The following is a 140,656-nucleotide window of genomic DNA, read 5'->3' on the forward strand; positions in this document are numbered from 1 at the left end:
ACCGTAGCCCAGGAAAGAAACAGGCACCACAAGTCAGCGCAGCAAACACAGATTCCTACTAACATTGGAACCACTGCACTTCACTCCCGTGCAGGGCACCAGACATTACTGGTGGCTTTCAGCCTCAAATTGCTCCCTCGAGGCATCCCTAATCCTTGCAGCCCTGCGTTGGGCCCCTCTAACAGCCCTGCTCTCTGGCTGCTCAAATTCAGCCTCCAGGTGTTAAAACTCCAAGTTCCATGCTTGAGTGAATCGTTCACCCTTCCCTTCACAAATGTTATGGAGGGTACAGCACACGAATATAACCGCAGGGATGCTGTCATCGGCCAGGTCCAGCTTCCCATACAGGGAGCATCAGTGGCCCTTTAAACAGCCAAAAGCACACTCCACAGTCATTCTGCACTGGCTCAGCCTGTTGTTGAACCGCTCCTTGGTGCTGTCAAGGCTCCCTGTGTAGGGTTTCATGACCCACGGCATTAAAGGATAAGCAGGGTCTCCAAGGATCACAATGGGCATTTCGACTTCCCCTACGGTGATCTTCTGGTCTGGGAAGAAAGTCCCATCTTGCAGCTTCCTGAACAGGCCAGTGTTCCGAAAGATGCGTGCGTCATGCACCTTTCCGGGCCAGCCTGCGTTAATGTCAATGAAATGCCCACGGTGATCCACAAGCGCCTGGAGACCATAGAGAAATACCCCTTCCGATTAACGTACTCGGAGACTAGGTGGGCTGGTGCCGGAATTGGAATGTGTGTGCCATCTATCGCCCCTCTGCAGTTAGGGAAACCCATTTGTGCAAAGCCAGCCACAATATCATGCACATTACCCAGAGTCACGGTTCTTCTGAGCAGGATGCGATTAATGGCCCTGCAAACTTGCATCAATATGATTCCAACGGTTGACTTCCCCACTCCAAACTGGTTAGCGACTGATCGGTAGCTGTCTGGAGTTGCCAGCTTCCAGATTGCAACAGCCACCCGCTTCTCCACCGTCAGGGCAGCTCTCAATCTCGTGTCCTTGCGCCGCAGGGCGGGGGCGAGCTCCTCACACCGCCCCATGAAAGTGGCTTTTCTCGTCCAAAAGTTCTGCAGCCACCGCTCGTCACCCCAGACGTGCCTGACGATGTGACCCCACAGCTCAGGGCTTGTTTCCCGAGCCCAAAAGCGGCGTTCCACGGCGGTGAGCATGTCCGTGAATGCCCCAAGCAAACTCATGTCGTATGCATTACTCGAGTCGATATCATCGTTGGACTCCTCACGGTCACTTTGGATCGTAAGGAGTAACTCGACCGCCAAACGTGACGTGCTGGCGAGACTCGTCAGCAGACTCCTCCGCCGTTCGGGCTCCGTTCCCGCAGACCGAAAGGGAAGACAGCACGCGCAGTGCAAAAACGTTGATAGATGGCGCCAAATGTGGACGGAAGCCCAGGGATTGCTGGGATGCGAACCGATGCATCACGGGGCATTCAGACAGGACCCAGAATGCCCTGCACCCCCTGCCCCCTTCCCACAAGCCACAGCGCCAGCCTGGGAAGAGGTGCTCTGGGGGATAGCTGCCCACAATGCACTGCTCCCGATGTCGCTGAAAGTGCCGCAGGTGTGGCCACGCCAGCGCGCTTGTTCCCGTCCGTGTGGACACACTGCAGCGCTTCCCTGCTGCGCTCTTCCAAGGCGGGTTTAACTCACAGCGCTCTACATCTGCAAGTGTAGCCAAGCCCTAAGTTCTGCAGAGGAGAGGTGCCCCTGGGGCGGGGGACGTTCCCACTCTACCTGTGATACTTATGTGGCCCCATCACCATAGTATCTAAGGCTGCACCTCGCAAGGTCTAACCTATTTCTCCTCCCAGCTCCTCCCCCCCAGAGCAATGCTGTTATCCCCATTGTACAGAGGGGCACTGAGGCACACACAGACTAAAGGCCAGATTTTCAAAGGTGTCTTGGCACCTAGTGAGATTTTCAAATGCACTTAGAAGGTTTGGTGCTTTGTAAACCCCACTAGAGATCTAGCTGCATCTTTGGGTGCCTAAAAACCTTTGAAATTCTGTCCTTAAAGCACTGGTTGGGGGGTCAGGCCGGAAGTCCATGTGGGGAGTAGAACCCAGGTCTCTCAGGGCCAGCTCCCTATCCAGGGGACCAGCCGCTCTCTCCGCTGCATGCTGCAGAAAAAAAGAGAGGACTCTGATAGATGGGAGCAAAACCAAGGTGGCCAGTTCTCAGAGACTCCAGCCCATGGTCCCAGGACGGAGGCCATGGCTGACTGCATGAAAAGCAGCGCAGAGCTTCGGAAGGCTGGAGATGAGAGGAGCTGACTTGACTCCCCAGGGGTGGGGTTTCTGCCCCAGGCTGGGTTGTACAGCAGTGGCTGCTGCTGGGCAATTTTACATTTTAACTGAAAACCATTTTGTTCAGTCATTTTTTGTTCTGAGTTTGAGGAAAGGAAGGAACGAGAAAGTGTCTTATAAGCATCCAATGTGTTTATGCCTCAAATTCTTAGGTTTCAGCTGTATTCAGGTCAATTCCAGAACAAAGAACAGAAACTGCATCCACAGAGTTCATAAAGTCGACGATTATTGTCATGATTTGTATTATTCACTGGGCACCATCTGTGTGCTCAGCACTGCTCAGATATGCCAGAAAATCCAGTCCCTGAGCAAATGCATCTAAGCTGTGTAGCTCTGGAGAAGCTGGCTCAGATGTTTAAGAGTGAAGTGTAGAGTTACTGAGCTCACACGTTATCACATGGTCACTGTGATGTTAATAGCTCTGAGTGGAGGCACTGATGGCAGTAGAAGTTTTACTTGATTAAGGACTAGAAGATTTGACCCTCCAACTTTCTTTCTAAAGGAAGAGCTGCCCAGAGCTCCTGGGCCTGTTTATTTTCCTTTCCTGCCTGTGGTGGCCCTGATAGACCTCAGAAGTCTCTGTTTTTTCTCAACTTTAAAATATTGAATTTTCTTGGCGTTTGGTTTTAAATATTCCCCTGTGAGAGCTGCAGCTCCAGTCACTGGAGTGTCGTGTTGCGGAGCCTTCTGGAAAGTCACAAGCCTTTCAACAGAAGGGAAAGCCGTGTTGCCAACTCTCATGGTTTTTGTCATGAATCTCATGATAATTATTGTTTCCTTAAAGCCCCAGCTCCTGGAGTCAGGTGATGGTTTCAGCCTTCATTCTTAAAGAAAAATCAAGTTTCTAGTCCTCGTGGCAGTGGAGAAAGCTTCAAAATGTGACCCCAGTGCTTCCTAAAGGCTCAAAAAGCAGAAGGCAAATAAAAAGAACCCCAGATCTGTTATTTTTACATAATCATGATTTTAAAGCCAATTTCATGATTTTTCGTGAGCCTGATTCATGATTTTTGAATTGGGATTGGCAATACTGTGAAAGTGACTTGAAAGTGTCAGTTTCACTCCTGTTTAAGGTTAGAGTCTGGTCTATTATTTGTAGTGAGGTAACACCTCTAGAGCCCCAGGCAGGTGCAGTATAAACTCCGGGGGCGGGCTTGCCCTAGTAGGATGTTAGCCTCTCTGCTGTTTGCCGCTCAGCTCGTTCGCAGCTGACTGGCTTTTTATAACAGTCAGGCCCACTCAAGGCTCACCTGGAACAAAGCATGCCCAATTCACACTTTTCAAACCACCAGTCAAGCACACTGTCAAACTGTCCCCACAACAGACACTCAGATACTCACCACCACAGCCTCCCTAATGCAGCCCTTAGCATACCTCCTCTCAGACAGATCCCAGTCCATCCTTCCCGTGGAAGGAAAAGGCCTGGGTAGAGACCGTCGAATCGTGGAAGTCAACGAATGGCTACGCAGGTGGTGTCGGAGAGAAGGCTTTGGATTCTTTGACCATGGGATGGTGTCCAAGAAGGAGGAGTGCTAGGCAGAGACGGGCTCCACCTAACGAAGAGAGGGAAGAGCATCTTCGCAAGCAGACTGGCTAACCTAGTGAGGAGGGCTTTAAACTAGGTTCACCAGGGGAAGGAGACCAAAGCCCCGAGGTAAGTGGGATACTGGGAGGAAGCACGAGCAGGAGAGTGCAAGAGGGGAGGGCTCCAGCCTCATACTGAGAAAGTGGGACGATCAACAAGTTATCTTAAGTGCCTATACACAAATGCAAGAAGCCTGAGCAACAAGCAGGGAGAACTGGAAGTCCTGTCACAATCAAGGAATTATGATGTGATTGGAATAACAGAGACTTGGTGGGATAACTCACATGACTGGAGCACTGTCATGGTTGGATATAAACTGTTCAGGAAGGACAGGCAGGGCAGAAAAGGTGGGGGAGTTGCACTGTATGTAAGGGATCAGTAGGACTGCTCAGAGCTCCGGTATGAAACTGCAGAAAAACCTGAGAGTCTCTGGATTAAGTTTAGAAGTGCGAGCAACAAGGGTGATGTGGGAGTCTGCTAGAGACCACCGGACCAGGGAGATGAGGTGGACGAGGCTTTCTTCCGGCAACTCACGGAAGTTACTAGATCGCAGGCCCTGGTTCTTATGGGAGACTTCAATCACCCTGATATCTGCTGGGAGAGCAATACAGCGGTGCACAGACAATCCAGGAAGTTTTTGGAAAGTGTAGGGGACAATTTCCTGGTGCAAGTGCTGGAGGAACCAACTAGGGGCAGAGCTCTTCTTGACCTGCTGCTCACAAACCAGGAAGAATTAGTAGGGGAAGCAAAAGTGGATGGGAACCTGGGAGGCAGTGACCATGAGATGGTCGAGTTCACGATCCTGACGCAGGGAAGAAAGGGGAGCAGCAGAATACGAACCCTGGACTTCAGAAAAAGCAGACTTTGACTCCCTCAGGGAACTGATGGGCAGGATCCCCTGGGAGAATAACATGAGGGGGAAAGGAGTCCAGGAGAGCTGGCTGTATTTTAAAGAATCCTTATTGAGGTTACAGGGACAAACCATCCCAATGTGTATGCAACCCTTCTACCCGTCAGAGTTGGCAGCAACAAGGGCCGGGTTCAGTATTTAGGGGTTCCATTCCAATAACACAATGCAAAACCGCTCGAGCCCCCACCCAGTGACCTGGGACAAATATATAGCACCCCCGCTGGGCGCGCAATACTTCCCCTCTCGCAAGCACAGAGTCTGAGTGTAGCAAAAAGCCTTTTAATAACGTGGCATTATGTTGGGGAAACACCACCAACAGGATTCATAACACAACCCATGAGCAAAAACCCACCCCAAGCAAATTGGGCCGTGTCCTTTCCCTTTGATTCTTGAGTCCAGCAACCCAAAATCACCCAAAGTCCCAAAAGTCCAACAACCCAAAAGTCTGTCCTTGGTCAGGGCAGCCCCAGAGTTCGAAAGTTTATCTGCAGAATTTTACCTCCCAACCTGGGTGGAGATGGGGGCAGGTTAAGGGGCACCTTACGTGGTCCAAAGCCGATTGCCCCACCTCTCCATGGGGCTCCGCTCTGCCAGCCGCCCCCACGAGCTGCTCCAGGCATCCGACAAACTGCTCTGCTCCACCAGCCGCTCTGCTCTGCCAGCCGTCCCACGAACCATTCCAGCCGTCCCACGAGCTGCTCTGCTCTGCCAGCTGTCCCGCAAACTGCTCTGCAATATATCTTCAGGCTCCCCCACTACTTAACACAACGCTCAGTGATTTCAGCTCTTAGTCACTTCAGCTCTTTGGTGAATTCAGCTCGTAGTAGGGGAGCCTCAGTGCTGGTGCACCATTAGCCCAAAGTGCATTCAGCTCAGCAGCCTGTAACTAGACTCCTCGTAGAATCAAAACTAGCTCTGATATTCCACAGTGAAGAGAAAAAGAAGTGCAATTAGCACGTAAAGCCCTCACCAGGGGACCCATACCACCCCCACATTAATATCTGTCCCCAGCCTCTCTCCATTCACTGGGTTTTGGAACCCATGACCCTTGCCTGCCAAGTGCTGCTTAGTGGATGGTGAGTCCCTCCATCATAACAAAAGGCCAAGCACAGTTCCACTGTCCTTGAGTCACATAATCAGGATAATAACAGTTTATTCCTGCCCCAATAACAGAGAAGCTGGGGCTCCTACAGCAGCCAAAGTGACCATCTAGGTGGGGGGAGAGGGGGGCCTATGCAAATGAGATCAGCCCCTGAAGTTCTTTTCCACAAGCCACCATGACTCGCCACCAGATGTCAGGGTAGAGCTCATCCTGACTCTGCTTACAGAAAGAATAGTAAATATGGCAGGCGACCAGCTTGGCTTAACAGTGAAATCCTTGCTGATCTTAAACACAAGAAGCTAACAAGAAGTGGAAGATTGGACAAATGACCAGGGAAGAGTATAAAAATATTGCTCGGGCATGCAGGAGTGAAATCAGGAAGGCCAAATCACACCTCGAGGTGCAGCTAGCAAGAGATGTTAAGTGTAACAAGAAGGGTTTCTTCAGGTATGTTAGCAACAAGAAGAAAGTCAAGGAAAGTGTGGGCCCCTTACTGAATGAAGGAGGCAACCTAGTGACAGAGGATGTGGAAAAAGCTAATGTACTCAATGCTTTTTTTGCCTCTGTCTTCACGAACAAGGTCAGCTTCCAGACTACTGCACTGGGCAGCACAGCATAGAGAGGAGGTGACCAGCCCTCTGTGGAGAAAGAAGTGGTTCGGGACTATTTAGAAAAGCTGGATGAGCACAAGTCCATGGGGCCGGATGCGCTGCATCTGAGGGTGCTAAAGGAGTTGGAGGATGTGGTTGCAGAGCCATTGGCCATTATCTTTGAAAACTCATGGCGATCGGGGGAGGTCCCGGATGACTGGAAAAAGGCTAATGTAGCCCATCTTTAAAACAGAGAAGAAGGAGGATCCTGGGAACTACAGGCCAGTCAGCCTCACCTCAGTCCCTGGAAAAATCATGAAGCAGGTGCTCAAGGAATCAATTCTGAAGCACTTAGAGGAGAGGAAAGTGATCAGGAACAGTCAATATGGATTCACCAAGGGCAAGTCATGCCTGACTAATCTAATTGCCTTCTATGGCGAGAGAACTGGCTCTGTGGATGAGGGGAAAGCAGTGGACGTGTTGTTCCTTGACTTTAGCAAAGCTTTTGACACGGTCTCCCACAGTATTCTTGCCAGCAACTTGAAGTATGGGCTCGATGAATGGACTATAAGGTGGATAGAAAGCTGGCTAGATTATTGGGCTCAACGGGTAGTGATCAATGGCTCAATGTCTAGTTGGCAGCCGGTATCAAGTGGAGTGCCCCAAGGGTCGGTCCTGGGGCCGGTTTTGTTCAATATCTTCATTAATGATCTGGAGGATGGCGTGGATTGCACCCTCAGCAAGTTTGCAGATGACACTAAACTGGGAGGAGACGTAGATACGCTGGAGGTAGGGATAGGATACAGAGGGCCCTAGACAAATTAGAGGATTGGGCCAAAAGAAATCTGATGAGGTTCAACAAGGACAAGTGCAGAGTCCTGCACTTAGGACAGAAGAATCCAATGCACCTCTACAGACTAGGGACCGAATGGCTTGGCAGCAGTTCTGCAGAAAAGGACCTAGGGGTTACAGTGGACGAGAAGCTGGATACAGGTCAACAGTGTGCCCTTGTTGCCAAGAAGGCCAATGGCATTTTGGAATGTATATGTAGGGGCATTGCTAGCAGATCGAGGGATGTGATCGTTCCCCTCTATTCAACATTGGTGAGGCCTCATCTGGAGTACTGTGTCCAGTTTTGGACCCCACACCACAAGAAGGGTGTGGAAAAATTGGAAAGCATCCAGCGGAGGGGAACAAAAATGATTAGGGGACTGGAACACATGACCTATGAGGAGAGGCTGAGGGAACTGGGATTATTTAGTCTGCAGAAGAGAAGAAGGAGGGGGGATTTGATAGCTGCTTTCAACTACCTGGAAGGGGGTTCCAAAGAGGGTGGATCTAGACTGTTCTCAGTGGTATCTGATGACAGAACGAGGAGTAATGGTCTCAAGTTGCAGTGGGGGAGGTTTAGGTTGGATATTAGGAAAAACGTTTTCACTAGGAGGGTGGTGAAACACTGGAATGCGTTACTTAGGGAGGTGATGGAATCTCCTTCCTTAGAAGTTTTTAAGGTCAGGTGTGACAAAGGCCTGGCTGGGATGATTTAGTTGGGGATTGGTCCTGCTCTGAGCAGGGGGTTAGACAGTCCTGCTCATAAGCCTGGCCCCCACAGCTGATCTGTGGCTGCTCAAAGAAAGCCATGCCTGCAGCTGTGCTTGCCCTTGTTCCAGTCTCTGCTCCAGCCCCCTGCTTCTCTCCAGCTTTAGACTTCTGGTTTCTCTTCTCGGCTCTGCCTCTGGCTTATAACTCCAGTTGACCCTCCGGTTCTGACATTCAGCTTCTGTCTCTTCAGTCCTGATCTCTGGCTCCACCTCTGGCTTATGACTCTGGTTTACCCACCCCTGCTCTGGTGTTTGGTGTCTGCTCTTCCCGTACTGATCCTTTTCTCATTTCCTGGGCTCCACCCATCCTGGACCCAGCTCTTACCAATAGGCCAAACTCTTGCCTTCACCACTAGACCTAACCACTCACAGCCCGGTTGGCAATAGTCCCTTTGCTTCCCTTATCAATTTTCTCCAATTCCTAGATTCTGAGTTATATTCATTACTGTCAACTTCTCCTTTCTTGCTTTATAGATACCTTCACTTCATCTTCGCTTCCCCTCTAAACCAGGTTGGTTTTTTAACCCCTACAGCCTTCTTTCTCAATTGTGGGGTTGTGCCTTTTTGGGCATCTAGTAAAGTCTTCTTAAACAGTTCCCAGTTGTCATTCACATTTTTCTGATTAAACTCTTCGTCCCCAAAATGTCAAAATGAAATATTTCTATTTATTTGGAATTTTTTATCTGTTTTTTACTAAACGAACAGTGTGGTGAAACTGACACAAATTCATGAAATGTCACTGTTGCCAAATCTGCATTTTTTGCTGGAAAAGTTGTGTTTGCCATGTTCAATAAAAGCCTGTGACACTGAGTGACCAGGAAGGAATGGAATTGGGACACAGCTTGGCCTTGGGGGCCTTAAGAACAGCTTCAGCTTTCTGTTGTGATTTATGGAAACTGCCTTTGTCAATGGTCTGGTCACAAGACACTAGTCACTGAAAAATTCCCCTTTCTCCTTGTTGCTGTGAGCCCACACTCAGCCAGGCTCCCACGTACCTTTAGCAGGTGTTCACATGCTCTCTCTCTAGTTCCCATAACTAGTCACTGTCCGGTTAATACTGAGAGCCAGGAATACCCTGTGATACCCGGTCCATGGCTCATTGCCAAATAGCAGGTGTGGCCCCTGCTCCAAACACTGGCCTGTTATGGTGAAGAAAACACTTGTGTGTGTGTGTGTGAATTGTGACCATCTTCGGTCTCCATTTGCAGATAGTTCTGGGTGAGGCCAATCTGGCAGAAGAGCTTCTGAGGCAAATACAGCCTCTATCGTAGGCAAAGGCCACTGATCTGCGGGCAACACTGGACCGTTAGTGGTAACCATAGAATCACTCAGATACAGCCCTAGCCCCATTCCCTTTCCTGAGGGGCAGGCTGCGTGCTCCATTCACTCCAGTTAACCTTGGGTTTAACTCCAGAGTGTTGTCAAAGTGCGGCCCTTCTGCCTTGGCCTTTGGCTGAATCCCAAAAAGCACTGGGTGAGCTTTGCAAAATGTAGGACTCGCTCCCTCTTCAAGCACAATTTTGGCTTTCCTTTTTCCTTCCCTTTTGCTTTCAAGTTCCAGTCCCCTCCTGACAGACGCCAGCTGCGTTGTCCAAGAGTGCAGCGAATTTCTGTCTCGGGCTGGAGTTCAGATTTTATTTTATTTTTGAAGTCTGCAGGTGTTTTAGGCTTTCCAAGACCAGCTGAATTTCTCTCAGCCCTCATCTGTACCAAACAATGCAAGACCCCCGCCCTTCACATGTGCTATCATTATTTTAACTTTCCTGTAGTAAAGGGAGTCAGGATTTCCCCCCAGTGTTTTTAGAAGCACTGAGTGTTTCTGCAACTTCACCTCTCTTGGTCTCTGATAACCCTGCTATGAAATTACAAGCACGGCAGATCCTGTCTCGGGCTCATTTTAAGTCTTGCTTCTTCTACTTGAAAAAGAAATAAAAATAAAACTTCATTTACTGTCTTCTCGCTTCAACAGATGTCGAGATGCTACCGTCAGGAGAAAGGAAACCAGGCTAATACTGGCAGGCTTAGTCTGCAGGAATGAGTGCTCTGTCTGAGCGCAGCTCTGCCGGATGTTCGGCTGGAGTCTGTGACATGCTCCGATACAGTGCCTGCAGGAGATGGGAGAGACACTGAGGAAGGTACAGCCTGGCTGTCCTAAGCCATGGATTTTGGATCCAGGCCATGCTCCTCCACCTGGCAGACTGCTGGCAGTAGCCTACCCAGGACTCTCAAAGCCCAGCCACAGGGTGAGGCTCTGCCCTGAGGTCCAATTCGTGGATCAGCCTGCTGGCCCGGCTGAAGCCAGCAGCAGGAACAGGAAGGCTCTCCAAGCAACTGGGCTCCATCCCGGTCCAGCTCCAGCTCCCCCAGCTCGATTTCCTGGCATCCTGACTCGGCTTCACCCTGGCATCTGACTTGTGGTTCCTGACCTCCAGTTTGTCTCCTGCCTCTGACCTCCAGATATCCTCACCCAGCTGCCTCTTGATGCCTGTTGTCAGGGTTCCTTCCCCACTCTGAACTCTAGGGTGCAGATGTGGGGACCGGCATGAAAGACCCCCTAAGCTTATTTCTACCAGCTTAGGTTAAAACTTCCCCAAGGCACAAATTCTTTGCCCTTGGAGGCTACGCTGCCACCACCAAGTGATTTAACAAAGAATCAGGGAAAGGACCACTTGGAGTTTCTATTCCCCGAAAATGTCCCCCCAAGCCCTTACACCCCCTTTCCTGGGGAGGATTGAGAATAATATCCTAACCAATCGGTTACAAAGTGATCACAGACCCAAACCCCTAGGTCTTCAAACAATAGAGAAATCAGTCAAGTTCTTAAAAGAAGGATTTTATTTTTAAAAAAGGTAAAAATCACCTCTGTAAAATCAGGATGGAAAATAACTTTACAGGGTAAAAAAAGATTAAAAAACACAGCAGAACTTCCTCTAGGCTTAGTTTCAAAGTTACAAAAAACAGGAATAAACCTCCCTCCAGCAAAGGAAAAATTCACAAGCAGAACAAAAGATAAGCTAACACGCCTTGCCTGGCTTTTACTTACAATTTTTGTAATATGAGAGACTTTTAGGATGGTTTATAGGAGAAGGAGTTTTCTGACCTGATGCTTCCCTGCTTCCCAAGAGAACACACACAAACAAAGCCTTCCCCCCGCCCAAGATTTGAAAGTATCTTCTTTCCCCATTGGTCCTTTTGGTCAGGTGCCAACCAGGTTATTTGAGCTTCTTAACCCCTTACAGGTAAGGAGGAATTCTAGGCTACCCTTAGCTGTATGGTTATGATTTTGTTGGGGATTGGTCCTGCTTTGAGCAGGGGGTTGGACTAGATGACCTCCTGAGGTCCCTGCCAACCCTGATATTCTATGATTCTATGACACCTGTCTTGTGACTGTGGACTCTGGCTCTGGCTGCCTGCGACCCAGCCACGACAGTGGGGAAAGTGGGTCACCCTGGGCTCTGCTTGGCTCGGGAATTCAGCTGCAACAAGCAGGTCTAGTGAGGTCTGTGGAGCACGTGAGGTCGCTGTTTGGGACTCCTGCTTTGCTCTGGGTTTTCCACCCTGCAGGGGCTGGCACACACCTGCCTGGCACCTGGCAGCAGTAGTGCTGGCTCTGCATGGCCAGCCCAGTGGCAGTTGCCGGGGTACCTGTGTGACTTGAATGGCTGCTGGTCAGAGCAGCCACAGATCTGCTTGGCTGAGGAAGCCTCCGTCCTGGGGCCCATTTCAGTCCCACTGAGCCTGAGTGGATTTGTGGGAGGGGAGTGTAGCCGGGGGATGCAATGACCGGGATCAAGAAGTTGCTACCTCTCTGTCGTTTTCTGGTTTGATCACTTTATTTCCTATACTACCCCACCTCTGTCCCCTGTAGGAGACCTCCCATGTGCCTGGGAGGAGGGAAGGAGTTCCCTGGACAGGTGGGCAGGAGCTTAGGTGTGAAGTTCCTAAAGCCTGGGGGTGAACAAGGGTCTAGGTGCAGTCTAGGAAGGGCCCCTGAGAGACTGAATCTGGCCTGGGTTGCTGCTGTCTGGCCGAGAGCTACAGCTGGAAACCAGCACAAAGCAGATTGCCTCAATTTTCACCTCCGAGATGGTGGGTGTGAAAAACAACGGCCAGCCATGCCCCCTATACAAAAGGTGAGGAAGGGACTTTGGCAGCGTGGAGTCGTGGTAGGTCAGACCGTCCTGAGGGGATTCATGTTGGTTTGATACAAGTTTAATCCATTCATCCCATTGTGGGTCCATCTTTCTTCCAATAGGTCAGTTGTTCATCAGACACTGGCCCACTCCACTTCCATTAAGTCTGTTATTCTGGCTCTTTAACGGGCAAGTCTTTTTGATCAGATACACTTGTTGGGTGCAGCTGCAACTCTGGGGCCTGTCGGCAGCCAGGATCAAAGCTGGGAGCTCTGAAGCTTAGTTTTGTGTGAGCCTCTACGGCCGGAGCTAAAAGCCGCGTGACCCTGAGCCAGCCCCATTAGTCTGTAGCTGGGCGAGGTGCCCCTGGAGCGCCACTCCACGCAGGCCTGGGTTCCACAGCCATAAACCTTCTAACCACGTCTGTCTCTGGTGAACTTCAGACACAGGCCAGTGTTCCTAGCCCCGGGCCACGGGGACCTGCGGGAGGTGGGACCGGAGATAACTGTGGCATCAATTGGCTAACTTCAGAGCAGTATTTGTACCTGAGTTTTTTGAAGGGAAAAACAAACAAGCTTGTATTGTCAGAACACATACGCTTCTATTTAGTACTTCTCAGTACCCCATCTAATAATGAAAGGAGGAACCACTGGTGATATAATTACAACATCAGTTATTAACATTAAAACCCATCCCCCTCTCCCCCCATGGAAACCCTTGGGCATCTCCCACGCTCTCCGTTATCAAAGTCCGTGGACATGGTGTGTCTTGCTGTTCCGGAAGAGGAGCAGGTTTTCAAACTGCCTGGTTGGCTTTTGTATTGTCTTGCTGGTTCCCAGTGGAAAGATTTAACATGCTGGGACCGACGTTCCCTGTTAGCTGCAGGGCTGTGCAGCCGTCTGGTAACCGCTGCACGTCTCACATGGGAGCGTGGCCAGCACCCAGGTCCCACTCTGTGCACCTGGACCTGTGGTGGCTCCTCTCGGTGCCGGGGGCCGAGGTGGATGTGAGGTTCGACAGCAGGGAGGGGTAAGAAACAGGGTGAGGTTAGCAGGAGCTCCTGGGAGGTGCTAGGGGGCTGAGGTGGTGGGTGGCTGGTGTTTCTGGGTCTCCAAGGTGGTGACCCTGGAGGAGGCCTCCCTGCCTCTATGGCCAGGAGATAGCCCCGTAGGTTCAACTGGCACCTTAGGTTATCCTGGTGCCAGTCTGCGTGGGGAGCAGCCCTGATGGGAGAACAAAGGAACATTCTGTGCTGGGCAGGGGAGCCCTGCCCGTCTCCTGAACTGCCCCTGGGGGCTGGGTCTATTTACAGCACTGAGGGTAGGGTGTGAATGGTGTCTCCCACCTGCCTGTCCGAGGACACGGTCCTTCGGCATGAGCCATGCCTAGGACAAGAGTGCACAGGGCCAAGCAGCTGATGCGCCTTTAGCCCCTGTGTCCAGGCCGCGGTGCACCCAGCATGCTACCAGGTAGTCTATGGGAGGGCTGGGGTCCCACAGCTTTCCAGGCACTCCATGGGGGTAGCTGCACCCTCCTCCACCTGAGCCTTGTCCTCTGTGTCTCCCATCTGCTCTTGGTGGGCCCGCAGCGACACGGGGCTGCGGTCACACGTGGGCCCCGCAGCAACACGGGGCTGCGGTCACACGTGGGCCCCGCAGCGACACGGTGCCACAGCCATTCTGGCTCACGCTGCAGGCCATAGGCAGTAACTCAGAGCCCCAGGGCTGCTCTATATTACACATGGGGCAGTTCTGGCCCCTGGAGCAGCCCAGATCAGGAGGGTGCAAAGGCCCTTGGTCCCTTCCCCTAGGCTCCAGAAGGCACCGCACAAGGTTCCAGCCAGGGGTGTAACAGCTTCCCCTGCAAGACGGCACAATCTAGCCCACCTCTGGAGCCTGCGTTTCTCATGGCAGGGTGCCTTGTTACAGCCCCTTGCCCCTCCCTCTAACTAGTTCCTCTCACTGTGGGGTGTCCTCTGCCTGGTCTAAAGGCTGCTGTTAACGTCATGCAGGGTAGCACCAGGCCCGTCGGGTGTACAGACACGGAGCTGGCAGTGACCCACTTTTCAGGTTGCAACACTTTCCATTGCAAAGGATTCCTGCAGCCTTTTATGAAGACGCTCTAATGCCTCTGTGGGTTGCAATGGGCACTTGGCATTGGGCGGGGTGGATGCCTGGGGCGCGAAGTCCCATGGAAATCCACTCAGGCGGGGCTGAGGGCTGAGCTGTTGAAAATCACCATTTCTCCTGCATTGCTCAGCTGACTCTAGCGCCCCATCCGGGGTCCCATTGCGCCGGACGTTGCCCAGACACAGGGCGGGGCAGGCCTGCCCCATGGGCTCCCCGTGTACATGGCCGAGGCAGGCACAGCAGGGGAAGGGGCACAGAGGAGCAGTGACTTGCCCACAATCACGCAGCGGGACAGGAATAGAACCCACGTCTCTGGAGTCTCGTGCCAGTGCCCTGCTGTGACACTTCCAGCGTTAACTGAGGTGTCTGTGAGGAATCACCCCGACCTGCTCACAGCTGGAGGGAGCCTTGCCTGTGCCCACCCGGGGAGGGGACGGATGTTCTCCCAAAGGCAGGCCCCGCTCAGCCCCGCTGCAGGCCAGCAAGGCACACAGCCCACTTCTGGACCCCCGCAGTGCACGCTGACCCGCTGGCTCCGTGGAAGCAGGACAACCCAGGTCCTTGGCTTCCCATCTCCGTAGCACAAGGTACCTGGAGGTCTCTGTGGTAAAACTAAAGTGAAGTTTATTTCACAAAGCTTGAATTGAAGGTTCAAATAAAAGCAAGTCAAAGGATTTGGAAACAGGTTTTAGAGAAAAGAGGAACATGCAATCCAGAGCCTGTCCTTATTAGCAAGGGGGTATTCTCAACCCCTCGGCTGTCCGTACGGCGCTTGTCCAGGCCAGGCAGCTGGGACTCACCTGGCAGACTATCTGCCCCTTAATGGATCCCATCTTGTGCCCCTTTTAATTCTCCGATACGGTCTCAGGCTTCTGTTCCTAGTTAGGGCATTTCATTAACTTCAGCTCAGTCCCGATGGCTCCTGTGCAGCGTCTTCCCCTGGGGTTCTTTGTCGGTGCTCGTACCTGCAGCTGGCCCGGGCTGTACACCCGGGCTGGGTGGGGTGGCAGATGTCCCTTGTTCTCCGTGTGGACGGAGTCAGCTCTGAGACCCACCCGCTGCAGGCGACGTGTTTCACCTCCAATAGTTTGGACCCAATAGTGCATAACTCTAAAAATGCTTCTCATGCAAACATTTCCCAGTACTCCTGCTAACCGGCTAGTGCTTCGACCCCACGCCATCTGTCACGGAGTGCCCGGGCGATGCTCGGGAACTGCTCCCCATGAAGCCAGGCAGGACTCTGGGGCAGTCGCCTTTCTGTGAGCAGCCTGTCTGCAGGGCACGCAGCTCACAGGGCTTCCACCTTCCTGGGTCTGACCTCGGAGCATTCAGCCTCCTCTGCCCCTCCGTGCGCTTCCCCCAGCCAGTCCGCCCAGGTGGGGTCCTGGGGAAGCCAGAGGGTCCTGCACCCCAGCTCTGCAGTCAGACGTGACTCTCAGCCAGCCAGTAAAACAGAGGTTTATTAGATGACAGGAACACGGTCTAACACAGAGCTTGTAGGTGCAGAGAACCGGACCCCTCAGCTGGGTCCATTTTGGGGGGCAGTGAGCCAGACAACCCCGTCTGCCCTTCATTCCATGTCCCCAGCCAGCCCCAAACTGAAACTCCCTCCAGCCCCTCCTCCTCAGGGCTTTGTCCCTTTCCCGGGCCAGGAGGTCACCGGATTCCTTTGTCCTCCAAACCTTTAGCTCTCACCTTGCAGGGGGGAAGGGCCCAGGCCATCAGTTGCCAGGAAACAGAGTGTCGGCCATTCTCTGTGCCCAGTCCCCTGCACACACCTGCCCTCTAGGGCTCTGCAAGGATCATACACCCTTATCCCACCACTTAGATACTTAAGAACTGCCTAGGGGAAACTGAGGCACCCCCACAATATTCAGAGGAAACATTAAGAACAGTCCCACTTCGTCACATCTCTCCCCCCTTCAAGATGGAACTGAGCAGGGTCACTTTAGCCGGTGACCTCGGGAAATTCGAAGCCACCAACGTTCCCATGGATGCCCCAGCATCTCTCCCATTCCTTGGTAGGGGTTACACCAGGCCCTTCCAGTTTCACGCCCTCCCTTAGGTCGGGGGTGGTCGATAGCACTCGCAGGCCGCATGTGGGAAGGTTTATGCGGCCCGTGCCCTTTGGCCACCCCAAAACCCCAGGGGGTCAAACTGGGATTGGGTCTTCTCCCCAACAAGCTGGCCAAACACAGCCACTTGGTTATAGGACTGTTTAACTTTCTTAACAGCTTTCACTCCATCTGAGACCTTCTCAAAGCTATCCACTCTGGATCTTTCAACAGGAAAGTTAGTGGATCCATTCACAACAGAAAATTTCTGGCTGTTAGGACCTGAAACTTTCTTGATTAAATCACTTTCACACCCTTCAGTGGCAGTAAACTGCTTGCAAAGACTCCATGAGGATTCCTTTCCCTAGGGCTTTTCTATGCAACAATTCACCCCTCACAGAAATTCTGCTCTTACCCTCTTTACCTAGGGCTTGCTTGAGAGGAACACTTTCCTGAGCAACAACAGACTCTTTCTGGGTCTCCCTTACATCCAGAATTACCTCTGGCCCATCCAGCGGATTCCTACACAATCCCCTTTCAGGCAAACTTACAGACTTCCTAAAAGGTCAGAAGCATTCTCCTTCCCTTTGCCGCACCCAAGTTCAGGAATCTTTTCCTTCTTGCTACAGGTTTCCACACCCTCAGTCAGTAACATAATCACACACCTTCATGCTCTCCTTGTGCCCTGGCTGGGATCTCACCCTGATTAGACAGAGTTGCGACACCCTTTCCCAACAACACACTAGCAAGAGGCAAAATACAAGCACCAGAATTGTCTGGTCTCTGGGATTTTACATAGACACTAACTGGATGCGACCTAGTTACAGGGCCATTCTCCCAAGCAGACACAAACTTAGGGCCATTCCCTTCCTGGGCTTTAGCTGAATCCAGAACCAGCTCTGAGACAACTGCACTACCCTCAACCATCACAGGCTGAAAGGCCCCTTCTGTCTGCTCCACAGACAAAGAAGAGCTGGACACACTTTCTCCTTTCCCAGACACACAGCTTGAGATCTCTTTCCCCTGGTCCCAGCACACAAGGCTGGTCACAGACAACTGCTTGGAGACCGGGGTAGCTCCCTCCATAGGCAAGTCAATGCCCCTGACAGACACAGGCACGTTTCCTTCACTGTCCCACTTCTCCACCCAGCTAACAGGTAAGGTCCAGGGACACTCATCTTCCACTCTCCTTGCCTTCCCACCCTGCTGACTAGACAAAGCCATCAGCTCACAAGGCTGCCTAGGCTCATCCAGACTTTCCTTACCAAGCACTTTGCCACTCCCAACAGATCCCCTGCCCTGCCTGTGTCTCCCCCCACTCAGCTGGGGTCTCAGCTCCCACTGTGCTCAGCGCTGCCCTTGCTGTCCCAGTGGGGTAGGCAGCGAGCTCCCTGCTTTCCTCACAGCATCAGAGCCAGCGTGAGCCTCCTCTCCAGTGTGCAAGGGGGGTGGGGTGCATCTCTCTGTCCCACCCAGCCCCAGGGGTCTGGTTACAGGCGGGCAGGTATCCTGAGCCTAGCAGCTCCTCCCCCTGCCAGCCAGGTCATCTGCATTTTCACTGACCATTTCCCTCTCTGCCAATTGGTTCCCTGGATTCAAATTCAAACCCTTGGCCTTTACCGGAGCAGGGCCTGGATCCTGTCCCAAAGAGACACAGTCGCCCCACAACAGGGTCTCACAGCTGGTGTCCTGGAGGACCCCAACGGCCAGCCAGTCCGACCCCTCCTGGGTCTGCACAGGGATCTGGGCCATAGGCAGGGTGAGGGCCTTCGTCCCTGGGACCCTCACACAGCCCCTCAGCATCTGAGGCTGCACCACCCAGGGCCTGACACCAGTTCTCTCAGTCCCAGGATCTCGCCACCCCAGGAATGTTTCCCCATTGACCGTCACCTTCCGCTCCCACTGGGGGTCTGAGGGGCCTGGCCCCAGGAAACTCCACACAGACGTATAGGTTGGGGTCAGGAGTGGGAGCCTGTCCACCTCCCCACCCATCTGGCTGACGGAGTCTGTGGCCTTGGGAACCAGCAAGGGAGCTAGGCACTGGGGCTTTTCCGCAGGATCCCCCTGGTTCAAATCTCCAGCCTGCTCAAAGGCAGTGAGGTGGCATCCACATCCCCCCCCTCCTTAACCAGGGGCAGTAATTTAGTCTCGAGGTTCCCTGCGGAACTGGCCCCCCGGGGTCTGTCCCCACTCACCCCTGGGAGGTCCCCTATGCCTCTCCGCCCCACCACCGCCAGTTCATGCTGCTGCTGCTTCTGCAGCTCCTTCTCGGGCTCTCGCTGTCTCTCACAGTCCTCTTGCTCTCTCGGACTCAGCTCCAACCCCTTCCGTCTCCAATCCCCAGATGGGGAACCCGATCATGAAGACCCCCGTCTGGTCGGGGACAGGAGTCTTGGGGATGCCTGGCTCCCACTCCAGCTGCTCCCAGATCCTGCTATAGCCTCATTTGGGGTCAGGAATCTGTTCCTTAGAGCGGTCATCCTCCTCCAGCTGCACGATTAACTGTGCTTCGGTGAACTTTCCAATGCGCAACCCTCTCTTTCTGCACAGGGCTACAATGTCCTTCTTCAGGAGACGGTGACAGGCCGTGACTCCACTCTCCCCGACTTGTTGTGGACTCACAGGCCTGTGTGCTCTCAGCTCCCCATGGTTTCCAGGGAGAACCCCTAGTGTGCTAGCCCTTCTCGAGGTCACCACCTCTTTGCCAGGGTCGAGCTGCAGACTCCTCCACCCCTGGGACCGCTCGCTGCAATCCCCAGGGGAACCCTGTTACTGCAAAAGTCCTTCTCTCTCCCAGGGCCAAGACGCAGGCTCCTCCGTCCCTGAGACTGCTCATCGCAGTCCCCAGGGGGACCCCATTACTGCACAGTCCTTCTCGCTGGGCACACACTCCCAGGGGTTAACTGCCCCCCAAAACCGCTCCTCTCTGAGCCTTCAGCACGCCTGATCCTTGTCAATCCCCCTTCGTTTTACTGCTCCCCAGTCGCTTACTGCAGGAAGCACCATCCATGGGGTGCAGTAGATCCCACCACTGCCACGAGTTGTCACGGAGTCCCCGGGCGATGCTCTGGAACTGCTCCCCATGAAGCCAGGCAGGACTCTGGGGAAGTCTCCTCTCTGTGAGCAGCCTGTCTGCAGGGCACACAGCTCACACAGCTTCCACCTTCCTGGGTCTGACCTCGGAGCATTCAGCCTCCTCTGCCCCTCTGTGCGCTTCCCAGAGCGAGTCCGCTCAGGCGGGGCTCGTGGGGAAGCCAGAGGGTCCTGCCCCCCAACTTCGCAGTCAGACCTGACTCTCAGCCAGCCAGTAAAACAGAGGTTTATTAGATGACAGGAACACGGTCTAAAACAGAGCTTGTAGGTGCAGAGAACAGGACCCCTCAGCTGGGTCCATTTTGGGGGGCAGTGAGCCAGACAACCATGTCTGCCCTTCACTCCATGTCCCCAGCCAGCCCCAAACTGAAAAACCCTCCAGCCCCTCCTCCTCTGGGCTTTGTCCCTTTCCCGGGCCAGGAGGTCACCTCATTCCTTTGTTCTCCAACCCTTTAGATGTCACCTTGCAGGGGGAAGGGCCCAGGGCATCAGTTGCCAGGAAACAGGGTGTCGGCCATTCTCTGTGCCCAGACCCCTGCACACACCTGCCCTCTAGGGCTCTGCAGTGATCATACACCCTTATCCCACCACCTAGATACTTAAGAACTGCCTAGGGGAAACTGAGGCACCCCCACACTATTCAGAGGAAACATAAGAACAGTCCCGCTTCATCACACCCACCCCCTAGATACTTAAGAACTGCATAGGGGAAACTGAGGCACCCCCACAATATTCAGAGGAAACATTACGAATGGTCCCACTTCGTCACACCATCAAACACAGGTATGACATACCTGCCTGGGCATGTCTGGGTCACACCTAGCTGCAAGGCCAGAGTGCCTCCCTTGTGTCCGTGGGCACTCGGCCCTTCCCAGTTACCAGGGCCTTTCCTCGCCTTGCTTTTCACTCCCTGTGCCAACAATTAACAAAGATATTCATGACTATCAGCCTGTATGCTCGCTGGGAACACAGGGATTTCTGCCCCAGATCAGACTGACATCACACCCAGCTGATCTTGGGCAGAAATCCCTGTGTTCCTAGCCCCACATGGAAATGAGCAGAGTCAGGGATATTGTGTCTGAGCCCGGAACAGAGGCTGCAGTCAAGAAGGTCGGGATAAAGGCTTCTTGAAGCAGGCAGGCAAAGATCTGAATATCTGCAAGATAAATGAGACCAGGTCAGTGAGCAGCCTCTGGGAGCTAGAGACTGGTGACTGTGTTTGCTCTGAGTTAATGTCATTATGCCATGACGTGAAATCTTTGTTTTGTTCAGTCTTGCAGCCCAGTGCTTAGTGCAGGAATCAGGCCTAGGAATCAGGACTCCGGGGCTCAGTTCTGGACGCTCCCCCCCTCTCCGCGTGATTCCTGGGGAGGTCCTAAGCAGGGCCCCGTGAACTCTGTGGGCACAGCAGTCGGTGGTGCCCTGGCTTGGCCTTTAGGAACATTCAGGTTCTAGCTATCGCCGCTCTGATGATCGCTGAAAATCGGAGCCAAGCGTAAGTGGTGCATGTGAGTGTGCAGCGAGCCGCAGCCACTGGTTTGGAGAAGGGAGAACGGCCCCTTCCTCTCCCCAGAGGCCTGTGCAATCTGGCGTTTTTCCAAGTTACCATAGAATTCTGGGGTTTTGTTGCATCCAAATGGCGAGCGTTTTATTTCCTGTCTCCCAGCCCTGCCACCCCCCGCTCTCCGGCTTTCCCCACAGCGGGGAGTTAACTGATTACAGTGCATGCGCCCTGGCAGCAGGGAGGCAGGGCTCAGTCCAGCTAAGCTGCCTAGAGGCTAGAGCAGCAGCCGAAGCCCAGGGAGCTAAGATGAGCTCTTCATCGTTTCATAGCTTCCAAGGCCATAAGGGACCATTGTGACCATCTGCTCTGACCCCCTGTAGAGCACAGGCCAGAGACTGGCCCCAAATAATCCCTAGAGCAGAGCTTCTAGAGAAACAGCCAGTCTGGATTCAAAAATTGCCAGCGATGGAGACTCCACCACAACCCTTGGGAAATTGCTCCAGTGGTGAATTACCCTCCCTGTCAAACACTTACTCCTTATTTCCTGTCTGAATGTGGTTAGTTTCCACTTCCAGCCATTGGACCCTGGTATACTTTCTCTGCTAGACCGAAGAGCCCATTATTAACTATTTGTTCCCCTGTAGATACTTCTTGACTGTGACCGAGTCTCCCCTTTACCTCTTCATTAAGCTTGAAGAGTCTATCACCGTAAGGCATGTTTACTAATCCTTTAATCATTCTCATGGCTCTTCTCTGAGCCCTCTCCAATTTATCAACAGCCTTTTGGAATTGTGGGCACCAGAACTGGACCCAGGATTCCAGCAGCAGTTGCCCCAGTGCCAAATGCGGAGGTAAAATAATGTTTCTCCTCTGTAGCCAGACAGCCAGCCCCCCCCCCCCCCCCCCAGACCAGCATTGCTGGAAACACACGGGAGCCAAAACACCAGGGCACTCCAGCACAGCCTTTGAAGCTGAGAGAAGCACAGGTGTGCTGCTACAATGTGCCACTGGGAACATATACAACGATTGGGCTCACAGCAGGCAGAGGCGCTGTGACAGACATGGCTCTTAGCCCCTACTAAACAGCATGATGCACACACACCAACATCCTAGGTGGGAAAATATTTACCCTAATAAAAGGAATGTCCAGTAGTCGACACTTATTGTTTCTCTCCCTTGCAAGTGTAAACTACTCTTGCGAGAGCTGGCGTCACCCAGACAGACCAGCCCCAATTTAGCATAGAAAGGAGAAAGAGAATAAAGGAGTACAGAGGTATAAGTAGGGGACCTACAGCACCATGATTTTTGAGTGCTTTTCACTATCTATCTGCTGGTCAGATAAGTGACAGCCTCCCAAGGCTTCTGCAGCTAAGAGGGTCCCTAAGCCTTGTCCCTTATTCGTCTTTCCGCGGAATTGAGTGACCGATCCTGGCTTGGCACCGCTGGAATCGAGAGATGCAAGGAGGGTAAGAAGCACCCACACCTGATCTCCTATCTTTAGTGTACACATATTTTGAAATAGAGCTCTATACTTTGTTTTCTTTCTTTGGGATTGTAGCTTCAGTTTTGTAACTTGTTTGTGTGTGTAACATCTCTACATTTAAATAAGTAGGCACTAGCAATTTTGTAACCACATGATTAGAATCTAGTTTAATAAATTTTGGTAACCATTTGTGCATAAGCCTGACTTGTTTCTCTGGTTTACTGTAAAGCAGCCAACACAATTAAAGAACCTCAGCCGTTTTGGCTATAAAGCCTGGCCATTAGGTGAGAGTACTAAGAGCCTAGCGTTGAGTTGTGCCGCCTCCACGGGGCAAACTCTTGGGGCACCTGTCAGTCAATCCTGACTGCCCGCTGCGAAGGAGCTCTGAGCTCTAGCAGTTAAAGTCACGGGTGTGGAGAGGCTCTTAGTGCTGCCATGGGGCACCTGTCAGTCAGTGTTGACTGCCCGCTGCGAAGGAGCTCTGAGCTCTAGCAGTTAAAGTCATGGGTGGTTAGGACCTTGGGGCATCCGTCAGCCTAGCCCGGGCTGCCCGCCGCGAAGGGACAGTGCGTCCTAGCGGTTAAAGTCACGGATGGTATAAACGGGCATAGCTGGCACCTCACCAAACATCCCTGGCCATCGGCTAACAGATTCCTCCCACTTGAGATTCTCCTGTTTATGCATCCCAGGATGGCATTAGCTCTTTGGCCAGAGCGTCGTACTGGGAGCTCACATTCAGCTGATTACCCACCACAAACCCCAAATCTTTTTCCAGAGTCACTGCTTCCCAAGACAGAGATGCCCATCCTGTAAGTATGGCCTACAGCCGTGGTTCTCAACCAGGGGTACATGTACTCCTGGGGGCAGCAGAGGTCTTCCAGGGGGTACATCAACTCATTTAGAGATTTGCCTAGTTTTACAACAGGCTACATAAAAAGCACTAGCAAAGTCAGTACGGTAAAAGCTTTTTTATCTGACATGTTGGGGAAATGGGGGGTGCGGCTAAGTGAAAAATTCCAAACTCCCTCCCAGAGCCTGTGCCCCGCAGGAGGGAGTGAGTTTGGGTGCAGAGCTGGGGGTTGGGGTATGGCAGGGGGTGCGGGCTCTGGGAGGCAGTTTGGGTGCAGGAGGGGGCTCAGAGCAGGGGGTTGGGGCACGGGAGGGGGCTTGGGGTGGTAGATCCGGGGGACGCTCACCTCGGATGGCTTCCCGCAAGGAGTGACCTGTCCATACTGCTCCTAGGCGGAGGCGTGGCAGGTGGCTCTGCATGCTGGCCCCGCCCCACCCGATCCCGCCCCACCCTGAGTGCTAGCTCCGCAGCTCCCATTGGCTGGGAACTCTAATAAAGGTCTAATAAAGAATTCCCCCATGTTGGCTGCAACACTTTCTGAGTTAGGAAATTGTCATCTATAATGTTTAGAAATGCCAAGGATATTTTAGTGCTGGCAGCATGAGATCTCCGGCATGCATCACTCAGATTGACCTCCTCCAGGATCACGCTGCTTTTTCCCCTGCACATTATAGATAGCTGCATAAGGAGCCGGTCACTCAGTTCCCCAGTCTGATTTGGTGGTCTGGAGCAGACACCAACTAATACACCATCTCATGCTTTATCTGTTAGGACATTGATCCATAAGCGTTCGCGATCACATTCTTCCAAGTTATCAGTGACTGGGAGACAGGTAATGCCACGCCCCTCCCCTTTTGCCTGCTGGATCCTTCCTCCCCTTTTGCCTATTGCCTTCCTCAGTCCTTGAAACTGGCTACACCAGGAGGCAGGGAAGGCGAGTCTGAGCCAGGCTGCCCAGAGGACACTGTGCCGGTTGAGGCCCCCAGAGCTGGGCTGCCTGGAGAACACAGAAAAAAAACCCTAGTCATTGCTAGGAACAATTCCTGCTGTGTAGTGCGTCACTGAGCACTTTCAGATCCCAGGCCCTGTGGTGGGTGTATGTCCAGGGCAAATCTCCACTGCAAAACCCCCAGTGCAGTGAGTCTCAGAGCCCAGATCAACTGACTTGGGCTCACAGGGCTAAAAATAGCCACATAGACATTCCTGCTTGGGCTGGAGCAGGGGCTCTGACACCTGATGTGGGGGGTGGGTCTCAGAGCCTGTCTCCAGCCCCACTGGGAATATTCGGCTATTTTAGCCTGCCAGCCTGTGCTTGCCCTGGGGCTGGTTTTCACATAGGTCTGGGTTCCCTGGAGAGTAACATCCCCTGAAGCAGATTGGCAGGGGAGGGCACTGGTGCTGGCACTGGTAGGATAGGACTGGCTGGAGGGGCAGGCGATCAGGGTGGTTGCCCTGAATGCCAACTTCTGGGTTGTGGTTTTGTTTTGTGGCGTTGTTTTTGCTCAGCTGTTTGGTGGGCACCCAAAATGTCCCCTGCCCTGGGCAAGAAAACTCCTCGGGCCCGCCCTGGGGGGGTGGGGGGTGGGGTGGGAGACGCCCCCTAGGCCCAGCCTGTTGCTGGGCATTCCCTGGGAGGCGAGAAGCATGGGCACCGCTGCCAGAGGTCCCAGAGGCAGGTGACTGGCCAGTGATCCCTGGGCCCTTCTCACTGATGGGCCAGGCCTAGAATGTGGCTGCTAGGGCCAGGCGCTGACCAGACTGGGCAGGGTCACCTCAGTGCCTCAGTCATGCTGGACCACGCCCATCTCCTGTCCTCAGGCACTGCCCATCTCCTGCCGCTCTAGCCCCTCTTCTGCCCTGGGGCAGTGCCCATCTCCTGCCACTCTGGACTCCCAGAGCCCATCTCCTGCCCTGGGGCAGTGCCCGTCTCCTGCCGCTCTAGCCCCTCTCCTGCCATGGGGCAGTGCCCGTCTCCTGCTGCTCTAGCCCCTCTCCTGCCGTGGGGCAGTGCCCGTCTCCTGCTGCTCTAGCCCCTCTCCTGCCATGGGGCAGTGCCCATCTCCTGCTGCTCTAGCCCCTCTCCTGCCCTGGGGCAGTGCCCGTCTCCTGCTGCTCTAGCCCCTCTCCTGCCATGGGGCAGTGCCTGTCTCCTGCCACTCTGGGCTCACAGAGCCCATCTCCTGCCGTGGGGCAGTGCCCGTCTCCTGCCGCTCTAGCCCCTCTCCTGCCATGGGGCAGTGCCCGTCTCCTGCCACTCTGGGCTCACAGAGCCCATCTCCTGCCCTGGGGCAGTGCCCGTCTCCAGCCGCTCGGGGCTCCCAGAGCCCGTCTGGGAGGCGTTGCCCCACGGGTGCTGGGCTCTGCCCCCTTGCTGCCCCCTGCGCAGCAGAGAGAGGGCTGCCCGCTGGTGCCGGGGCCGGGGGCAGCGCGCAGCCCGTGGGAGGAGCTCTCCAGCCCCACGCGGTTCATAATCGCTCTCCGTGCCCTGAAATGTGACTCCTTCCCCGAGCCGGCTGGGACGGGCTGGCTCCGGCGGCTCGCTCCTCGCAGGGAGCCCGCGGCGGGCGGAGGGGCCCCGGGCGCGGCCTCGCCCGGACACCATGATCTGCGGCTGGAGGAAGAAATCCCGCCCGGAGCAGCCCCCGCAGCACGGCGGCGGCCCCAGGCGCCCGGACAGAGCCTTAAAGAATATGGGTAAGCGCCGGGGACCCCCGCGCCGTCCGCCGCCAGCGCCCCTGGGCCCGATCCCGCCCGCCGCCTGGGCCCCGGCCCCGCCTCTCCGGGGGGCGACACCCCGCAGCCCGGCTGCCCCCGGACCCCGGCCAAGGCGCCGCCGGGGTGGGAGGGCGTCTCGGAAACAGCTCGGGCCAGGCTCGCGCCGAGGGATCCGGATCGGAACTTCCCCGAAGAGCGGGAGTGTTCGGCCCGGGGCCCGAAGCTGCGAGGATGGGCGCTGGAGCTGGGGCTCGGCTCGGGGATGCTCCTCACGCTGCGCCCCCGAGCCGGGCCCGACTCCTGCCCCAGCCGGGCGGGTCACAGCGCCGGGGCCCCGGGCGCTCGGAGCGGGGCAGGAGTTCGCTACCGGGCCCGTCTCCCCCCTGCCCAGCGCCCGGCCCGGCTGATGCCAGGAGCCTTCCCCGGGCCAAGGCACTGACCTGGGGGTGGGGTAGGGGGCAGCCCCCCAGGGTCCTGGGCCAAGGTGCAGAGGGCAGGGCTGCCCCCCAGGGTAGGAGCGCGCACCGCGAGGGGTTAATAGCTGCCTGTGGGCTGGGCACTTGGTTTTATTGTAATCCCCATTCCCATGTCTGTGGAACATCCTCCCCCGCCCCCATGCCCCTCAGCATCACCCTGGAGCTGACCTCCCTCCCCCCCCCAACGGTACGAAAAAGACCCTGCTCCCAGCTGGATTCATGGGCTGGGGGGGCGCAAGCTGCAGAGGGGGCAGTGGGGGCTGAGGGCGCTTCGGGTGGGCAAGGGCTGCCCCGGGATGGGGGCTCTGGCAGGGCTGGACCTCGGCTCTGTGTTGTGAATCTTTGCTGGCCCCAGCCGGCGCTCGCTGTGGCTGGGACCCCAGCCCCTGTAGTGGGGGCCTGCTGTGCCTGGCAGAGGCATGCCAGGTCCGCACTCCCAGCTGGGCAGGCCTCCTTTCCACAGAGCTGCCCCTCTTCGCTTCCAACCCCCACTTTACATCTCCACTGAGGACCTGACTGTGGGGACCTGCCTGGGCTGTGGCCAGGGACTCCCTTCCTCCAGGGCAAAGGACCTGCTGGAGTCTCCCCTTGCCATCCGTGGGTGCTGCTGATTCCCACTCAATCCACTTGACGGCAGGCCCCATGTCCAGCCGTGCCTCAGGTCTTGGGTACATGGCCACTGTTTGTTGGGGAGCCCCAGGAACATGAGGGAGCAAAGAGGCTGCAGCAAGTAAGGGGTTAATGCCCATTTTGTTGCAGTAAATTCGGCGTGCAATAAAATCCACAGTTGTTCGCGATCCAAAAGCCAAGGGTCCTGGGGACTGGCTGGCCCAGGGTGTGTGTGTGTGCGTGCGCGTGTGTGTGTGCAAGACGAGGCCTCGAGACTGCTTTCACAACTAACCCAGCACAGTAGTGACCACTGCTCGGTGGCCTGTGTGCAATGAGTCTGGTGGGTCTCAGTCCCGTTCCTGCGTCGCAGCTGGGAGTGAAGGAGCCCCTTGCCAGCAGCCACGGCCGAGACGCCAAGGCCTGCGTGGGTCCTGCAGCCTCTGTGCTGGATTTCCAGGTGCTCAGCAGCCCCACACGGGTCTGATTTTCACAGCTCAGCACCCATCGTGCCCCCAGCATGTAGGGCTCTTTGGAAAATCTGGCATCTACCTGTTACCCCTGACAGGGCGTGAGTGTGGCATTCCCCAGGGCGGGCAGGCTGGTGCGCCTGGCCCTTCTCACCAGCGCTAAATGAATAACTAAACCCCGAAGCCTCAATGAGGAATTTCTGCTAGGGGTGAATTCTTTTAAACTCAAGATTTGACCTTGGGAACAGGAGCTTCGAATGCAAGTGAGATGGCCAGAGACCTCCAGTGCAAGCCCTGGAGCAAAGGGGCATGTCATAGACTCAGAGAGCTTAAGGCCAGAAGGGATGATTAGATCACCCAGTCTGACCTCCTGTAGGGCACAGGCCAGAGAGTTTCCCCCAGTCACTCTTCCTGCACTGAGCCCAATGGTTGATTAAAACCTCTCTTCCCGGCAGGCCCCCAGTCTGCAGCTGATCTCAGGAACGGCATTATTATTATGTATTATTTGTAACCACAGGGCTCCAGATGGGGGCCCAGAGAGGCCATAGACCCACATGCTGTACACATGAGGCCCAGCCCCAAAGAGCTGACAGTCCGGTATCATCCCACCCCTCTAAAGCCGCCATCCCCTGTGGATAGCAAGTGCTTTAGCGATGTGAACTGGTCCCAGTGTCTGCAACTCTTTGTCCGGCGGGGGGGGGGGGGGGGGGAGAGTCACTCTATAGCTTTACCTCAGTCCTGGGCTCTGTTCCTGCGCTGACACCTTGGGAAGGTTGCTTCCTCTCCCTGGGACTCCGTTTCCTCCTCTGAAAAGTGGGGACAGTGATTCTTTCCCTTGATTGGTTGCAGTGTGGGGAGAAGCGTAAGAGCTAAGTAGTAGCATTTATTATGCTCAGCCGTCCAGCTCCTGGGTTCTGGTTCAACCAAGTGTGACCTCGGGCAAGTCACTAACCTTTCTGTGCCTCAGTTTACCCAGCTGTAAGATAATAGTCCACAGTGCTATGGCTGCCGTAATCTGAGGATCTCAAAGCATTTCACAAGCATGAGTGAGTTAAGCATCACAATCCCCTTGAGAGGCAGGAGAGTACTATTATTCCCATTTTGCAGGTGGGGAAAGTGAGGCACAGAGAGGGGAAATGACTTGCCTAATGAGCCAGTGGCAGAGCCAGAACAAAAACCCACGTCTCCTGACTCCCAGTCCTGTGCATCAGCCATAAGACTCCTGTAGGTGGAGGGCAAGGGCTTGTCTACGTGGGGCGTTAATTTCACTAACTTTAGATAGTGCACGCTCAAATAACCTGCGTAAACACAATGCTGTTCTTCAGAGTCTGCGCCGGCTGGATAATCTGTACTCTCTAATCTGATTTGCAAGTATATTAAAGCTCTTTGAGATAGTGAAATGAGCATGTGCCAAGATAAGGTTCTCCCAGGCCAGCATTGCGTTCACCGAGATGGAACTGCAGCTGACTCAAGTGCAGCAGTGAAGGGGTTAAGGTGTTAGTTGCCATGGGGGAAATGTTGGGCAACATTAAGCTTTCCTCCAGGGAAAAGCACAAGGGCTGACCAAGGTCTGGCACTGCAGGGGTGTGTGTAAGCCAGGCAGGCAGGACCAGAGCACACAAGGCTATCTCGGCTGCTGACCTGGCCCAGAAGAGGGCTCACACTTCAGGCTCCCAAGTGGAGGGATTCCAGCCTGTCAGTCAAGGCCCCCAGACTTTCGGGGAGCCGTGCGCTGAGCCCTGCCCCTGTGCTCCGCATTTCACTCCTGCTTTGGAGACACCCTGCTCAACGTGCTGGCTCCTGCGGATCCCTGACTCTCCCCATCCATCGTATGGGGAGCCTGGGCACCCAGCTCAGGGCTGGGGACTCCACGAGGCAGAGCACCTCTGGTGGGTGGTACAGCACTGCAGCGCCCAGGTACCTTGGTGGGTCTGGCCCTCAGATCGAGAGAGCTCGGGTGCCCTTTTCATTTGATGAGACTCCCGGAAGCCTTCTGGCCCAGACACCTGTAAGTGACGCATCCCTGGGCTAGCTTCCTTTCTGGCTGAGTGCCTCTGAGGCCATCAGAGAGCGATTTGTCCTGCTACAGTGTGCTCAGCTCACGTGTGCTGGCCAGGGGGCCTGACCTGGATTATTGTGGACCCTGGCTTTGGATCCGGAGCTACTGGTGCCAGGCTGGAGCGGTTCATGGGGGACAAGGGGGTCCCAGGACTGTGCTAGTGACCAGTTTGTGGAACCGCGAGTGAGTGAGCCCAGGGGCTCTGTGCTGTAGCCCAGACGTGGTTACCCCAGGCCAGGGAAAGGGTTATCCCTTGGTGGAGAGGCAGCATCTGATGGAGTCAGGGCACTGTCTGATTTTGGAAGCCGTCAGGTCACATGAAAACCGGAGCTTCTGCCCAGCCCCAGCAAGGAGCGTTCAGTTCATTTTCCCGTGGTGTGCACACCTCACCTGACAGCAGGAATGGAGCGAGGGGCAGGGGAGGGCCAGAAAGAATCCCCCCGTGGCTCATCTGAATGAGTTGCTGTGTGCCCCCTGGATCTGTACAGCAAAAGGGACTTAACCCCCTGCCCCACACAGGGGCCTGGGCTGAATAAATCTGTCTTTGGATGTGCAGGGTTTGCCCAGATTTCTCCCATCATCCTCTGCTTTCCCCCAGCCCAGCAGTGGGGCAGGGACTCCACAAGGGCTGCCCTGGGGGGGCTTGGAGGGACGGGAGGCAGAAATGCTCTTACACGTGTGTGAGAGAGAATTTCACTCCCGTGACTGGTGCTGGATTGATACTTCCAGGGGCAAATCCTCTAGCCACAGAGCAGGCACAGCCAGGGCGAGCGCCCCCGCCCCACCTGGAGCTGAGGGATAGGGGGTGGGGGCAGAAACAGGGCGGAGACTGCTCAGGCTGCCCCCAGAACAGTCTCCTGGCTGGGGATTTACAAGGCAGCCACCAAACCACTTGGCATAAAGCTGGAACTCAGCAAATTGCTTCCGTTTTCTCTCCTCCCTGCCTGCCTGTGGCCCAGCCCAGAGAGCTCAGGCAGGAACCAGTTTGCCATTGTCACTGTTGCCCTCCAAGCTGAGGTTTCATGGAGAAAAGCTCAGCTTGGCCTCTGGAAAAGCAGGCGGGGGGTCCGCGGCTGAGGCCCTCGGTCACGCCCAAGGGGCCCTTCCCAGGTTGCTGTTGGGAGGAGGATGCTGGACGGGTCTGAGCTGCACAGGGAGGGGGAGGAATGTGAAAGGCTGAGGTCCCTGCACTGGAGGATGGCGGCGGCGGAGGGGAGAGTGACAGTGCAGATCTGGGACACTAACAGTGAGTGGAGGGAGTCCCAGTTCGTTAGCTCACAGGGCCTGCCTGGCCATTGCCCTGCACCTCCTGCAGTCATTCACACCAGTGCAGAGGGTGCAAATTGCTCCCTTTCCTGCTTAGCAGCGTTTCACACTTACTTTGCACTGGTGTAAATGGTGACACATGGTGCCGGGCAGTGGAGAACCTGGCTCCAAATCTGTGTAACCTTCTGGACTGTCTGGCCTGCAACCGACTGGGCCGAGTGCTCTCCTGTGAAGCAGGAGACTTCTCTGTAGTTCCCGTGGCTTGTGTGTGGCTGTGCTGGGGCAGGTGTGATTTAGGCACCCACAGGGAGCGGCGATGGAGCAGGAAGGGGCCATTGTAACCGCGTCGGCTTCTGGCCACTGGCTGGATTCTGATGCTTTAGCTGGTGTCAGTCCGGAGTCACTGCACTGACTCCAGACTTACTCTGATGTCACTGAGGGTATGTCTACGCTAGGAAATTAGGTCGATTTTATAGAAGTCGATTTTTAGAAATCGATTTTATACAGTCTATTATGTATGTCCCCACTAAGCGCATTAAGTGGGCGGAGTGTGTCCTCAATACCATGGCTAGCATCGACTTACGGAGCGGTGCACTGTGGGTAGCTATCCCACAGTTCCCGCAGTCTCTGCTGCCCACTGGAATTCTGGGTTAAGCTCCCAATGCCTGATGGGGCAAAAACATTGTCGCGGGTGGTTTTGGGTACTTGTCGTCAGTCACCCCTCCGTCCCTCCTTCCCTGAAAGCAACGGCAGACAATCGTTTCGTGCCTTTTTTCCTGGGTTACCCATGCAGACGCCATAGCACGGCAAGCATGGAGCCCGCTCAGCTCACCGCTTCTGTTGTGAGCATTGTAAACACCTTGTGCATTTTCCTGGAGTATGTGCAGAACCGGGCTAAGACGCCAGCACGAGGACGATTGTGAGGAGGACATGGACACAGACGTTCCTGAAAGCACGGGCTGTGGCAGTTGGGACATCATGGTGGCAGTGGGGCTGGCTGATACAGTGGAACGCTGATTCTGGGCCCGGCAAACAAGCACAGACTGGTGGGACCGCACAGTGTTGCAGGTATGGGATGATTCACAGTGGCTGCGAAACTTTCGCATGCATAAGGCCACTCTCCTTGAACTTTGTGAGTTGCTTTCCCCTGCCCTGAAGTGCAAGAATACCAAGATGAGAGCTGCCCTGACAGTTGAGAAGCGAGTGGCGATAGCCCTGTGGAAGCTTGCAATGCCTGACTGCTACCGGTCAGTAAGGAGTCAATTTGGAATGGTCAAGTCAATTGTGAAAACTGCTATGATCCAAGTAGCCAACGCAATCACTCACGTTCTGCTATCAAGGGTAATGACTCTGGGAAATGTGCAGGTCATACTGGATGGCTTTGCTGCAATGGCGTTCCCTAACTGTGGTGGGGCGATAGACAGAACACATATCCCTATCTTGCCAACCAGCACGTAAACCCCAAGGGGTACTTCTCAATGGTGCTGCAAGCACTGGTGGATCACAAGGGACATTTTACTGACATCAACGTGGGATGGCCGGGAAAGGTGCATGATGCTCACATCTTTAGGAACTCCGGGTTGTTCAAGCAGTTGCAAGAAGGGACTTACTTCCCAGACCAGAAGATTACCGTTGGGGATGTTGAAATGCCAATAGTTATCCTTGGGGACCCAGCCTACCATTTGCTCCCATGGCTCATGAAGCCGTACAAAGGAAGCCTGAACAGTAGTCAGGAGCTGTTCAACTCTAGGCTGAGCAAGTGCAGAATGGTGGTAGAATGTGCCTTTGGACTTTTAAAAGCGCGCTGGCGCTGTTTACTGACTAGGTTAGACCTCAGCGCAACCAACATTCCCATTGTTATTGCTGCTTGCTGTGTGCTCCATAATATCTGTGAGAGTAAGGGGGAGAAGTTTACGGCGGGGTGGGAGGTTGAGGCAAATCGTCTGGCGGCCGATTTTGAGCAGCCAGACACCAGGGCAATTAGAAGAGCACAGTGAGGTGTGCTGCGCATCAGAGAGGCTTTGAAAACCAGTTTCATGACTGGTCAGGCCACGGTGTGACGGTTGTATGTGTTTCTCCTTGCTGCAAACCTGCCCCCTTTGTTGATTTTAATTCCCTGTAAGCCAGCCACCCTCCCTGCTTCAATCACAGCTGGCAAAGGAAATAAAGTAACTATTAAAAAGAACAGGAGGACTTGTGGCACCTTAGAGACTAACAAATTTATTTGAGCATGAGCTTTCATGAGCTACAGCTCACTTCATCGGATGCATTCCACTCTAAGGTGCCACAAGTACTCCTTTTCTTTCTGCGATACAGACTAACAAGGCTGCTATCTGAAAAAAATAACTATTGTTTTAAAACCATACATTCTTTCTTTATTAATTAAAAAAAAAAGTGAGATAACTGACAGGGTAGCCCGGGTGGGGTGGGGTGCGGGAGAAGGGAAGGACAAGGCCACATTGCTTATTGTAGCCACACTACAAATCAAAACTGTTTGAATGACAGCCTTCTGTTGTTTGGGCCATCCTCTGGAGTGGAGTGGCTGGGTGCCCGGAGCCTCCCCACCCCGCGTTCTTGGGCGTCTGGGTGAGTAGGATATGGAACTTGGGGAAGAGGGTAGGCGGTTATACAGTGGATGCAGCCAGAGGTCTGTGCTCTTGTTGGCTTTCCTGCAGCTCCAACAGATGCTTCATCATGTCTGTTTACTCCCCCATTAGCCTCAGCATTGCCTCCTGCCTCTTCACGCCCACTTAATGCTTTTTTTGGCCTCTGCCACTGAATGCCTCCATGCATTAAGCTATCAGTGCGGGAGGACTGTATGAGCTCAGAAAACATGTCATCACGAGTGTGGTTTTTTTGCCTTCTAATATGCGATAACCTCAGGGACGGAGATGATAGGGGGAGCATAGAAACATTTGCACCTGGGGGGAGATAAAAAGGGAGAGTAAAATTTAAGATGATACATTTCTGAGAACAAAAGGGAGACTCTTTTACAGTGAATCAAGCAATTCAGAGCAGACAGCACATGTGCTTTAAGTACAAGGTCGCATTTTGCCTTTTATATTGAGCACCTGCTTGTATGGTGACACATCACACATGGCTGGGCAACAGAATTCGGTTTCCAGGCAGCCATGGTAAGCCTTTTGGTACGCGGGATTGGCGTCTTACGCCTTCAGAACATGTGGGAATGGTTTCAAACTGCAACGCCATCCTTTCCCTTAGCAAGCAATGCCGGTTGGGTTTCACATTTAAAAGGAGGGTTTTCGGTTTTCGGGTGGATGTGCAGCACATACCTCCCACCCCACCGCGTGGCTATTCTCTGGGATGATCCCTTTTAGCCGAGTGCAAACAACCCAGCACGAATGGGGTCCTTTTACTGTTCCTTTACAAAAATTCCCCTATTTCAACCAGGTGACAATGAATGATATCACTCTCCTGAGGCTAACGCAGAAAGATATAGGCCAAATGTTGCTTGAATGCGACAAAAACCCAGGACCATTCGCAGCCATGCTTTGTGCTGCAGTGATTCCAGACTACTTGCTACTGGCTTGGAGTGGTAAAGTGCCTTACCGTGGAGGACGAAATAAGGCAGCCCTCCCCAGAAACCTTCTGCAAAGGCTTTCAGAGTACCTCCAGGAGAGCTTCATGGAGATGTCCCTGGAGGATTCCCGCTCCATCCCCAGACACATTAACCGACTTTTCCAGTAGCTGTACTGGCCACAAATGCATCCCAATTCTTCAGGGCAAATCAAACATTAAACACTATTGCTTCTAAACCCTGTACTGTAGTAACAAATGTGCACTCACCAGAGCTGCCTTCTCCGGCTTCAGGGTCTGGGATCCCGCCTTCGGAGGGTATTGGCTCCAAGGTGATGAAAAGGTCCTGTCTGCCAGGAAGAACTGATTCACTGCTTGCCCGCTGGGCATTCTTCTCCTCCTCCTCTTCCTCATCCACAAAATCCTTCTCCCTGTTGCGTGAGACTCCCCCTTGCAGGTGTCCACAGACAGTGGTGGGTAGTGGTAGGGTCCCCCCCTAGAAGGCCATGCAGCTGATCATAGAAGTGGCATGTATGGGGCTCTGACCCGGAGTGGCCGTTTGCCTCCTTTGTCTTTTGGCAGGCTTGCCTAAGCTCCTTGACTTTCACGCGGCACTGCTGTGTGTCCCTGGTGTAGCCTCTCTCCACCATGCCCTCTGCGATTTGGGCATATATATCAGCATTTCTTCTTTCTGATTGCAGTTCGTCCTGCACAGATTCGTCTCCCCATACAGCAGTCAGATCCAGTGTCTCCCTTTCGGTCCATGCTGGAGCTCGTTTGCGATTCTGGGGGGACTGCAGGGTTGCCGCGCTGACCAAACAGGAAATGAAATTAAAAATTTCCCGGGGCTTTTCCCAGGGGCGGCTCGACCAATTTTGCCACCCCAAGCAGTCGCTGCCGAATTGCGGCCGCGGGACACGGCTGGCCACCCTGCTCACACTGCCGCCCAAGCACCTGCTTGGAAAGCTGGTGCCTGCGGCCGGCCCTGGCTTTTCCTGCGTACCTGGCTAGTGCATCGGAGTTGAGAGTGCTGTCCAGAGCGGTCACCCTGGAGCACTCTGGGATAGCTCCCGGAGGCCAATACTGCCGAATTGCGTCTGCATGACCCCAAATTCGACCCAGCAGGGTCGATGGTAGCGCTATTCCCCTCGCTGGGGAGGAGTTCAGAGGTCGATGTTAAGAGCCCTTTAGGTCGACGGAATGGGGTTGGTTGTGTAGACGCATTCATTATAAAATCGACCTCACGCGGCTAAACTCGACCTAACCCCGTAGTGTAGAGCAGGGCTGAGATCTGACTCTACCCGCAGTTAAATGCCGTGAGCTGCCACCCTGTGATAGGCCAGGGCCGGTGTAAGCGAGTGAGGCTGGCACCCAAGCGCACGTCGTGGCCAGGGCTCAGAGGGGCAGTGTGGGGAGAGGGCTGCGTGGCAGGCAGCAGGCACGGCTGAGTGGGTGCTGCGGGGTCGGTAAGGGGCCAGTCACTGTGTCTGAGCTCCCCTCTAGCCTGGCAGCGCTGCGTGTGTGCTGCACCTTGAGCTGCTGGCCAGGCTGCTCCGGGACTCAGAGTCCCATCAGCTCTGCCTGCCTGCGGACGAGCTCGTCAAACCGGGGCTCAGCAGGCAGGGCTGCAGCGTGTCAGCACATGGGGCAGACCTGCCAACAGGCTGTCCGCAGCAGCGCCCTGCCCTGCCCAGGGAGCCCCTGGAGCCAAACCGCCTCCCCCTTCCCAGGGAGGGCTCCCCGGCCTGCTGCCTGGGCCAGGCTCGCTGGGACGCATCAGGGAGATCCCAGGCACTCAGCGGAACAGGATTTTGTCTGAGGCCCTGGATACAGGGTCCCCCTTCTGCCCATCCCCCATTTCCCTTGGAACCTGGGACACTGGCACTAGCAAAGGAGCAGTCATACAGGATGGCCGGGGTGTCTGCACCGCTGCACGGTGAGTGCCTGCCTGCCCGGGCTGGGTACCGGCTCTCCTTGGGGAGAGGGGCTGGTTGGGCCTTTGTGTACCCTCCGAGCCAGCCACAGTCTGGATTGAGAACACTGCTGGAAGTGCCAATCCTGTATCAGCATCACCCGAAGCAATGCCAGGAGTAGGGCTTGGGGTGGGGTGGGGTGGGGGTCATCCTCTCAGGGGCTAAGCGGGGTCGGGCCAGTACTTGTGGTGCTGCAGGGTGTGGCGGGGTGAGGGCATGGGTGGCATTGCCCTAGCTGGCACCATGCCCCAATCTGTGCTGCAGGGCTGGGAGAGCGCTTTGTCAAATGGGACCAGTGCGTGCAGGGGACTTGTGGCTGCCAGCTGGCCAGCATTCCCATATGTACCCAGTTGTATCTAAGGGGTCAAGGGCCGTCTTTTCTTTTCAAAATTAAATAAACAGTGATCCTCTAGATCAACAACCTCAGATGACAGGTATCAGAGCAGCAGCCGTGTTAGTCTGTATTCGCAAAAAGAAAAGGAGGACTTGTGGCACCTTAGAGACTAACCCATTTATTTGAGCATGAGCTTTCGTGAGCTACAGCTCTGTAGCTTAACCTCAGATGGAGGCAGGTGGGTCAGACCAGAGCGTGTCACTGTGAATGGGGAAGACCGTGGGTTACTGGTTCTCCAATGCCAAGGTGTACTTCTGGCTCCCACCCCTGCCAGGGCTGAGAACTGGAGCGGGTTGGGAGACTTTCTAGGAGATGTTTATTTGTCGGAAATGAAACCAAACCTTTTTGCAGAAAGGAGAGAGCGAGTGAGAGCCAGAGCATGGCCCGTAACAGCCGCTCGCCTGGTGGTCAGGCCCTCCCCTGCGATGGGGGAGACCGAGTGCGAGTCCTTGCCTTGAACCAGGCGCAGCAGAGCGCTGAGGCGTGGCTATGCCGCGGTGGGCTTGCTCTGCTTTCTGCAAGGTCTCGATTTCAGTCCAATGCAGAATGAAAACAAACGTTGGAACCGCAACGGTTTTTGTGAGCTGGAATTCTTGTGCCTCGCCCAGCCCTCGGAGACCCTCTCACCAAAGTCAGTAAGCGGGGAGGGCACTGAAAGGCTCTGCAGCACCCCTCTGACAGGATTAGACCCCCCTGCTGCATGCTTGTTCCCCAGAGAAGCCAGAGGCAGCCCTGGCTTGCACTCGGGGTGACCTCTGTGAGGGGTATCTGGGAACAGCAGCAGGGGGTGCGTGGCAGGCCAGCCTTCGGCTCAGGCCCTGGGAATTCATTTGGCAAGAGAAATATTATTGTTCTGGGCAGTCAGCACCCAGCCACCATTGTTTTGAAGGCTGCATGTGCTCTGCACATTAGCGCCCAGGCAGCTCGCAGGGGGATGCTTCGCCCTGGAGCCTGGACTTGTGCTAATGCTCTCACGCGCGTGTGTAAGTGAGTATGCCTGGGCATATATACGTGCGTCTGTGAGTCCGTGTATGGACATGTATGTGTGTGTCCATCAAAGGTGCTGCACCTAGGGGTGCTGGGGGCTGCTGCAGCCCCTGGCCTGAGGCGGTTTCCATCACATGCAGGGTTTACAGTTTGGTTCAGTGGCTCTCAGCGCCCCCCACTCTACACCTTGCCCCAGCCCCCGGGTGGGTGCGTGTGTGGCCGTGTGCTGCTGTACTGCTGGGGCTCCGTCTGGTGACAGCTGTGAGCAGTCTCGGGTGGGAGGGCTGAAGCAGGCGCCAGGGCCGGAGCAGCCTGCTGTGTGCTGGAGGAGTGAGGGGCAAACGCGGAGGACGCTTTGGGCTGAAGTTTGTGGTGAGTGCCCGGGGGCTGTGCCAGGGGAGGGTCCAGCCCAGCGCACTACCCCCGGCGTGGATGCTCAGACACACCCGCCCCTGCTGAGCGGAGCAGTGCAGCGGGGAGGGAGGAATTCCTCCCCTTGGGAGGGATGGGGAGGCATGTCACAGCTCCGGGGTTAATCGCAGTCCTTCCTAACCCGCCTGGCTTGGAGCACCTGGCAGGACAGGTGCTGCCCTGGCATACGAGGGAGTTTGCTTCTGTGTCTGCCAACGCATCTGTGCACTGGGCTCATTCGGCTCGAACAGTCGAAACAAGGGCAGCCCAAACCAATCCCCATGCAGCATTGCCCTGACAGGACCCTCTACCAGTTCCAAGCGCCCTTCCTCAGCCGCTTGACCCCACTCTGAGGGGCACCAGCCCTGTGGGGTGTTTGGCTCAGTGTCTCTGGGGGCACCAGAGGGGCAGGGGAGCTGTGCACAGGAGAGGGATGCACTAGCTGGAACACTTTGCCTCTCTGTAGCGCTTCTCGTCCGTTTTACACACGTCCCTGCATTCAGCTCCCAGCCCCCAGGGGATGCAGGGAGCGTGACCCCTGCTTTGGGGTGTGGGCGACAGCCTGCCCCTGTCAGTGCCCGAGACACCCAGTGAGTTAGTGGTGGAGCCAGGACCAGAACCAGCCTACGGGCTCCCGCTCCTGTACTAAGCAGCTGCTGCACCTACCAGGGTGCCAGGTCGAGGGGCCTAAACACACCTGCTGAGGAGCTCTGTGTAGCTGGTCTGCAGTGATGGGACACTGGCCCATGCTGCCATGGGGTGCCCGAGGAGGAATGCAGAACACCAGTCAGGAAGGGGTTAATAGACATTCCCTCCAACAGGAGACACTGACAAAGCCCAGACCAGCCGGATGTGAGATCAGCCCCCAAATCCTTCCCAGCCGGGCGATGGGGAGGAGAACTCTTCACCTGGCTCCACGTCCTCCGTGGCGTGACGGGCCCTGAGAGCCAGGCCAGCTTGGGCACATACCAACAATGCCGATCGTGCCTAAGCCGAGCACAGATCCTGGTGCCATGACCCCTCGGGGGCCCGGCCTCTCCAGAATGCCCGGGGCCAAAGATGTGATGTAACACGGGGCTAAAAATAGCCTCTTACGTAACTCGCATACGCCCAGGCAGGGGCCATGGGCACGTGCACGTCATATCACACCCAAAGAGCTAATTGAAATAGACACTCTACAGGATGCAGCAGGGTTAATTACAGCCTAACGAGGCCTATATATGAGATGATCCTAATGAGCGAGTTATTATAACAGAGCTGTCACTTCCGGTTGCGTGGAGGAGAATGTGCAGAGCGTCATGTTCACCCTGAGTCCTGGGCTGCAGGCGTGGCTGGGTGCAGGAGGGAATTCGGGGCTGGGTTGGAGCAGGGTGATGCCAACAGCCAGAGCTTTGGGCTCTCTGGCAAGGGCCAGTGGAGTCTAAGGAGCTCTGCGAAGATTTTTAGGTGCTGCAGGAAGTGACGCCCATAGGGTCCAGATTGACAGGTCCCTGCAGCCTTCTGATTGGCCCATGCTCATTATTTAACCCTGGAGGGTGGCCCAGGCTGTTGGCAGATTGCCAGCCTTCCACCCAAGCCCGACTTTGACTCTGAGCCTGATTCCACCCTGGGGACTACCTCTGATCTCTGGCTCCGACCCCCACCAGACCCTGGCTCTTGCTGCTTGCTCTGATCCCTGCTTGCTGACTGTCCTGCCTCATGGCCATCCCTGCCTTGTGGGCGCCAGCCCAGCTGTGACCGCTAGGCCTGACTGCCAAGGCCCCGTCCCTTACGTGTACATACTTACGAGGGGCACTGTCACAACCAGGGCGAGGGTGGGCAGGCCAGTGCTAGAGTCCAGGTGCCTAGGTCAGGGCTTAGAACTGGGGCTGGAGTCTAGGACCAATGCCAGGAGGCAGGAATGGAGCCGGGGCACAGGGGGCAAAGCCAGTGTCTGTGTCGAGCGTCAGAGTCCATGTGCTGAAGTCCAAGCCAGCTGAGATGCAGGTCCCTCACTGCGGCTGGCTGGGAGTGAGTCCTCGCTGCACGGACGCTGCTGGGAACGCCTCCTGGGCTTACCTCGGGCGCCGGGAGCAAGCGGGGCGTGGGGGAAGCTGTCAGGCCAGCCTTTGGATGTGCTCCGGCCTGTGGAGTTCCTCTCCGCGGGTCGAGGTAGCAAAGCAGGCAGCCCGACCATGGCTGCCGGGTGGCAGCACAGCGGCATTATCTGGTACAGAGCCGGGTTCGAGTCCAACCCTGCAGACCCTCATGGGCACGTCTGCTGAGATGGCTCTGGGGCAGGCTCACGAGGGTCCTGCCCTGTCCTAAGCAGCTGCTGGCTTTTGGTGTCTCCAGTTTGAGCTGCCCAGCATGAGACCCAGAGGGATGGATTCCTCAAACCGCTCAGCATGGTGTCACGGAGTGTGGGGGAGTCCAGGCCCTGCACCCCTCTTCCTGGGATTCACTGAGACTCTCAGCCAGCCAGTAAAACAGAAGGTTTATTGGACAACAGGAACACAGTCCAAAACAGAGCTTGTGGGTACACCCAGGACCCCTCAGTCAAGTCCTTCTGGGGGAGCAGGGAGCTTAGACCCCAGCCCTGGGGTTCCCTGTGTTCCTCCACCCAGCCCCGAACTGAAACTAAACCCAGCCCCACCTGCAGGCGTGGCACACCACGGCCCTCTGAGCCAGTTCGGCATCGTAGGCACCTCTCTGGCCCCATCACTCTCCTAGCATGTCACGGCTTTCAATGTCTTTCCCCACAACGCCTGGGGGGCAGCACAGTGCTCTTATCCCTATTGTGCAGGAGGGACACTGAGGCATGGGAAGGCGAGGAGACTTGCCTAAGGTCACACAGGAAGCCTGTGGCAGAGTGGGGAATTGAAGTTGGGTTTCCAACATCCCTCCGAGTGCCCTAACCACTTGGCCATGTTTCTGCTCTGCAGCTGAGGCTTGCTATCTGTATACTGACCTGGCACTCATCAGCAGAGTGTCTGAGCCTCTTGGCTATTTGTGGGTTTAGTCTCACAACCCCTCTATGAGCTCGGGAAATCTTATCCCCATTGTACAGAGGAGGAACTAAGGCACAAGGTAGATTAAGTGACTCAGCCAGGGTGACACAGCACGTCAGTGGCTGAGCCAGAACCGGAGCCAGGTTTCCTGAGTCCCAGGACCATCCATTTCACATTAAAAGCAGTAACAGACCATACACAAAATGGAAATTGACTTTGTGGATTTCCATTGTCTCAGATCAGGGGAGTGCAGGGCAGGAGGGGTGGGGCAAACAAACATCTAAACCAGCAGAAAGTTGGTTTAATCTAAAAAAAGATTAATCTCTGATGTTAGGACCAGAGGCAAAGAAAGTGACTGTGGTTTCCTTACACTAGGTGTCCCTTTAAAATGCCTTGGGAATCTAGTTTCACAGAGAACAGAAAATGCAAGAATTAAGGGTCAGTAACTGACTTTGTTTTTGGAGAACAGCTGGAAAAGTCTTAGTGTGGCTGAGCCCAGGGTGTGCTTACGTCGCTGCTCCTGCCAGCGAGAGGGGCCCCCTGTGACCAAAGCCCCAGGCTCAGGGGCAAAGACCGAACGGGCTTTGTGCATTTCAGTCGTAGCCCTGGTGGTACCTTCCGGTGCCCTGTGACCTCATGTGACCTCTGCAGTGGTTTCTCTGCTCCCATCTGCCTGGCTTCATTCCCCTTCCCCACCTGGAATACAGAACAATTTATGGCCGGCAGACTGGCCAAACAATTTTTCTGCCGCATCTGAACTGCCGTTCTCAGCAAGAGCAGCAGTTTGGACAGCAGGCCCAGTGACTCACCTCCATTTCCTGCATTACTCAGAGGCTTCCAGTGGTGCCTCCAGCCCACACGAGGCCCGGGCCCAGGGAAGAGAAGGAAAGACTGACCCGATGGGCTGGTTGTGGACAATTCCATTTGGGATCTTTTTCCTGGGCAGCTCCCCATGGCAGAGAGCATGAAAACGAGGAGTGAGTTTGTGGCTTGGGTTGCGATATGAGATCAGTAGCCACCCGTCTCCCTGCCTGAGCCACCCTGACCTCACACCGTATTGTTACTGCAGTAACGCGCAGCATGGCCCCGCTGAGATCAGGGCCCCCTTGTGCCAGGCAGCACCCACGCACATCCAGAGAGACGGGCCCTGCTCCACTGACAACACTGACAGAGTGGGGGAGAGGGTGAAGTGACATGGCCGAGGTCACAGGGCAGGTCAGTGGCAAGGCTGGGAATGGAGCCCAGGTGTTCCAACTTGCAGGCCAGCAGGCTGGCTGCTGGACTGCTTTGTGGCTGTGCGAGGCCTTTGAATAAGGAATCACTAGCTGAGAATTCTCTGCTTGGCCCTGCCAGGGAAGCACCTTGCCTACAATGTGCCGGGCCAAGGGGAATGGGCTGCCACCTCTGAGGAACAAAACCCAGGACCTCCAGGAACCCATAAAACTGGACAGCTGGCAGCACGCACTGAGCACCCTTCTGGGGTTCCTGGGACAGCTCCCTCGAAAAAGGGACGAGTCTGGGAGAACCTGGAGGGGAACCTGGCCTGTGTGTGAGCTAGTGGGTGACTGTGAGTCTGCATGTGTGCCGGTGTAAAACGGGAGGGAGAGACGATGTTAAAAGGAAAACAAGCAGATATTTTCTGCTGAACTAGCCCCTCCCCAGCTTGAGGGTCTGGCACTCCCTACGTGGGGTCCCAGGGAGTTTCTCCTTGCTTCCTTGACCCCTGTGAGCTCTGCAGATTGACAGGCCCCTTGAGATTGTGGCGCATTGGCCCCAGGCATATTGCAACAACTTTTGCCAACTGGGCACAGAGTATCAACACTCCGCCAGTCCTCAGCCTGGGCACATGCCATCTACAGCTCCTCCGTGTAACTGCCTGCCTACCGCTCCCCGATGGGCTGGAGAGAATGATCCCTAGCAGGGGCAGTCATGGAGCCAGTATGGTGTAGTGGATAGAGCACTGGCCTGGCACTCAGGAGTCCTGAGTCTGCTACTGAGCTCTCCTGTGATCTTGGAATAGTCCCTTCCCCCAGCACCCTTTGTCTGGTCTAATTTGGTTGTAAGCTCGTCAAGGCAGGGACAGCCTCTTCGTATGTGTACATATAGATTCTAGCATCCTGGGGACCTCTAGATGTTACTGTAATAATTCAGACAGATGCCTCCCTCTTATTAATATGCTGAGGTGACTAGTGGTCAGTGTTGTCATCCTGTGATGGGATCCCTGGGGTACAACCTGGAACTGGGGTACCGCTGTGCCTCCTTAACTCTCCAGCCTGGGCTGACTCACAGTGCTTTGCTCGTGACAAGCAGCAAGCCCCACCAGGCGCTGTGATCACTCAGCACCACAGGATGTGGAGCCCCCCACTCAGCTAGATTGCATGAATGCTCCGAAAACCGCGCATGAATCACACAGAGAAAGGCACCAGCCAATTCTCTCGAGCCTGGCACCCCAGGAATAGACTGTCTTTCCCTGGTCAGAAGCCTGATCAGTGTAAGTTCATTACCCAGTCCGCCCCTCCCTCGATGCGGAAAGGACACATACTAGCCTTTGTATCTGAGCTAAGATTTCCCAAGCACTTCCACCAAAACACACTGCTTTAGGTAAAATATAAAACAGATTTATTAACTACAGAACGATCGATTTTAAGTGATTATAGGTGATAGGCACAAAAGGTCAGAGATAGTTACCAAAGAAAATAAAAGGTAAGCACACAGTCTAAATCTTAAACCTTATTACACTAGGCAGTATTTGGATCAAGCAGTTTTATCACTCCAAGGAATGTTGTAGGTAGGTTACAGTTCTTAATACACAGGCTTCCCCTTTAAGCCTGGGCAAGTCTCCTCAGGTCAAGTCTTTGTCTTCCCAGCATTCTTGTTGCTTCCAGCATTGGTGGGTGAAGAGAAAGGTAAAAGCATGATGCCACTGTCCCTTACTTTATCTCCTCAGTCCAGGTGCCTGGAAAACACTAGCCCCAGACATGTCCTGGTGGGCTTTGCTGAGTCACAGAGTTGAGCAACCCCCCCCCCCCCCCGCCCGCCCTTGTGTGATGCTTGTGCAGCTTTCTTACAGCATTGTAAATCCCTTCTTTACAACTCCCCTGCTGACTAATGGTCATTTAACACCCTCCTGGGAGTGGATCCTCTCTGTTGTCACTGGGGAACTGACAGTGGATGACTCTCAAACTTACCACATTTCTGTATTTCTGTAACAACCATATGGCACAATCTCATACCTTCATACACACTAAGGATATACATATTTGGACAGAACAATGGGTTTCAACAGATCATGACCTTTCCTATGATATCTTCTATGACATGCTTTGTATGAAATATATCATAATTATATGACAGGGGAGAATATGGGGGGTCCAGGGTGCTGCTTTGAGGTACAGAGTGCTATGGGGAAACCAAGGCACAGAGCAGAGAAATGACTTGCCCAAGGCAAGCTGATGGCAGTCAGAATTAAAACTCAGGCGTGCCAGCTCCCAGTACCATAATCTATCCACAGCCTCTTCAATGGGCTGGTGTTAGATATTTACTTTGCCCAGTATTACGGTTCAGTCCAGGAGTGAACGGGTTAACGGTCACACACTGGGCTGCTAAGGGGAGTCCTTGTCAGCTGCTTTCTGATTGGCTAGAAGGGCTTGGGAACAGCACAAGTAAGGTAGCCCGAGGCAGCCTGTGCTCCACATTCAGGGCCAGGGTTAGACAGGGGCCAAGGAACCCGAAGATGCAGGGAGGTGCCTGGTGGGGTTTGCAAAAGTTAGTCCCCGTGTTTGCAGACCCAGCATTGCAAAACAAGATTGCAGAGAGACGATAGAGGGTCTCTGAAGCTAACAGCTGCTCCATTGGCTTTCTGGGTATACCCAGATGCCCTTATCTGGGGAGCTGTTTATAACTAGCTGGGACAGTCCAGCAGTATTTTTAGAGTCTCCCATCGCGGCTCTGGCAGTGTTCAGAACAGCAGCTCCGCTTGTCACCACCTGACCTCTGGGGAGCCAGGAGCCGGGAGCCAGAGCGGCTGGAGAAATGGGCTGGCTTCCAATCCGCGTGGCCTGCTGGACCCATCACTAAACTCCTCCAGAATTCTCTGTACCTAAATCCTGCCCCGCCCAGGGAAATGCTGTGGTTTTACTGCATAGGGAGGCGAGCCGGGCTTGGGGATGGGGCCGTGGATTCAACAGCCTTTGACCCCCCACGTAGCAAGAGTGGTGGAGCAGCAGCAGCCACAGAGGGACGTGGAGCCTTTTCCATTGCACAAGCTGTAGGGTAGGAATCCACCCCCCAGAGCTCCTTCACTCAGGCTCCTGGACTGGAATCAGGTGCAGGGACTTGTGGTAGACGTTTGCAATCCTTCCCCCGGCACGGTCGCTGGAGGGCCCTTGCCTCGGCAGTGCTGATTTGCGTTGCTATTTCTCCCTCATAGAATTTTTTTGCATCTGTTCCCAAGGGGATAAAACTGCCCTGGAGAACACTGAGCAGGGTTGAGCCAGAGCTGCCAGGAACAATCTGGATCAGAGGGTGCCCTTATGTAAAGCTCCCCCACCAAGCTGGCCCAGTAAAATCCTCTTGAAGGCAAAGAGCAAAGGGATGCTGGTGGGGGAAGCAGAGCTGGAAGCTGAGGCGGAAGTAAGGAGCCATGTCCTCTCCGAGTGGAGCTGGCTGCTGGAGGAATGTGCAGGATCAACACAGAGCCCGTGTTTAGACAGGAGGCGCTGAGTGTTTTTGGCCAGCGAGAGATGGTGTCAGCTGAGGAGAGGACAGTGAAAGTGGGGAGGCCAGAGCCCAGGTGTCCAGAGGTACAAGCCAGGCCAGTCCCCTGCAGCAGGCCTGGCTCAGCCTCGGGATGGCCGAGCCTCCTTGCACCCTTCATCTCTCCCCTCTCGGGGCTGGGGCCAGCTTGGGCAGTGCCCTGGGAGAGCCAGCGGCCAAACCCTGCTGCTCTTGGTTTGCCAGAACTCCCGCTGCCGTGCTCACGGGCAGGGCAGAGCCGGCTCTGTGTGTGAGCGCGAACGGCCCAGCGCGGAGGGGCCAGGGGAGGATGGCCTGGATGTGCCCTGGGTGGTGAGTCTGTGCCAGAGGCAGGGACAGGGATAGCCATGGGGGCTCTCACAGCACTGGGGTTTCTGAGTGCTGGGCTGGAGCTGGCCTCCTAAATTAACCCTTCAAAGACTGTAGGCCTCAGAGTAATCCTTTGCCCTTGGCTAGCCCCTTTTCATGGAGGATTTCAGGCACTGCAAATTGGTGAGTCACGCAGGAGTGAAGGCTCAGGTGTGGCCGGGAGCTGGGCGAAGGGGGGCCAAAAGAGTAAAGTGATCTGCCCTGTGTCCCTGGGGGGAGTGCCTTGCAGTGGGGGAGGAAGTCCTGGGTGCGAGGGGCTGCGGCGCTGCCTGGGCCCTGTGGGCATGGCTGGGATGGCATTTGCAGCCTCTGGTAGTTCTAGACCCTGGGTTGCAGTTTCCATCTGTTGGCATCAGTGCTGAATGCGGCCCCCCCGTCTGTGCTAGCACCACAAGCCAAGCCCACTCGGGGGAGGAGTTGGAGTGACAGTTCTTTCCTAAGTCTCCATGAGGACTGGAGCTTTCAGCATTTGCAGTGAAGGGGAGGGAGCAGCGTAGTGAAGCACAGGCCTGAGTATCACTCAGGACGCCTGGGTTCTATTCCTGGCTCTGCTCCTTGCCTCTCTGTGTGACCTTGTGCAAGTCACTGCACCCCTCTTTGTCTCAGTTTCCCCATCTAGGAACTGGGGATAATAATGACCTGCCTCCCAGGAGAGGCGTGAGGGCTAGTTAACTTGTGTGTGTGAGGTGCTTTGGAGTCCCTGTGACAGAGCTAACTCAGTGCTGAGTAGGGGGGTCAGTCTGGGCCTGGCTGGGAAGCAGAGCTGGGAATTACGCCTGGCCGGTGAGTTTCCAGCCTGGTTCTTGCACTGGTTTAAACCCTTGTCAAGCTCCTTAGTGTGCTCGGAAAGCATGGGGTGGAGCCCCTGGGCAGGCTGCTCATTGCACGGCTCTGCAAAGTGCAACCGCGGAGAAGGGTCTGAAGGTAACACGGGAGAGCGATGCTCTGGGGACACAGACAGGAGCTGGCTCAGGAGGCACCGCTTGGCCAGATGTGAATCAGTGTGGAACACACAACACTGACCAGGGGCAGGCTCAGGGCTCCAGTGAGCCAGAGGCAAAGATTGCTCAACCTTCCAGGGCTGAATCTAGGAACTGCGATCACGGAGTAAACTCCAAAAGTGGCCAGAGGTGCTTTCTCTGCTCTGGAAATGGAGAGCGGAGGGGTTTTTGTGGGCTGGGAGGGGAGCAGGGACTGCCCCCCAAAGCCACTGTAAGAGACCAAGGGTAGATAACTGGGGTGTGGGGCATGCTGTGGATCTCAGAGAGCCTGACCCAGTTTCCACTGAGATCAACAGGAGTCTTTTCCCTGGCGTCCAGGGGAGCTGGATCAGGCCCTTATGCTGCTGGCCTCTGTTCTACCACCACTGGATGGCACCTGGGGCGTTCCAGCTGCCTCCAGCGGATGCGTCCAGCGGGCTGCTTGAAACAGGACTCTACGGGGCCAGGAGCGGAAGGCGTCTGCTCCGCTTTAATCATCACAGGTTAAGTAGTTTTGTTTCTTCCCTGTTCCTGCCTTCAGTCAGCCCAAGCATTGGCAGAGGCCCGTAATCTGGACTCTGACACATTTCCCCACTGGGAGGCTGAGCCCTTAGAGTGAATGGAAGTGTTTCCATGGAGTGGGAGCAGGGTCAGAGTGAGTCAGTCTCTCTCTTGCTTTCATTCTCGTGTCCAGCGGTGTGGGCCTTGCCGAGTGCGCTGGGCGATGCAGGGGGTGGGGCTGGGGGCAGCCGTGTGCCTGGGCCTTTCTGATCAGTGTACTCATTCATCAAAAGGCTTCGGAACCTTGGCGCACGAAAAGGGACCCTGTAATCTGGGCAGTGTCGGGCCCGGGGGGAGATTCGTTCATGTTTCCATTCCATGAGGGAGAAATCACGTACAAGAAGCAATGGAAACGGAGTTTACTCCCCATTTCTGGCTATTTCCCTGACAAGCCAGTGATGGATTTTCCATGGCCCTTGAATTTCCATATAGTCTGATGAGTTTAAGAGACACTGGGCCTGGTACTCCTCTCCCTTCCCCCAGTTTTACCCCTGGGTAACTCCATTGGCTCAGTGCAGTGCCTCCCTCTCTATGCCTGCGTCAAAGGAGAATCAAACCCACCAGTCAGAGAACAATCCTCTGTTCCAAACCACTTCCTCGCCCTGTGCTGTTTGCAGCACCAGCTGACTGCAGCGGGGAGGAACTGCAGAGCCAAGCTTACTTCTCACCATGCATGTGGCTTATTTGTGTCTTGCCTTTCGCTCCGCATAGACAGGGAAACTAGGCTGGCAGTGTTTCTAGTCAGTTTCACTTCCTTCTTCCCCTGCTAGGGCAGAGAGCTGGGTCACATTCCATGGGGGAAGGTTTAAGACTGGGAATCTCATCGGAGCCTGAGGGAGTTTGGTGCCCAAATCCCAGTGAAATTCCCTGCCCACCTTGGATGCTCTGCTGATCCCAGAAAAAACTCTCCCTTCCCCCAAATAAAATCTGTAGTAGCTTTTGTAACCCTTTAAAAAATGTATCTGAGAATTAAATGTGGGGCTTAAAACTAGCACCTCTTTAGCTCTGTGCCTGAGTGCCTGGAGCATTTAGTAGGTCCGAATAAATCCCTGGGTGAGTTTAGGTCCTAAATCAGGCCATTGCCTGGTGATGAGTTTCAGACCAGATTATAGCTGGATGCTGTTGCATCCCCTGCCGCTCTGGGGGGCTTCGACACAGCCAGTAATTTGATTTACTTGTTGCGATTATGTGTCCTTTACTGCACAACACTCTCCTTCGGAAACCCACCCAGAGCCAGCGGTTGTCTCGCCTGCTGCACGTGGGGTAGACAAGAGCAGCCTGGAGCATCAGGTACACTCTCCTCCGAGTCTTTGGCCTCAACGTCGGGATCACACCGAGGCTAAGAGGCTAAGGTCCTGCCCTTTCCCACTGAGAGGGACCTCGGCCCTGCGTTTAGGATGGAGGATGTTCTGCAAGTCCATAGCAATGACTTGGGTGGACGTGTGCTCCACAGCGACCTTGGGACTCAGCTGCACCGGGTGTTCCCTAGTTAAAGGTACCAGCGCTTTGAACTTCACCAGCATCCTGCAGCGGTGGGTGTCCAAGTGCTTCTCAAACAGCCTTACCGCCCCCGTGGGAGGCCACGGCCCCCTGCCCGTAGCATGGGCTCCTGGAGAGGCTGAGCTCCTGGGGGTAGCAGCAGATGCTCAGCCCACCTGAAAAGTGCTGGTTGCTGGTGTCTGAAAATCTGGCCCTGACCTGTGTGTGCGGGGCCCTGGGAGATGTGGCCCAAGCGCACGCAGTGACAGACACAGGAATAGAACCCAGGCGTCCGAGCACCCACTGCCCCCGCCTGCTAACTTACCATGCTGCTTCCTTTGTTATATTTTACTAGCTCCCATTCTAACCTTCCCTGAGATCGTGCTGGGAACACGTACCCCTTTTATTGAGACCCCTCCCGGGAAGATTGCAGGTCGGCATTGGACTGTCGAGGAGAGCGGCCCCCAGGGAAAGGTTCAAGGCAAAGCTCTGCTCAGAAGTGCGTGTCCCTCGCTGTGGTTTGCGGGAGGCTGATGGTTTCTTGGCTGCTCTCCAGGGCGTGGATTGGTCGGGCAGGCAGGATATTTACAGCCGAAGCCCAGCCTGCTCTGTGTTTACATCTAGAAACCCTCACAGCTGCCAGCTCCCTCCGTGCTTCACTTGCAACATGGATATTTGCTCAAGACAGGCTTGAGTTGAATGGCACTGTGATTGCAAACGCCACGATGCCAAGGAGACCGAGGGGTGCGGCATGAGCTCTTACTCCGGGCTCTTCGTGTCCCGAGAGCACCCAGCACGCAGGATGGGGTGGGGAACAGAAGTGGTTAAGGCTGCAATTTTCAAAGGTCTCTGCTTTCAAGTGTCTCAGTTTTGGGGAGCCGATCTGGAGGGACTGTACAGTGTCCGACTGGACACTTGGCCTAAGTGATCAGACAAGACATTGCCAGAGCCGAGCGTGGAACCCGCGTCTCCCGACGCCCAGCGTGGGGCGCTGGACCCTGGGTCATGCTGCCGACGCCCCACCTGTGTTGCCCAGTGTCCTAGGAACTGTCTGCGTCCGGCACCGTTCCAGTGAGCAGAGAGCTGCAAGATCCATGCAGCTGCATTTGTCTTGACTCAGCCATTTCAGCCTTGGGATGTGGTGGGATCGCAGCCACTTGCCGTCAAGACGGGGCGTCTCTTTCTAACCGATGTGCGTTCACTCCCCAGAAGTTCTGGGCAGGGTGCAGGAATGCCTGGGGCAGGCAGGAGCGCAGACCGGGAGATTGTAATGCTCCCTTGGGGCCTGACCATCTAGCCCCGGGATTCCGTTCACAGCTCCCGCTCTGCACAGGTGTATTTGAATCCGGAATAATCTGGGCTGCTGGTGCTGAAGACAGAGGAGTCTGGGTGGTTTTCCTCATGCGGTGCAATGCACACTGGGATCTTCCCCCCGGAGACCTGGGAAGATCGGGGGGGGGGGGCCTGTAGGCTCTGCGGGAGACGAACTCTCTCAGGGTGTGGCTATGGCCTGACATCTGCCCACACACAGGGCCAAAACAAACACACAGCGTGCCCCTCCACCTCCCAAGCTCTTCCCTCGAGCGCCCGCACAGAGGGGAATGCTGAGCCAAGGGCGCCCTCAGCACTGTTACAATGGCCTCTCAGGCTGCACTTGGCACGCCATGATCTCAGAGCACCTCTGCTCGGATAATCTCCCAGGCAATGCAGTGCGGCCTGCTCCATGCTGATCGTCAGCTGGGGTCCGAAATCAATCTACCCTCCTCCCATTGGATATTTGTTTGGATTAGTTGAATTGGCCCCTTTGGTCATTCTTCAGATGCCTTTACATAACATCACAACACAGAGCATCCTGGCCAATGCCCGTGCTTGGCTTAACCACAACCCTCCTGCAGCTCTGAGAGGAGACGCGCTCCTGGGCTGGCAGGCAAGGCACAAAGCTCTGTCGGAAACAGATTCGGACACTATCCAGTTCTTAACACTGACCGAGGGAAACGCTGTTCCACACAACAGTTATTTAGCCTGTGGAACTCACTGCCACAGAAACCCCTGATGCCAGGAACGTCGCAAGATTCAAAAGAGGCTTGGATATTTCCATGGATACCAGAAAATCACGAGTTATCTTAATTATTGCTAGCAAAAATTCTGGCAGGGATATTAACCCTCCTGCTTCAGAGCTTGAGCCAGTCTCTCGTAGAATCCCAAGGGCTTCATCCCCAGGGCCGAAGCCTGAGCCCCACTACCCGGGGCCAAAGCCCAAGGGCTTCAGCCCTGCGTGAGGGGATGGGAACCAGGTTAGAGGCCTGGGGAAGAAGCCCTGGGGATTCGGCTTTGCTGCCCTTCCACCCCTCCAAGAGCAGTGGCAGGGCTCAGGCTTTGTTCCCCCGTCCTGGGGTCGTGTAGCAATTTTTGTTGTCAGAAGGGGGTCATGGTGCAAGGAAGTTTGAGACCCCTGTTGTAGAGAAAGGAACTGGACCTGGCCACAGGTGGAAGAGGTGAAATTCCATTGATTTCAGTTGAGATGTAGCCCCTTCGGCATTGGCTGCATGGGAAAGTTGCAGCTGCTTCACTTCAAGGGGTTTCCAAACCAATGTAGGTGAGAGGAAGGATGGCCCCGTGGCTAGGCCATGAGCCTGGGGCGCAATTCCCAGCTCTGCCACAGGCTGCCTGCGTAACCTTGGGCAAGTTCCTTAACCTCTCTGTGTCTCCCTTCCCCATCTGTACAATGGGGGTCATAGCACTGCCTGACCTCACTGGGGTGTGTGAGGATAAATACCTTAAAGCTTTGAGGGGCTCAGACCCTGTAGTGATGGGGGCCAGGCAAGTCCCTCAGACTAGCAGGTAGCTCCTGGGCAGCTCACCTGTGTGCGCTTATTTCAGTTTAAGAGAAACTTGTGTCGGTTTCACTTAAACCTCTTCCCAGCTGACGCACACTGCACTGGAAGAGGCTTTTTCCTACTGAAGCGAGTGTGCGCCCCGAGCTCTGCACTGGTTCCAGTTCACACTGGAGGCCCTGCTGCTCCTGCAACATGCTCATGTTCACAAGGCCTCAGGCGTCAGTGAATTTGGCCCAAGGTATTTAAGGGAGGGAGTGGGGTCTAAGGTGAGAGCAGGGGTCCTAGGAATCAGGACACCTGGGTTCCACTTCCAGCTCTGGGAGGGGAGTGAGGGTTCGAGCCGAAGGACTGGGGATCTGGCTCCATTCTTGGTTCTGGGAGGGGAGCAGTGTCTAGAAGTTGTAGCAATGGGGGCTGGAAGTTGTTAAGAAAAAGTTAGCATATGTGACTCCATTTTGGTTTGGGGCCCACCATTGTCTAAAAGCAAACACATCGTGCACCAGGAGGAGTGCTCCTTAGATACTGCATTCCTGTGAAAACCCCCCCCTTGTTTCCAGCCTGTCTCGACTCCTGGTTTCTGTTCTTTGTCTGTTCCTAACTCCCTGCCTCCTGGCCTTGATGTGGGCCTCCCATCCTGATAAGAAAAGTTACTGATGCATTGCTTTAGGACCAGCTAATGTAGTTAAAGTAATGGTTTAGCACGGGGAATGTACCTAGCAGGGATAGGTGGTAAATAAGGGAAGGGTTTGTCTATTGGCTAAGGTTTCCAGGGCAACATGCTTTGCTAAAAGGTATATAATCTTTGTATAACCTGCATGCGGGGTCCCCTCCTGATTAGGAGAGGGGCACCACACTCGAGCGTAATAAACTTAGTATCTTTGGGAACTCTGCAGTTGTGGACTTTGTTCGTGTGCCTCAGCCTAGACTCGAACTGTGCGTGACCTGTCAGCTATAATTCACAGCAGTTTGTGTGCGTGACCAATTAGGTATAATTCGTAACAAAGTCAGGATGCCTGGGTTCTATTTCTGGCTCTGCCATTTACCTGCTGGTTGCCTTGGGTAAGTCACTGCCCCTCTGGGCCTCAGTTTCCACATGGATAACATGAGGGGTGGTGTGAGACTAAAATCCGTACTGTTTATGAAGTGCAGCGAGGTTCTGCTCTGCAAGGTGCTATCGAAGGGCAAAGAGCTGTTAGCGCCGTTTCTCCTTGACCTGCCTGCCACGGCCCAGCTTCCGATTCATGTTTCTCCTGCAAGAACGTTACCAGGACCCGTCCACTGAGCAACACATGGAGCTTCCTGGGCTGATGCCCACACGATCGGCGAGCCAGGGAGACACACCAAGGGTTGCCATCTCAGTAGCAAACCCTGGCGACGTTCCAGTTGTGTGATGCTCGATACCATTGTGAGACCTTCTAGGCCATGTGTGTGTGAGAGATCAGCTGTGGACAACGCGTGTGTGTGTGAGAGAGAGAGAGAGCACGAGCGAGTGCAGCCGTGGACAGTGTGGGTGTACGACCTCTACTGCCGTTAGAGGAGAATTTCCGTGAACGCAGGCTGTAGGCACCTGGGTTGGATGGAACGGGAGGCCCCACCTTCTAGAGTGGATGCTGCCCATGCCTTTGAGCCGGTGTTTGTGTGTTCGTTGGTTAGGGACATTGGTTCCCTGCAAGGCAGGACAGAACGCTGACTGTGCAGTGGACAGATGCCCCTCACACTCCTTTCTCACAGGGCCCGGGTCAGCTGGCAAACCTCAGGCACCGGGCGGGCGGGCCAGCTGGCTCCTTGCAGAGTGACGCTGCACTGGCAGCCGCGTTACTAGCCTTGCCGCAGAAGTGGTGGCTTTGAGGGACTGGATGGGTTCTTTCCCTTTGCTCCCTGCAGGCCTGACAGATGATGAAGACATCAAGGTGATGCTGAAGGGCTCCTTTCTCTGGAAGATCAAGTCACGTAGACGGAAAAAGGAGCGGTTCTACCGCTTGCAGGAGGACGGCTTGACCATCTTGTCTGAGAGCTGCTTTAAACGGGCTCGCTCCAAGCAGATCTGTAAGTCCCAGTGGCTGAGGCTCAGGGGCACAAATACTCCTGGAAACAAGAAATCCAGATCCCTGTTCAGAACCTAGAACCCAACCCACCTCCAACACAGAACCGAGAACCCCTCCCACCCACCGACCTAGAACCTAACCCCCAACCAATGCAAATTTTACAGCCCAATGCTCTGCCCAATGCATAATGTAGAGCACATAACCTAGAACCCGAGGCCAGAAACTAGAACATAAAACCCCACCCAACACAGAACCTAGAACCCCCAGCACAGAACCTGGAATCCAGATTCACCCACCCAAGCACAGAACTTAACTGGCTCAAGTCTGGAGCCCTGTAAAATCCAGCTGCATGCCTTCCAGTGTGATGAGCCGAGCAGGTTCTCAGCTCCAGGCTCCTGTTCCTGTGCCCTGGCAGGACAGCAGACACAGGTAACAGGTTTAAGGTGCATTTTCATCCTTTACCTCCCAGTCATGAAGGTCCCTCACTCTGCTCAGAAACCCCTCCCTCTCCCCCATCAAAAGCATTGGGTTTGATTTCTGGGTGAACAGAGATATCTCCTCCTCGATCCTGGACATGGCGACCCTAGACACTGCTCTGATGCTTCACAACAGCAACTGCTGTCAGTGTCTCTATTGGAGACAGCAAATCCTACGCTTACGTGGGCTCCGTCTGGCCTGGGATTAGAACGACAGAAATTAGAGATTAAATCATACCCATTATGTCATAGACCCATTATGTCATAGAATCATAGAATATCAGGGTTGGGAGAGACCTCAGGAAGTCATCTAGTCCAACCCCCTGCTCAAAGCAGTACCAGCCCCAACTAAATCATCCCATCCAGGGCTTTGTCAAGCCGGCCCTTAAAAACCTCTAAGGAAGGAGATTCCCCCACCTCCCTAGGGAACCCATTCCAGTGCGTCACCACCCTCCTAGTGAAATAGTGTTTCCTAATATCCAACCTAAACCTCCCCCACTGCAACTTGAGACCATTACTCCTTGTCCTGTCATCTGCTACCACTGAGAACAGCCGAGCTCCATCCCCTTTGGAACCCCCCCTTCAGGTAGTTGGAGGCTGCTATCAAATCCCCCCTCACTCTTCTCTTCTGCAGACTAAATAAGCCCAGTTCCCTCAGCTTCTCCTCATAAGTCATGTGCCCCAGCCCCCTGATCATTTTCGTTGCCCTCCGCTGGACTTTCCAATTTGTCCACATCCTTTCTGTAGTGTGGGGCCCAAAACTGGACACAGTACTCCAGATGAGGCCTCACCAATGTCGAATAGAGGGGAACGATCACGTCCCTCGATCTGCTGGCAATGCCCTTACTTATACATCCCAAAATGCCATTGGCCTTCTTGGCAACAAGGGCACACTGCTGACTCATATCCAGCTTCTCGTCCAGTGTAATCCCCAGCTCCTTTTCTGCAGAACTGCTGCTCACCCAGTTCCCTGCTCCCAGGGCCAGGCCCTTCCCTGCAGAAGTTCCCACACTGCTTTGTTCATCCAGGGCTCCATCTTCCATGTGTCCCCGTGGGCCTGTTCCAGGTGCACAAAGTGAACCAGCCAGAGACGCATTTGCAGGCTGACTTGGGTCTGTTAAATGTCTCTCTAGCTCCTCAAATCTTTGTTTTGCTGAATTCCCCCTATGTTACCTGTGTCCTTCTGGTATTAAGACACCCAGAAGAAACACAGCCAATAGGCTAGATCCACTACTGATTAAATAAAATGCTAACGAGAGCCAGGAGTAGGATACAGACCCTGGCTCAGCTGCCCATCACACTCAGCCCGCAGCTGCTCCTCCTGCCTCTGCACATGAGCCCTGGGTGTAGTTGGACTCTGCTGACCAGCATCCACCTGCTGACTGAGCTCCTGGGGGTCAGATTGTCGTGTGTCAGCACCCACTAGCTGGGCCAACATTTCACAAGAGCTCAGCACCCAGCGGGCTGAGTTCTTGTCAAAATCTGGCCGCCTGATGCTGCGAAGTCCTGGGGAGCGGAGGGCGCTCAGCACCTCACAGCATCGTCTCGAGAGAGTCCGCAGAGAGCAGGTGGGAGGAGGACAGTTTGCAAGAGCCCCATCAGATGGCACCCCAGCAGATAGGGTTACGGCCTTCGTCTCAGCTGTCTCTGGAGAAGGGCAGCTTGGTGGACGGGTCTTAAGGCCCCTGCTCCTGGAATGTACCAAGCACAGGCCCTGGCAGGTCCTTACTGAACAGAGCAACGAGGGCTGGGGCCATTCACTCCAAAGAGCTCAGCTCCCAGCGTGTGCCCAGCTCTCCTGAGAGCCCTGGCCATGGCACCAGGCCCTTGGGAACATGCTGCCCATGACGCTGCCGTGAGCCGCGCAGGTGAAGGCATGTCTGCCCTGGATCTGGGGGGAGTCCCCGCGCCAGGAGACAGCGGAGCGAGCCAGCACGCTGACCACGGCCGTGCAGCTGTGGCGAGGTAAGCGGCAGGAGGGGCCAGTGCCTGGTCCGATCCTGTACAAGACCCTAGGCAGGTGCCCGGGGTGGCTAACGCCTCCTGCCGCTCGCGCCACCTCAGCTCCACTGCTCTGTGAAGCGCTAGCTCAGTGCCTGCTAGCTGGGCTCCCTCCCAGCTCGCTCCCACGCGCCCGGAGAGGGCAGGGACACGCCCCTGCCAGCCAGCGCTGCAGATCGGGGCTAGACAGGCCAAGCTCGCTGCTGCTGCTGCTGCGGGTGAGTCTCCCCAGACCTCGGAGCTGAGCTGCCGGGTTCGGGCTCCAAACAATGTGGAACCAGCGTGTGCTGCGGAAGGCACACGTTGGCCCGGGGTTGCCCTTTCCAAGGGCTCGGCATGTTGGGAGCCTTGCTGCTTTGACCGTCTGCCCCCGGGATGGGGGCTGGACCTTGGAAACCTGAGCTCTGCTGCAATCCTGGCTCTGGTTTTACCAGCCTTCATGGCCCCATTTTGGCATGTTCAGATTTCCCTGGCCCTAGAGGCAGGCACCTGTGCAGAGCTGCCCTGAAGGATGAGCTGGAGACACACCAGATCAGGGCTCTCTGAACTCTCCCGCGCTTGGTGCTGGCAGACCTACAGGAACAAGTCCCCCAGGCCAGGTGGGACCCCAGTGGCCAGGCCCAGCTGGGGGTTGGGGGTTTGCCTGTAATGAAAACGGGCCAGCAGCGAAGGGGGAGCCAAGCTTTCCCCAGGGGTTGCAGGGCTGGATTGGGGTTGCTGGTTTGGGACCAGGAGCCCTCAGCTGGCAATGAGATGGAAAATCTCCATCAACTTAGCTGAGCATTTCAGACCCTCAAGCAAGAATTGGCTTGAGTTCCCTGCTAGGGACGGGGAACGGGGCAGAGTTCCTGGGGAAGAGAGGAATGGGGGAAGGGAGACATTATTGGCTGCGGTTTAGGGAGGGAACAGAACATATGGGACAAGGCCAAGATAATGAGGCGAGGGATGCCAGGGCAGGCTAGTCATTGGTGCATATGTTGGGGGATCCCTTCCCCTCCCTTCCAGCCCCCCAAGCACAGCCATGGAGTGGGGGCTGGAGGGTTTCACTGATCACCTGAAATGTGCTGCTCTGTGATGTTCTCTTGGGATCCGTTGGTGGCTGGGCCCCGCTGGCCAGTAGGCCGGCTCTCAAGGCCTCTCAGCCGGCTAGAGGGAGGCGGGGAAGAGAGGCCAAAGCCCAGAAGCGAGTGGGCTAGGCACAGCACAGGACTCTGACCGCGTCCCCGTTGCTGGGCCTTGTCTCATCCAGTCCCCATCATGCACATGGACGGCGTGCGGGAGGGCTACCAGTCCGAGGGGCTCCGCAAGCACGGCAGTTTCTTCCCGGAGACGCAGTGCCTCACCATCGTCTTCAAGGGTCGGCGGAAGAACCTGGACCTGGCTGCCCAGAGTGAGGAGGAGGCGAAGAGGTGGGCCCAGGGGCTGAAGAAGCTGATGGCCAAGGTGGAAGCCATGAGCCAGCAAGAGAAGCTTGATCAATATCCTTTCCATTGACTGGCAGGGCTCGGTTCCCCTGTTCCTGGGGGCCGTCGCCGCGCATGGGGCTGGGCAGAGCCGCCATGGATGATGGGCGGGGTGGTTCAGGTCTGGGGTTCCAGCCTGCTGTTAGGCGACATGGGGCCGCTGCCCAGGGTCTGTCTCTTTGCGCGTACCCCAAGCAAGCCAGGCCCGACCCCGGCCAGCAGGGTCAATGGCCCTGAGCGCCTGGCCAGAAATGCCCCGTCCTGCAGCACTAGGGCTCCCAGACAGTAACTGACCCTACAAACGGGCCCAGCCCTGGCCACAGCTCCTGGAGTGGAAACATGTCTGGGCTAAGCGCACAGGGCAGGGTGCACGGTGACCCTCCGGCCCTGCCCCACACAACTTGCTGGGCCAAGCACACAGCGTGACTGTCTCATTCATCTGCCAGGTGGGCTGGAGGGCGGCATGGCAGAGCTGTCCCCCAGCCCTGTGCCTGGCTACAGGCTGATGCTTTCTCCCCACATAGCCCTGTCCACCTGTGGCTCTCAAAGCCCTAGTGACGTACCAGGAGGAAGCCGGATGAGGCAGATCAGCCGCGAGGCTGGGAGGCAGGGGCTGCAATCTGTTCCTGGCTGTGTCATGCCCTGGTGTAGGGCACATCCCCTCTCTGCCCCTCATGCCCCCAGCATAAAGGGAGTGAGGATAGGGCCCCTTGTGCAAACACTGAGCCCTGGCATGGAGGGCTCATGCATATAGCACAGGAAAACCCTCCACCGCCTAGCAGCTGTAGGTTTTGTTGTACGAGCTACTCTGGGGCACTAGCTGTGTGTGAAATGGCTGGATGATATAGCGCCACCATGAGGCAGCTGCGCAGGGGGCTGGGACTGCCTGGGGGCGCTGGGAGCGGGACAGCTGCTGAGGGGCACAGCAGGGAAGCCAGGTCTCCTCTGCTCAAAGCCCTTCCCATTTTCACTGGCTGCAGGGTCTTTGGGTCAGGCCCTTGGAGTCGACCTTGGCCCCATCATGGGCAAAGACAAGAGTGAACTCATCACACCCCCCAGTTCATTACAGCCCCAGGCAGGCCTGGCCTAGAGGGGTCTTTGTGGGGAGGGGGCACCGGAGTCTGTCCCCCGCGTTCTTTCCTTACATCTCCTGCATCTGGATCCATGACATCCTGCACCGAGCCGACAAGAACAAGGACAACAAGATGACCTTCAAGGAGATCAAGGACATGCTGAAGATGATCAATATCGACATGAATGACATCTACGCCTACCAGCTCTTCCAGGTACCACCCCCCTGCCGCTGTGCCCACTACTCACTACCGCGTCCCCCAGGGAACTGTGTCTCTGGTGGGAGGGGCAAAACCGGTCTTAGGGAAAATGGGGCCCTGGGTGAACTTTGTTATTTAGCATTCTGGCCCCCCACCCTCCCTCCATCACCCCTGGCCCCCACTGCCTCCCCCAACTGCCACCCATCATAGATTCATAGAAGATTAGGGTTAGAAGAGACCTCAGGAGGTCATCTAGTCCAATCCCCTGCTCAAAGCAGGACCAACCCCAACTAAATCACCCCAGCCAGGGCTTTGTCAAGCCGGGCCTTAAAAACCTCTCAGGATGGAGATTCCACCACCTCCCTAGGTAACGCATTCCAGTGTTTCACCACCCTCCGAGTGAAAAAGTTTTCCTAATATCCAACCTAAATCTCCCCCACTGCAACTTGAGACCATTACTCCTCGTTCTGTCATCTGCCACCACTGAGAACAGCCGAGGTCCATCCTCTCTGGAAACCCCCTTCAGGTAGTTGAAAGCAGCTATCAAATTCCCCCTCACTCTTCTCTTCTGCAGACTAAACATCCCCAGTTCCCTCAGCCTCTCCTCGTAAGTTGTGTGCCTCAGCCCCCTGACCATTTTTGTTCCCCTCTGCTGGACTCTCCAATTTGTCCACATCCTTTCTGTAGTGGGGGGTCCAAAACTGGATGCAATACTCGTGTGCACGGGGTTTAGGATCTGTGTGCACGCACACACAAGCGCACAACTTAGAGGGAACAGTGCCGCGCATCCCCCCACCGCCCCTGGTCCCGCCTGCTTCCCCCAACCCCCATCTCTCCCTTGTCCTGGCCCCCACTGCCTCCCACGGCCCCCCCCATCCCTCCATCGCCGCTGGGCCCCCCTGCCTCCCACGGCCCTCCCCCATCCCTCCATTGCTGCTGGGCCCCTCCTGCCTCCCACGGCCCCCCCCATCCCTCCCTCGTCCTGGCCCCCACTGCCTCCCACAGCCCCCCCCATCCCTCCATCGCCGCTGGGCCCCCCCTGCCTCCCACAGCCCCCTACCCATCCCTCCATCGCCGCTGGCCCCCCCCACCTCCCGGGGTCCGCATCCGTCCTCCCTGGTCCCCACTGCCTCTCCCCCCATCACCCCTGGGTCCTGCTGCCTCCCCCGCATTGCCCCGAGCTCTCTTCCATGGCCTCACACCCCAGCCCCACCCTGCTCCTTGCCCCCCTGTAATGTTGGCCCTGGGGAGGGCGTCACAGAGGGGATGGCACCAGCCTGTGCCTCTCACCCATAGGACCCTAGATGGCAAGGGCTGCATGGGCCCAGTCTGCAGAGTTCTGACCCAGGTGCAAACTTCCCCCGGCTGCGGAGGGGCTGCTGCTGATCTCGTTTCAGTGTCTGGGAGCGAGGTCTCTGGGGCCAACACGGGGACGCTTGCCCAGCACCTACAGAAGGTCCTGAGTCCAGCCAAGCCAAGTGAGGCTGAGCCTCCGATCCCACTGTCAGAGAACTGTCAGACTCAGTGCATCTGGGAGCGCCTTTGTCACAGGCTGCAGGGCCAGGGCCCGGGCCAGGGCCCTCCCGTGCTTCCCCCCTACCCCAGCCAGCCTGTGGGCCCTGGAGGCCTGATGGAATAGAGCAGCTCATTCCAACAGTTACATTCCCAGCCCCACCTGTTGCTGCAGCGCCAGGAACAGCTGTGTCCCATGAGGTGCTCAGGAGCAACCAGAAGTCAAGAGAGAGGGACCAGGGCGTGGGCAGGGCTGCTTCCAGGACCGGAGCCTGTTCCTTGGAATCACAAACAAAGCCAAGGAGGAGGGAGGGGCCTCAAGGCACAGACCTGCTGCCTGGGGCCACCAGCCACCCCGACACCTACTCCCGGAATTCATGCCCGAAAGCTCCAGCCTGCAGCTGTGTGTGTGTGGCCAGGGCTGGGATCTACAGTCCAGTGGGCTGTTTATTACCCCCGTTTTCCCCAGGGGAGGTGGCTTCTCCTGAGCGTCTCACATGTTAGCTAGTTTGTCTGTGTGTGTCTGGAACAGATGGGGAAACTGAGGCATGGAGGTGTGAGGTGTTATCCAAGGCCACATGCTGAGTCACTATCAGGACTCCTGGTGCCAGTTGGATGCTGGGGCCCCGAGGCCGCACTGCCTCCCCCAGAGCAGCACAGCTGTCCTCGGGAAGCAGGTTGCTAGGAACTGAGCCTGTAGCACTGCTTTTACCCAGAACGTCCCCAGCGCCTGTCACAAGCTGCCCCTGGGCCAGGCTTGATCCTGCAATACATGTGGGAGAGAAAGGAGCCCGACCACCACAGTGCACTGGTGCAGCCACCTCTGGGGTGGAACATGGCGACAGTCTATCAGCGTACAACAACACGGCAGGAGTTTAGGACAGCACGTGAAGGAGAATCCTGTCTCCAACAGAAAGCGCTGGGGGAATTTGGAATTCCCCAGTCTGGCGTCTGGCCAGGGCTTCGGAGCTGTGAGGTCAGCAGTGGCCACAGAGGACCCTACAGTCGCCCCTTTAGGGTCCCAGAGCCTGGGCTCCAACCCAAGCCCAAATGTCTACACTGTAGTTAACCAGCCCCCGAGCCCGAGCCTGACCAGCTGTCACGGGCGAGCCGCGGCGTGTCCATGCAGTGGAGACGTACCCTGAATGAGTCTTGCAGGACGAGGTCTCTGAATTCTGTGCCCTGCTGGCTGGGCGCTGGTCACGCAGCCAGCGAGATGCTGTTTGTGAAATGAATCACGGCTTGCTGTGTGGAGCTGGTCTCGGGAGCAAAACTTCAGCTGGTAGGAGCTCAGGAGAAGGTGGGGGTCTGAATCCAGAGTCACTCCCAGCAGTTCTCTGGCTCCCACCCACAGCAGCCACTTGCCCAATCAGCTGCTTTCATCAGCACTGAACTCAATTATAAATAACATTCCCAGCAGTGCTGGAAATCAGCATCTCTGGGGGTGCAGGCCTTGCGGCACCTGATGGGGGGCAGAGTTACAAGGGCTCAGAACCTGCCAAGTTCTTGGGAAACTTCAGGCCTGTGTGACTTGGCCAAGGTCATGCCACTGAGTCAGTGGCAGAGCCAGGAACTGAGCCCCAGTCTCCTGAGTCCTCGTCCAGCACCGTGGCCACACGTCCACCCTTCCCCTCCAGGCCAGAGCCTGCCCTGAGCCCCCAGCCCAGCTCCAGGGTTTGGTTTCCCACCCGTGTTCCTGCTGAGCACAGCGGGGCCTGGGCACCATGAGGGTCAATGGGAAGAAGTTTCTTAAGACCTGGGTCGGAGGGCTGGATCATGGCCCCCCCATTTCCATGTTCTCGCCCAGGACCACCCTGCTTCTCATGGCGCCATCTGTTCATCAGCTGAGAGCAGCTGCTTTAGCGGGGAGGGGCCTGCTGGAAACAAGCGGCAGGAGCTTTAACGGGGTGGGCGGGAATTTCCACCACTGGCCACAGCACCCTGGGGCGGTCTGTCCTTGGGCCGACAGCCAGGGCCCCTTGATCTGCCCCTTCCGTCTGGAGATCTCCAGGTGCTTTACCAAGGGAGGGTCAGAATCACGTCCCCACTTGGCAGAGCGTCCCTCCTGGGTCCCCATGCTGCACTCCTGCACTGTGTTTGGACCCCGCCGTCCTGCCGGGCAGGGGAGCGGCTGCCTGCAGGGGTGTGTGCATGATGCCAAAGCCTGTCTGCCAGGCCAGCTAGAATTAGAGCCTCACATGCCGCTGGCCCCGAGCGCAGCAGCCCAGGCTGGGGTACGGCTGGCTCTGGGCCGCTCTGCACAGACTAGCAGCGCAGGTTCCCTAGGGTGACTTGTGCAGATTCCAGGCCTGCTCTTGGGAGCAGTGTGGCACCTCCCTTCCCCTCAGGGCTTGCCTGGGCACAGCATGGTGGGTTAGGCACTGCAGCAGAGAGGAACTTCCACCCATGCACTTTGGTGCCCCGAAATCCAAGCCTGGCTCCAAACGCAGCAGCTGGAGCCCAGCCCCAGTGAGGGAGGGCCAGGGCGAGGGGTTGAGTGCTCTGCCCAAAGGTCACCGAGTGGCCAAGTGCCAGGCTGTAAACCTGCCTGCTCGATACGAGTGCCAGCACGGACGGAGCCAGGGTATGCGAGAGGCTCGGTGTAGATACAGCCCTGGGCTCTGTTCTCTGCTCTGCCACTGACTCACTGCATGGCCTTGGGCCTGTCACTTCCTCCAAGTTCCTGCAGCTGTAGGGCTTCGTAATACCCCTGCTTTGGGCATGGGGCTTCTCTCCTCCTGGGCAGGAGGAGAACCCAGGCGTCCTGGCTCCCAGCTCTGGCCATCAGATCAGGCTCCTTCCTCGGAAACTCCCGAGACGGGGATGAAATGGCCTGTCCTGGGATGCGGCACCTGGTGTCAGGCCGTTCTGACCGTCCGCAGGCAGCTTAGACTCGGTCGCCGGCTCACCCGGGTTCCTGCGAGTTGCCTCACCCACCACAGCTTGTGAGGTTATGGATTCGTCTCCCAGCCTGGCCCTGCGTGCAGCGGCTCACAACTCGCTCCCGTTGAACAGCAACGGAGCAAGGACCCTGCCTGCCGCCACCCCCAGGCACCCCCCAGCTCTGGTGCGCCTGGCTGCTGCGGAAATGCCCGTCCAAGCGTTAAACAGGGCGCTGCTGGCAGGCTGCTCTGTGCTGCGCCCCTCTCCAGATGGGGTGGCCCCTGTGTGGTGTTTGTACAGGCAGACGGGTAGCTCTGGTTACACAGGCGTGGGCCGGGCATGGGCAACATCCTCATACCGCTCTGCTGCTGCACCTCACTGCAGCTCCCCGGCTCTTCCAGTCCCAGGACCTGCTCCCCGCCCTGCCCCAGCCCTGCCAATACTCCTCAGCAGGGCCTTGCAGCCCCCCGGCTCTTCCAGTCCCAGGACCTGCTCCCCGCCCTGCCCCAGCCCTGCCAATACTCCTCAGCAGGGCCTTGCAGCCCCCCGGCTCTTCCAGTCCCAGGACCTGCTCCCCGCCCTGTCCCAGCCCTGCCAATACTCCTCAGTGGGGCCTTGCAGCCCCCCAGCTCTTCCAGTCCTGAGACCCTGCCCAGCTCTGGCACTGCCCCTCAGCCCTGCCTGACCCCAGCACCCTTTGCAGCTCCCACCCAGGGCTTGGCCAGTGCCACTCCGTCCTGACCTGCAGCCCCCCTGTTATTCCAGCCAGGGTCCCAGCAGGGCCTGTTTTGCTCCTGCCCTGGGCACGTCGCTGTCCATAGGATCTTGGGCCCCTTCTCTCTCGAGTACCCAGCGGCCTGACAAACCCCCTCCCTGCTGCGGGCACTGGGCTGCCACCCTGTGGGGGGGTGAACTGGGGCCTGGGGCTGTGCCCGCTGAGAGCGTGGAGGGGCTTTGGATCAGGCCCATGGCATGGGGGAAGGGGAAGTTACCTGCGTGGCTGTCCTGGGGCCCAAAGGCCTGCAGATCTGCACAGCAGGGATGCCCTGGCAGGAAGGCAGATGCCCCCCCCCAGGCCTGCTCCAGCCTATGAGGTGCCCCCAGGGAGGAGGGCAGTTCAGACTCTGGCCCTGGCTGCTGACAAGGCCCCAGCTGCCTCTCTAGGGATGTGGGCACCTGGCAACCAGGCGGAGGAAGGATGGGCTGGTGATTAGGGCACTAGCCTAGAGCACCTGGGTTCGAGGCTGTGCTCTGCCACAGACTCCCTGTGTGCCTTGCGCAGTCATGTAGCCTCTCGGTGCCTCAGTTCCCCCTCTGAGCCGGGGGGTGGGGGTGAGGGGGAGCACTCTGCCCTGCCTTCCAGGCCTGCATGGCTGTGAGGACATTAGGCTGCGAGTGCTCAGATACTGCGGGGCCATGGAAGTGCCACAGAAGGGCAGCGGAGAGCCGCCAGACTCCTCTCCCAGCGCCCAGCAGTGTGGCTGTGTCTGGTCCAGCCCCCAGCCTCTTTCCCTCGGGCAGGGCACGGGGGGCTCCAGCGGCCCTGCTTTGATCCCAGGCTGTTCGGTGCCTTCCCGATGGGAGGGGCTGGCTGCGTGTGAGCTGGGCTTTCTCTCCCCCCAGGAGTGCGATAAGTCCAGCAACGACCGGCTGGAGGAGCACGAGATCGAGGAGTTCTGCACCCTGCTGATGAAGCGGCCCGAGCTGGAGGAGCTGTTCCACCGCTACTCGGGGCAGGACTGCGTGCTGTCGGCCAAGGAGCTGGGGGCGTTCCTGCAGGACCAGGGCGAGGATGCTGACCTGGCGCATGCCCACACCATCATCCAGACCTATGAGCTCAGCGAGAAAGGTAGGGTCCCCCCACGAGCCCCAGCCCCAGCGGCTGGCCGGAGCATGGGGGTGTGCACCACCGCCCCCTGCTGTCAGAGAACAGCCAGCTCAGCACTCAGAGCTTGGCGCTCTAGCCCCGAGCAATGCATGGCTCCCTCGGGTGCCTGTCTGGCCGCCTGGCCATTGTGCCTAGTCCGATCCTGCAAAGAGCCCATCTAGGAAGGAGAGGTGGATACAGTCTCTGTGGCTCTTTCAGTCCTTGGGCCTGGTACCACTGCGTCATGGTGGTTGGTTCTGGGGACCTGGCTGCACCTCCCAGTAGAAACTGGGCTGAGAATGGACAAACTCAGCTCACAGAGGCAAGAGCCTTGGCAGGGTGGGTTTCCATGGGGATTCCCAGCTGTGCGACATGGGGACTCCTGATGGCGCGTGGTGGAGATGCTCCTGGGTCTCAGGGCAGGTCCAAACCCCATTGCTGCTCCTGATTAACAAACGTCGGTTTTAAACCAGTGCCACTTCTGTGCACACCCAAGTGTTGGTGTCCACAGGTTCTTCTAGGTCCTTTCTCCAGCCCAGACAGACAGAGACATAGTCTAGTGGTTATAGCAGCGGGCTGGGTATCAGGACACCTGGGTTCTTTCCTGTGTTCTAAGGGGGAAGTTCTGGCGGTTACAACAGGGGAATGGGCAGTCAGACTTCCGGGTTCTGTCCCTGGCTCTGCCACTGACTCGCTGCAAGCCCTTGGACAAGACAGGTCCTCCCTCTGTGCCTCAGTTTCCCCATCTGTCAGGGGGCTGGTGAGGATTAATGAATTGGAGACGTTCCCATCAAAGGTGCTATACAGCCTGGCTGGCCTGCACCGTGAGTGTGATGGGGCTGACCTGAGCTGGGGCAAGTGGCCGCACATATGAGGCCTGGATTGAAGGGGAACGGTGAGGGACGGAGCAGCAGGGGCAGGAGCAGAGGCTGGTGCAATGGTGGGGAGCTGGGCCTGCCCCGGAAGGCAGCTGGCATTTGTGGGGAGCACTCCCCAGAGCCCGGCCTGGCAGCCCCTCCCTGAGCAGGCTGGAACTGGCTGGAGCTGGGTGTGGGGTCTAATTGCTCTAGCAGGCGTGGGCCGCAGGGGACTGGCGCCAGGACCACCCGGCAGCATCAGAGCACCCCTGGTCTCTGCTTCGCAGTCTCAGGTGCGAGTTCTTCTCTCTCTGGTACTGAGTGGCCCAAAGCAGCCCTGCCCTGGCACAGGACACCCCGAACCTCAGGGCTGGGTCAGCTCCGCCTGGCCCCTCTGTCTGGAATGGCTGGTTCAGCTAGACAGGGCCAAGCTTTGTGTCCGGATCCGGCCCCTGGTTCTGCAATGGGCAGAACCAACGCGCCAGCCCCATGTGAACACCCCTGACCTCAGCCAGGCCTCATCCTGGGAGCCCGTCTGGGTCCAGTCCGGCTCGGAGAGCCTTCAGGGCCGTGCTGTGTGGTCACAGTGAGGAGGTTTAAGTGGGGTCCTGGCGGGGTTCGCCTTCCGCTGCAGCGTGGGGGGTGGGTCACTGGCCAGGATTATCTGGGTGTCTCTCACTTCATCATTCCCCTGCCATTGCAAGGCCTCGGGCCCTGGTGCCCCTCGGCTCCCGTCTCTGCTTGTGGCACACACTAGTTCAGTGACTTTACTCTTGTTTCAGTGTGGGGGGCTGGGGGGGCTGGTGGCCTGTGCCCTGGTGGCCCCTCTGGCTTTAACGCTGTCTCTGTGACTGTGCGGAGCTGTCATGGGCTGGGAGGGCAGGAGCGCCCACAGACGATCCAGACTGAGGGGGCTGAGATGGGGGCTGGAAGCTGGGTCCAGAGGCAGCTAGACTTTCCAGCTGGGAGCCGTTTTCCCAGAGGGTACAGCAGAGCTGGGAGCCCTTGGGGTAACACCGTCTTCTCCGCCTTGTCTGCTCTGCCTCAGCCATGCGCATTGCAACCAGCTTTACCATTAGGAGCTGGCTTGGCTGAACTTTGTGGCTGCGTAAACAGGCTGCAGCAATAAACATCCCTGGACTCCGAGGAGGTTCGGATCCGGATCCATATTTTGCATCCCAGCCCCGGTGCCACTGCGACAGCGCTCATGAAACCAGAGCTGGAGAAAAGATCTTTGTTGTGGGACAAGCTCCAGGCCTCGTATCTGAGGCCTTGAGACTCCAGTCCCGCTGCACCAACGCACGCCGCGCCCTATCCTGGCTTTGCCCTCTGCGGCGTTGGTTTGCCGTGGCGCTGAGGCGCTCAGGGCCTGGAGGGATTTTCTCGGCATTTCCCATGTTGTGAGCATGGGTGCACTGGGGCTGTAGACCCAGATCTGAACCTCCTCTGAGCCCAGGGGAGTTTAGACCCGCCCAGGGTTTTGCTGCAGCCCATGACACAGCTGGGGCCAGCCACGCAGTAGGGCTGGAACTGAGGGAGATTCCAGTGGTCCAGCTGTGCTGTAGTTTACTGGGGGGGGGAATCAGGGGTAATTCCACTGCGGTCAGCGGAGCCACATCCGTGGGTAGGGAGATCTGCTGAGGTTTTGCATGTGGTTTGGCGGTGCTTCGTTATGCTAATCGCAGCTGAAGCAATCCCAGAAGCCCCACTCCAGCATTCCCGGGTGGTGTCTCTCCTGTTCCTCTCAGAGCCGAGTGTGCTCCCAGCTGGCACAGAGCGCCTCGCTTCCTGTCCTGACCCGATTGCCCCAGCTGGGCTATCTCAGCCCAGGGCGATTGGCACACAATTGTGTCTAGGATGGTTTATGAGCAATAAGGAAAAGGAACCAAGTGGCCCGAGGCTGGGGTGGTGAAGTGCCCTGTGGGGCTGCCTCGGGAGCTGGCTGGCTGATTTCTTCGCTGGCTCAGCAGCAGCGTTGGACAATCAGCCTAGATTTGTAAAACGCTCCAGTGGCCCCGTTGCTGCTAACTCAAGATCCAGACACCTGCCATGGCTGGGGCAGAGGACACTGGGGCTGAGCCTTCGTGGGGTAGATGCTGATTGGGGCACTAGAAACTCATTGACAGCTGGACAAATGGAGGCCCCATGACAGAGCTCTCAGCCCAGGCCGCCCTGTGGGAATGCACGGCTAACAGAAATCACGCCCCAGCCTGTGCCTGATCTCAACCCCTGCACTTTTCACTGCTTCCTAGTCTACTCCCCGTGGGAGGGACATGGCACCAGAGTGTGCGCGAGAGGGGAATGCGATACAGCTGGGGAAATCGAGGCACAGAGTGGGCGAGGGGACGTGTCCAAGGCCACACAGTGAGACTGCAGCAGAGCCAGAGAGAACCCAGGTCCTAGTGCCAAGCTCTAGCCAGGACAGACTACACCCCCTCATGGAGCTGGGCACGGGGCCCAGGATTCCTGCCACCCCAGCGCCTACTTTAGTGCCCACAATCCCTGTCCCAGCCAGGGTCACATCAGGACTCCCAGACTCTAACCCCTAGGCTTGCTAACCCCTGAGGGTTCCAAATAGGGGTGAGAGGCTGTGACAGCTTGAAATTCCCGACATGGACACGTTGCCCCGTGCATAGACACTAGTTCTGAAATCTGGGGAGGAGCCTTTAAAGAGCCCCTGGAAATGTGGTCCCTGCAGCCAAACAGCACAACCGCATGATGCTGGACGGGTTCATGATGTACCTGCTCTCTGCGGCTGGTGACATCCTGAACCAGGAGCACACCAACGTCTACCAGGACATGAGCCAGCCCCTCTGCCATTACTTCATCTCCACCTCCCACAACACCTACCTGACCGACAATCAGATCGGGGGGGCCAGCAGCACGGAAGCCTACATCAGGTAAGGGGGCCGGGCAGAACATGGGGAACTGGCAGGGTTGGGAGGGTATTGAGACCCATCTGCAGGGGGGTGTGCCAGCATGGCAGAGAGGTGGCCTAGAGCATAGGCCTGGTCCTGTTGAAGCAGAGCAGCGCTGGTGGCCAGCAGCCATGCTGGGCGCTTCCCCAGAAGGGATAAGTCTCTGACTGTCTGACAATATCCATCTGCAGGAATTCCTGCCTGACCCCAACCAGGGCGCAGGCAGTGCCCTCAAGCATGAAGGCTAAAAGGTCTTGTCACTTTTATCCCAGCAAGCGCTGCTTGCTGCAGAATCCTTTTCCTGTTGATTTCAGTGTCTATGGGGCCTGTGTCCTGAATGCAGCATAATAGGAGGCTTGTCAGAGAGCAGACCTCTGTGGGGACTCCCCCTGCAGTTGACTCGGGGGTGGATCTTGTGGTGTGGATCCCCCAGTCAAACCCTCAGTGGAGGGGAGCAGTGCAACAGGGGCAGAGGGAACTGCAACCCTGAGGCTGCAGGAGCAGCTGCTGGTTGATTCTGGGCACAATGGGGAGGGCTCCCTGTGTCACTCCTGCACCAGCCCTGGTATTGGGGGATGAGGGTTTGGCACAAAGTAATTTACTCCACTAACATCCTGCAGCAGTGAATTCCACAGGGTAACTGTCTCTCTCTCTCTCCCCCTCCACCTGTGCCTCACTCCCTGACATGCTCCAGTGTGACCCCACTCTCACTTTCTGGTAATGGCCAAGCCCCACGCTGTGCTACAAGTTCTACCCTCCCCGTGCCAGGGTTTGCCTTTGTTCTGACCCCTAAGACAAATCCCTGAAGCAGGGCTGTGTTCTGTCCTGAGCCAGCTCTTTCTCCTGGCAGGCCCTCCCTCTAGCTGTCCCATGCTCAGCTGGAGCTAAATGAGACCTACCTGATCTGGCAGGCAGGGTGAGTCAGCAGAATAGCTCTGCACCTCCCATAGGTGTCTAAAACTCCTTGTCCAGTCCCATCTCCCCACTTAGCCTTAATCAAGCCAAGCCCACTGTCCCAGCGCTTTGCCTTTCCGTGCCTGCTCTGAGCTGTGTCCTGCACCAAGCTCCCCTCAGGGTAAAGCAGGATGTTGATGGACGGTCAGGGCCCCTCACTAGCTCAGGGTGAACAGCCGCACTGCACTGCCTCTGGGGGGAGTCGTTCTCTGGGAGAACATCATGACCACAGGGCAGGGGCCAGGGCAGGGCTGCCTGGGGAGGCTCAGGGGCTCCAGCTGCGCTCGAGTCTCTGGACTCGTACTAAGGGCATGAGGTGGCAGTTTGCTGTGCCAGCCCCTGGCTGAACCGTGCCATCCCCGTCAGGGCGTTCATGGAGGGCTGCCGCTGTGTGGAGCTGGACTGCTGGGAGGGCTCCAACGGGGAGCCCGTCATCTACCACGGCCACACCCTGACCTCTAAGATCCTCTTCAGGGATGTCATCGAGATCATCCGGGACTATGCCTTCAAGGTGAGTGCCGCGGCGGGCAGAGGGCCCAGCTCTGCTGCAGCAGGAGGGGACTGGAGTTTGCACCAATGTGCTTCTTGCCCCTCTGCCCCCAGCTGCCTGGTGACCACCAGCCACGGAGCTGAACCCTGCTCCCACCCACAAGTAGGAGTTTTGCCCCTGACATCAGTAGAGCCAGGGCTGGGCCCGTGGGATCCCACGCTCAGCCCATAGCAGTGGGCTGGTGTCAGTCTGTGGACCCTGCTGCAGGGTCCTGCCTAAGCTGGCCTGCCTGGGAAGGGGGTGGGGCCCAGTCCCACATGGCACTGTCCCTGACCCCAACCCCATCTCCCCAGCACTCCTCGTACCCCGTGATCCTGTCCCTGGAGAATCACTGTGGGCTGGAGCAGCAGGTGACCATGGTTCGGCACATGAAGGCAATCTTGGGGGACATGCTGCTGACCCAGATGCTGGATGGGCAGGTCCCCAAGGAGCTCCCGTCACCAGAGGTAACACCCCCTGGGACTTCCCGTGGGAGGGATCCCTGGGCAGCATTCCCATGGACTCCTGCAGGGGGGAACGCTCAGAGAGGGGACCCAGACCCCCAAGCTCCATGGCTTCATCACATGGGCATCCCTGGGTGCTGCCTCCCACCATCCCCTGCCCCCTGGCCAGCTTGGATCATGCGGTGGGGCAGACAGCCCCTGGGAATGGGGCGGGGGGTTGGGCAGGGTGCAGAGCTTTGACATGGGCTTTCCTCTCATGCAGCAACTGAAAGGGAAGATCCTGGTGAAAGGGAAGAAGCTGCCGGACCTGGTGTGTGACCCCGAGAACATGAGCTTCCTTTCCGACAACAACGAGGAGGAGGAGGAAGAGGAGGAAGAGGAGCGGGTGCTGCGCAAAGACCGCAGGAGGGTAAGGGGGTACCGTGGGCCAGCCCCTTGTGTTGCGGATTGTGGCACGGAGCGATGGGCTGCGGCACTGAAGCTAAAGCATCTGCTGCAGCTTTGGTGCGTGACCCCCCGCTCAGCTGGAGGCTGGGGGGCGACAGCCCCATGGGACAGGCTGGCAGCGCCCCTGAGATCCCAAAGCCACCGCGGAAAGGGTACAGAGGGGTTTGCAGCCAGTTCGCAGCAGGGGGCTGCCTTCTCCCTGGCCTGTCAGTGTTGAGATAGACACGGCATTCGCTGCCTCTCGACGGAGATTTCTCTCACTCTCTCTCATTCGGATACTCCCAAGAAAGTTGCCCTGTGTGTAGCTGCCCCCTGCCCCACCGCCCGGATTTCCAGACAAATTCCCTTTCAGGAGAACCCCAGGAAGGTTTCAGCTTGCTGCCTGCCTGGCTCTTGTCGATTGCGCTGTTTCCCTGCTGGCAGAAAGTGAAATTGACAGGAGCTGTCCAGGGCCTGCCCCGGTTCTCATACCACATCTGCACTACAGAGCCTGTGCTGGCCTCGCTTCGCTGGCCTAACCCCTCGTGCAGACAGCGGGAGGGAGGAGTTCTGCCCGGGCCGTAACACCACCTCCACGTGCTGACAGAAGCTCTCTTCTCTCAGCAGAGCTGCGTCTACACTGTGGGTTTTGCCGGCCTAGCAGTGTCAGTTGTGGGGTAGTTTTTTCACACTTCTAGCCGACACAGCTGTGCCAGCATGCGTTAGGGTAGACCAGACCCCAGCTTCCTCACTTCCCCCCAGCCTAGCTGCTGGACAGGCAGAGAGCTGGGCACACAGCCCCTGGCAGCTCGCCTGGCTGGCTCTTGTCAATTTCATTTTCTGCAGGGAGAAGGTGAAATTGAGACATGCCATCTGGCGGGCAGGGCAGAGCCACATTTCTATTTTGCTGATGGGGGGGGGGAGCGGATTATTTTTTTTGGCAAAATGGAAATTTTTCCTGAAAATTGCAGTTTTGTGGAAAGGGGATTTTCTGTTGGAAATTCACTCTGGTGGAAATTTCCAGCCTGGCTCTCCTCAGGACGGACGAGCCAGAGTGGCTGTGAACTGTTCTGAGCATCGGGGGCTGCACGGCTGCCCTGTCCCAGATCAGTCCCTTCCGGCCAGCTCTGGGCATGAGCAGCTGCTCTGGAATAGCCTCCTGTGCCCGTCTTGCCTGGGCTGGCGCAGGATCCAACGCCCTATTCTTTGTAAAGCCCTCGTAGGGGCGAAGGAGCAACCTTCCCATCCCTGCAGGGAGAGGGGGCTGCTTTCCCCTGCTGATGGTAGGATCTGCTGTTTGCAGGAAGCAAAGCCAGTCACGTTTGTTCTGTGGCTTTGGGCTGAATCCACATTCCCAGGAAGTGCTGGTGGGGGGGGCTTTTCCCGCAGAGACCCTGCTGGCACAATGCCTTGGGCAAGTGCTCGGGGGCGCTGCGCTGCTGTCTACGTGGTGCTAGCCACGTAGGGCCATTAAAGGTGCCATGGCGTTTTCCAGTTCAGGGGGTTAGTGGCCTGGCCAGGACACACTTTACAGTCCTGATGTGAACCTCTCCTGCTGGTTCCTCTGCAGTCTGTTTCTCCCTGTCCCACTGCTGAGCACTGTGCTTAGCTGCCAGGTTTGCACCGCAGGGCTGCGGGGTCTGGAGAGGGTCTGTAAAGGTGGGGGCTGCGATGCAGGCTAGCTGGGGAGAAGAGAGCTCATGGAGCCGGGTCAGTTGTTGGCCGGGGGCCATGGACTCGGCGGGGCCAGAGCTGGTGGAGGGAATCCCGGGGCTGGTGACCAGTGGCTGTGAGGGCAGCGGCCAAGTGTGCAGCGTTCCCATCCCACCACCTCGGGCAGGGCCTGAGACCGCAGGTTTCTGCTCCCCCCACTCCTGATACGACGCTTTCTGTTCTCCTCCAGTCGTCCCATTTGCTGCAGGAGATCAGGCCACTCCAGGTGAGTGCTTCCGTCAGGTGGAGTCTGGGCGGAGCTGGGGGGGACATACCGTCTCTGTGTGTGACTGTAGGACTGACTCCATCCTCTCTTGCACCCCACTGCATGTCTGTACGGGGCTGCCCCCTGGGCCTAGGCTGGGGTGGAGGTTGGCGAGTCCTAGGGCCGGTGCTCTGTTGCTGTCCTGGCCAGGTGGCTGGCCCCATGGCCAGGCCTGAGCTGGTGTCTCTCAGGACTGAGGGCTGCTGACTCCTAGGTGAGCCCCTCCTGCCTCCCCCTCCCCCAGGAGGCTCACCCCTCATGGGCCCCAGTCCTCTGCGGGCGGCTGCCATGGGTCCCAGGGCCCTGTGGATGAGAGCAGGGCTCTGCGCCCATCGCCTGGCACGAAGGCCACTCTTGGTGCTCACTGGGGTTTCTCTTGGAGGGTCCTGGCCTGGGAGGTGCTCAGCACCCTGCGCTCACTTGGATGCCGATGGAAGTTGGGGTGCCCAGCACCTGCAGGGCTGGGGCCTGTCACAGCAGTGGGATGTTGGGTGGAGGGTGTAGCACCAGCCCTTGCCACCTGGGCAAGTTCAGGACGCAGTAGCGGGCTCAGCGAAGCAAGTACCCCCCGACCCCGCCAAGGTGCTGAAAGGTCCCAGCTGAGGGCTGACGGGTGGACGTTCTGGGGGAGCCGCGCTGCACTCCCGGGGCAGTGACCCCATCGCTGCGTGTGCTCCCCGGCAGGCGAAGGACACTGCACAGATCTCCCAGGAGCTCTCCGACCTGGTGGTGTACTGCCAGGCCGTCCCCTTCCAGAGCCTGGAGCACGCACTCAGGAGCCAGCAGGCCTGCCAGATGTCCTCCTTCAGCGAGAGGAAGGCCAGGAAGCTCATCAAGGAGTCAGGTAAGGTTGGGGGAGGGGCAGACAGACTGGGTTCTTCAGGTCTTAGTGCGACTCCAACCAGCCGGTGGGAGCTGGGCCTTAGTGAGGATGGCAGGATTGGGCCCCAGGGCAGCTGGGCTGGGCTGCAGAGCCCTGGGTCACACTGGGGTCAGGCTGGGCTCCATGGGGCAGGGCTGGCCTGGATCAGACTGGGATCCAGTGCATTAGATGGGGTGGGCTTGCACTGAGCCGAAATAAGAGATCAGGGACTAGATCGGAGGAAGCTGGGTTAGACTGGCTCTGGTTGCGGTGAGCTGGGGTCAGGCAGGCCTGGGACCCACGGGACCCAGCAGGCTTCCTGCTGTCTGAGCATGGAGCCGACCTGCGGCGGTGGGGCTTGGTTCCCTGCAGGGCGTGACTTGGGGGCCTCTCCTCTTCCTTGGATGCTTTTCATCCCTCTGCTCTGAGCTGCGCTGGGGAAGGGGGAGGTGACCCTGCAGAGACCTGTCTGGGGCACTGGCCTGGCCCAGCACTGCAGCCAGCAGTCGAGATGTTCTGAAAGGGCTAGTGAGTTTGGGATGCTGCCGGAGGGCTTGGGCTCAGCAGTTCCTGAAAGCTGGCCCCTCTGATTGCTAAGTAGCATCTGTGTTGTGGTAGCACTCATCGAATCATAGACGATCAGGGCTGGAAGGGCCTCAGGAGGTTCTAGTCCAACCCCCGGCTCAGAGCAGGACCAACACCAGCTAAATCCTCCCAGCCAGGGCTTTGTCAAGCCTGACCTTAAAAACCTCTAAGAATGGAGATTCCACCACCTCCTTAGGTAACGCATTCCAGTGCTTCACCACCCTCCTAGTGAAATAGTGTTTCCTAATATCCCACCGAGACCTCCCCCACTGCAACTTGAGACCATTACTCCTCGTTCTGTCATCTGCCACCACTGAGAACAGCCGAGCTCCATCCTCTTTGGAACCCGCCTTCAGGTAGTTGAAAGCTGCTATCAAATCCCCCCTCACTCTTCTCTTCCGCAGACTAAACAATCCCAGTTCCCTCAGCCTCTCCTCATAAGTCATGTGTGCCAGTCCCCTAATCATTTTTGTTGCCCTCCACTGGACACTTTCCAATTTTTCCACATCCTTCTTGTAGTGTGGGGCCCAAAACTGGACACAGTACTCCAGATGAGGCCTCACCAATGCTGAATATAGGGGAATGATAACGTTCCTCGATCTGCTGGCAATGCTCCTACATAAACAGCCCAAAATGCCTTTAGCCTTCTTGGCAACAAGGGCACACTGTTGACTCATATCCAGCTTCTTGTCCACTGTAACCCCTAGGTCCTTTTCTGCAGAACTGTCGCCGAGCCATTCGGTCCCTAGTCTGTAGCGGTGCATTGGGTTCTTCTGTCCTAAGTGCAGGACTCTGCACTTGTCCTTGTTGAACCTCATCAGATTTCTTTTGGCCCAATCCTCTCATTTGTCTAGGGCCCTCTGTATCCTATCCCTACCCTCCAGTGAATCTACCTCTCCTCCCAGTTTAGTGTCATCTGCAAACTTGCTGAGGGTGCAATCCACACCATTCTCCAGATCATTTATGAAGATCTTGAACAAAACCGGCCCCAGGACCGACCCTTGAGGCACTCCACTTGATACAGGCTGCCAACGAGACATGGAGCCATTGATTACTACCCGTTGAGCCCGACAATCTAGCCAACTTTCTCTCCACCTTATAGTCCATTCATCAAGCCCATACTTCTTTAATTTGCTGGCAAGAATACTGTGGGAGACCGTATCAAAAGCTTTGCTAAAGTCAAGGAATAACACATCCACTGCTTTCCCCTCATTCACAGAGCCAGTTATCTCGTCATGGAAAGCAATCAGGTTAGTAAGGCATGACTTGCCCTTGGTGAATCAATGCTGACTGTTCCTGATCACTTTTCTCTCCTCGAAGTGCTTCAGAATTGATTCCTTGAGGACCTGCTCCATGATTTTTCCAGGGACTGAGGTGAGGCTGACTGGCCTGTCGTTCCCCGGATCCTCCTCCTTCCCTTTTTTAAAGATGGGCACTACATTAGCCTTTTCCAGTCGTCCGGGACCTCCCCTGATCGCCATGAGTTTTCAAAAATAATGGCCAATGGCTCTGCAATCACATCCGCCAACTCCTTTAGCACCCTCGGATGCAGCGCATCCCGCCCCATGGACTTGTGCTCGTCCAGCTTTTCTAAATAGTCCCGAACCACTTCTTTCTCCCCATGCTGTGCTGCCCAGTGCAGCAGTCTGGGAGCTGACCTTGTTTGTGAAGACAGAGGCAAAAAAAGCATTGAGCACATTAGCTTTTTCCACATCCTCTGTCACTAGGTTGCCTCCCTCATTCAGTAAGGGGCCCACACTTTCCTTGACTTTCTTCTTGTTGCCAACATACCTGAAGAAACCCTTCTTGTTACTCTTAACATCCCTTGCTAGCTGCACCTCGAGGTGTGATTTGGCCTTCCTGATTTCACTCCTGCATGCCTGAGCATTATCTCCTCCCTGGTCATTTGCCCAATCTTCCACTTGTAAGCTTCCTTTTTGTGTTTAAGATCAGCAAGGATTTCACTGTTAAGCCAAGCTGGTCGCCTGCCATATTTACTATTCTTTCTACACATTGGGATGGTTTGTCCCTGTAACCTCAATAAGGATTCTTTAAAATACAGCCAGCTCTCCTGGACTCCTTTCCCCCTCATGTTATTCTCCCAGGGGATCTTGCCCATCAGTTCCCTGAGGGAGTCAAAGTCTGCTTTTCTGAAGTCCAGGGTCTGTGTTCTGCTGCTCTCCTTTCTTCCTTGTGTTGGGATCCTGAACTCGACCATTTCAGGGGCACTGCCCCCCAGGTTCCCATCCACTTTTGCTTCCCCTACTAATTCTTCCTGGTTTGTGAGCAGCAGGTCAAGAAGAGCTCTGCCCCTAGCTGGTTCCTCCAGCACTTGCACCAGGAAATTGTCCCCTACACTTTCCAAAAACTTCCTGGATTGTGTGTGCACCGCTGTATTGCTCTCCCAGCAGATATCAGGGTGATTGAAATCCCCCATGAGAACCAGGGCCTGTGATCTAGTAACTTCTGTTAGTTGCCGGAAGAAAGCCTCGTCCACCTCATCCCCCTTGTCTGCTGGTCTTTAGCAGACTCCCACCATGACGTCACCCTTCTTGCTCACACTTCTAAACTTAACCCAGAGACTCTAAGTTTTCTGCAGCTTCATACCGGAGCTCTGAGCAGTCATACTGCTCCCTTACATACAGTGCAACTCCCCCAGGCCCACACATAGGGCCCAGATGGTCCCTGCCCCAAGGAGTTCCTGCTCTGAGCTGCACAATCTCAGGTACTATTAGGTGTCTCCTGTTGGGATCCCAAGATCACTGGTCACTTGCCCTGGCCAGCAGCCCCAGCTGTGCGATACGGCCTCACTATGCCTGGCTCTGGTGGCCCAGGGAGGAGCTGACCCGCAGTCTCAGCCCTGCTAACAGGCAGCTGCTTTCCCCTCCTGCAGGGAACGGCCTGGTCCGGTACAACACCCGGCAGCTGAGCCGCATCTACCCCTTGGGGCTGAAGATGAACTCTTCAAACTACAACCCCCAGGAGATGTGGAACGCCGGCTGCCAGCTAGGTGAGAAGGGGGCCCACGCCCCTCTGTGCCTCAGTTTCCCCATCTGTTGCACTGGGATAATGATACTGGCCTCCTTTATGCTGTGCAGAGAGGGGAGGGGCCCAGAAAGGCCATAGTGATGGTTACTGGAGTGGGGGCTGCATGGGGCACCAGGCTCATGCCCTCGACGGTGAGGGGGGAATATTCAGATCCAGGCTCCAGGGAGTCTGATCACTATTCCCAGGAAGGGCACCACCTGCTGGTTCTCATGGATCCTTCCTGGACAGTGTCCCCGAGGACCCAGCCAGGGCGTGGCCCTGTGACTGGCCTCCTGAGGTGCCGAATCTGTCTGCAGCCCAGGACAAGGGTCCTGCTCCATGTCACCCTCCCGTTGCCTGTGTGCTGTGGGTGCAGACCCAGCCCAGGGGGACTCACGGCACAGCTGCTGGGCATGGGGCATGGAGCCTGGGCCTGGGGCACCAACATGGGGCCCTGCCGTGAGCCGCAGCAGCCGCCCCTCACGAAGGCCAGGCGGTGACAGGCTGTTTGTCCCACGCGGGGAGACTGACAGATTCCCCCTCCCCCTCCCCTGGCACCTCCAGACCCCACCCATGTACACCAGCTCCCCCAGACTCTGCCCTGGTATCTCCAGATGCCACCCTTATACACGGCTCCCCCGGACCCTGCCCTGCCCCCGCCAGCCCCCACCCGTGTACGCGGCTCCCCTGGACCCTGCCTGTATAAACCCGCCTGCTCTCTGTGTTTCATTTTGAAGTGGCTCTCAACTTCCAGACCCCTGGCTGCGAGATGGATCTGAACCACGGGCGGTTCCTGGTGAACGGGCGCTGTGGCTACGTGCTCAAGCCCAGCTTCCTGCGGAGCCGCCAGGCCTCCTTTGACCCCGAGAGCGGGCGAGGGCCCGGCCACAGAGCCACCCGGCTGCTGGTCAAGGTGCAGCGGGGTGGGGCATGTGTGGGTGTGAGGAGCGGGGGTGCCTGGTCAGCGGGGCTGTGCCAGATGGGTGTGCAGCAGGGGTGTGTAGGTGCCCATGCCACATGGCTAGTGTGTGCGAGGAGCGTGTGCCAGGGGAGGGGCTCAGAGCTGCGAATGCCGGGGGCCCGGGCCCTGCCCAGCCTGTTCCCCTCCCCGAGGCCTAGGCCAGCTTTGCTGCCGCCTCTGTTCCAGCTTCCCCAGGGAGGGTGATGGTGCATCAAGTGAGGGGACCACGCCCCACATCGTGGCCAGTCCCCTCCCCCGCTCTAACCCCACCTCCCCGCAGGTGATCACGGCCCAGCAGCTCCCCAAGCTGAACAACAAGAAGAGCTCCATCGTGGACCCCTTCGTGCGCGTGGAGATCCACGGCGTCCGAGCCGACTGCAGCAGTAAACAGACCGAGTACAAGCTCAACAATGGTGAGTGGGCCACAGACCCCACCCCATGGGACCATGTGATCCTGGGGCTGGGGCCTGGCCAAGCTAAGCAGAGGAGACCCGGTCTGCCACTGGCTGGGAGACCTGCGGGGACAGCTGGAGGGCAGCAGAGCAGGGTTCAGCAGGGGGCGCTCTTGTCAGCACCCCGAGGAGCTCTGTGGAATGCCCTGGGCAGGAGGGGAGTCGGGCCCCCGGGCCTCTCCTGGGTCAGCTGGGCTGACAGAACCACTCCCTGAAGCAGAATCCGGGAGTGCCGGAGTCTGCTAATGACCCTGGGTTCATGCTGGAGTCCGCAGTGCCCCCTGCAGGTTGAGAGAGATAATCTGCCCCACAGTAACAGGCAGGTTAATGAGCTGGAGATCATGCCCCTGAGAAATGAAAATCATTCCTGGTTAGCCGGTGGGACTCCCTACCACAAGACAGGCAGGATTCCGGAGAGGCCTGGACATTTATCTGAGAAGAGCAGCTAGCGAGGAGGAGAGAAGGGCTGGAAATCCTCCTGCTTCAAGGTGTAAATCACCCACGGGGCTGAGGGCACACCCCCCTTTACAGGGTTATTCTGTAATTATCAATATGGTGGGGGGGATCCTTGCTGCTGGTGGGCAGGGAGTCTGCAGAGACCGAACCTGAGGCCCCGCAGAGCGCGACGTGGACCCCGCTGCTGCTGGAGCCCAGGGAGCAGCCTGTTAGCTCAGGGGCATGTGACCTCGCCGTGCGAGGGGGCCAGAGCAGTTGTGTGCCACCTCCTGCCTGCCCCTCTTGAGTTGGGGGGTGCAGGGGCAGCTGGCCCCAGTCTGTGACCCTGTCCATTCTCCACCCCTGCAGGGTTCAATCCACGCTGGGAGGAGACCCTGAGCTTCCAGCTGTGGGTGCCGGAGCTGGCCCTGGTGCGCTTCGTGGTGGAAGATTATGACACCACCTCCTGCAATGACTTCGTGGGGCAGTTCACCCTGCCCTTCACCAGCCTGAGGGAAGGTGGGTGCCTGGCAGGGGCTGGCCAGGCCCACGGGGCAGAGAGCCAGTGGTGCCTATTCTGCCAACCAAGGGGCAGCACTGGCCAGAGGCCCCCTGCATGGGGGGTGTGGGAGCTGCAGCGAGGGGCCATGAAAGTAGGTTCGGGGGATGCTTAGGGAAATGGAGGGGACCCCGCAGCTCAGCAGGGCTTGCCCTGTGGCGTCAGTCCCGCTAGCCCAGAGCCGAGCTGACTCCTGCTGCAGGCCTGGCGCCATCAGGCTCTGTGTCCTACAGCTCCATGGACCACACAATCCCCTCTCCAGAAGCTGCGAGGGAGACCAGAGCAGAGGGTGTCTGGCTGGCTTCCTTTGGGGCTAGCCACCCTCCTTCAGGCCAGGGGTGGGGGACCCAACCTGCCTTTCCCCCGCTCTTCTTTGCATTGCTGGGAGGGGAGCCTGCCCACACCCCTGCCCTGCAGTGCCAGCCAGGGCAACAGTATTCCTTCCTACTCTCACGGGGCAGCGCGGCTGTGCCCTGCTCCACCCCAGAGGTGGCTGCATTTCAATAGCAGATAACCAGCTTCCTTAGCGGACTGCAACAATGCTACACAAAGCTATGCTCTGAATGCTGGCTGTGGGGCCAAAGGGCCAGGGCCTGGTTGCTTCCCTGCCTCACCTGCTCCCTCCCTCTGTTCCCAGGGTATCGTCACATCCACCTGCTCTCCAGGGACGGGGCGTCCCTGGCACCGGCCACTCTCTTTGTGCACATTAAATCCAAGAAGATGTGAGCGCACACGGATGAGGATCAGCGGCGGCGAGATCAGCACCCAGGCGGCTGTGGCAGGACCCAGGAGGAGCCGGTTCAACGTGACCCTCCTCGGCTGGGTGCGTGGAGGCCCAGCCCAGCCAGACCTACACCTGAGGGCTGGGCTGCAGGGGGAGGTGAGGCCTCTGCTCTGTCTGCCCAGGGTGTAGCTGCTGCAGAGACTGGTTTGGTTCCCACCCCCCTAAAGTAACCTGGGGAGGGCTAAATTCCTCCAGGCCTCCAGCCTCTGCACCTGCCTCCTCCCCGGGGCCGCGGGCTGCGCCCATCCCCAGTGCGCTGCTGGAAAAAGGCCTGAGGAAGGGACCTGAACCGGCCGGGAGCCTGTGTTAGCGCAGCCCCACGGCAGGGTCAGTGGTAAAGCAGGCGGGCGGTGTGTTTTTTCTAGCTAGCGTTGGCATTTATTTAGCTGTGGTAGGCTACACACGGCCCACGCCCCCATGCATCGCACAGGCACACGCTGATGGGGGGAGGCAGGGGACGGACGGAAACACACACGCACACTTTCCCGTTAACCCTTTTGTGGCCTCTTCTTCACACTGAGCTGAGACGCTTGTATCTGAAGGAGCCTTGTGCTTGGCTGCATGGCTTGGCTGTAAGCACAGCAGCCCGGGTGGATTTTGTGAGACAGGCTCTGGAGCCTAGGGCCTGTTCCAGTCGGTGTAATATATTGTAAAACGATAATAAAAAGTTTATTTTACCAGACCCCTCCTGCGGCGCCTGCTGTCTCTGTCTCCCTGGCCTGGGACGCCCCCAGCAAAGGGTCAGTTAGGCTGCGAAGCAACTTGGGGCAGGGCCTGGCTTTGGCAAAGCCCTTCTTACATCTACGGCTGTACATGAGCGATAGCTACCAGGAGCTGGGAGCCTGAGCCCTCGGGGCTGTGGGGACCCCACAGAGGTTTAGAAAGCGGTGGAGCCAGCTCAGTTTAATGGTTAAAACTCATTATACAAGCAAAATTCACAGCAGCGATTGCGTAGAAGCCGTCCACTTGCCAGGAGCTGGAAGCACAGTAAGAACAAACGTTTTGCAGTAGCCAGGGCCTGAGCCGAGCCACTGACTCATCTCCTCCTGGGGCTTGTTACCCCTCTGTGCCATGGGTAACAGCTGTCTGTAGAGCCAGGGGGCTTCGGTGGGACATGATGTGTGGAAATCTGCGAGCTGTATGACCATGACTGGCAGCCAAGGGCAGGGATGGCCCCTGGAACTGATGGAAAGTTGGGTTTTGCCTAAACTAAATTTTTCATGAAAAGTACCTGCCTCTGGGGAAACCTTCCAGCTTCTGTTTTAAAAAAGTCATTCAACGCCCCAGTTCTATTGTTAGGGCACCGGGCTGGGGTACTTCAGCTGCCTCTTGCCCCCTCTATGGGCTTCATTCACCAGCTGCACTACATCTCCCAGAATGCACCACAGGCCCAGGACGGTGGAGCACCACGGGGGATGTATTCTGACCAGATACAGGATGTGATCTAAGAGGATATTCTGGGAGGACACCAGGAGACCCTTCATCCTGTCTGCCACTGCAACAAACAGCTGGTTCGACTTGCGGAACGATTTTGTCCATTCAATATAAAAAGCCAAGGCCGGGCGAACATCCAGGGTGTGGAGCCTCTGCTCACAGCTGTTGGCATGAGGCTTCGGGTAAAAGACTGGTATTTATCCCCCTGATATATTTATAGAGAGCAATCATATCTCCCCTCAACCTTCTTTTGGTTAGACTAAACAAGCCGAGCTCCTTAAGTCTCCTTTCATAAGACAAGTTTTCCATTCCTCGGATCATCCTAGTAGCCCTTCTCTGTACCTGTTCCAGTTTGAATTCATCCTTCTTAAACATGGGAGACCAGAACTGCACACACTATTCCAGGTGAGGTCTCACCAGTGCCTTGTATAACGGTGCTAACACCTCCTTATCTCTACTGGAAATACCTCGCCTGATGCATCCCAAGACCGCATTAGCTTTCTGCACGGCCACATCACATTGGCAGCTCATAGTCATCCTGTGATCAACCAATACTCCAAGGTCCTTCTCCTCCTCCATTACTTCTAATTGATGCGTCTCCAGCTTATAACTAAAATTCTTGTTATTAATCCCTAAATGCATGACCTTGCACTTCTCACTATTAAATTTCATCCTATTACTATTACTCCAGTTTACAAGGTCATCCAGATCCTCCTGTATGATATCCCAGTCCTCCTCTGAATTGGCAATACCTCCCAGCTTTGTATCATCCGCAAACTTTATTAGCACACTCCCACTTTTTGTGCCGAGGTCAGTAATAAAAAGATTAAATAAGATTGGTCCCAAAACGGATCCCTGAGGAACTCCACTGGTAACCTCCCTCCAGCCTGACAGTTCACCTTTCAGTAGGACCCGCTGTAGTCTCCCTGTTAACCAATTCCTTATCCACCTTTCAATATTCATATTGATCCTCATCTTTTCCAATTTAACTAATAATTCCCCATGTGGCACCATATCAAATGCCTTACTGAAATCGAGGTAAATTAGATCCACTGCATTTCCTTTGTCTAAAAAATCTGTTACTTTCTCAAAGAAGGAGATCAGGTTGGTTTGGCACGATCTACCTTTCATAAAACCATGTTGTATTTTGTCCCATTTACCATTGACCTCAATGTCCTTAACTACTTTCTCCTTCAAAATTTTTTCCCAAGACCTTGCATACTACAGATGTCAAACTAACAGGCCTGTAGTTACCCAGATCACTTTTTTCCCCCCTTTCTTAAAAACAGGAATTATGTTAGCAATTCTCCAGTCATACGGTACAACCCCTGAGTTTACAGATTCATTAAAGCGGATCTTATCTGGGTGACCTGTTGATCCACTTGTGTCCCGGACCAGCCCTTCACTAGCCAGCTGTCGAGGTAAGGGAATACCTGGACACGTGTTTTCCGCAGGAAGGTGGCCACGACTGACATACATTTGGTGAACACCCGAGGTGTCTATGATAGGCCGAACGGGAGGACCGCGAATTGGTAGTGAGTAACCCCGTCTACAAACCTTAAGAAGCGGGCACTGGTGAATGTGGGTCAATCAGGCCTATAAGGCCGCCTTGAAAGTCTCTGGGGTAGAAGGAAGGTCCAGGTCCTCCTCCCGTCCCTCTTCCACCAGCCCCGGACTCGACGGGCCCGCTCGTTGTACTGATGGAGAGGAGTGACCCGGCACGGGTCGCACTCCCTTCGCTGTCTCATGCTCCGGCGCTCGAGAGGGGGAGTGCCCCGTCAGTCTTCCTGTGCGTCTCACGAGGCACCGGTGACTGGGAGCAGTGCTGAGACTCAGTGTGCGGTGCTGTCTTCGGTGCCGGGGAATGCCGGTGCCGAGGGTCTCTAGTCCCAGAGTCCTTCCTTGGTGGTGCAGCCTCCCTCATTGAAGCTGGTGCACTGCAGACTGACACAGAGGAGCCCGGTGCTGGATCCCCAGGGCTCGACTCTGATTGCGGTTGCAGGGTTGCCTCCAACAGCTTTAATCTATGGCCCCTTTCCTTCTCAGTGCGGGGACGAAAACTCCTGCAGATCTTGCACCTGTCTGTTTGGTGGAACTCACCCGGGCACTTAGGACAGGCTGTGTGTGGGTGGCCTTTGGGCATCAGTTTTTGGCAAACCCCACATCGTTTGAACCCCTGGGACCAAGGCATGGCCCGGCCCTGGGGAAGAGAAAGGAAAAAACGTGGAGAAGAACCCCCAATAACCACTAAAACTTACTGTCTAAACTATAACAAACATCTAAACTATTTACAAGAAATTTCAAGCGAAAGCTACTAGGGGATCACTCAACAAGCGAGAGAGGGAGCGTTCCAACGACCGTCACCGGCGGTAAGAAGGAGCTGGAGAGGCGGCAGGTCGGCAGGGCCCTATATGCAGCACCAGGAAGGCGTGACTCCAGGGGGCTCCACAGCCGACCCCACAGGCACTGCTAGGGGAAAAACCTTCTGGCGACTGTGCACACGGCGCACACACCTAACTGGAATCGATATGCGCAAGCACTTGAAGAATAAACGTGGCTTTGAGCGCCCTCTGCTGGAGAGATGGGTTGTTCCTTGGATGCAGCTTCAGTTCAGAAATCCAAAGCGACCCCTGTTCCTGCAGCAGGCCTATTCAGACGTTATGTGGCAGCTGCACCCCCTATTGCATGCAGCTGACATCGTACTGTGGCTGTCCCACAGCTTCTCCAGCAGCTTCTGGTAGCAGAGAATCTGGGCCCACGCCTGAGACCCCCTGTTCTCATTGCAGGAGCAGCAGGGAACTGCAGCAGCCACAGCCCCTCCCCAGGAAACAGCAGGGCTGGGGGGTGGGCTGGCTCCATGCAATGGGGGGTGTCACTTCTGTCCATCAAGACATGCCAGGCAGCTATTCTGTCAGGAGCACAGCCGGGGCAGAGCGCGACGATGCGCTGGCACTGAGAGCCAGCCATACATGGTGCTTTGGAAACGTCTTTGGGGAGAAGTTTAAATCTCCTTCTGGCCAAAGCAGCAGCAAACCATCTCAGCAGGCAGCAGAGGAGTGACCAGAATCCACAGGCCCCAGGCGACTCGACGGCTAGAGAGGAGCTGGCCACAGCTGGATTTCAAAGAAATGCTGAGGAAGTCCTGCCACAGAAGTTCTAGGCGTAGCCATTGGTTGGGTGGCACCGATGTTGCAGCCCATCACCTGCTGCTGCTGCTGCTCCAGGGCCCCGTGAATTCCAGGCCCACCAAAGCAAATATTCCCCACCCTGCCTGGAGCAGGATGCAGAGAAAAAGGCTCATTGCATCTCGGTTTTCCTGCTCAGAACGGGGACGTGCCCTTCCATAGCCTGTCACGCCGAGTCAGCAGTGCAGGCCTTAGGAATGTGCCCACCATACAGACCAGGGCAGGACCTTCCCATCAGAGCACATTGCTGGTTGTTCCTCTGGCTTGGTGAGCAGTGTGGGGCTCTCTGCCTGCCTTGCAGACTGGCCAGTGGGCGTCTTGGCTTGAGGGTTTTCATGAATGCATTGGCCTGTACATCAAGAGCCTGCTGAGGCCTTTGCTCCTGGTCAGTTTGTTTCTGTGGTGGTCCCATTGCACCTACCGGGCATTGCAGTTTATACTGCAACAAGGATGTGAAAAACCAATGGGTCACTAAACATGGGGTCTCTTCCACCAACTGCCAGACTGTGCACCAAGCTGGGTCAGAGATTTCCAAGCAACCTTGGGCTGGTTCCCTGTAGGAAGTGCCCTTCAAGCTCTGTGTAGACTTCCTTGTGGGAGCTTACACGCTTCTCTCAGTGTCAGGCAGAAACACTTCCCCCAGCGAGGCTCGTCACACAATTAGAAACAGCTTTTGCCAACAGCAGCAGAGAAGGGGTGGCCTGGTCTTGAATTATAATTACAAGGCCCTAAGGGACCACTGTGATCATTTGACCCCTGTATCCACTGGCCACAGGACTTCCCTGAACTCCTGGCTGAACTACAGCAAAATGTCCAGCGATGGCAAATCCCCTCCCACCCACAGATTGTTCTCATGGTCCATTCCCCTGCCTGGGCAGTGAGAGTGCCATTAAAAGACAATGCAAGCCTGACGAAGGAGGGGCTGTGGGGTGGTTTCCCAAGATAAAAATCTATGAGAAGGGATGCTGTTACACAGACAATGGGGGAAACAATCAGCTGGGATGTTCCGATCATTGCACAGGACACTTTAGAAACCAGAACATAAGAACGGCCACACTGGGTCGGACCAAAGTCCATCAAGCCCAGTGTCCTGTCTTCCAACAGTGGTCAGTGCCAGGTGCCCCAGGGGGAATGAACAGAACAGGGAATCACCAAGTGATCCATCCCCTGTCACCCATTCCCAGACTCTGGCAAACAGAGGCTAGGGACACCATCCCTGCCCATCCTGGCTAATAGCTATTGATAGCTATCCTCAATGAACTTATCTAGTTCTTTTTTGAACCCTGTCATAGTCTTGGCCTTCACAACATCCTCTGGGAAGGATTTCCACAGGTTGACTGTGTGTTGTGTGAAAAAAATACTTCCTTTTGTTTGTTTTAAACCTGCTGCCTATTCATTTCATTTGGTGACCCCTAGTTCTTGCGTTATGAGGAATAAACAACACTTATTTGCTTTCTCCACACCAGTCATGATCATATCCCCCCTTAGTCATCTCTTTTCCAAGCTGAAAAGTCCCAGTCTTATTAATCTCTCCTCATATGGCAGCCGTTCCATACCCTTAATAATTTTTGTTGCCCTTTTCTGAACCTTTTCCAATTCCAATATATCTTTTTTGAGATGGGGCAACCACATCTGCCCGCAGTATTCAAGATGTGGGTGTACCAGGGATTTAGAGAGAGGCATGAACCAAAAGGCATGAACAAAAATGAGCATGGAAGGGACTGTCGTTGTTCAGAGCCCCCGAAAGGTGCAACAATGGGTAACCCCAGAACTGCCAAGATAGCCAAGCCAAGGTGCACTAGACCCCTGCCTTTCAGAGTGATGGGGTTGGAGAATTGATTCTGACCTGGCTGGCATGGTTATTGCAGCTACGTGACATGGGCTGCCAGGGGCAGAGAGGAGTTTGGGTGACTGCATCCAGTTTACTCAGTGCTGCAGTTACGGATTTGCACAAATGTGAGTCCAAAAGCCGGGTTCCTTGGGGCACTTCATGAATAGCTACTTCTCCAGAGCACAGGGAGGGTCGGTTCAGCTCATCGAACCCAGCAGAGAGGGACCACGTCTCAAAGGTGCGGGGGAGGCTGAAGCCCCAGGTCTGCCTTGATCAGACACAGATAGCCCTTAGCTGTGAATATGGATTTACTTCCTGGCAGGCCGGCAGGGCAATCCACCTATCCTTCGCTCCAAGCACCAGGCAGGGGCTAGGCTGGGAAGAAGCAAGCTCTGTTGGGTCTAGCCAGTAAGGCAGTCTCATGGCAGCTCCTCTCAATGGTTGGGCCTTCCAGCAGGAAGTCACTTCTCCAGCCCTTGACTTTCGCCACCCACGGGGTCCAGGACACAGATGGACGCCTAGCCTGCCGTATCACATTGTTAACGAATCTGGAGCTCAGGAAAATGAGGGGAGAACCCCGGAGACAGCCAGGCAACTCCTCCAACGAGCCTCAGTTCTGGGCCCTCCAGTCATCCCAGAGCAGCGCCCTCCACCCTGCCCCACTGTTCTTGGCCCAGTCTCTAGCGTGCATGCGCTGATCAGCAGTTTCCTCGGTGGTGATGAAGCCACCAAACTCATCCACGCTTGTGACCCATGACGGGATTTGAACCCAGACCTGCAGAGGCCAGGGCGGCAAGCAGCTGTCCCATTTTAGACCCAGCTTCTTGCTGAGAAAAGGCAACATGCAGAGCTGGGGAAGTGGTGATCTGGGTCAGTCTGCAAGAGGAAAGATATTTAAAATATATATAATATATACTTTTATTATTCACCCGTTAACTCCAGTATTTGCCAATCATGAGCTAGTTTGCAGCAGTTACATTCCCTTGATCACGTCTGTACGAGGATGCAATTAATTGAAACAAAGGAGACCGATGCCACTGCCCAGGGTGTGGCAGCTGGCATCCTGTGACACAATCATTAAAATCAGGTGATGGTTAAGTCCCCGCTCCTCTGCAGGAGGGTCTTGCTTCCACGGAAACCCCAACAGCCAGTGGCAACCTTCGCTTCCTGGCCCAACTTCTCAGAAACGTCGCCTCTCCTCTCGGGGATTGGTTACTGCAACACCAGTCCAACCTGAGAGAGCCAATGGGAAACAGGTTAGGAAGTGTTAATGTGACAGATCCTCTCTGTTTCAGTCCCCAACTCTGGACACCTGGCACATGTTCTCCAGCGCTCCCCATGGCTGCTGGAACTCAGCAGCAATCTGAGCCACACGGGGGAGTCCAGCCACGGCCTCCGTTAGACCAACAACGCATCACAGCCCCGAGGGAACCCGTGGCAAATGCCTGAAGAACAAGGTGTTGGAGAAAGAGCGCACCCTCCTCACAGCGGTGATCCCGTGGTAAGAGCATAGGGCTAGGAGTCAAGACCCATGGGGCCTAGCCACTCGTTCCTGCGTGACCCGAGGCAGGTACTTACCCTTGTGCTTTGGGAGACTCACCTGTAAGACGGGGGTGACACGGACTGCCCCACTGTGCACTGGAGAGGTCCCTGCCAGTGCAGGATTCTGGCATTTGGGGGTGATTTGTATTTATGTTCAGGTTTTTCCCTGGCTAAGTTAGTGCCTTTGAGTTCAGAAGCCAGTTTTCTGCACGGGGATCCCCTTTAGAAGGAGCCAGCCACTCTCGGGGGTTCCCTGGTGCCAGCTGTTGTGTGATGGGTCATTTCTGGTTTGTGAAGTGCTCAGATTCGCTGACGGGAGGTGCTGGGGAAGGGCCAGAGCTGCTCAGCTGCCAAGGGGAACAGCTGGGCTCAAGGCCTGTGGCGTTCGTACTCAGCGCCTTCCTGTGTACTCGCAGCAGCACAGCTCCCCCGGTGCCACCCGTTCCAAGCGATGCTGAGCAGAACGAGCCAGTTAGTGACCGACTGGCTGCTTCGTAAAGGCCAATTCTCAGGAAGCGAGAAAAGCCTGATATGGTTCTAACTGTTGCTGGGGCACTGCACCCACATAACTGCTGTGGAATTCATGACTGCAAGGGGCATCAAGCCGAATACCATGGCCGGATTAGGTTATAATCCCAACTGCCATAGGCATTTTCTCCCACTGTCACAAGCAGCAATGCAAACCTGGCCAGGTGCGTTCTGTGAACCTTCCTCTGAAGCAACAGAGACTGGCCACTGCCAAAGACTGCAGCAGACACACCAGTGCTTTGGACCAGCGTGGCAGGTCCTGTTACTCCAGCCAGCCTGGATACCGTATCTACTGCACAGCCCAGAAAACACATGCAGTGCTATATAACAGGAATATTTTATAATTTTAGTGCAACTTCCATCCCAAGGCAATTTTCAAGCTAGGTGCATGCACTGAAATGCTGTCACCTCTGGGGTGTGGAAATGGTGGACAAATGGGCAAGACAGCACGAAGGGAAGGGAAGCTGTGGTCAAGGCCTCCAGGACAAAACACCTCCTCGTACAGATGCAAAGATACCGGGGTCCCATTGCCCAAGCTGTAGGGGGCTCGAACACTCCTAGTTGGGAGAGGGGAAGCCCAGTGTGGGAAATGGAGAGGAGAGGAAAGTGATCAGGAACAGTCAGAGTGGATTCACCAAGGGCAAGTCATGCCTGACTAATCTAATTGCCTTCTATGACAAGATAAGTGGCTCTGTGGATGAGGGGAAAGCAGTGGACGTGTTATTCCTTGACTTTAGCAAAGCTTTTGATATGGTCTCCCACAGTATTCTTGCCAGCAAGTTAAAGAAGTATGGGTGGGATGAATGCACTATAAGGTGGACAGAAAGCTGGCTAGATCATCAGGCTCAACAGGTAGCGATCAATGGCTCCATGTCTAGTTGGCAGCCGGTATCAAGTGGAGTGCCCCAAAGGTCGGTCCTGGGGGCTGGTTTTGTTCAAGATCTTCCTAAATGATCTGGAGGATGGTGTGGATTGCACCCTCAGCAAGTTTGCAGATGACACTAAACTGGGAAGAGAGGTAGATACGCTGGAGGGCAGAGATAGGATACAGAGGGCCCTAGACAAATTAGAGGATTGGGCCAAAAGAAATCTGATGAGGTTCAACAAGGACAAGTGCAGAGTCCTGCACTTAGGACGGAAGAATCCCATGCACCGCTACAGACTAGGGACCAAATGGCTCGGCGACAGTTCTGCAGAAAAGGACCTAGGGGTTACAGTGGATGAGAAGCTGGATATGAGTCAACAGTGTGCCCTTGTTGCCAAGAAGGCCAATGGCATTTTGGGCTGTTTAAGTAGGGGCATTGCCAGCAGATTGAGAGACGTGATCGTTCCCCTCTATTTGACACTGGTGAGGCCTCATCTGGAGTACTGTGTCCAGTTTTTGGCCCCACACTACAAGAAGGACACTCTCCAATTTGTCCACATCCAACGGAGGGCAACAAAAATGATTAGGGGACTGGAACACATGACTTATGAGGAGAGGCTGAGGGAGCTGGGATTGTTTAGTCTGCAGAAGAGAAGAATGAGGGGGGATTTGATAGCTGCTTTCAACTACCTGAAAGGGGGTTCCAAAGAGGATGGCTCTAGACTGTTCTTAGTGGTAGCAGATGACAGAACGAGGAGTAATGGTCTCAAGTTGCAGTGGGGAAGGATTAGGTTGGATATTAGGAAAAACTTTTTCACTAGAAGGGTGGTGAAGCACTGGAATGGGTTACCTAGGGAGGTGGTGGAATCTCCTTCCTTGGAGGTTTTCAAGGTCAGGCTTGACAAAGCCCTGGCTGGGAGGATTTAGTTGGGGTGGATCCTGCTTTGAGCCAGGGGTGGGACTAGATGACCTCCTGAGGCCCCTGCCAGCCCCGACAGCCCAGGGTTCGGTGAATGGCAATTCCCAGTGGGCAGGCGTGAAGCCACCCATCAGGAGCTCAGAATCAGCTACCGAGGGCAGAGCCCGGTGACTCAGACCGGGCAGGACATGCACTGGACTCTCACAGGTGCGTGCTCCTTACACGGGCAGTGTCCAGCAGGCACCATGGGGTCAGTCATTCGGCATTTCGCCACCGGACTTGTTGTAAAGGCCCAAGAGAGGGCGGATGTGCGGCACTCACAGGAGCAGTGCTTGGTATCCTGCCCATTCCCGCACGCTGCCCTACACAGGACAAACCTTCTGCCAGATGCTGCCTCGTTCCCAAGGCACCCTCAAAGGGGCAGGGACTTAGCCCTCGCGCTCTTCACCTGCAAAGCACTTTTCATCACCAACTCTCCCCAGCCTTGTGTCCTAGCTCTATTTTACAGATGGGCAGGGCACAACTGCCCTGCCTCGGTTTCCCTGCAGTGACGGAGGAGTCAGTACCCAAACCATTAAGGCTCAGGGGCTCCTACCTCAGTCTGTGCTCCAAGGGGACAGAAAGGTGGCTTTGCTAAGACACAGGTGGTGTAGCCAGCTGACGCCAGGGCTCTGGTGGAGGCTGCCAGACAGATGGCTTTTAATGAGCCCTTGGGCTAGTGCTTCTAGTTGCCTGGCCCATGGTAGCAGGGCAGCGACTCAGCCCAAGGAAACCCTCCCCACACAGGCAAACAGCTTTGGAGGGCCCAGCAAAGCCTGTGGTATGTCCAGGCGCTAATTCCCAGGGGTACAAAGGCTGCTGCTCAGCCCAGCCCAGCCCAGCCAGGAGCTGACCGGGCTGGCTCAGCTGACCCCTGGCATTCCCCTTGACAAGTGCATTACAAGCGATTCTGCCTTCTGCTAAAGCATCGCACAGTGGCTGTTGCCGGGAGCTCAGTGGCTGGTGATCTGACTTGGTACCACACTGGCCGGTGTCCTGCGAGAGAGCCTGGCAGAAATCATTCCAGCGACCAAACCAGATAACCTACCCGCACAGCCCCCTGGCCAGCCCCCACCAGTGCGACCCCTGTGCTGAGCAAGGCGCTTACCTTCTCTGCCCCCATGCTGGGGCATTTCCAATTGTAGAGATAATACTGCAGATTCCCGTCCCCAATCCCAAACTTCAGCTTCTCCAGGAAGGTTTTGTTTTCCATGAGATCCAGTGCATTGAACACATCAAACCCCCTCTGCACGGGCGAAAGGGGAGCGAGGTCATCAGTAAGCCTTCCCCAGGGCCAGCCTCTGCAGTTGTGCTGTCCTCCTCGGCCTCCAGGCACTGCCCGTCCTGCAAGCCTCCCAACTGGCCATGTGGCCTTTAGCTGATCGCCCCAGGGGAGAGGCCCTGGATTGACTCCCCCTCTCTAGGGGATGGGGGCCATTGAGAGAAACCTGCTCAGCTGCTGCCCCTGCTTTTGGTGTCCTCTGGATAATACAGGGGGTCTGGCTTCGTGGCTGTCAGGCCAGTGTCGCTCTGGGAGACCAGGGTGGACAAAGCACACGCTCCTCACAGCCATAAAACAACAAGGTGTCATCATTCACGCTTTCTTTTAAAGGTGGGTGGGGCCCACGTCTGCGGCTCCCCCCAGATCTCAAGGGCCAACCTGCAGCATGCAGCTGGTGAGGAGGTGGCTACAGTCAGCCTCCTCAGGGGCTGGGGTTACAGGTCTCAAGCCTCCCCCCACCCTGGCAGCTCTCTGCCGAGCGCTGGTGCTCCCGGGGCGAAGGGGCTCCACGCCTGCTCACCGACTTTGCGAGGATGAGGGCGTCGCTCATGAGGTCGAGGAGGGGAGTCTTGGTGTGAACGTTGTAGAAGGAGTATGCGGCTTTCAGGCTCTTGTGAGTGGGGTGGTTCATGATGGTGGAGGGCAGAGTGTAGAAGCTCAGGAAGTCCGTCACCTCGCCGGTGGGGCTCTGAAAGCAGACGGCAGCAGCATAGGTACGGCCTGAGCCAGGCCGAGACAGGACAGAGCAACAAGCAAGAGCCATCTGAGGCCGTTCGGGAGCTAACAGGGGCCACGCCACAAGCTGGCTGCCTTGCCCGCAGGCTCGGCACAGGGCAAGGCCAGTGCCTCAGGGCTGCACTGAGGCTGGTGCCAAGGCAGCACAGCGACAATTGCAATAACCCAGCCTCTTCTGCACCGCGAGGCCCGTCCCGTGGAGCCCAACGCTGGCACTGCCCCCTCAACCCTTCTGGAAGCAGGCGGGAGCCATCCCCTCCCACGCTCCCGGGTCAGTGACCCCCATCCGAGCCAGGGGAGAAAGCTACAGACGCTCAGCAGGCAGAGGACAAGCTGAGCCTTCCAAAGTGACTGGGGCCCGGGTGACAGTCTCCAGCCCTGCTGGCTCACCTCCACCACGAAGGTGTCAATGATATTCTCCTGCGGGAAGAACCAGTGCTCCACCTCCTCACGACTCATGACTGGGGTCAGGTGGAACTGCTTCAGGTACTCGGTCAGAAGCTTGTGCACAGCAGCGATGTCTTTGTGCTCCATTGCCCGCAGGCTGGATGTCTTCGGAGTCTGGAGAGAGGGGAGAAACTCTCCGTGCCAGCTCTAGAGCATCTGGACTTGAGCAGATTTTTTCAGTACCCAAAGGGCCAGGATTGCTAATGATTATTAACAAAGAGGGACCCTCCCACAAGCAGCTGCCTACAGGGCACCCCCACACTGCTCTTTTCTGCTCAGGACCCCCACATCTTGGCCCATCCTCAGATCCCTGCCCACCTGGCTCCCTTTAACTGACACCCTGCAGAAAGCTACGAAGACCACCTGCACAGGGGTCCCAGAATCCTATGCTTTGGGGTCTGTCACACGCAAAGAGGCTTCCAGCAACCCATGACCTACAATAACGCGTGGTGTTGTCGGAGCTCCAGATTCATGCCAGGCTTGCAGCCATGGTGCCCCCTGCTCTGGTCCCATTCTGGCACACATGCTAAGTGGACCAGGCTGGGCAGGAGACCGTTAAGGAATACGTAGGTGCTGCAGGAAATGGGCTGATGATCCAGTAGGTGGCAGCTTCCCTGGCTTGGCACTGAGCCCACACCCTGTCATGGTGCCAAAGTGAACTGGAAGTGCCAGCTTCTGCATAAGAGGCAAAATCAGGGCCCTGCCCCCGGTGGTCACAGTGGGACAACTGAGCCCAGGGTTCAAGGGGGGAGATGTATAGCTCATTTATGAGTTCACCAAGTGCTCTGGGATCTGCCCAGATGGGAGGTGCTACAAGGAAGCAGCAGCTCCTTACGATGGTCTAAGTGACTTCCAGAGCAACGTGCTCCATTTATACGTCCAAAAGGTGGGTTCTCTGAACTGTGGGGGCCACACGCTCAGCCTGCATCCCTTGGGCCTCCCGCCCCTCCACTGCACAATGGAATTCGCTGCTCCTGGTCTGGCGAGACCAGAGCAGGAGGCTGGGGTGTTTTGGTGTTTGTTTCTAGTCTGAGCTGATTCCTGCCCCATGGAGCAGCAGTGCCTAGCCAGACCCAGGGCTATGGTTGCTATGGCAACAGGCATCCTAAATACTCTTTAAAGAAGGATGAGAATTCTTTAGTCAGCAGCTGCTTAGGAGCGAGGCCAGCCGGCTGCGAGCTCCCCGGGAACTGTGGGGGCTCTGGACCAGAAAACAGCGACTCAGACTCCCTGGAGGGAGCAGCAAAGCCAAGCAGGCACTGCCATTTTCCTGACTGTAACTGCACTCGGGCAGCGGCCACCCCAGCACACTGCTGGGGATTACAGCACAGATTGGCTCGGCCTCTTATTGTTAAAGCAAACCCCTCCGAAATCGCTGCCAAGCCCGTGCACCTGGCTTCCCCGAAGGGCAGGGGTCTGGCGCCCCAGGCCGCAAGAACTCATGGCCCACAGCTGCACACGCTCGAAGACAAGTGCAGGGGCTCAGGCAGCATGAGCTACGTGCTAGGCAGCTAGTGGTGGCTGTCTGGGACCTGTCTGCCACACCGACCACAACAGGGAGGAACTCAGAACCAGCTTGGATGTCTGAACCTCAGCAGTTCACCTCCCTTCACAGCCAGCTCAGGAGCGAGCGGTTTGCACCCTTCAGGTAACCTAGAGAGGCAGCATCCACTCCACTCCCAAGCACATACCTCTGGCAGGCGGTAGAGCTTCATGGTGCGTTGCATAGTCATGTTCCTGCTCAGGTGGGAAAACTTGACTTCAATCAGTTTCCGAGGATTCAGGGACCGATGCCAGTATCTGCAGAAACACAAATCTCGGTCACACGTGCAGGACGCTCGCGATGGAGAAGGCTGGAAAGACCATGCAAGTCTTTTAAGTGCCAGAAGGTGGCAAGCAAGAGCACAAGACATCAGGCTAATTAGCAAGGCAGAAACCTCTCCATCACATCAATGTAATCAATCTGTCATCACTTTCAAACCCTCCAAGGCCTGTCCCCACCCCACCTATTCACTATTGTCAACACCTGCCTCTGATTAGCCCAACATGCCAGCCTCCATTGCCCACTTGCTAAATTTTCAAACAAGTCCCTTTGCAATCTTTCCCATGCTGCCCCTCATGCTTGGGACGAGCTCCCTGTAAACATCCCCAAATTATCTCATCACCCACCTTCAAATCCCTCGTTTCTGTGGGCATCACAGCAAAACTGAGGACAGCTAGGTCGCTGGTGTACTGAGACCACTGCCCATCATGTGGACCAATCCTGTTGCATTGTTTTCTTGGGCTCCCATCTGTCTCTACCTGCCTTCCCCTGTTTTAAACTTGGATTATAAAGTCTTTGGGGCAGGGAATGTCTGTTGTTCTGCGTCTGTGCAGCGTCTAGACCCTGGAGCCGTGGTCCATGCCTGGAGCCTCTAGGGGCTATGGTAATTCACACCCAACGGCTCCCAGAGAGAAAAGCTAGGGCAACTTGGGGTGCATGTGCGGGAGGAGTCCTCGACACGGTATTGCTTCATGGCCTTCAAAGAGCCAGTAGCTTACCCTGAGGACACACAGAGCTGTCCAGCCAACTCCCTGAAGGACACTGCTAGCAGGAGGAACCCCAGGATGTACCTGGTCCACTCAGCCCAGTGGGATCGTGGGTAAATCAGAGTGCGCTGCTAACAAGCCATGGGAAGAGAGGTCTGTTAAGGGCCAAGTCTGCACTGCTTGTTGGAGCGTCACTTACCTACAAGTTCCGACGGGTTTTGGCAACACTACCCCTGCAGTGTAAACAGCCTGGAAAATCCCCTCCAGGTGAACCCGCCGGGTGATCTCCCGGATCAGAACCGGGGCCACCCGTTTAGACCGCAGCTTCTTGTGGACGCAAAGGAAGTTTATCTCCACCATCTTCTTCTCTCTTGAGAGGACAGAGAACAAACCCGGGAAGAGTCATACAGAGTTGTCTTGGCAGGGTTACTCCAATTCCCCAGGCTCAGAGCACGGCCTCACCTGGGGAGGGAGGGGGCAGATGGGAGTCACCCCTCCCTGCTCTGCAGAAGGGACATGGGACATCCCTAGTATAAGAAACCAGGCCAGGGGAGTGGGAGGTTTCCCCATTTGCCCATTCCGGGCCATCACCTGTCACCAGTTCCGTGCCCCACTCCTGGGCTGCATTCATAGAATCATAGAATATCAGGGTTGGAAGGGACCTCAGGAGGTCATCTAGTCCAACCCCCTGCTCAAAGCAGGACCAATCCCCCAATTAATTCATCTAGCTACGCAGCGAAGCAATTCAACAGCAGAGCTGCCTGGCCTCTCGAACAGGAGCCCTCCGCTACCAGAGTTCGGTAAGTCACACAGTTTGGGTTTCTGCTTCTCATGCACTAAGAATCATGGCTGGCCCATCCTCGATGCTGCGTAAATAGCATCACACTGGCGTAGGGAAGCCAGAGGGTCTCATTGTCCATGGCGCGTGGGGAGCCCAAGTTGCTTAGGCGCTTTTGAGAACTTTACTCTGAGCACAACAGTTGTCCAAGGAACAACGTGCTCTGGAGAATTTCCATACAAAGTCCCTTTCCTACAGACAGAGCTGCATGCTGGCCTCGTTAGGAAGCACTAACAAAGCTAGTGTTGGAGATTCTTGTATGTGAGACTTCCTCTGACAAGAGCTGCCCACCTTAACTAAACCCCCTTTCCCTGCGAATCATGGGACACTCCTAGAGCCCCCGCGGCGCACACCCGGCCCGACCCCGCAAGGACCTCTCGGACCCAGCCCAGGAGCATCCGACCCCACAGTGGGGAAGAACTGAGACTGAGCCGAACAGAAAGGCACTTACGAATCGTAGATGTGGATCGTGGCTGGAATAGCACTGATGAATCCCACCAGCTTCTTGCTAGAGATGACTCGGACCCCACAGTGCCACTGGGGCAACCAGCCGGGGGGACGCAAAGCCCTGGAGAATGGACAAGCCTTTGTTGGTCCTTGCATGTTCCTGCACCAGAGGCCCCAAGGCACCCATTTTTCTCTCCAACAGGCCCTGCCTCCCCCCAACATCCTGGCCGACTCTAGTGCGGGCAACAGGTACCAGTGCAGCCCTGTCCTTGGACAGCATGGGCCCAAGGGCTGTGCTTCAGCCTTGGCCCGGAGGAATCCCGGCTAGATGAGGACAGAACGTTCAGCCTCCATGGGCCAGGCAATCCTGGGACTTCCCACAGAACCTTCCAGCCCAGGGACCTCAGTGGGATGTAGGTTTGCTTCACATGGGCCACCAAAGAGAAGTCTGATAGGTGGAGAGCACACAGCACGACTAGCTGGGCACCACTTGAACCAGAGATTCCCTCCGTGCCATGGGCAACCCGCGCTCACCCTAGGAGAGCTACGAGTGCGAGTCTCGCCAGTGCTCAGTGCTGGCCTCGCACCGCGTTCACGGAGGGCCAGCGCTCAAAGCCCCACTGTTCTCAAGGAGAGCAGCGAGGCTGACCAGAGCCCAGGGGAGACCCAAGCCCAGAGTTCTCGGCCTGACTCACTTGTGAAGAGAATTAATATTTTATGGCTGTTTGTGTGAAGGGCGAGCCCCCACCCTGAGCACAGCGACAGCGCCCCCGACACCCTCACCACAGCACTGAGCAGCACATCAGAGCCCCTGCCATGGCACTGAGCCCTCATCGGGCTGGGAGAGACAGACATCCTGGGAGGGACCCAACTGCTGTCTTGCGGCTGACTAGAAGCGAACTCAAGGAGAGCAGTGTCCCGACCCAGGGCAGGGAGACGACACAGGCCTAGCGGCCAGGAGGCAGAGCTATCACTGTGCACAGCTGCAGGGTTATCACGCTATACTGTACACAGCTGTGTGGGTTATCGCTGTGCACAGCTACCGTGATACACTTCTTGTAAAACACTAGGGGTTCTTCACAACCTTGGGAATGGTATACAGGTTAATTAGCAATAATTAATCAATAGCACATACAGAGCACCTTTTACCCCAGGATTTCCAACTACTTCACAACCTGGCAGCCCTCCGATGTGGAGGTCATTAGTGTTATTGCTGTTTTATGGAGTGGAACAAGAGTTTAGCACAAAGACTCAGGTTTAAAGCTGTACTAGCTATGGCCCAAGAGACCCCACTGTGCTGCCAGCCTACAGTAACAAGCAGACTATGGGCTGGCTGCAGGAATCCCCGGGTGAGGTTCTCTGGCCTGTGTTACGCAGGGGGTCGGACTGAAGGATCATGATTGTCCCTTATGGCCTTGAAATCTAAGAATCGCTAAACGAGCAGCTTCCTCCCAGGGCCATGCAGTGAGCAAGAACTTTGAATGCTGGGAGCTGCCATGGGTTATTTATATCACACTGGCACAGTCCCCGTGCTTTGACTGCTTCTTAGCAAGAGCTGGTCCCTGGCCTGAGGAGCACAGACACCAGGCAATGGTTCAGGTGAAGGAGGTGTGCAGCCTACAAGGAGCAGGAGGCCAAGGCAGGTACATCTGTGGGAGGAGGGAGTTTGGAGGGGGAATGCTTGGAATGGTCCCCATGCAGCATGAAAGAGGATCCAGACTCTAGAAAGAGTAGCAGAGATATAGGGCTGTGTGCAAGAGGTCTGCAGGACCGGCAAGGGGACAGCAACAGTCTGAAGTAGATGCAATAAGTGAGTGGAAGAGGGTGAAGGAATTGGGGTCCTGGAGGAGATGGGTAAGGAGATAATCACATGGCAAACACAACCACAGCAAGCGAGGACAGAGATGGCCAGCCCCAGCCCAGCAGGAAGGGCCCGTGATTTCAGCTGCTGTGGGCGGGGCGGACAATATAGTTCTGTCTAATCACCCTTCACAGCAAGGCCATTAATTCACAGCAAGGCCTTTCCTTTGCCTGGCTGTGCCACACAGCATGCAACCGTATTGGGTAGGGAATGGATTAGAGTGACCATCATTCACAGGTGACCAAGACATACAATGCTGAAGGCACCGCTGGTATCTTGCCAGGCCAGAATGTGACCATGTATACCAGTCCCTATCAGAAGGGAATGCACAGAGCCTGGGGATTAGTTGGAACTTCTGAGAAGAGGAACCTGGCGTGGCATGATACTCCATATTCTTCATAGAAATATTGTTATGATATGAATATGGCCTAAGATATATTTTATGCAGGATGGGTCTTGTAAGATATCATTGGGAAGGTTATAATTTACTGAATGTGATCCTCCAATTTGTATCATTTCTGTATCTGAAGTTAGGAATATTGACTATGTAACAATTACAACTGTGTGTGTACTTGGGGAACGCCGGCTGGACAGTAAGCAACCATCCTGGATAAGCCATTAAGGAGAACAACAGAACTTTGAAAATGCTAATCTCACTCCTTCCTGAGACGTTTACTGGAATGCTGCATTGACACTACAAGGTCAGGTAATAAGATCACGTGATGCAAGATACTACCTTGGACATTTCTGGTACTTTCCCACTGGAAACAAAGGCTTCCCGCCTTATGTAAATTCTATTTATGGCTGGGAGGCAAGGCCATCAGCACTCTCCCTTCGCTGCCTTCCCACCCAAGAAGTAAGACTGCTAAAAGTACCTGAAGAGACAAAGGAACTAAGCTGAGGGAAAGGCAAGGGCTGAGTCAACACTGAGGCCCTGGCTACATTTACAGATGTACAGCGCTGTGAGTTAAACCCGCCTTCGGAGAGCTGAGTAGGGAAAGCGCTGTAGTCTGTCCACACTGACAGCTGCCAGCGCACTGTCGTGGCCACACTTGCAGCTGCATTGGGAGCAGTGCATCATAGGCAGCTATTCCAGCATTCACATGGCTGCAACGTGCTTTTCGAATGGGGCGGTGGGGTGGAGTGTGACAGGGAGCGTGAGGGGAGAAAGAGTGGGTTTTTGGGGTGCTGAGAGTGTGTCAGCACGCTGTCTTGTAAGTACAGGACCCCCACCCCCCCGCCTCTCTCTCACTCACTGAAAGCAAAGGGCAGCTGTTTCTTTTTTCCTCATAGAGGAGATAAGCAGCCGCTCCCGGAAAGGGACCCCAACCGCCTCCCACCGCCTCTCTCTTCAAGCAAACATTAGCTGTCGGCACTCCAAACGGAGCCCCTCTGCCTGGCTCTCACTCATTCAAAGCAAACAGTAGCTGTTTATTTTTTTGATAAGCCGCCCCCCAACGCCATGTCCATGTCCAGAGCTCACAACCAAACAAGAGAGGACGCTTCAGTTAAAAGGATTATGGGGAGTTTCTGGAGGTCAATCAGTGCGTAATAACGTTACTCCCCGTTTACACTGGCGTGTCTCTGGCGATGCGCAACAGCTGTTAATCCTCTCGGGGAGGTGGAGTACCAGGAGCGCTCCAGCCAGGGAGTCAGAGCACTCTACATGCCTTGTCAGTGTGGACGGGGAGTAAGGTAGAGCGCTCTGGGAGGCTTTACGGCGGTATAACGTGCAAGTGTAGCCAAGCCCTGAGACAGAGGAGTCTAGTCTGTAAAGAGAAATAACTGGAAATCTAAGCTACAGAAACTCTGCATCCTGCCCAAGTCAACATTTAGGGTGAGGAATTACATTTAGCGAATCAAACTTAGTTGGCGTGTTTTGTTTTATTTGCTTAGTATCTGCTTGCTTTGTTTCCTATCTCTTATAATCACTTCAACTTTACCTTTTATAGTTAAACAAGAAAAAAGTTTATTATAACATAACCCAGTTTGTGCAATTTATAACTGGGGGGGGGGGGTAAGAAGTTGTGCATATCTCTCTTCACATTGAGGGAGAGAGTGAATTTTTGTGAGCTTGCACTGTGCAGATCTTTCTATACAGTGCAAGACAATATTATCTTGGGTGTACTTTCCAGAGGGAAGCTGCACTTGAGTGCCGGGCAATTTCCGTGCTGAACCTTCCCATAGAGGGCTGTTTGCAGCCTCTGTGTGATTCTACAGCTGGTGCGCCCTACCTGTGGGGGTGCTGCCAGAGAGCCTGACTCAGCAAAACAGGGACTGGGAGCCCAGGCTAGTGGAGCAGGCAGGCTCAGTGAAATCCCAATACATCAGGTGGCATCCCAGAATGCGGGTCCAACCCGGTACGGCAGGGGACCAGGCAGATCTAGGATCAGTCCCCAGCATTGACACTGACTTCCTGAGTGAGCTTTGGCATGGGACAACCTGCCCTCCTCTGTAACCACAGCTAACATTTACCCATGGCACGGGGATGAGGAAGGAGGCTCTACAGAAATGCCACCTTGGCCTTATCAGCCAATTAACAGCAAGTTTATATTGTTGGCACAATCTGGTCATCAGAGTCTTCATGCTGCAGCTCCAGGGCAGCAGGGCACAGGTCGAGTCAGGAAGCGACTGAGCTAACGGTGCTCAAGCCCCCTTCCAAGGGAACAGCACAGTCAGGGTCAGGGACAAGCTCAGAGCTGGGATGCTCTGCCCTCCCAAGGCTCAGAGGAGTTCAGAGCAGGAAGAGCCACATGTGTCCAAATCCTCCTGCAGGATACCTGGGGTTGCATGCCAGAGACACCGACCTTTCCACACCACTGTGCATGTGGCGGGATGGGGACGGCAGTGGATGAAGGGAGATTTGGTGGGGAAGAAGGCAAGAGAATCGATAGACAGCTGCAGCACCAGCCCAGGGGAGCCAGGTTTGCTGGGCCCCCATCCCCATGCGCTCTGGCCCCTGCTCACGAGGTTGGGAAGAGCCTGCTACTCACCACAGCAGGAACTCAGGTGAGTAATCAAACCGGAACATGTTGTCATCATCTTCCACGTAGTTCTCGTTCAGGAGCGTGTACAGCTCTTTTAGCTAAGAGAGAGATCAGTCGGCTGAGGAGGCAAAGCCGGCTAGTCAGTAACAGCCCCCCTCAGCTGGGCCCCCTGACTGGACAGCAGCAGCGACAAGGGGAAATCCCATTTGCTGTGGGGAAAGAACACCTTAAAAAGGCCAAGCTAATGCTGGTGCTCCGCTGAAGGTGGCCTCCTATGTCAAGAGACCAGCTGCTGCCTGAGTACCATGGAGCATGTCCCTCAAACTCCCCCTTTCCTCTGCCTAAGCACCCATTACCACGGATGCGCCAAGAGCAGAAGTTCATAACCTGCCCGCGGAGCCAGGTTAGGACAGAGTGGGGCACAGTGGGCTGCTGGGGGTCACAGACTGGGGCGCGGACTCAGGAGCTAGTAGGGTGACAGCATCATGCCTGGGGTTGGGGGCTACAGGGACACATGGAGATGAGGGAAGAGGTTGCAGAGACCCATGGGGATGAGGATGCAGGGACAGGGGCAGATGTGCCTGACTGAATGGGAGAGGCTTGGGGCCAGCCAGGGTCTGCATGGCGGAAGCTCCCCAACTCCCTAACAACCCCCCCCGCCCCCACACAAAAACACCCTGTTCTATACTTCTCCCACCCAAGCCCAACAACCCTCCAGGTTCACTCTAGGCTTTTTCCCTCTCCGTCAGCTCCTCCATTATCCCTGACTCCCCCAAGCCTTTGCACTGCTTCTGACAGGTGCAGGAAATACAGTTCTGTATTGTAATTTAAATGAATTACTCAAAGTTCTGTATTAAAATGCCTAGTAAGAAATCTATTTATTAAAAAAAATTACGGGCATCTTTTTTTGGTCTGTATTATCACAGACATACTTGCCGACAGCTATTTTGAAATAAATTACCAAAATAACTGAAACTGGCCTAATTTTATATTGTGTTATTTTGACAAATAAAATATGCAGAATTTTTTAAAATATTGTGTGCAGAATTTTTAATTTTTTTGGTGCAAATTTTGTTATTTTTTGGTGCCGAATTCCCCCGGGAGTAACCCAGTGCAACAGTAACTGGGCCAGTCATTGCTGCTGCAGGAGCAGTCCTTGGCCAGCTCTGGCCATTGCTGCCACGTGCCCTCTTCTCGATATGGGAGAAACCTTTTAGCTCCCAACTCATCTGTGGGTGCAACCTTGGCCCTGGAGTTGAGGTGGGGGGGGACAGACACTCCTGCTACATTCCTCTTTGTCAGGCTCACTTCATCTCCAGCAGGCAGGTTTAGATTCCTAGGGAGGCACCTGCTGGGTCGCCCAACCCCGAGCTCCAGAGACAGGTGGGAATTTCCATCTCCCGCCGGGAGGGTTGGTCTGGTAGGGGCACTGACGACACTAAACCTAAAAAAGCGCAGAGGCCCCTCTTGCCTCAAGGAGAGAGCAGCCCAATTGCTAGCCTGAGCCGGGGAAGTGGGACAGAGGATGAATTCTACGGCTCCAAAAACAACTCCAGCAGCTCAGTACTCGGGGCCCACAGCAGGGGCTCTACATTAGAGACCCCTCCCAACCGGCTTGTCCTGCCTTGGCCCTTCTTACCACGCCTCGGTCCCCCAGGTCCAGGGCATCCCAGGTGAAGCCTGGGGGCAAGGTGTAGGGCTCCTGACGGATATTGTCTTTGTCTGGTTCCACCGGCCCATGAGTGTTCACCACTTCTCCTGGGAAAGAGACAGGAACAATGAAACGGTCCCTCGGCCTCTGGGAGCCACCTGCGTTTTAATAACATGCTCTGATGTTTTGAGAGCACCTTTCACCCCAAAGGGTCCCAACAAATTTCACAGCTGTACATACAGGGATCATTCCCCCATTATTGAAAAGCAGCCAGCTCTCAGGTGGAGCAGAACAGCTGTTTATCAGTACACAGCAACACTACGCCATGGAGCTGAGGAACTGAATAGCTCATTCCATTAAACGGCAGGGCAGGTTTAGGGGAGCAGAGCTGGACTCTGACTGGGCCCAGGGCTAAGAAGTGGACAGGCACTGGCTTTATGCCTCACTTGGAAGGCGATGCTTCCACACCAGCCGCCTGCTGCTCGCTGGTACTGGTTTATTTCTTACTCTGAGGGAAGGGTGCCTCTATGGAATCATTAACTGCTCCCTGCAGATGCTGGTTTTTCCTCAGTTTCCCACTCCATTACTGACCAAACCCAACCCCCTCAGCGGGTCAGATCTCAAAGTTACAGCCTGAGATGGTATTAGCTGGAGGCCACAAACAGCAGATCTTTCTCTTTGTGAATTTGCACCATCATAGTCCTTAGCCTACCAGCCAGCCCTTTCCTGAAACTCCCCCGTAGTCCGCAATACCCTCCTGGAAGCTTCCAAAGGAGCGTTTCTCCCTGCCAGCTCCAGCTTTTGCCATTTGGCAAACGCCAGGATTTCCCACCCTCTGTGCTTTAAATGAGTTGAAATTAACAAGGCTACTTTTGTTTAACTACTGTGACTCCTAAAGTACTTTATCAAGCCAAGAGATCTCGATTTGGGCACCAGCCATCCTGGGAGGTTAGCACAGCCCAGGAAGTGGTGGTGCTAATTAAGTGCCACTGAAAAGAAAGTACAACACATTGTCTTCATGCCTCCCGTTTAAAAAAAAAAAAGGATTAAAAAAAAAAAATTCTAGGCAACGGAGAGGTGAATTTAAGATCCAAACAAGAACCCAGAGAATTAATTACCCCAGAACCTCAGGGCCAGAGTGCTCACCTGGAGCAGCTCCCATCACTCTCAATGGATGCGGAGCGCTAGAAAATCCGACCCCTCAAATCCAGACTACTTATGTTCACCAGATTCTAAGGAGCATCGCACAGGTCATGCTGCGTGCTTGATACTGTCCTTTAACCAAACACCAGGGGAGACGGCATGGTGTAGTATTGAGAGCTGGGGGTGGGGGGTGTTTCAGTCAGTCCTGAGCTCTGGTACCAACACTACCACTGATGTGACCTCTGGACAAGGCCCCTGATCATTCTGTGCCTCGTTTCCCATCTGTGAAATGGAGAAAACACCTTCTGCTTTACAGAGGTTTGTGATGCTTAACTGATGTTTACAAAGCCCTTTGGGATCCTCACACGCTCGAGGATCGGATTCCCATCCCCTATGACACCTACAGCACACTGGTGTATTACAGTAACCATCCAGACAACAGAACAAGGACTGAGGTCTGCGTGCCAGACTACCTGAGCTCATTCCCTTCCACAGAACAGCCCTTCCAGAAAGCCAGATAAAGAATCAGATACACTGGTAAGGTGCCAGTGTTGACAAATGGATACAGAGCTAGCCAGACGTGACATGGGCAGCAAGGGGGATCAGACAGAGGCTTCTTCAAAGGAGTTGCTGAAAAGAGCCAATTTCCCAGTCATTGCAAGGAGGAACAAACCCCGGGTCACCTAAGAAAACTAACAGTTTGGCCACTGTGATGTAAAGCTCTTCTCAGCTCAGTTTGGACTAGGGTGGGCGTTGCCAGAAGCAGAAAGAAGAAGCAATGCAATCACACAGACACCACGGGAGTTTCTGCAGAGATCGGCTCCGATTCCTCCAGGACGCAAAGTCCTTCCAGAGACACAGCTCTCCGCATCAAAGAGCTTCTCTTCCTTTCAAAACCATTTGTCAGCTGAGCATTCTGGCCAGGACAGAGGAATGGCTCATTACTGGACAGCATCACTTCAGTGCACACTCACCAAGTCAGACACAGTTTTTAGTGCGCAAGTGACCTAAAATCCCCCTTCGAACAGGGTCAGCACAAGTCTTACTGGGGGAAGCTGCTGCTTTTCCAAAGAACAACTCCAGAGATAATGCCCAGGCCAGCTTGGCCAGCTGAACTATGAGCAGATCAGACTTCTTGTCACGATCCCGCCCTGCTGAGGAGAATTACTGCTTTTCCCTTACGTCGAGAGATTGAGAGCAGACTAGTGGGCGTCAGGATTCCTGGATTTGATTACCAGCTCTGCACCGGTGTCACAGCAACACTGGCAAAGTCTGTGTCTCAGTGTCCCCGCTGTCGAACAAAGAAGCAGATTAAGCCATTGATGGACCTGTTCTCCATGAACTTGCCTAATTCTTTTTTGAACCCAGTTATACTTTTGGCCTTTACAACATCCCCTGGTAATGAGGTTCTTCCTTTTGTTTGTTTTAAACCTGCTGACCATTAATTTTGTTGGGTGACGCCACGTTCATTGAGATGTGAAGGGGTAAATAATACTTCCTTATTCAAGTACTCAAACAGGAGAAGAGGGGATTTGAAACAACAAGTTCGATTAAGAGAGACTTGAATATGGCCTGTGGAGATCTCAGCAACCTTCCTTGGAACTTGGCAAAACTGATCAAATGCAGGGTTGGTTTAATTGTTAAAGGAACTTGGAACCAGCAGTTTCCACTGACAAAACAAAGATGAGACAAATATGAGCAAATGTTATGGCTCTGACTTTAAAAATATTATTTTCAACTGCAAATTTATACCAACTTAAGCGGGGTCTTTGGGATCTCGGCAATTTACGTTTCAAATATTGGGTATCCCTGACAGCCTTACTGTGCTTGGGTTGTGCTGGGTGGTGTTATTATGGAAGAACAACAAAATGAAGTAAACCTATCTAGGCCAGCCCAAATACTAAGGTGATGGGTCCAAAAGGAGAATCTCAACAGAGAGCCTTGCAAGTTAGTTATGATAATGTACCGGCCCTGGCACAAGTCTTAGTCACCTATCTGCACCATGACAATAGTGAAAAACAATGGAAGGAAACATAGTCTAGTGGATCAGGCACTAGAATGGGACTCAGAACACCTGGGTTCAATTCCTGCCTGCCTGCAACTCCCAGTGTGACTTTGGGCCAGTCCTTTAGTCTCCCCGTGTCGGTTTCTCCTATCTGTAAAACACGGATCAGGTTTCCTTATCTCACATGGGCGCTGTGAGGACAGAATCCATTTATAATGATGAGGGACAGAGGAGGATCAAGCTACAAAGAGAATGATAAATACTGACCAACCAAAAACCTGCTTCAGGAAAGGCTGGGCTAGGCAGACTCCGGATGCAGAAGTTTGGGGTTTACCACCACCCAGGACACAGTCGTGGTCGGGGTGAAGGGATCCAGGACACACTAGCGTAGGAAGGATGCCCATAAGGTACTTACCTAGTTTGGGTACCGGCTGTGTGTCCCAGAACTGGTAGCTGCGCTTGCTGGCCTCCTCCATGGTCTTGGCGGGTCCCTGACCTACAGAGAACAATTCAATGGCTTTCTGAATCTCCTGGATCCTCTCAGCTGGCAGTTTCACCTGAATAGCAGAGAAAGGGGCACAAGACGACAGACCAGTGAGCCGTGGTACCAGACTCTGTCGGCTCCTGGAGCTTGAGTCTAAAACAGACAAGAAGGAAGGTCCTACCACCCGTGCCTGGACTTGCTCTGGGCATTTGAATGAGGGCGGCGCTTGCGGGTGGGGATGGGGAATTAGGAGGTGCAGGGAGCACAGAGGATATTATTGCCCCTCCTGCTCGTGTCTCTCCCACAATGCTCTGTGGAATGACATTGACATGCCGCCCATCTCCAGGACGTTAGCTGCGTCCAAGGCACGTCTGTATTAAGAAACTGTAAAGTACAGGCATGGGAGCCCGGGGCCAGCAGGACAAGTGAAGCGAGCCATCCTCAAGGCCGCCCTTTGGGCAGGAAGAGCGGCCCGGCAGACACATACCAGCACTCGGCTCTCACAGCGAGATCCGCTTTGGCCCTATCTTTCACCTCCTATTAAGCCAGGACTTTGCAAACTGGTAATTGCAGCTGCGTGATGCAAACAGCAGCAAAAACACCGTGGCCATTAGGGCCAAGGGAAACGAGCGCAGCAGCATGGCTCTCTCCCTCCTCATCTTGCCCTGCCCAGCCCCCCCCCCCCCATTTTCCTCTCTAGTGATGCAGCATTTGTATTAGGATAGTGCCCAGAGGCTCCAGCTGAGATCAGGAGACCACTGCGTTCAGAGCTGTACGCACACACACAGGAATTTACCACCCAAAGGCCCCCCCAGAGGGGCTGTTACTTGCCCTCACTCAGTGACAGAGCCAGGAATGGAACTCAGGTTTCCCAGAGTCCCAGTCCAGTGCCCTACACACCGGGCCACAGTGTGTGTTATGGCGGTTCCTCCCCCTCCCCTCCCCAGCCACCTGCCCCCCATGTCCAGTGCTGCTGCTGAGAAGCACTGCTTAAAGGTGGCGAGGAGTCAGCTGCCTTAACCACAGCCCCTGCTGTTCTCTACTGCCCTGGGGAGGAAGAGAGCAGCCCAGCCAGCAGCAGCCATTCCTACTGCCCCATAGCCAGCAGCACCCTTCTCTCCCCCCTCCCTCCGCCATACTCCACGCACCCAGGATTACCCACAGTCCCGGGGGGGACCTAAAGGATTAGAATAATAGAATCATAGAATTGGAAGGGACCTTGAGAGGTCGTCTAGTCCAGTCCCCTGCAATCGAGGCAGGACTAAGTATTATCTAGACCATCCCTGACAGGCGTTTGTCTAACCTGCTCTTAAAAATCCCCAATGATGGAGATTCCACAACCTCCCTGGGCAATTTATTCCAGTGCTTCACCACCCTGACAGTTAGGAAGTTTTTCCTAATGTCCAACCTAAACTGCCCCTGCTGCAATTTAATTTGAACGTGGGACTGGAGTTCAGTGCTTTGGGGTTTGAGGTGCAGACAGTTTGAAGTCCCCTGAATTGAGCAAATCAGGATCAGATGTTGTCCAAAAAGCAGACAATACTGCCCTGTCTCCAGTGCAGGCAAGGGCAAGATGCTGGCAGGCGGCGGGTCTGGCTGGCACAGAGAGCAGCGAGCCTCTCCTGGCCACCTCACAGCAAGGCGGCAGCTGACTGGCCACAAGCGCCGGTCTGGGCATGCTCACTACAGCACCGGCGCTAGCTTGCATTTCCTAGCAAAGGGCCGTGTCCAGGCCCAGATCTGCCCACAAACATCTGCTAGCATCAGTGGGAGTTCTGGCACATGGATCAAGGCTCGGAGAGGGCCCTAAATCTTAGAGCTCTGAGTAACAGAATGCCAAGGGCAAGTCTCAGCATCGGTAGCCTCTTTCCCCACCCACGAGTCATGTTGGAGAGACACAGACACAGACACACACAGGATATATTCTCTCTCCAAAGGGCAGGCTCTCATCTGGGGGAAAGACCCACCAGCCTGGTGGTCAGGGAGCAGTTCACCTTTACTGGCTGATCCTGAGCCGGATCAAGCTGTTCTCCTCCTTTCTCTTTCTTCCGTTTCTGTTTCTTTTTCTTCTTTTTGGCTCCACTGTCATCCACTGGACTTAAGCCGCTAGGAAACAAAGTAAACATCATTGGAGCTTTTTCTGAGGGCATTTATACAGTTTCAGCATCTCGAGAGAAAACAAAGGGCTCCCTGTTCTAAGTCAGACCCGAAGATGCATCACACCTGCTCCGGGAGCCTGAATAATCCACAAACAAGGAATGCAGCCAAGAGTGCATTTCCTGGGCTAGTTTCAAGCCCCTTTCTTAACGACGGCACTTCCCAGATAAAGCCTCCAATAAAGGAAGGTTAAAAATATTCATCCTTTTTCAGACTGGTACCGCTGCCCAGCGCTGCAGGATCTGAGCACCTTCTGCCTGACACAGGCTGGTGAGAGGGAGTCCCCAGGGGGACAGAGGCTGGGGCTCCCCTCCCCCTCTGGGAAAGGGAAAGTGCTCTGTGGGGTACGGGGGTGGGAATGGCGGACGCTGTGAACATTGTTCCAGTTATGAAGGAAATCAAAGAGGACGGTATCACAGCATTTCCTGAGGCTGCTCAGACTCCGGATTCATCTAGATTCCTCTGGGAGCTGCCTCCCCTGATGATGTTCTGCCCCTGGCTCTGCCATGCTCTCTCCTGGGCTGTACAACCTACATGGCCCCCGAGGAGCTCTGCTGTATTGGCGGGGGTTGGGGTTCAGAGACCGAAATGTACGCGAACACAGCGGAGACAATCTATGAACTGCCCGACCACAGAGGGAATTTTCTGTTCTTCTTGCTTGATCTTACCAGTTTGGGGAAGTTAACGGATATGGCCCATACTCTGTACTGGTACATCCATACCAGTGGCAGAGCTTGTGTGGGGGGTTCAGAGGCATCCCCACCCACGCACAGAGCAATCAGTAGGTGCCCAGGAGACAAGCGGCACAGGGAATGCTGGTAACTAAGAACTCTGAGACACAAGCCAATCTCCACACTCCTCCTTAAACCTCAGAGCTCCCCAAGCCATGGCTCATCGGGCTGATGTGGCTAAGGCACTTCAGTTTCATAACCAACAGTACCCAAGGGAGTGGCCAGCATCACACCCGAGGGCCTTTGAGTGCCCTGACCTGAAGGATTAGGTGCCCGTTTTACAGCTGGGTGAACTGGAGCTGGCCTTTCAGCAAGATTGCATGAGACTCGAACCCACAACTTCAGCATTGACCTTCAGCCACCGCACCTGAAAACCACATTAACCCTCAGCTGCTCCTCAAAACCACAGGGACTAACCTGCAGGATCTGAACAAAACACAGAGGGCAAAATGTAGAAGAGAAGGAACGACGTCCTGCCCTGTGCAGAGCATGTGTAACACCAACTAGCAGGGTCAGAGATAAGGGGCAGCGAATGGAGTAGCCAATTTGAGAGTCACACCTTTCTGCGGTAACCCTTGGAGGCAGATCACCAGCACTTCCCCAAAACATCCCGATGCCCCGGGAGCTGAGCAGGGGTCAGGGCAGCCAGGGAGGCCAGACAGGAGGTTAGCACTCCTGGGAAGGGAGGACGTTCTACCAAAGGGACCTTGAACACAAGGGCTACAGGAGGCAAATGAGTAGTGCCCTACCAAATTCACAGCAGAAAAAAATGTGTCTTTTGTGTGCTTTTACCCTGTACTATACAGATTTCACGGTGCAGACCAGGGTTTCTGAAAGTGGGGGTCCTGACCCAAACGGAGGTCACAAGGGGGTCGCAAGGATAGTGTAGGAGGGTTGCAGTATTGCCACCCTTACTTCTGCACTGGCTTGAGAACTGGGTGGCCAGAGAGCTGCAGTTGCTAAGTGGACGCCCAGGTCTGAAGGCAGCACCCTGCCGGCAGCAGCACAGAAATAAGGGTGGCAATGCCACGCCGTGCCGTGCCACCCTGACTTCTGTGCTCCTGCCTGCAGAGCCGGGAGGCTGGAGGGTGGTGGCTGCTGGCCAAGGGCCCAGCTGTGAAGGCAGCGGCCCAGAAGGAAGGGTGGCAATACCACACCAGGCCACCCTGACTTCCGCGCTGCTGCTGGTGGAGACTCTGCCTTCAGAGCTGGGCTCCCGGCCAGCAGCCGCCACTCACAGCACAGAAATAAGGGTGGCCACGACCCTCTTACAATAATCTTGTAACCCCCCCCCCCCCGCCCCTTTTGGGTCAAGACTCCTACAGTTACAACACCATGAAAATTCAGATTTAAATATCTGAAATCATGAAATTCATGATTTTTAAAATCCTACAACCGTGAAATTGATCAAAATGGCCTGTGAATTTGGTAGGGCCCTTCACATGAGGTGAGGAGAGAGCAAGAAGTCTTTTGCTCCTCATAAGTCAGGTGACACATGCCCAACAGCTCCTCTTGAAATGCTTTACTGTCCCAGTGGAACCAGCCGGGCCAGCCCCTGGCAACTGACACCCCTTCGGACAGTAAGACACAATATAACCCAATCGCATAGCACAGCTAGGCTGCTCAGGGGCCAGAATTCGAGCAGCACAGGCCTAGCCAGCTGCCGCTCAGAGCAAGCAGCAGGAGACCCCGGAGGAAGCCAGAGGGGGATGTTTTGCAGCAAGTGGAGAGAAGAGGTACCTCAACCGCACACTCAGCCAGCAGCCCATCCGCCCTCCAGCCCCAGAACTGCACCCAGACCCCTGCTGAGCTCACAGGCCAGTTGGTTTGCAGACCCCAGAATACAGAGCATTTCTTTGGGCGTCAGCCAAGATCTGCGTCCCTCACAAACTGGCTATTATCTGCACTGGGCCAGACCTGCACAAGGAGAAATTCTGGGCATGGCTACACTGGAAACTTCAAAGCGCTCCCGCAGCAGCGCTTTGAAGTGCGAGTGTGGTCTCGTGCGAGCGCTGGGAGAGAGCTCTCCCAGCGCTCCTGATACTCCACCTCCATGAGGGGATTAGCTTCCAGTGCTCGGAGCCTGTTTACACTAGCGCTTTATAGCGCTCTGACTTGCTGCGCTCGGGGGGGGGGGAGGGTGATTTTTCACACCCCTGAGCCAGCAAGTTAGAGTGCTATAAAATGTAAGTGTAGCCAAGCCCTGAGTTACAGGACCTTAGACAGGACTGTGAACTGAGGGGCCATGTCTATGAACTACCCTCAGCTCCCGGGTCTGCCGCGGAAACCCCAGGCACTCAGCACCTTGCAGAGTCGGACACTGTAAGTGTATCTAATGGTTACGCTGCCAATTACAGGAATGGAGAATTAACGAAGAACAACCAACAACATAATATCGGGGCCTGGAAAATGTACTGGCACTTTCTAGCTGGAGAACTAAGCTCACTAGCCAGGGTAAAAACTAGAATTTAAACACTTCCTAGCTGCTGTAGCCAAACTCACTGCACTCATCAGGGCTCCTGGCATCCCTCCACACCCCCCCTGCGTGCCACCAGGGACTCCCTGCACCTCCACAGCAGGGGCTCTGCATGTCCCCCATTTCAGAGGCTCTGGGTACCTTCCATCCCGCCTTCCCCCCCATAGTAGGATCCTCAGTTCTCCCCGCATGCCAGGGGCTGTGCATCACCCGTTTTCCCAGTGCCAGGGGGTTTGTATGCCACCCCGTTCTCCCCTCCCATTCCATTCCAGGGGCACTCTGTAGGTTAGAGTGTCCATCACAGGAAGTTGTTCCGGAATAGCTGAAGAACTCAATACGGAGATAAGCCCTGAGTCATTCAGGGTGTCAAGATTTTAAACTCTACTGGGAGGAAAGGCAGAGCTGAGATAGGGGTGGTGTTATGCTGGAAGGTGCTAATGGCTGCCATCAACCAGTCTTTGATTTACAGTGAGTTCCAGAGTTGAGTGAAGCTGGTCTACTAATCAGATGCCAGGGGCTTCACAGGTCCCCCGATCTGCATCAGAATCGATAGGGTTTTGTACCCTGGTGCCTAGAACATTCCTGACACTTTGGAATTGATCAGAGACAGTGTTCAAGAGACAGACACCAGCACGCCAAGCGTCACACCTGGCTCTGCTCAGCCAGGAGGTGAAACGGTGGTGGGCGGCCCTGGAGCTATTCACTGGGCCAGCAGAATGAAAATCGGGGACGGAGGGAAACGATGATCAGCAGAAGCCCCCACCACCCTCCCAGCAACCAGGGGGCTCTGGGGCCAAGGAGTGTGCTCCTTTTCCTGTCCTTCCCTTCCCTTCCCACGATGGCACAGCACTGGGCTGCCACCCAGTCTGTGTAGGAACATCACCTCCCAGCCGCTGGGCTGCCACCCGCAGCTCTCGTAGATACTTCTCTGGCTCCCACTGCCATAGACTTGGGAGTCCCTCGCAAGCCTAGGGGTCGTGCAGTGCTACTGTCCCTACTGTAAGGCAGAGAGGCTGACTGTCTGTCCAAGGTCAGGCAGGGAGTCTGTGGCAGAGCAGAAAGTGAACCCAGGTCTTTTGAGTCCCAGGCTAGGGCCAAACCATGCAGCCACCCTTCCTTTCAAGAGCCTGGCTTCTGCCCTGTGCGTTGCTCCTGACAGTACAGCTCCCTTCAGGCCTCTAGCTATTAGGGCTGGTAAATTTTACAAGTTCTGTGCATGGGGCAAAGAGCTGAGTGGTGGCTGGGGTGGGAAAGATGGAAAAACTGTCGCCATCGTTTTATAGCACCCTTGTGGATGCTCACTGAGTCACTGAACTTAGAGCCATGAGTGGTCACTGCTCTCAGGCTAAGACTGTGATTCCGCATCAGACAGACGCCTGCCCCCGCACGGGCCACACCGACCACAACAGGGCCGTGCAGGCTCGCAGATCCACCTGTACGCAGCTCAGCACAGGACTGGGGTGAACCGAGGAGCTGACCTGCTAGAAGAGACAAGTGGACGGAGCAGGGCAGAGAACGGAGGGAAAGGAAAAACAGACTGGCTGAGACACTGGAAGCCATGCAGGAGAAGGTTTAACGGAAGCTGGAGAGATGCAGTAAGTTACATTTTTAAAATAGGAGAGTGGGTTGAAAGTCCACTCAAGTAAGTACAGCACCCAGCTGTATTCAGACTCTCTCCCGAGTGAAACTGACCTGACTCTCCTTGGTTTCACTGCTGCCCACAGGGTTTCCAACAGCAGCAGTGAAACCTGACCAGACTGATCCGCTGTCCCGACGAGCGCAGCAGGGCAAGGCTCCTGCGTAGCAGCAGCAGCCGCCGCACTGGAACCCGGCAGCCTTGGGAAGCCCGTGCTGCAGCAGTGTGCGTCTGGGCCACGTCTTCACAGCCAAAAAGCAACTCCCTAGTGAAAGCCTCGAGTCTGCAGAAGTTAAGGGCATTTGCCTGGGAAAGATTCCTACTCAGTTACTCCTAACTTGGCCTGCAGGATCTCTGCTCCTGATGGTCTCTCAAAGCCCAAGCCGGAGGCTCTGTGTAATTTCTTTTCTGAACAGCTTGGCAGGTTTGAAAGCAGGTTGCTAGGCTGGGGGGGAAGGGGAAGGATCTTTTCCTTTGCAAACATCACATCTTATGCAGAAATCATTCAGACAAAAAGTGGGCCCCACCCACCAGACCATCTGTACGGTCACTTCGCACAGTGGAACTGCCCTTAATAGCTTAAAACCATCCAGACAACACAGCAGCAGTTAGAGGAGACGGAACGAGCACACAGACAGTTTGCCAAGACACAGGGGGTAAAATCATTCATTGGTACCTTTAATAACCCCCAGTGAGAGGAGCCCAAGTTCAGGGGTGTTTTGATCTGGAGGTTTAAACAGGGGACTGAAAAGCCACAGTCCTGAACTCTATTCCCAGCTCTGCCAGTGCTTGCTGGGTGATCTTGGGCAAGTCACTTCACCTCCCTGTGCCTCAGTTTCGCCATCGGTACAATGGGAATGTAGTTCACCTGCCTCACTGGTGAGACACTTTGGACCTATAAATGCTGCGTAGTATAGGTCTCATCTGCAAGATGGCACCTCCAGAAACACAAGACCCGCACGGTGTTCTGGGGCAGTGCTGCGGTGCTGACTAAGAGGAAAGTAATCAACATCACTTCCTACAGCAGTTAAAATATTCCTTGGAGTTCTCCTACCCAGTCAGCATGTCTCTGCTTATTGGGCAAGCCCTGAGGCGACCCCAGCCAGAGAGGGGCACAGCTGCAGTTTATGCCCGATTAAAAAAGTTATTTTAAAACGCACGCAGTGAATTTCCCCCCAACCTGCCCACAGAGAATTCAAATGACAGCTCTGTTCACAGGCCTTGGTGTATTTGCCCCAAAGGATGTTTGAATGCACGTTCAAACAAAGCAGTAAAGAGTCACCTTTTATTATATAGTGCAGGACCAGTAAAGGTCATTGATTCACCCACAGTTACTATAAACCACGCACGTCTTGGACCTTGTCTGTACTACAGGGACTCCAGGCGCACGGCTGAGGCTCTGTATTATGCGGATGTAACCCTGTAGCTTAGTACAGCGACAAAGGGCTTTTTCTGTCTGTGTAGGAACATCACCTCCCATCTACGCCAGGGGTGAGGACACCAAAGCCACTGTGCTCGGGGTTAAAAGAAAAGGAGGACTTGTGGCACCTTAGAGACTAACAAATTTATTTGCGCATAAGCTTTCATGAGCTACAGCTCACTTCATCGGTGTTGGATTCTTCTGAGGGACGATGCTATGTCAATCTACATTTTAAGCGTAGATCAAGCCTCAGAGTGATGTTCTACCCCAGAGCCTCTAAAGCAGCTCCTTGCTCCTGCCCAGACCTACTCTGTGTGCATCTCCGCTTATTTCCCATCAGTGCCTGTGTGGAAGAGCAGGCTGAGCTCCAATTTGTCTCATGAATCAAACTACTGGGCGAGTGCAGACTCTGCAATGCTTTTTGCTGGTGGTGGCTGGCAGAGACGTATGAAGCAGAAACAAAATAGCTTGATTTTTCTGGCTGCCAGGCTGGGTTTTTGAGGGGAAGCAGTTAGAAGAATCCTGTCCTGATCTGCAAATGGAGCAGCTGCGATACGGAAGACACCAAGGGAGAATAACTAGAGACCAGCCATTTCTAGGTGGATACTTACTGTGGCCCAGGGAGGCTACCTGCACTAGGCGGCAACGCACGTTCCTGGATGACAGAAATGTCTGCACTGATGTTCAAAGGTATAATCGCCCTACTTGGCAGATGAGAGCTTCAAGATGTTCAGGACCTTCACACTGCAGCCTTGATAATTAAGGGCAAAACTGATTAAGATCACAGGGCTTGTAGGCCAAGGGGAAGCATGACTATCAAACAGGAATCCCGATCTGTCTCAGAATTTCATCTGTTTTCTTTCCTTTGCTATGTAAAATCCCAAGGCTCTTCTTTCTCCACTTCAGTGCTGGAGAACAAGCATCGGCCTTGTCTACACGAGCGACATTTAACATCTTCAGAACCATGTGCTCGCCACGCATATGGACAAGGCCCTTCATGCCCACACTCAGACGATCTCCAGGCAGCGGACTGGTGCCAAAGGCCATTTCAGTGCCAATGCAGCTGGAGGTCGCTGGTGTGACAGCACAAAGAGTGCCTGCTTTCCTGTGGTACCACAGTACACCTGCAGCTTCTTGAGAGCTCCCTCCCTGAACCCACTCCAATGGGCTAGAATAGTTCCAGGTTGGCCATGGGGCAAATCTGCCCTTACTGAGTTTGTCTGAAGCAATGGGATCTTCTGAACAGTGCTCACAGGGTTCCATTTCCTTGAATCCCCAAGACTCTGCCAGATGGGGTGGGTCGGACACCCATTGTTATCATGTTAGTGCAGGACATTTCTCGTAACTTTCCAAATTGCCCAGAGGATCTAAGCAGAAGCCATCGCTCCTCACAATGAATTGAATTCACTCCCATCCAGGCTTTTAAGCTCTCTGCCTGGAAATTGATCTGGTTATTGCATGTTCTAGGCAATGGGAAGTGCAGGAAAGGCTGCATGATGAAAGAGCTGGCTCACCCCTCCCTCCCACCGTTTGCGATGGATAGCATCTCGCATGCATGGCAGGGAGGGGGAAAGGAGCTAAAATCTCCACCTTGGAACTGACATTCAAACAAAGCATGATATACTATTTAAGTGAACTATCCAGGCAGGTTCCAGGCTAGATTTTACCTGGATGTGGAGGCATTCGCTGCAAAGAGCATAATCAACCTTAACTGAAAACTGACTGAAATGCCAAATGCAACCAAAATCTAGAAATGCACCATCACGGAAATCCCTGGTTATACAGTCAGGACAGTAACATCATGAGACTCCACGTTTATTCCCCTTGTGACTTCAGATCTAACACCCTTTGTTTTCAAGAGTGCGTGGTGGGGACAGAATCCTTCAAACTGCCAGCACTGCCAACTCAACCTGGGTTTGCGGAGTCCTGGCTGCCTCAGAAACAGTCAGAGCTTAGCTGACGCTTCTGATGAAGTAGAGCAAACTCCAGCTTGTTCTCCCTTGATTTTATCAGCTCCTACCAGGAGAAATACTTTGCATCAGTTAAGGCATCAGGTGTGACTCAGACACAGATGGAAGAGACACACTGGGTAACAAGGAGTTATTTTTTTTTATAGTCACTTTTCTAACCATAACCTGAAATGCAAACCAAAGTCGCAGGAGCTTTGTTACTCAAAAAGTGAAAGAGAAAAAATCCAGAAAATAAAGGAAAGAAAATGGCATCATAGTCTTTCAGTTCTCCTTCAACACCGCCCCCCCACCCGCCCCACCCAAAAAGCTTGAAATGTAGTTGTAGATGCTCACATACCAGAGTGAAGGACCTACATAAACTCCTCACTGCAGAGCTCAGCTCCCTGGTCAAAAAGATCCCAAACAACAGTCAGTCAGTGAGATCATTTTCTGTCCCATATTTAGATGCTTGAAAATCTTCCGGGCAAGCCCACTGCTAATCAGGCCTGATACTTACACAGGTAATCTCATTAGAGTCCAGAGGGCTGTGAGAAGGAAGGCTGAATGATATTTTTAAGAGGCTGTCCAGATGGCAAATTACATGTTGTGGGGCAGAAAGCAAGAGAATGTAAATGCAGACTAAGTGTTACTGTGTTCTCCACCAGTGTTTCTCAAGGGCCGGTCCTTGAGATCTTCCCGACACCATTTAGGAAGGCAGCAAGCCGGGCTCTGGTGTCGAAAAGGTAGAGATACACGGCTCTATACCATTCAGAAACTAAACTCCATGGAGTTCCTCTGATGGGGGATTTACAGAACACATTCCTTCATGGTGCCAGTGAAGGGGATGGCTTACAAAATTAGAGAAGCTGCACCAACATTTCTAAGCAGACCACCCAGAGAAGCCCCCATCCGTCACCCTCCCCTGCTGCATTTACACCACCCAGGCATCCCAACCAGTTGTGGTCCAGCCTGTACAGACAGCACAAGGCAATAGTGCAAGGTTCCCCTTCCCAACAGGGACAGCAGCAGTGCCCACAACAGCTGCTCACTGTGCGGCTGCGGGCGGTGATTCTACATTGTGCACTGATGCCCACTTGGGAGGGCACCATGTGACCCATGTCAGGTGTGAATCCAAAGTCTCTCGAGAAGAACATCACCACTGTGTTCCTGCTACAGCCTCCACTTCTGGACCACTCTACAACTCAAATAATGTCAAAATACTTCTTGACCGATACTGACAAGAGACACCACCGAAATGCAGCCATTTCAGGTGCGGAGAGGGCAGTCGACTGGCACACAGCACAATAGTGCCAATGACCAAGGCTACAGCGGTTTACAGGCTTCCTATAGATGAGAGCACAATCTAGAATAGGACTTGTTTTATTTCTATGAACTTTTTTTTTAAAACTAAACAGTGATCAGAGAAAATATTAAACTACACTCACTTTCTAGAAAAGTAAACCACTCAGCCTTATCACAGACTCTCTGAAACAGGCTCATTTGATACTTTACAGCACTGATACACCAGCAAATCAGAGATAAACCAGTTCCCCTCTTTCCTACCCTTAAAAAACCAGTCAGCACTATTGCTAATAATTAAGTTAGACCTGGCTTTTTCAGTCTTGTAGCAAAAACACAAAGGCCCTTTGACAGGGAATGGGGCACTGAGGAGAGAGAGAACTCCCCAAATTGTTTTGCAAGTCCATTTAGCAAACAGTTGCGTGACAGGTGGTATATTAAGGCTGAATTTCAAAATGCTTCTCTCCACCCCAATTTGTTGTTTGATAGCATGAATTGTGGGCAGCCCAAGTAACTAGATAAATGAATTGTGTGCATGTTCATCTAATACAAGCATGAGAAATCACAGAGCACATCCATCACCAACAATGAAACCGCTCAGATGGGGTTCTGGAATTTTTCATTTTCTTCCTCTTTGGTCTTTTCTCTTTCAGGGTCCTTTGAATGTGGGGGAAGGGTGTTTGGGTGAGTCTTCAAGGCATGTCTTCACTATCAATATATCTATGGACTCTGCTTTCTAACTTCATCGTCAGTCGAAACGAGTTTTAAAAACTTTCCAAACACCTTTGCGAAGTCTAGTCTGGACACCCCTGACATCTGTTCCACACGGCAAACATTTGACATTTGTTAGGCTATGCCCACACTACCGCTGTAGCATAGACATGCTTTACATCAGTGGAAGGGTTTTGCTGTCAATGTCGTTAATCCACTGCTCTGAGAACCGATAGCTACGTCCACAGAAGAATCCTTCTGTCCACCTAGCCACATCTACCCCAGGGGTCAGGCTGAGCTACCTATGGCACTCGGGGTCCAAAATTTTTCACAGCCCTGAGAGATGTATCTAGATCGACTTGAGTTTTAGGTGTAGACCAGGACTTCATCTCTTAATTGTCATGTGCTAATTCTAGGGAAGACAAGGTAATTATAGCTTCCCCATGTGAGGGTTTAAACAATAACTTGCCTTGTCTACACTAGGATGCTAAACTGGTTAGAAATAGACTTTCTTCCCTAATGAATACAGGACCTGAGAGTTTAAAACTCATTTTGACTGGGAAATATAGTTAGGAAACACAAAGCAGAGTCAGCAGTCGTGATCAAGCCCTGCTTCTCATTTCTGCTTGGATCTGCTCTTACAAACCAAATCATGTCAGAGAAGAAAGAAATTACAGCTTCCAAGCCCAGAGCAGAGCTAACCTTATTCAATTAAGATGCAGTGCCCCACCCATGAGGCAAATGAAATATTACAGCAAGGCTGTGTCGACACAAGAAAGCTTCTTCAATGTTTCCAGTCTGACCTTTTATTAGCTGTGGTTTCTTCACAAGTGACATTGCCTAATAAAAGCTGCTGACAAAGAGAGACTCCTCTTCAGCTCATAGTATACCAACTACCTAATGGGGTCAAGGATATGAAAAACATAAAAAGTCTCTCAACTGAAGCTCAGATTTGCCCAGCACAAGCCAGGAACCGCTAGAAAAATGTGACCATACATGTGACTGTCAGCTCCAGTGTGTAAACTAAAATGCACACACAGTGGGTTTAATGGGGGGTGAGGGGGTGTCTCTCCTTTAAGCTATCCACATCACTGAAGTTTTCTGTATCCTAGTGTGGACAGCAATAAGAAGATGGTGGAGAACAGAGCCCTAACATAGGTGCCATAAGTAGCCTTATACCTGGGACACTACAATTGCATTTCACACTAGAACTGTTAAAACCAGCCTGCCCTACTCCATACACAGATCCACAATATGAAACTGCAAAACAGCAAGATTCTATCCATGAACCGGCTTCCTCAAGCTGTTATTTAGGTACCAAAATAGCAAAGGCAGGATAAAATCTCCAGCATAAATATTCCATTAAAAGAACAGGTCATTACAAAAGCCCAATAGATTAGACAAGAATAGCAAAATGAGACCCTCACCCTTGTTTCCCTGATCTATGTGAGTAAATGAGGCCCAAGGAGTTAGTCAGCATCATACTTCATAGGGGAAAAAAATCCTGGCTCACACTGATCAGGAAAACCACGCTAAAATCCTGTTTAATCCATGACTGTAGGTACGTGTGCACAGGGCCTAAAAAATTAAAGTTCCAAATACAGGTCCCGAAGATACTGCCTTTCTTACACTGGAGTTAGTTAACAGCCCAAGTACTAGAATAAAACCCTGGAATGAAACTTTAATGAAGTATTCCTATTCTATCTACAGAGCCAAGGGGTGTGCTACATGCTTGCTAACTTGGAGAGAGGAGGAGCCAGTATATCAGGAAAGGGACACTGAGGAGTCAGTCTCTGTGCAGATAATAAGTACCCTTGCCAGTGTGGAAGAAAAACGCAGTCTTTACTCTTAGGTTGTTTGCAACAAGTCAGAGACAGTTTATTCTCACGCAATTGCAAGGGGGAGAGTGTGCACGGACAGGGATTCCCCCTTTCTAGGCAGGTCTCTGCCAGATAAACAATTAGGGCAAGCATTTATACCTTTTGTTGCATACAATAATGATCAACAGCCATGTCTTGTTTATACATATTCCTTCCTGATATCTCACTTTTCTCAGCAGTTCCTGCTACAGTCTGCATTCCATTCTTATCTAACACAAGGTCAAAACAGCATCTCTTACAGTTTTCCCACTCACTTAGGCCCTCCTCCCTTAAAGTCTCGAGTTATTAGAGTTTGCCTGACTCTTGCTCTGTTCCTAAGAAAACTAAGATGTCTGCGTTCAAATTCCCTTTATACCTTTTTCCTTCCACACCAGTTTGGGGCAGTAGGAAGGAATGTCTCTGAAGATTAGTGCCAGGTAGAAACGGAGTTACTCAGTTTGGGAACATCCTGCTTTACTGCAAAGACAGGATCCACCTACAACCAGAGTCTTGTCTGGAGCATGGATCCATCCCCTCTTTTCTTGCTGTAGGTGATCTATTTTCTTACAGCACTGATGGTTTTGCTGCCCCTAGACACATCCATATTTTGCAAAACCCCTGATCCTTTTGATTTCTTGCTGTTTACAAAACTTCTGCTTTACACTGTAACCACTTTACAGTAATACATATTTGAATTGGTTCTTTAACACCTTCCAGCATGCAGAATGCAAAGCACCTGGCAAGTTATATTAGATGCAAGTCACTGCACCTTACATTTATGTGGAACCTTTCACTTATATTGACATAATATGCATTACATGATATGTACTTGCTGTGCACAGGAGTCACTTCTGCCACCACTGGAGCTGCAAAAGTACACAGCAAACATGGCAGCAGTTTGGGAGTTAAAACCTCAGATCGAAACTGCAGGTGGATTCAGGGGGGACAAATGTACTTTGCCCAGCTGAAACCTGGCCAGAGCCCTAGGTTTAACTCCGGTGCAAAGCACCCCAGGATCATTAATGACCATGACGGCTCAGGACCCCAGCTGAATGTTTTATCTATGTTTTCCTGTGGTGAAGGTTCCCATGCTCAACCTCCCTTCCCTGTGCCCTCCAGCAGGTGCCTCTCCCAGGCACCATAGTGAATGGTGGCAGTACCCAAGCACCAGCAGGGGCAACACCACCAGCCCTCCTACTGGGGCACTAGCGTCACCAGCAGCTCCCTAGCCACAGACGACTCCCACTCCGGGTCCACACGGCACTACTCCTTGGAGGCTGCCCAGGAGAAGTCTCCCATCCACGCCCTGCTCAGGCCTGACCCTGCTCAGCTTGCGAGACATGCCGCTGCAGACCATGGGCCCCGCCCCTTTTGACTGGCAAAGACGTTAGCCATTCACAGTGTGGAATACCACCCTGCAGCCAATCAGGAGGCGCCAGTGGCGGAGCTCAGCGCACTTCCCGGCCGCAGCCTCTCTCAATGGGACTGGCCGGCTCCGCTCTGTGGGGCCGCTGGGGCCCCCCTTACCCCCGGTTGTAGCTGTGCTCTTCCTCGTTCTCGCAATCGCTGCAGTGCTCGTGATCATTCTCCTCCCAGGACGATCGCTGGGGCCTCGACGGCGGCCGCCTCACTGCTGTCTCACTGTCGTCCGCCATCTTGAAACGGGGCCTCGCCGGCTGCCGCGCCCCCACAGCTAGGCGCGCCACGATTGGGCGGTGCCACGTGGAGCATGCTGGAACTTGTAGTCTGCAATGAGATGAACGCGGAAGAGCCCGTTAAAGCGACAGGGACTACAATTCCCATAAACCTTTGGGAGGAGGCTGCCGCGGTAGATCAGCCTGTTCATGACCACGGGCATGCTGGGATGTGTAGTATTCTTCTTAGTAGTCCCTTCTTGAACAAAGGGGCTAGGAATTGTGACCTTAAATTGGTCTTGACTGCTATGTGCAGAACCTATCAATTTTTGACCAATAATGAGGCTTAAAACTATGAAGGCTTAAACACAGGTCACGGGATCTCAGAGCCTCCGAGGGGAACAGAAGTACTACATTGTGCAGTGGCCAGGTGGATTATGGGAGGTCTCAATGGTCAAGAAGGAAACTCAGTCCCACCACTATGTACTGCATTGCACTGGGCCTTCTTAAGCTTTCCAGACAGGATCCTGTTCTTCCTGAGTTCTATGAAGAACCTCAGGATGCTGTGCAATGAATGGGGAAGTACATTACGGGAGGGGAGATGGTTCACCTTTCTCAAAAGCATCAGGAATTGCCAACTGGACACTAGACTAGTTGGGCAAATTATTTAAACTGGTGCAGTAAAAGATGGACTATCAGACTAAGACTGCTTTCTGCAGTTAGCAGGAGGTGAGGTATTGGACTAGTATTGGAACTACCTCAGCCTCAACCCACCTGAGAAGGTTTTCAATATGAGGATGCAATCTCCTACTTCAGGTTTTCAATTGTTGAGGGGACCTATTCAGAGGTAGAAGGAGAAATCTGATTAGGAAATATTTGTAGCATCACTTCTGACATGCCCTTAATATGGAAAGCCTTGTATCATGTATGGTATAAAGACATCTACTTTGGTTGCATCATGTATGTAAGCTGCATGCTTATTTGTCCCCAAACAGGTGGACAAAGGCAACACATAGTCCTGTGCCTGTAAGGATCCAATATTGCATTTTTCTTCTTTCAGGGCAACTCTGGCAAATTGCAGCTTGCACAGATGGCCACAGCACGCTTGTGCACTGAGCAGAGAGACAGCAGTCATCTCGCCTGCCCTGTGTTCGTTATGCTGGCTGGGTATAAAGTAACAGATTAGTTTTAAAAACCTCTCTCGTGCAATCAGATCCAGGCGGACAGACCCCTGCATCTCTGGGCAGCCTCCTGGGCCGGGAGGCTCTGCAGAGGTCCAGGTCCCTGTGGATCCAAGCACAGACCAGGGCCCACTTGTTCCTACACACTCTCGACCCGGCCTACACCCACAACCCCCCTCTTTGGGCCACGCCCACGACCCACCCCCTGCCCTCCACCCACCCCACGGCCCGATTCACACGCCCCGCCACCCCACGGCCCCGCCCTGGGCGCCGCGGGGCGGGGCGAGCCGAGTAAGAGCCGCAACGATTGGCTGAGCGGGCAGAGTCGGGTTCCTCTCCGCCAATGAAAGGGCAGGACAGTGGCAAGGCTGAAGCGGGGCCCAGGGTCAGGGGCGAGGGAGCGACGCTGAGGTGGGGGCCGCGTCTGAGCTGCCGGTGAGCCCGCTCCCGACACGTGACCGCTCGGCCCGGCGCCCCCTGCCACGGGGGGCGGTCACCCCGCGGCACTGGCAGGCCGCTCGGCCCGGCCGGGGCAAACCGCCCCCCCCCCGGGCCCGCTCCTCAGGGAGCGGCTCTGCTCTCCGCCGTCCCGGGGGCCGCATCATGGCCCGGGGGGGCCTGTCCCGTGGCTGGGCGGGGGACTCCCCGGACCCGGCCTGGCCGCGACGTGCCTTGTCCCGGGGGCCGGACTGCGGGCGTGTCCCCGGGAGCGAGCGCTCGGCGCCGCGGCTCCTAACGCCGCGTGGGCTCCAGTCCGAGGCGCCGGGGAGCTCGCCCCCCGGAGAGCAGCTGGCGTGGCGCCCCGAGCCGCCTGGGGGGGCCCGCCTGGCCCAGGGCTCCCCCCACGTGCCCGGAAGGGTTCGCCTCGCGGGCCCGGGGAGCAGTCCGTGGGCAGTCCGTTGTCAGGCTTTTCAAGATGGGGGGGGGGGGGTGTCGGAACGGGGAGGCTAGCACCCCGGAACGGCAGTCTGGAGGGGAGTGGATCTGTGTTCTGTCCCCACAATGTCTTGTGGCGGAGAGGGCAGGCCCTGGCTGTGTCCCACTGCTGTGGCGTGGGGGTGGAGAGGAGAGCAGGACCATAGGGATGCACAACATTGGGCTGGCTGTCAGGGAGTGGCCTCGCCCGGTCCCTCCTTCCAGCCACCAAGCGTCCTAATGGAAATACCTGGCCCATGGGAGGGGCTGGAGCATGTGCACCCCAGCTGCCAGGGGTGGGATGGGGACTGCATTGGGTGCAAGCCACCGGGGTGGGGGATGGGACTGGGCACCAGCTGCCAAGGAATGACCATCAGTATGGAAGTAGAAGCTACTGGGATTCTTCTTCCCACCCTGATGCCAGCTGCCCCTGCTCACCTTGAAACTCCCTCTCCTGTTCATCTGTCTCTCCATTCACTGGTGCTTCTGCCCTTCCTCCCAGTTCAAGAGTCCAGGTAGACAATCCCATCAGAATCAGGATGTTCCATTTAAAAAATAAAATGGGATGAGTGATATTGAGATAGGCTGGCCTTGAAAAGTTTGACTATTGAGCTGATCACAAGTTAAGATCAAACATTTTGGTTTGGGCCCATTCCTAGAGCCACGACCATGTTTTGTGTGATAAGGGGCCATGGAATCAATATTCACCAATTCCTAGATTATTTTTTCAGATCAGAAGGGATTATGATTAACCTTTTCTGTGATCATGATCCTCTAAACTGACCTCCTGAATTAACACAGGCCATGACATCTTACCCAGTAAGTTTTGAATGAAGCCCATAAGTTCTGTTTGAACTATAGCATATTTTTTTAGAAATATATCAAGTCTACAAGTAAAGACTTCAAGTGGTGGAGAATCCACTGCATCCCTAGGTAAGTCATTCCAATGACTAACTACCTTCACTGTTAAAACTATATGCCTTATTTATAGTTTGAATTGCCTAGCTTCAACTTCTGTCCATAGGATCTTGTTATGCTTTTTTCTGGTAGATTAAAGAACCATTTATGTTCAGAAATCTCTTCTCCAGTGGTATATTCATAGACCATGGTCAAGTCATCTCTTGGATATGCCAGATAGATCGAGCTTCTTTAGTCTCTCGCTATAAGGCAGGCTTTCCAGACCTCACGTCATTCTAGTAGCTCTCTTCTGAACCTCTTCCAATTTTCAACATTCTCTTTAAAGTGTGGACACAAGCAGTGGATACAGCCTTCCAATAAACTCCTCCAAAATGCTGTACAGAGCTGATAATCTGTATTCTCCTGCTTAAGTATCCAAGTATCATGTGTGCCCTCTTAGCTACAGCATTACACTGGGAGCGTCTTTTCAGTGGGTTATGTACCATAACCCCATGTCACTACATTCCAGGGTACAGTCCCCCATCTTATAAGTGTGACCCTCACTCTGTTCCTCAGCATATGACCTTACATTTGACTGTATTAAAACATGCTGTTCATCTGAGCCCACCATTTTACCAAGCAATCCAAATTCGTATGTATAACTGATCTGTCCCCATCATTATTTACCAGTCTCCCAATTTTTGTCATTTGTGCATTGGACTAGCAGTGATTTTATAAAAAGAAAAGGAGTACTTGTGGCACCTTAGAGACTAACACATTTATTTGCGCATAAGCTTTCGTGAGCTACAGCTCGCTTCATTGGATGTATTTTCCACTGAATGCATCCTATGAAGTGAGCTGTAGCTCACGAAAGCTTATGCTCAAATTTGTTAATCTCTAAGGTGCCACAAGTACTCCTTTTTCTTTTTGCAAATACGGACTAACACGGCTGCTACTCTGAAACCAATGATTTTGTATTTTCTTTCAGATAATTAATAAAGATATTCATAGATTCCAAGGCTAGAAGGGAGAGTTGTGATCCTCTGACCTCCTGCATAACAAACCAGAGAATTTCCCCAAAATAATTCCTAGAGCAGATCTTTTTAGAAGTATATTGAATAGCATTGAGCTGAGAACAGATCCCTTCAGGACCTTACTAGAAGCACTCTGTAGGGCTTTGATTCCCCATATACAATTTCTTCAGTTAACCAGTTTTTAATCCATTTAATATGGCCTACATCAGGGGTTCTCAAACTGGGGGTCATGGCCCCTCAGGGGATCACGAGGTTATTACATGGAGGGGTTGCAAACTGTCAGCCTTCACCCCCAAACCATGCTTTACCTCCAGCATTTATAATAGTGTTAAAAGTGTTTTTAATTCATAAGGGTGGTTGCACTCAGAGGCTTGCTGTGTGAAATGGGTCACCAATACAAAAGCTTGAGGACCACTGGCCTATGTTGTTTTTGTATGGTAAATTTTTAATCAGAACATCAAGCAGGTCCTGGTTTGAGCAGGGGGTTGGACTGGATGACCTCCTGAGGTCCCTTCCAACCTTGATATTCTATGATTCAGGACTAAATCAAGCACCTTATGGAAATCTAAAAGGTAACTGTTAACACAGTCCTCCTGCACTGCCAACCCCTCAGCCCCAGCCCGGAGCCCCTTCCTGTATCCTGAACTCATCATTTCTCGCCCCACCCCAGAGCCTGCACCCCCAGCCGGAGCCCATACCCTAGCCCCCAATTTTGTGAGCATTCGTGGCCTGCTGTACAATTTACATACCCTGCTGTGGACCTTGGGCCAAAAAGTTACCCCACAGGTGGGGTAAGTGATGACCCAGGGTGCAAGGGAATGGAGAATTAGGCCCTAATGTCCGGATCCAAAGCTCACTGAAGTAGGAATGCATGGTTCGGTCTTCCTCAACTGGCAGCAAGGTGACTTGTCAGAGTCTTGTGAAAAACTGACTTCACTATTAGTAGTCTTTCTGTCTCAGACTTCCTTATTAATCCCTCCTGGATCTCGTTACGTTAGGACTGCCTGACTCTGTCTGCTTTCCTAGGCTTTTGGGAAGAACAAGTAGGAACGTGCCCTTGCCTCTCGTTCCAAGCAGTATCGGGATACTTGAGTACCTCCTTGGGTACAGACAGCAGCAGAACTAGTGAGTTTCAGTGCGATAGTTATGCAGGGCATCTGGTATTGGCTTCCTTCATGTTACAGCCTGGCACAGTTTCCCCCTTTGAAGAGTTGCCTCCAACTGCCACAGAATCTTCTGGAAACGCCCCCCCATCAGGCCTCTGACATCACTAGTTCACAGTCTGCCTCTATATGTCCCATTTACAGGACTATGAAATTTGATCTATATGATAGATACACATACAGATCACCAGCGAAAAGGAAAAGAAGCACATCCAGTGCCACTCTTTAATAGGTAAGTAGCCAAGATTTGCAGATGAGATGTACCACTCATGGTTATTAAAAAGAACAGGAGGACTTGTGGCACCTTAGAGACTAACAAATTTATTTGAGCATAAGCTTTCATGAGCTACAGCTCACTTCATTGGATGCATTCAGTGGAAAATACAGTGGGGAGATTTATATACACAGAGAACATGAAACAATGGGTGTTACCATACACACTGTAATGAGAGTGATCACTTAAGATGAGCTAATACCAGCAGGGGAGTGGGGGAGAATCTTTTGTAGTGATAATCAAGGTGGGCCATTTCCAGCAGTTGACAAGAACGTCTGAGGAACAGTGGGGGGGGAGGAATAAACATGGGGAAATAGTGACCAGAGAGATTGAAGTGTTCTCCGACTGGTTTATGAATGTTGTAATTCTTGACGTATGATTTGTGTCCATTTGTTCTTGGTCACTCGATTACAGACCTAAAAGTCGCAATATTACAACAAAAAGACTTCAAAAACAGACTCCAATGAGAGACTGCTGAATTGGAATTAATTTGCAAACTGGATACAATTAACTTAGGCTTGAATAGAGACTGGGAGTGGATGGGTCATTACACAAAGTAAAACTATTTCCCCATGTTTATTCCTCCCCCCCACTGTTCCTCAGACCTTCTTGTCAACTGCTGGAAATGGCCCACCTTGATTATCACTGCAAAAGGTTTTCTCCCCCTCCCCCCACCCTGCTCTCCTGCTGGTAATAGCTCATCTTAAGTGATCACTCTCCTTACAGTGTGTATGGTAACGCCCATTGTTTCATGTTCTGTGTATATAAATCTCCCCACTGTATTTTCCACTGAATGCGTCCGATGAAGTGAGCTGTAGCTCACGAAAGCTTATGCTCAAATAAATTAGTTAGTCTCTAAGGTGCCACAAGTCCTCCTGTTCTTTTTGCGAATACAGACTAACACGGCTGCTCCTCTGAAACCTATGGTTATTAAAGACTCTGGAGCTCTTTTTGCCCAACTACTTTAATACCAAAATGTGTTGATCAAACTCTCTTGGATAATTATATTCTGCCTCCTTAAATTCCTTCCAGTGGTTTCTTTTGGATCTGTTAATTTTTATTGCGTCTGTACTGCTGATCAGTGGTAATTTGTGCTGGAACATGATGGACACATCCCTCTTGAGGTGGCTGTGTGTGTGTACACACAATGTTTGGAGCTGGCTAGTAAAGTTTGACAGCTGTCTTAGTGAGCCCTCTGGATGAAAGGTACTATATAAATGTAAGCTTATTAGGTTTATAGGCATAGCTTCACTTGCTTTTTAATGGAGGGAAGGGTTACACCTTGTGGGCAACCAACCCAACTTCAAGCAGCATCCTTATAGCCAGGGTTCTCAAACTTCATTGCATCGTGACCCCCTTCTGACAACAAAAATTACTTCACAACCCCAGGAGGGGGGACCGAAGCCTGAACCTGCCCGAGCCCCACTGATCCAGGCAGGGGGGCTCAAGGGCTTCAGCCCCAGGCAGGGGGCCTGCAACCTGAGTCTTGCTGCCCAGAGCTGAAGCCCTCAGGCTTCGGCCCTGGGCAGTGGGGCTTGGGCTTCGGCCCTGGGCCACAGCAAGTCTAAGCCAGGCCTGGCGACCACATTCAGAGAGAGTTGTGATCCACTTTGGGGTCCTGACCCACAGTTTGAGAACCACTGTTGTACAGTAATTTGAAGTGGGGGAGTTGCATTGTATGTAAGAGAGAAGTATGACAGCTCAGAGCTCCAGTATGAAACTGCAGAAAAACCTGAAAGTTTCTGGATTAAGTTTAGAAGTGTGAGCAACAAGAGTGATGTCGTGGTGGGAGTCTGCTATAGACCACCAGACCAGGGGGATGAGGTGGACGAGGCTTTCTTCCAGCAACTAACGGAAGTTACTAGATTGCAGGCCCTGGTTCTCATGGGAGACTTCAATCACCCTGATATCTGCTGGGAGAGCAATACAGCGGTGCACAGACAATCCAGGAAGTTTTTGGAAAGTGTAGGGGACAATTTCCTGGTGCAAGTGCTGGAGGAACCAAGTAGGGGCAGACCTCTTTTTGACCTCCTGCTCACAAACCAGGAAGAATTAGTAGGGGAAGCAAAAGTGGATGGGAACCTAGGAGGCAGTGACCATGAGATGGTTGAGTTCAGGATCCTGACACAGGGAAGAAAGGAGAGCAGTAGAATACGGACCCTGGACTTCAGAAAAGCAGACTTTGACTCCCTCTGGGAACTGATGGACAGGATCCCCCTGGGAGAATAACATGAGGGGGGAAAAGAGTCCAGGAGAGCTGGCTGTATTTTAAAGAATCCTTATTGAGGTTACAGGGACAAACCATCCCGATGTGTAGAAAGAATAGTAAATATGGCAGGCGACCAGCTTGGCTTAACAGTGAAATCCTTGCTGATCTTAAACACACAAAGGAAGCTTACAAGAAGTGGAAGATTGGACAAATGACCAGGGATGAGTATAAAAATATTGCTCAGGCATGCAGGAGTGAAATCCGGAAGGCCAAATCACACCTGGAGTTGCAGCTAGCAAGGGATGTTAAGAGTAACAAGAAGGGTTTCTTTAGGTATGTTATCAACAAGAAGAAAGTCAAGGAAAGTGTGGGCCCCTTACTGAATGAGGGTGGCAACCTAGTGACAGAGGATGTGGAAAAAGCAAATGCACTCAATGCTTTTTTTGCCTCTGTCTTCACGAACAAGGTCTGCTCCGAGACTGCTGCACTGGGCAGCACAGCATGGGGAGGAGGTGACCAGCCCTCTGTGGAGAAAGAAGTGATTCAGGACTACTTAGAAAAGCTGGATGAGCACAAGTCCATGGGGCGGGATGCGCTGCATCCGAGGGTGCTAAAGGAGTGGGCAGATGTGATTGCAGAGCCATTGGTCATTATCTTTGAGAACTCATGGCGATCGGGGGAAGTCCCGGAAGACTTAAAAAGGCTAATGTAGTGCCCATCTTTAAAAAAGGGAAGGAGGAGGATCCTGGGAACTACAGGCCAGTCAGCCTCACCTCAGTCCCTGGAAAAGTCATGGAGCAGGTCCTCAAGGAATCAATTCTGAAGCACTTCGAGGAGAGGAAAGTGATCAGGAACAGTCAGCATGGATTCACCAAGGGCAAGTCATGCCTGACTAACCTGATTGCTTTCCATGACGAGATAACTGGCTCTGTGGATGAGTGGAAAGCAGTGGATGTGTTATTCCTTGACTTTAGTAAAGCTTTGGATACGGTCTCCCACAGTATTCTTGCCAGCAAGTTAAAGTAGTATGGGCTGGATGAATGGACTAAAGGTGGATAAAATGCTGGCTAGATTGTCGGGCTCAACGGGTAGTGATCAATGGCTCCATGTCTAGTTGGCAGCCAGTATCAAGCGGTATGCCCCAAAGGTCGGTCCTGGGGGCTGGTTTTGTTCAAGATCTTCATTCGTGATCTGGAGGATGGCATGGACTACACCCTCAGCAAGTTTGCAGATGACACTAAACTGGGAAGAGAGGTAGATACGCTGGAGGGTAGGGATAGGATATAGAGGGACCTAGACAAATGAGAGGATTGGGCCAAAAGAAATCTGATGAGGTTGAACAAGGACAAGTGCAGAGTCGTGCACTTAGGACGGAAGAATCCAATGCACCGCTACAGACTAGGACCGAATGGCTCGGCAGCAGTTCTGCAGAAAAGGACCTAGGGGTTACAGTGGACGAGAAGCTGGATATGAGTCAACAGTGTGCCCTTGTTGCCAAGAAGGCCAATGTCATTTTGGGGTGTATAAGTAGGGGCATTGCCAGCAGCTCGAGGGACGTGATCGTTCCCCTCTATTCGACATTGGTGAGGCCTCATCTGGAGTCCTGTGTCCAGTTTTGGGCCCCACACTACAAGAAGGGTGTGGAAAAATTGGAAAACATCCAGGAGAGGGTAACGACAATGATTAGGTTTCAGAGTAACAGCCGTGTTAGTCTGTATTCGTAAAAAGAAAAGGAGTACTTGTGGCACCTTAGAGACTAACCAGTTTATTTGAGCATGAGCTTTCGTGAGCTACAGCTCACTTCATCGGATGCATCCGATGAAGTGAGCTGTAGCTCACGAAAGCTCATGCTCAAATAAACTGGTTAGACAATGATTAGGGGACTTGAACGCATGACTTATGAGGAGAGGCTGAGGGAACTGGGATTGTTTAGTCTGCAGAAGAGAAGAATGAGGGGGGGATTTGATAGCTGCTTTCAACTACCTGAAAGGGGGTTCCAAAGAGGATGGATCTAGACTGTTCTCAGTGGTAGCAGATGACAGAATGAGGAGTAATGGTCTCAAGTTGTAGTGGGGGAGGTTTAGGTTGGATATTAGGAAAAACTTTTTCCCTAGGAGGGTGTTGAAACACTGGAATGCGTTACCTAGGGAGGTGGTGGAATCTCCTTCCTCAGAAGTTTTTAAGATCAGGCTTGAGAAAGCCCTGGCTGGGATGATTTAGTTGGGGATTGGCCCTGCTTTGAGCAGGGGGTTGGACTAGATGATCTCCTGAGGTCCCTTCCAACCCTTATATTCTATGATTAACTACATGGTTGTTGTTTAATGGAGAGTTATTTGAGGTAGAGTTTGAGGATCCTTCTAGTCTAAATAGCTGCTTCTCTGTAATAATTTCAAAGAATAGCCACAGTACACCGCACAAAGAATGCTTGTCATTTACCAGAAATAATATATTTGCATACCTTCTGCTGCCTGTATGGGGGGAGTGGTTCCTGTGGCATCCAGTGACTTAATGCTTGTGTGTTAAGTTATGATATACATCCACATTTATATATAGGGAGGAAATGGTGTCAAACTTAGTATATTTTACTGTTTCTGCACTGGAAGGGATTTAAAGTCCTTTGAACAAACAAGTGCAGAGGAGCTAAAAATGAGCAGACTGCAAAACACTGTTGGCCTGAGATTTACTTACTCTTTGCCCCCAACACTCTGCATTTGGCAGAAGAGTTTTCTTCACTGGAAAAAGGGAGCTCTAATGTTGAAGAGGTTGGATTGTTTATAAGTCAAACCAGACTCCCCAAAATAGGGGAAACTTGCTGTATTTTGTATCTTTTTAGATCTCTCTGCTCATCATAAAAAACACTGACCTCTGTATAGGGCACTGGGGAGATCATTTCTGGAATATTGGGTCCAGTTCTGGTTTGTCTGCTTCAAAAAGGATATTGAAAGTTTGAAAAGCATTCAGAAAAGAGCTGTAAGAATTTCTGGAAAGTATGCTTTATGTTGAGAGACTGGAGAAGAGCAATAAGCCAAATATACTGAGCAAGCGAAAGTTGCCAGGTGGCTTGAATCATAATCCATAGAGACCTAAAGGGAAGAATATTTCTGATAGTAGGTGGTTCTTTAATCTGGAAGACAAAGGCATAAGAAGATCCAGTGGAAACTGAAGCTAGATAAATTCAGACTAAAAATAAGGCACACATTATTAACAGTGATTGTAATTAGTCATTAGAATTTAGGGGTATGGTGAATTCTCCATCCCTTAAAATCAAGACTGGATGTTCTTTAAAGAAAAATGCTCTAATTCAACTAAAAGAAATGGGCTTGATGCATGAACCAGTGGGTGAAATGCTCTGGTCTGTGCTAGACAGGCAGTTGAATGAGGTGATCAGAACTGAGTTGTTCCGGCCCTGAAGTGTATGAAATTAATCTTAACTCGCAACAAACTAAATCTTAAAATGTTTGATGTGTTAGCAAAGTAACATGGGTGCCAGTGAGATTCATACTGCTGAGCAAATTGGTTGGATTACTAAATAAACTCTATGTAGTTACCCTTTGAGACATGTGGAACCTTCAGTTAGTGTAGAAGATGACAGCCCGCTACCTTACTATTGCCTTTTGCATAGAGCACACTGCACATTTGCCATAGATAGCACTGACTTGACGTTAGTTTGCTGGTGCAGTTTAATGTGTTGATAAGGCTCAATGTGGTGTGGATGCTGGTTATGTTAGAGGCAGCCTTTCTGCAGGTGCATCCCACCTGAGATCAGCTGGGATGCTCTCCCTGACCATCCACAAAGTTCTTCATCTCGGGGTTGGATGTTACGAGCAGGGAGGGGCTAAGTTCTCTTCCCATTTCTGTCGCTGCTTTTTGTTATAACCCTGGACAAGTCACTTACACTGACATTTTCAGAAATGTCTACTAACTTGGTAGTCATCATTTGAGAGTTGGGGCCTAACTTCTAGAAGTGCTGAGCATCCACTATTCCAGTTAGCCAACTGGCTCTGCGGATACTCAGCGCTTCTGAAAATTAGATACTGCTTGATTCAGATTGTGCATTCCAAACTAGCAGACATTCAGAGATCTTGGCCTTAATTTTTATCTCAGTTCCTCAGTGTGTAAAATGAAGTTATGGATCTCAAAGAGAGGGTGAGGGTTAATTAATGTTCATAAAGTGCTTTGAGATCTCTAATGAAAACATGCCATAGAAATACAAGTTTGATCCTCTTTGAATTAAATTAGGACAAACATGTGCATGTACAGAATTAGTGAAACCCGGTCTTATTTTGTTGTGCTTTAAGCTTTCTTTCTTTTCCAGAGCAGGATGTTCCTTGTCGGTCTGTCCGGTGGAATTGCTTCAGGAAAAAGCACAGTAGTGGCAGTATTCCGGGAACTGGGCTGTGCAGTGATTGATGCCGATGTTATTGCCAGACAGGGTTAGTTTTGCATTGTTGGTCTCTTTTCTCATATTTCCCTGACAATCTGGAGTCAATTGCTGATGGTGCTTTGGAGTTTAGACAGCAGAGGGTGCTTTGTGTTCAGTCAATAACTGTTACCTTTTGCTTCCCCAGTTTAAGACAAGATATGTGTGGACTGGCTGCCTTGAGGATTGGAAACAGGATACATTATTCATCAAAAGTCCCATCTTAATGACCCACACTGCGAAGAGAGTTCACTCTGGGTGTTGTACTCCTAGAACATAGTGCAGTGAACACTGCTTTGTAGAGCAGCTGTCTGTAAAGGAGCATAACAAAGTTCTCTTTGCAAATCTGTGACTCTCCCTTCCTCCAGCCACCACCAAATTTACCATGACGCAACTCTTTATCTGTCAGGGGCTGTTGGTGGAGCTTCAGTGACCGGTGAATGTCGCCAATACCCCCAGAAGAGCATTTCAGCCTTCATTCATACATGTTTGGTGGGTGCTTTTTTGTTAAGATTAATTGCCACCCTTAAATCTCTCTGGCCACTAAGTAAAAGATTTAAGGGTGGCAATTCTGCAACAGAAAAGCTTCAAAAACAGACTCCACCGAGAAACTGCTGAGCTTGAATTAATCTGCAAACTAGATTCCCATTAACTTGGGTTTGAATAGAGACAGGAGTGGCTGGGTCATTCCACATATTGAATCTATTTCCCCATGTTACGTATCTAAATGGGCCACCTTGATTATCACTACAAACGTTTTTTTTTTTTCTTCTGCTGATAATAGCTCATCTTAACTAATTATCCTTTCACAGTTTGTTTGGCAACTTCTGTATGTGTGTATATATGTGTATCTAATCTATATCTTCTTGCTATATGTTCCATTCTATGCATCCAACGAAGTGGGCTGTAGCCCACGAAAGCTTATGCTCTAATAAATTTGTTAGCCTCTAAGGTGCCACAAGTCCTCCTTTTGTTTTTGAGAATATACATTAATTTTTTTACACTTCATTTTATCCCCAGCCTTCTCCCAATTACTTTTTTTTTATTAGTATATCCTCTGGGTAGCAATTTTGATGACTTTTTAAAATGACATACTTTTCCTTACATCACGCTAGTCTATAATAAGCTGCAAACAGCTCTTGAGAATTGGCCTCCTACAGGCTTTCATGTGCAATTTATCACAAAGAATCTCACGTATTCTATAGAAGCCCTTATGGCTTGATTCTGGTGATATTGGAAACCTTAAGCCTATTAATATTCAGTCCTCTTTGATATTTAGTAACCTCCTACTCCCTTGTGGGAGCTCAGCTACACTATTCATCCAGCCCAAGAGTTTTCAGTTAGAACAAGCCGAATATTTGTGCCTGTCTTCTAAAATCTCCCTACTCTGCGCCCAACTGGAATTGAACAAAATCTGTGGCAGTCATACGTGCTCTCTCAAGGCAGCAGTACGCAAACTTTTCCAGTCGTGCCCCCCTTTATCGCTAACCAAATCCATCCCCCCCCCTCCCCCACTCCCCATTACTGCACAGCCAAGGCTTCTTCAGCAGCGGGCAGTTTCTATCTTGCAGCCAGGCGGCAGCACTAGGGCAGGGCCAATACATAGAATCATAGAATATCAGGGTTGGAAGGGACCCCAGAAGGTCATCTAGTCCAACCCCCTGCTCGAAGCAGGACCAATTCCCAGTTAAATCATCCCAGCCAGGGCTTTGTCAAGCCTGACCTTAAAAACCTCTAAGGAAGGAGATTCTACCACCTCCCTAGGTAACGCATTCCAGTGTTTCACCACCCTCTTAGTGAAAAAGTTTTTCCTAATATCCAATCTAAACCTCCCCCATTGCAACTTGAGACCATTACTCCTCGTTCTGTCATCTGCTACCATTGAGAACAGTCTAGAGCCATCCTCTTTGGAACCCCCTTTCAGGTAGTTGAAAGCAGCTATCAAATCCCCCCTCATTCTTCTCTTCTGCAGACTAAACAATCCCAGCTCCCTCAGCCTCTCCTCATAAGTCATGTGCTCTAGACCCCTAATCATTTTTGTTGCCCTTCGCTGGACTCTCTCCAATTTATCCACATCCTTCTTGTAGTGTGGGGCCCAAAACTGGACACAGTACTCCAGATGAGGCCTCACCAGTGTCGAATAGAGGGGAACGATCACATCCCTCGATCTGCTCGCTATGCCCCTACTTATACATCCCAAAATGCCATTGGCCTTCTTGGCAACAAGGGCACACTGTTGACTCATATCCAGCTTCTCGTCCACTGTCACCCCTAGGTCCTTTTCCGCAGAACTGCTGCCTAGCCATTCGGTCCCTAGTCTGTAGCGGTGCATTGGATTCTTCCATCCTAAGTGCAGGACCCTGCACTTATCCTTATTGAACCTCATCAGATTTCTTTTGGCCCAATCCTCCAATTTGTCTAGGTCCTTCTGTATCCTATCCCTCCCCTCCAGCGTATCTACCACTCCTCCCAGTTTAGTATCATCTGCAAATTTGCTGAGAGTGCAATCCACACCATCCTCCAGATCATTTATGAAGATATTGAACAAAACCGGCCCCAGGACCGACCCCTGGGGCACTCCACTTGACACCGGCTGCCAACTAGACATGGAGCCATTTATCACTACCCGTTGAGCCCGACAATCTAGCCAGCTTTCTACCCACCTTATAGTGCATTCATCTAGCCCATACTTCCTTAACTTGCTGACAAGAATACTGTGGGAGACCGTGTCAAAAGCTTTGCTAAAGTCAAGAAACAATACATCCACTGCTTTCCCTTCATCCACAGAACCAGTAATCTCATCATAAAAGGCGATTAGATTAGTCAGGCATGACCTACCCTTGGTGAATCCATGCTGACTGTTCCTGATCACTTTCCTCTCATGTAAGTGCTTCAGGATTGATTCTTTGAGGACCTGCTCCATGATTTTTCCAGGGACTGAGGTGAGGCTGACCGGCCTGTAGTTCCCAGGATCCTCCTTCTTCCCTTTTTTAAAGATTGGCACTACATTAGCCTTTTTCCAGTCATCCGGGACTTCCCCCGTTCTCCACGAGTTTTCAAAGATAATGGCCAAGGGCTCTGCAATCACAGCCGCCAATTCCTTCAGCACTCTCGGATGCAACTCGTCCGGCCCCATGGACTTGTGCACGTCCAGCTTTTCTAAATAGTCCCTCTGCCCCTCCTCCCTCAGATTTTCAGGGTTGGGGAAGGCACGTGCAACTGTCTCTGGGGCAGAGTTAGCGCTGGGCACGAAGGCAGATATTGGTGTGGCAAGCTGACCTACAGGCTGGGTGGCCTGCTGAGGTGGCGCTCCCTTCCTACCCTCCTTGGGGCTGGCCTGAGCCACCTGGCATTGCTGCTCCCCGCCCCCCAGTGTTCTAGGGACATGAGTGTAGAAAGCACCACTGTCTTAAGGCATGCGTGTAGAAAGGTCCTTCAAAATGTAAACTGTGGCCCTTGATAACTATACATTATAAAGGTTTTCATACAACTATGCTCACTGCAGTGTTTTCCCTTTTCAAAAGGAACCAACTGAAATAACATGTATTAGTATGGAGTGCTCCGAGTAGTTCAGTTAGAAACATGGCCTCTCCAATAGAGAATCCTCTGAGACCTAGTTGCTGGAGTGTGACGAATCCATGATGATTCTGCAGGTCTTTTCCCAGCTTGGCTACTGACTTGCTGTGTAACCTGGGGCAAGTCCTTTCTCCCAGTTTACTGATCTATAAAATTGAGATAATGCTTCCTCTTAAGAGAATGATGCTAATTAATGTTTGCAAAGTAATTTGATCTCTTGGGTGCCTGGCACTGTAGAAGTTTAAGTGTTATTGGAACAAAAGTTTAGCAAATTTGTTTCTGCAGCACTAGATTCAAAGTTGGCTCTCCTGTAGATTTTAGACCCCTAGGATGAGGTGTTCCACAGCCCTGCTTCAGTGTGTGCTGGTCAATAGATGCGTTCTCCCTTGAACGGAATAGACCTCAGTTGTTCAGTGAATGAGATTCATTTTAGACCCTTCACTGATGTAAGCACTTCCTGTTATGCAGAATTGGCACTAACTTCCAGCTGTTTATTTTTATCAGTGGTTCAGCCCCGCTTCTTAGCCTATCAGCAGATAGTGCATTACTTTGGAAGTGAAATCCTCTTGGAGAGTGGGGAGATAAACCGGGAGGCTCTGGGAAACATTATCTTCTCCCACCCGGAAAAACGGCAGCTGCTGAACTCCATCACTCACCCTAAGATCCAGAAAGAGATGCTGAAACAGATCTTTAAATACTTTGTGTTAGGTAAGAAACTAAACAATTGTTATGGAATCCTTGGACATCTGGGGTTCTGGTCACACTGGCGACCAGCAATATGTGTTTGCTTGTTTTTTCCTTTAGCAGGGAAAGGGACTAG

At 54.1% G+C, this 140,656-nt stretch overlaps 3 protein-coding genes across 7 annotated transcripts in view; 2 read left to right on the forward strand and 1 right to left on the reverse strand.

The window, feature by feature from the left end:
- Window positions 1-25,805: 25,805 nt before the first annotated feature.
- On the forward strand, window positions 25,806-82,220 carry PLCD3 (phospholipase C delta 3). Of its 2 annotated transcripts, XM_074940818.1 has the most exons (16): window positions 25,806-26,063; window positions 54,119-54,280; window positions 58,006-58,234; window positions 59,376-59,505; window positions 65,509-65,734; window positions 69,308-69,509; window positions 70,848-70,992; window positions 71,325-71,477; window positions 71,737-71,883; window positions 73,804-73,839; window positions 74,563-74,722; window positions 78,219-78,335; window positions 79,090-79,265; window positions 79,594-79,726; window positions 80,570-80,719; window positions 81,397-82,220. In XM_074940818.1, the coding sequence occupies exons 1-16, from the start codon at window positions 25,970-25,972 to the stop codon at window positions 81,483-81,485; spliced, it is 2,349 nt and encodes a 782-aa protein (XP_074796919.1). In that variant the 5' UTR covers window positions 25,806-25,969; the 3' UTR covers window positions 81,486-82,220. The 2 variants fall into 2 exon arrangements, with proteins under 2 accessions (XP_074796919.1, XP_074796920.1); XM_074940819.1 differs by lacking the exon at window positions 73,804-73,839.
- A 6,678-nt stretch (window positions 82,221-88,898) lies between these two features.
- NMT1 (N-myristoyltransferase 1) lies at window positions 88,899-124,279 on the reverse strand. 2 transcript variants are annotated; one of them, XM_074940820.1, is made up of 12 exons: window positions 124,061-124,279; window positions 110,290-110,401; window positions 108,227-108,368; window positions 104,652-104,821; window positions 103,019-103,110; window positions 98,169-98,285; window positions 97,079-97,249; window positions 96,042-96,150; window positions 94,294-94,464; window positions 93,689-93,856; window positions 92,995-93,132; window positions 88,899-89,226 (listed from the first exon to the last, which is right to left on the reverse strand). In XM_074940820.1, exons 1-12 carry the CDS (start codon window positions 124,186-124,188, stop codon window positions 89,206-89,208), a joined length of 1,539 nt encoding a protein of 512 aa, XP_074796921.1. In that variant the 5' UTR covers window positions 124,189-124,279; the 3' UTR covers window positions 88,899-89,205. The 2 variants fall into 2 exon arrangements, with proteins under 2 accessions (XP_074796921.1, XP_074796922.1); XM_074940821.1 differs by having other exon boundaries at window positions 104,652-104,770; window positions 124,061-124,275.
- A 1,407-nt stretch (window positions 124,280-125,686) lies between these two features.
- The window catches only part of DCAKD (dephospho-CoA kinase domain containing), a 20,443-nt gene continuing 5,473 nt past the window's right edge, over window positions 125,687-140,656 (forward strand). The window contains exons 1-3 of one of the 3 annotated variants that reach the window (XM_074940824.1): window positions 125,687-125,759; window positions 136,156-136,273; window positions 140,341-140,544. In XM_074940824.1, coding sequence (XP_074796925.1) covers window positions 136,162-136,273; window positions 140,341-140,544 — 316 coding nt within the window. In that variant the 5' untranslated portion in view covers window positions 125,687-125,759; window positions 136,156-136,161. Of the gene's footprint in view, window positions 125,784-136,155; window positions 136,274-140,340; window positions 140,545-140,656 lie in introns of all 3 variants that reach the window. The other 2 variants (XM_074940822.1, XM_074940825.1) reach the window with 2 other exon arrangements.

This window comes from Natator depressus, chromosome 27 (genome assembly GCF_965152275.1).
Source record: "Natator depressus isolate rNatDep1 chromosome 27, rNatDep2.hap1, whole genome shotgun sequence".
NCBI lineage: Eukaryota > Metazoa > Chordata > Testudines > Cheloniidae > Natator > Natator depressus.

Coding starts and splice junctions, on each gene's coding strand:
- NMT1 (XM_074940820.1), bottom strand. CDS start 124,188: ATGGCGGACGACAGTGAGACAGCAGTGAGGCGGCCGCCGTCGAGGCCC. Junction 97,250..98,168: donor ACGATCCACATCTACGATTC/GTAAGTGCCTTT, acceptor TGTCCTCTCAAG/AGAGAAGAAGATGGTGGAGA. Junction 93,857..94,293: donor TTGACACCTTCGTGGTGGAG/GTGAGCCAGCAG, acceptor GTCTGCTTTCAG/AGCCCCACCGGCGAGGTGAC.
- PLCD3 (XM_074940818.1), top strand. CDS start 25,970: ATGATCTGCGGCTGGAGGAAGAAATCCCGCCCGGAGCAGCCCCCGCAG. Junction 58,235..59,375: donor CAGCAAGAGAAGCTTGATCA/ATATCCTTTCCA, acceptor CATCTCCTGCAT/CTGGATCCATGACATCCTGC. Junction 69,510..70,847: donor AGCACGGAAGCCTACATCAG/GTAAGGGGGCCG, acceptor CATCCCCGTCAG/GGCGTTCATGGAGGGCTGCC.